General features: G+C 41.4%; 2 protein-coding genes across 2 annotated transcripts; one reads left to right on the top strand and one right to left on the bottom strand.

The window, feature by feature from the left end:
• The first annotated feature begins 39,465 nt into the window (after positions 1-39,465).
• On the top strand, positions 39,466-122,025 carry STAB2 (stabilin 2). The gene is made up of 67 exons (XM_058804703.1): positions 39,466-39,582; positions 41,733-41,866; positions 42,954-43,069; positions 47,615-47,700; positions 48,529-48,598; positions 50,353-50,448; positions 51,401-51,526; positions 52,979-53,175; positions 53,920-54,053; positions 58,599-58,732; positions 60,260-60,342; positions 60,991-61,140; positions 62,041-62,184; positions 62,984-63,046; positions 63,164-63,283; positions 63,894-63,947; positions 66,141-66,221; positions 67,106-67,255; positions 71,893-71,979; positions 72,464-72,575; positions 73,805-73,985; positions 74,932-75,025; positions 75,198-75,356; positions 75,730-75,825; positions 76,323-76,418; positions 77,396-77,443; positions 79,640-79,776; positions 80,142-80,256; positions 80,977-81,054; positions 81,192-81,284; positions 81,398-81,505; positions 84,389-84,520; positions 85,558-85,683; positions 86,280-86,336; positions 87,133-87,228; positions 88,319-88,514; positions 89,327-89,422; positions 90,772-90,817; positions 91,919-91,995; positions 94,029-94,154; positions 95,461-95,534; positions 96,853-96,924; positions 98,798-98,917; positions 99,331-99,378; positions 101,078-101,161; positions 101,248-101,394; positions 102,187-102,312; positions 102,622-102,681; positions 103,090-103,266; positions 103,348-103,437; positions 104,598-104,744; positions 105,843-105,899; positions 106,864-106,987; positions 107,952-108,101; positions 109,848-109,952; positions 110,290-110,397; positions 111,344-111,537; positions 113,226-113,367; positions 114,546-114,679; positions 115,356-115,521; positions 115,753-115,859; positions 116,824-116,943; positions 117,704-117,862; positions 118,682-118,789; positions 119,459-119,587; positions 120,625-120,744; positions 121,338-122,025. The coding sequence occupies exons 1-67, from the start codon at positions 39,499-39,501 to the stop codon at positions 121,386-121,388; spliced, it is 7,497 nt and encodes a 2,498-aa protein (XP_058660686.1). The 5' UTR covers positions 39,466-39,498; the 3' UTR covers positions 121,389-122,025.
• Positions 122,026-122,878: 853 nt separating this feature from the next.
• NT5DC3 (5'-nucleotidase domain containing 3) lies at positions 122,879-142,088 on the bottom strand. Its single transcript, XM_058804479.1, has 14 exons — positions 141,896-142,088; positions 138,901-139,085; positions 136,057-136,131; positions 135,534-135,589; positions 133,271-133,361; positions 132,065-132,202; positions 130,709-130,769; positions 130,372-130,474; positions 130,130-130,231; positions 129,071-129,152; positions 128,647-128,733; positions 127,349-127,489; positions 126,921-126,985; positions 122,879-125,831 (listed from the first exon to the last, which is right to left on the bottom strand). Exons 1-14 carry the CDS (start codon positions 142,086-142,088, stop codon positions 125,570-125,572), a joined length of 1,641 nt encoding a protein of 546 aa, XP_058660462.1. The 3' UTR covers positions 122,879-125,569.
• Positions 142,089-144,179: the final 2,091 nt, after the last annotated feature.

The raw sequence follows: 144,179 nt of genomic DNA, 5'->3' as shown, positions 1-144,179 counted from the left end.
TTCCACCTCCATATTTGACACTAATGTTTATTTTATAAGCTTCTTCTCCTTTTGACTCTACAGACTTCACAGTCTAGCATACAGGGATAAAAGTAAAGATTCTTTATGTTGTAGTTGTATCAAGCTTTAACATCACACAAATTGGAAATATCTGTGGCAAGCCCAGAAACGTTGAAAGATAAATTTCAGGGCAGTGATATATTTAATTTCTCTATGACAGTACTGCCTGCAATTTTATATATCTGTAATTTATATGTAAACTATACATATATATAGTCCAAGAACATTTGAAGTTTTACTGAAACTCACTACAGCCAAAATCCAGAACCGTCTTCCATAGCATGGAGGCCTCACAGTGTCTCTGCATATGCTGAAAAGATGCAGTGACAGCTGGCAAGGTCATTGTAAATGAGGGAAAAAGAGAGTCTTGTCTCCATTACCAAACAGCAGTAACTAATCACTGTCACATCATGATGTGGTTCAAGACTGTCCACAGGTTTATTGTGGCCATTAACCTATTCAAATATTCTACTTGAGGAGAAAAAAAAGTCTGGGGCCCAGTCTGGATCCTTCGATCTTCTGTAGTAATTTCAACAAAGCTACTGTAAAATATCATCACATCAGATTACCTCTGTACAAAACAAATACAGTGAGGCAAATTAGAGCTTAAATATGCAGTATATTACTGTATAGAGCCCCCATACAGGATTTTTTATGCAGTGAGCAATGCAAAATAGCTTTTGCAGCTTGTGCTGAAACAGGGAAAGTCACCACACAGTGTCTGAGACTCTGCAGCTCACATCCCACCTAGAGCAATCTGCTCATGCCACCACCATCAGGGGGATAGTACTTTATGGCCACCTCCCTGCAGTGCAAATAATTACCCCAGAGCAGAGAAAGGGCAAAACACACTGCAGGAAGGAAGGAGAGGAATTGCTTGTTTCCTCCCTTTTTGGAGTTAAGGACCTTTGTCATGTGTTTACATTATCCTGACAATGGGGGGTTGATTCCCACACTGATTTTCTTGTGGGCTGTCAACATTGTTGAGAGTTATACATAAGCAGTGAATAGATTCTCTATCCACCACTGTTTATTTTAAGTGAGTCTCATGAAATCAAAACTTATTAAATTAAAGCCATTCAGTTGTTTTATTGGTTTGGTTTTGGCTGAGTGTTTTTCCCTCAAGGATTTGAACTTCATGAACGTAAGACAAAACAATATTCCAGTGGGCATATGCCTGCACTGCATGAGGCTTACACTCTTCACACACTGCATGCAGCCACTACCCTACCTAGAATAAAACCATATCTAGGAAATGGACAGCAGGACAACTCATGGGCGAACATCACACAAACCTTTAGACACAGAAAAGTTCCTAGCACTGTTTAATCAACACTCTGTAGGGGTCAGAGAGTGGGAAGTCTCTGCACCTTTGCAGTATGTGGCAAAACAGAGTGCATCCTCAAGGGTAACTCAGGAAAAGAGGAAGGTCATGGTAGAAGACTGATTTTCAGAAATTATGCCTCAAAATTCTTGTGGGCAGGGCCCTCTGTGTGACCTTTGGAGATGGCACCTGGTTTGCCTGATAACCCAGCTGTACTGAGTGCAGATGCACCCCCAGTGTAGGGAGGTGCACCCCCAACCACCGAGCTCAGGTACTCAGTGGGGCCAGGAGGGGCTGCCTGGGAATCAGCACATGGGAATCTCTCAGGGGGGTTTATTCCAGCAGTCTGTGCTCCCACAACATCACCAAACCACCTAACATGCATCCAGGTGATCCATGCTCACATGTCCTTCCCTTTGAGGACTTTCAGCTCCTCAAGAGGCAACCAAGACAACCTACCCAAGGACCTGGGTGCCTGAGTTTGCCCTTCCAGAACCTCCACAGCTGAACAACCCGTGATCCTGGCACTGGGCCTCAGACCTGTATGTCAACCTGTCAAACACTGGCTTTGTGATGCACCTCAAACTAGAGGGAAAAAACACTACTTTAGATGCTTTATAAGTGTATGATCACTTTAAAAACTCAGTGTCACTGCAAATTTTTATGCTATCTTCTTTAAAGAAGAGGTCTCAGATGGCCTTCCAAGGTGATGCTCTAGGAATTGTTAAAATAATGATCTTTTGCAATAACCAAAGCAGCTGGATCAGAGACAAATGGAGTCCTTGTGCTCTTTGTAAGATGACATCTTAGAAAAGTATTCAGCATAGAAGAAATTTTCAGGAAAATACTCATGAAAATCTGAGCAATATTGTCTTCTAAACTATGCAAGGCAAAGAAATAGAGGCAAATAATATATCAGTGTATGAACCCAAACTCTCCTGCCTGATATGCAGGGTATTGCAGACACTTAACACATCTGCCACTCTATAATTTCATTTTATTTAGCGCTCTGCAAGTACAAATGCTTGCCCACTAGTGGAACCACATAGTTTCCAAAAGCTGTCTTCCATTGAGAGGACAATTGTTTTCTATAGAGATGAGAAACAAATACCCATGACCCATGTCACCTTGCCCCAGCAGGCTTTTGCTGCGGCTTCCTCTGTGCAAATACAACAAAGTCTGGCAGCAGTCAATCCTGCCAGCCCACACTGAGCCACCACAGAGTGCAGAGCTATTTACCCTTCCTATTAATCTGTCAGTGTTCTAGTCAAACATGTAAAACAATATGGTGTGTGCATATCTCGACCGGTCATTGCTAAGTTACTGAGGAGCAACATGAATGAGTGGAAAACCATGCAACAAACTATAACACTAGATTTTTAAGGTATGGAATATTGGAGTTTTCAATTGTCAGCACGGAGGAAGCAGCCATGGCGTTCGTAGCACGGGGACAATAATGCACAAGGCAAGACTATAGCCAGTCTGCCTCTTTCAGCTTACAATAAACGGGACCTGTTTGTTTTGCTCAGATGCAGATTTAATCCCAACTCTTTCATAGGCTCCCTGCTCTGTGCAGTCAGGAAACAATTAGGAAACTTGGGATCCTGTCCCTTAGTTTACTTCACACAATCAGACTGCTGCCACAGTGCAGAAACCAAAGACTGCAGTTACCAGGGATGTGGCAGGGCTAGATTTTGAAGCATTTTAAAGTTAAAATACCATTGAGGCACAAACCCTGTTAGAGTAATTGAATGGAAAAGCTGTGTAGTGGATAACATCGTGGCATCTACTCCAGCACTTCTCACTCAGATTCAGCTCACTGGTACCAATTCTTGCCCAGGAGAGCACCTTTAAGAACAAGTCAATAAAAGCTGTCAGGCTGCTGAGCCAAGCACCCTCCTTGCCCTTCTCAAATAATAATCTCATTTGATGATGCTTCAAGACCCTGTTAGAGCTGAAAATTCAGACTGCCCTGCCATCTCTTTAATCTGTTTCCTAGCCATGAGCAAAAGGAAGAGTGTGCATATGAGAAAGCAGAAATAGAGGATATAGGTCAAAGAGTAAATTCTGAGTGTCAGGAAGACTTTATCTCAAAGAGAATAGTCTTTCCACAGTCAGCAAACTCCTAAGAGCCAAACAGAATGGCAAAAAAGCATGACTACAGACATTGCAAAACTAAATGACAGTACAAATAATAGTACTGAGCTATTTTCAAAAACCTTGACTCATTCCTTGCTTTATGGTCAAGAAAGTTCTACTTTGGCACTGCTGGAAGAGAAGATAAACTTTGCTTACAAGCATAAGCACATATATAAATATACATGTCTGAAGGTATTTGTAGAGATAAATTAAACCAAGCTATTTATAATGAACAAAGGCACATTTCAGATTCACTGCTGCAACCATTTCCATAGTTTTATACTTCTAGCTAGTCCCATCAACTTCAGTAATTATTTATATATGAAGGTATTCAGATGGATAATCCCAAAAGGTCTTGGCCTCATGGTTTCACTCTTCATTGGTAATAACAGAACTATACAAAGCTGTAAAGAATTCCTGGATAAGGCTGCAGACTGGTGATTTACAAAGTGATAAATTGCAATAATTAATTATGCTGTAATTGTCCTAGCCAATACCCATTTGAATATGAGTTTCATTGTCTGATCAGCTTCAAGTTGACCAAAATAGGCCATAGTATACATCTCTTTGGACTTCTCAAAGATGAACACTCCAGAGATGTCCAAAAAAGTGTCTGGAACAGATCCAAAGGCAAAGAAAAAATCTTAATCTCAGTCCATGCTCAAGCAACAACTAACAAAGCATACAGAAAGCAGATCTAACCCACACAATCAAGCTCTCAGTTCTTGCAGGCAAAATATAACCCTTCTAGTAAACCACTGCTAGTCACACTGAACTTATTTCACCCCATCATAACAAAGGGCAGGTAAGCACATCAGCATTTCCAGAGGAATTAGGGAACCACAGTTCTACCATTAACACAATTAAGGTGCTAAAATCCCAGACTGCACACAGCACTGGAATATCTTTCAACTTACAAGGAAAATACCAATTATTCACAACACTGTTGTGGCAAAGCCCACACAAACTGGGAGCAGCAATATCTCCTCTGTCCCATCTGCTGCTGTGTGCTAAGGTTTACCATTGATAATGTTATCACCAGCACACCAAGACAGAATCAAGTTTTCACAAAATATCCCAAACTTTGTCCTAAAGACAAAATTTTCGTTATGCTTTAAACAAAGATAACAGATTGCTGTTCAACTCAGGGTAATTAATTCTAAGGTAAGCACACCTAACTCCCACCAGGGCAAGAACACATGGATGTACATTTGATTTGAAATTCCCAGATGCAATACACTTACTGCTCTGGTTAGACTCGTTGAAAGGGGTAAAAGCTCACAGAATCAGTGTAATATGGCCCTACACAGCCATTTCATTGAAGTTTTAAATGAGCCAAAGCTGCCCTAGGCCAACAGAAAAATTTATTGTCCTTTGATTCAACTCTACAGCTAAGATCTAACTAAGGAGCAAAAACCATTTATGCCTGTCATCTCAATACAATAGATAACTGCTAGAAAAGGAGTTTTGCACTAGGAAACAATATTTTGAACTACTTTAAACTATAGACTTAATAGAACAAGCCAGACCTCTACGAGATTATATTGCAGCTCTAAAATTTTCATACTACATTCTTCTTGTGCAAATATCTTCAGGGTTCTTAGATATTGCCAAAAATCTTCAGACCATCTTAAAAAAAAATAGAAAAAAGAAAAGAGGGAAAAAAAAAAGTTCTCAATTTTTACTAAAGCATATTTAATTTTTTTAGGGAACAGAGAAGATTATTTCATTTATTAAGATAAAGTAGATCATATTTTTCGATTCAGAGTTTACTACAGTTGCTTCCATCTTATTCCAGTTTGTAGGAAAGTTGCACAGAGGAGTTGCAGATATCATGCTAGTGATCTAAAAATGCCTAACATTAGTTTACTTCTGTGGGTCACTCAGAAATGCAACTCTCTATAAAGCAATACCAAAACCAATACTAAAATATGTGTACCAGTTCAATAAGTTATCCTTGAATCCAGAGACTCCACTGTGAAACAAGAGGTGATAGTTCGAGGCACTAAGGAGTGTCATGTGATGGATTGGTGACCATGCTCTTATCTCCCCACCTTTGATTAATACCCTCAACAAAATATCAGATCAATTTCCAAATAAAACATGCAGCAGTCTTTTCTGCTTCAAACATACCATATTTCAATCTACTAATTTTCATGCAGTTACATTTATAATTGCAAAAAGGTGGGAAGAGGTAGGATGAAGTTTGGGGGCAATTGAGGAGTTTTTCCTTTTTTTTTAAACAAAGTTGTTAGCAACAGAAACAATCAAGATGGTGAATGTTGGGGTTTTATAACTTTATCAAAATAAAAGGTTTTGGTAAATTTAAGACTGCAGGAATCATAATGAATTGAATCCCAAAAGAAAAATTAGGGACAGAAAAGAACACTGTGAAGGACATAGAGAATCGTAATAAGTTATCTTAGTTTTTTCTAATGAAGAAAATTCTGCTTCATATAAAATTTTAATTTTGTGAAACATTGAACCACTTTAGCTGTTCTGAAGTGAGAAGAGGTTTCTCTCCAAGAGGCAGAGCTCTCTTGGATGCTAATAAGGACCTCTGTTACAGGTTTTTAAAAAACATAGCTACCTATTCTGACATGAACTTTACTCGGGGTGTTCACTCAAGAAGTACTGGGGACTTGGCTCACAATACATCTACTGGAATGAGGAATCTTGGGGACAAGAGATGTTCCCTTTATCAACCCGAGAGTCAGTTAAGCCAGGGACCCTTTTTTATGTCCTCCTAATGATATTTTGTTAGTTTATCCCAACATTGAAGAGGAAGATAAATGTCTTTTTATAGTCTAAAGCAGTCATATTTAGCTAGTGCCTAGTACCTAGACAAAAAAGTCTGGAGTGTACTACTGAGCCTTTGGGTGAGTGGCACATGTAAGGATGTCCCTTGGACTTCAGGGCAGACCCTGGCTTCACAGGTCACAGGGACTTGGTAGTTATTTCAAGGTCATGCTTCAGAAAGATCAGCAGGCTCTTGGTTCCTGCTGTTCTGGACCATCACAGAGCAGTACTGAAAACCTGCCAGATCACTAGGCTGACCCTTCCATTCCTCTTTTCATCTCACTTCTCTGTTTCCCAAGCTCAGCACCTCTGAGTTCTGGCACTAGTAATCAATAATATTTCTGTGGCTTTTTTAAACTCCACAGTCTCACATGAGTTTAAAAAACCACCATTGTGCCAATTGGGACGTGCACTGCAACTTGTCTTGCATTGCTATTTTTTTTTTTTTTTGTTTGTGTCTTTTACAGCTCCCTCTTTGAAAACTACAGGTGTTTTCAGGCATAATGCTCCCAGTGCTGTAGAGAAGTGTTTATTGTGAGGAGCCTTTTCTTTGCCACTTGTCCTGAACCTGTTCGCAAAGTGCTACATGCGTTCTACCAATCACCATAAAAATCAAGGAACAAGAAGTCCTCTGTAAGCCTGCCCAGCAGCACCACTATGACATTGGTTGAGACAGCTTTGTGACCCTGCATTGTTTTTCATTCATTCACAAGCTTCTTTCTTTGCTTTTCTTTTTTTTTCTTTTTTTTTTCCCTTATAAAAAAAGAGAAGGGTAAAGCCTTTATAGGCATTTTTATCTACTGTAAAAAAAAGTGCATGTGTGCTGGTGTAATAGATTAAAAAAAACAACACCACAATGTGACAGCTACTTTAGAGAGCACTGTGTGGAGTTACAGTAGTTATAGTTTCCAAAACCACCTGCAAACAAGTGCAGATACCATAGCAAAGTGCCCTTAGGATTTATTTTTTCTTTTTCCTTACATGCTCCTTCTTTTTCTTTATTTTAAAGTTCCTTCTTGCTATTCTAAGCCTGCAGTCAGCAATGAATTTATGTGACAGCTATGAAGCAAGTATTAAAATTGTGAATAGTGGCTAACAGTGCTCGAGCCCTCTGTGTTTAGCATCTTCACACAGCAGTGAATGCAGGCGGGGGCTGCTGAAAGGGAGGGGAGCAAGGGGGGAGGCAGGTGGAGGGCCTGGCTTTTCTCTCTTGTTTATCTGTACACCAGAGTCTGAGGGGGGGGTACACGATGGAAGGAGCAGGATGCGAGCTCCAGGGCACACGATGGAAAGAGCAGGATGTGAGCTCCAGGGCGCATGATGGAAGGAGCAGGATGTGAGCTCCAGGGCTCCTTCTCCCGCTGATGGCCCTGCATGCTGAAGGAGAAAGGGCAAGATGTGGGCACCAAGAGAGACTGGGGATGTTTCTGGCTGTTTGTCTGTTGAAGAAGGGTGTGCAGTCAAGGAGAGGAAGTGACGGGGATTGGAAGGCATCAGTTTTTTCTGCCATCTAAACATCCTTGAGCAGACTGAAGGAGTTGTGGCCACAGGCCCAGGACAGGAGAGGACAGCAAACGGAGAGTGGGCCCCTGGTGCTCTCCACACGGGGCAGGTAGGAGCAAATGGGTCATCTCCAGCCTATTTTACACACACACGAACATAAACAAGTTTAAGGGGGCCAAAGGAAGAGGAAGACAGAGGTTCCCAATGAGCCAGTGAGGAATGTTGTGCCTCAGTGGTCAGGCTGGGGCAGAGAGGTCTCACAGTCTCCTCACCCCTTTGCTAAATGGCAAAAGGCAGGAGAAAGAGCACTACAAGGGAGATGAGGCTGAAGGTCATGAGTAGGGAAATGGAGGCCCTCCCTCCTTCCAGCAGGATTTCAGCAGGAGAGGAAGCAGAGCTGGAGCTGGGTGGGCGGGATGAAGGCTCACTCTCTCCCCAGAAGCTGCGGAAGGCCGCCATGCAGCCGGGCCAGGGGCCGGGCCGGGGGGAGGCCGCGTCTTATTAGCGGGGAAACCTCAAGACCGAAGTTGAAGGCGAAGAAGATAAAAGGAGCAATATGATCAATATGGTTGCATTGTTGAGCCCCCGCTTACCTCGGCGGGAGACCATCTGCTCCCTGTCAATGCATCACCTGCTTGTCTGGCCTGTTGGCCGGGCAACGCGGGCGGGGGGGATTAAGGGGGCCGGGGGCCCAGCCAGGGGCTGCTCCCCCGTGCTGGGGCAGGCACCGGGGGAGGCTCGCCCACCGTAGATGGGAGGCCTTGCAGGCTCTGCTATTTCCATGGGAGGACGTAAAACAAATGCAGCGTTTTGAGCCGGCGGCGGGGCGGTTTCAGGAAGGCCCTTGCTGCCCCTGGAAGTCAGCATTTTGCTGCACACGCTGGGTTTAGGGATGCATGAATGAGCCCGCCACAATGGACAGCCAGGGAAGAAAGGGCAGCCCAGGGGTCCCCACAAAGCCAGGCACTTCACGGCCACAGCCACAGAACCAAAACAACGCACGGCGCTCTCCAATTCCCTCAACCCCCGAAGGAAATCTTCTGGAAGAAGATACTGAAATAGCAGGAATTTTTTGTTATTTTAATACCACCACAAATTCATTGCATTTACATAGGGAGGAAAAGAACGAAAAACCCTCTGATGTGCAGCAACGAATGCAAATAAAGTGTTGAGTCTGTGCATCAGAACAAAAATTATTTGATTTTTTTGATAATTTTGGACATGTTTGATGTTAAATGCCACTTAATAAGCAGATAAATTACAACTCCCTGGTCCCCAGACTGGGGAATACCAAAGCACTTAACCAATCCCTCAGAAACTCTCAGAAGAGATAAAATGTTGCAGGTGTGGGACCCTTGGCTTTGGCAGGCGTGTGAGGGTGGGGCTACCTCCTGCTCCTCCCTGCACTGGCCACTGGGGCATCTCTGCTCTTGCTGCCTGAGCGCACTGTTCTGTGCTCTGTACAACTGCACTGAGTGGGGGCAGGTTATTTATCCATACACAGAGTTTCATGTACATACATATGGCCATGCTTGCACCTACACGCTCATCATCCTCTTGCAAGACCTTGCATCTGCTTTTTTTTTTTGGCACCATTGCCAAAAAAATGCTGCCTGCTCTCCGTGTTTTACAGCTGCATCACAGCCAACCCCAATGCTCACCATGTTCAGGCATTTGGTTTCAAACCTCATCTGTGAAGCAGCTTCTCCCAAGAGCAGGCTGAGGTTCCTCCCCCATTGGAATCACTGAATATCCACATGGAGTTACACTTCTAAGTAACAATAGTGTTTTAGAACAATGTCACATTCTACTGCCTCGTAAACAAATGGGCAAAACCCTTGGCAAATTATGGCAGTCTGCTGAGTCTCTCATTAGCCATTTTTTAAACATTTCTAGCCCCAAATAGAAGGTCCAGACAGTGATGAGGGGTTTACAAACAGGAGTGCAAGAGAAGCCAAGTTAAACTCTCAGCCCTGCAGAGTTTTCATCACTACAAATCACTCCTCAGGGAGCAAATTTCTCAGACGGAAACCTAGAAGCAACATTCATTACAAAACACTGAATTCGGATGATGTCATGCTTTCCAAAGCTATAACCAAGCAGACATAATCAAAAATTAAACCTCACTGCTTGCATGAATCAATAAGAAGAAACCAGACTCCTAAAGATGGGATATTTTTTTCTCAGAATATTATTATTCTTTTAACTACCATATAGTTTAGAGCAATCCTCACTGAAGGAGTATGGAGTATTTGAATTCTGGATTTAGCTTGCATTTGAAAGTGTATACTTCTAAGCCAACAAAAGATTGCTGTGTCAATTATAAATAAATGTGAAAGAAATTGAAAGAATCACTTCTAGGAAAATTAAAATCAATATATGGATAACTAATACTGAGAAACAAAGGTCAAGCACACATCTCATGATGTTGTCTAAAGAAATTTTCCCAGAAGGAGTATTTAAATTAATTAATTGTTTACAACTTGAGATGCAAATCATCAGAACAAGAAAACCAAAGAAACATTTCGTTTTATATGAATGAAGGGTTTCTGTTATTCCTTTGCTGTCTTATGACAGATTCAGTAAGGTGTTTAGACGACTCCATCTAGTAGGACGTGATATCCGGAACATCTTTTCCAGTCTAAATCTTGGAATTCAGAACATCAAGACCTAGCCTACACAAGAGAAACAAAGTGAACATTTCTGTGGAAAAGTTAACAGACCTGGAACCTTCAGGAAAACCAGCATTGTGTGGAATGAAAGTGACATGCACTAGACAACAAAAAGATTCACTGTTTAAACCATAAATCACAAAATTCCCAAATCAAAGCTGGAAGGGACCTTCTTAGATCACCTGGTTAAGCAGGTTGCTCAGCAATGTGTCCAGATGGGGCTGAGTATCTCAGCAGACAGAAACGCCACATCCTCTCCCCAAAAACAACAACAAGTACCTCCTTGTGTTCAGATGGAATTTCATGTGCTTCAGTTTGTACACATTGTCTCTTGTCCTGTCACCAGCAGGACATCCTGCTGATAGCACCAGCTACAAAACAGGAATTATCCCACACTTCCTTCTGAAAATGTAGAAACTTATTCATCCTTTATCAGGAGCTTCATTGTTTATACTGAATTAGAATTCAGGGGCCCATGTGATGCCAGTTCTTCTTTGGATATTCTTATCAGTAAATCTCTGAAAAGATGGACAACTGATCCAAAAATTTTTGTATTACCTAAAGCAATATACCTTAAAGAAAAGGAAGAGATACTGAAATGGCAGGCAGAAACAGATGCAGGTCACATCACTAAAATCTCTTAGTTTCTCCAGCCAGATGTGAACAGGTTGTCACCCATATGAATTAATGATAATTTGCTTTGAACTAGTATTTTCAGCAAAGAAAAGGCTGGGTACTGACCTAGAACAATGAGCAGTATCAGGAGTAGATAAATTGTAGCTGAGGATGGATAAATCATTTGTCTTCATTGAATAAAATGAAGGGAACATAAGGTGTTTTTGAAAAGTAGTGAAAATACATGAAATAGGGATGTTGCAGAAAACAAAGTAAAACTAGGAAATAAAATCAGGATATTAAATATGAAGAAATTTGGAGAAATTACTCTAACATGATGGTGCTGTTATCTATGGGATGCAAAAAGAACACCTAAGCAGGTACACTGGATGGGGCAGACATTCAGGAAGTTACAGAAATTAATCTGCAAGTGAAGGCCTGGTGAAAGTTTCACCAGTGTAGACTGGAAAGAGTGGCCTGTCTCCCTGAAACACAGCAGAGAGCCACCTCAGACAGATTCAGATAATAGCACCAAGGGGAAGGACAAATTAAAAACACAGTGAAGCCTGAAGGGAGGTTTTGGCAGGGTATTTTGTCAAACCTCTCTAGCCATGGAGAGGAAGACTCGTCCACTTAAGAAATTGTGCTGAGCACTGGATCTGATCAGAAGCAACCTGTGCTAACACCATGGGCAGAAAGTTTATCTCTAAATTGGGGTTCCTTTTCATCAGAGGAAAAGAAAGCCTTTCTTGTGAAGGTCATGTAGTCACACAGGTTTGCAGGTTTCATTTGGGATTGCCTACAGATATCACCATTTTATGTAATAATTTTTTTCTGACTCCCATCATCCAAAAGCCATATTCTATGCGTGCAATGCCAAGTAGAAAATTTTAGTGAGATCTCTAGAGATAATGAGGGACTAGCAACAGTATATCCTTCATTCCTCTATTAATTGGAGCCTGAATGAGCACAGATTTCAAAAAGTCCTTAAAATATGTGAGGATCATGGATGCTGTATACCATGTTGTAGTGGTCAGTATCTAGAGAGGAGAAATTTTTCTCCTATCCATATTCAATATGGATATTCAGTTTTTCTCCTATCCATATTCACACTTCATATCCAGTATTGGCTTCTGCCACCCATTAGGTCTATTTAGGGTTTCCAAGCAAACCCTCTGTCAGGGATATATTGGGCCATTTTACATCTTTAGTTGGTTTCCAGCAGAAATCAATGATATGTAGGTTGGACCCTTGTTTGCTTTACTGTGGAATTTACCAGAATGGGTTCACTGTGTTCACATATAGATGAAAACTGAGCAACATCTAAAAGCCAAAATATGGTACAGGCAGCAGTTCTGAAACTACAGGTCACAATAATTTATTTTTTTTAATCCCACTGATCACAGCTACAGTCTTTGCAACTCTGTGTGGGATAGGCTATCCTTATTCTCAAAACTGATTCCATCCCCTCTGCTACCACGTCTTGGAAGTTTGTTGCTTAAAACTTCCATACAATTATCTATAAAATCACTAATAAATTCATAAAATGCAACATTTTTTTTTTTCCCACCACCACAACATAAAAACACTGTGGTGCTTATTCTCATTTATACTCAAAGGATCCATCTGTAAGTAATAGATAAAGCATGTAATAACAAAGGATTTCTTTTAACAGGTTCCTTTCTGAAAATTAAGCACTGGAAACATAACAGCTTGTTCATGTAGAAGCCACCCTACTGTTCCTTGTGATACAACTGTGCTGTCACTCTCTTATTGCCTTTACTCTGTGGTCAAGGATTTGCTAGAATTAATTTTTGGTGGGGGGAAGGAAAAAGAGAGCTAATTTTATGCAAGTGATGGTTCAAATTGTACTAGGATATGGAGAGGGGAGCCAGGAACTTATTCCCCTTTTTGCAAAATTACCTCTGGCTGACAAGCAGAAAGCAGAGCAACCTTGTGTCCCCAAGTGACTTTAGTCTGATGCACCAGTGCTGCCTCTGCTCTGACTGAGGCAATGCAAACTGAGACCACGTGAAACTCCTTCACATATGAAAATCTGCCAGCACAGGTAAATAAAAATATTTTGACCAAGTTTAGTCATGAGGAAAAATGACTTTGAAAGACGTTGAGGCAGATAATGAGGTGGTAATGAATGCAGAGCTGGAATTCCATTCCAGCACACTGGGGGTGGGTACGGGCGGGATGCGGAGCTGGGTCTCTGCTCTCCTGCCATGCATCACTGAGGCCATACACAGCACTGCCTCAAGCTGATTATTGCTGCTCTCCAAGAGGTTGTCAAAATATGTAAACTGTCAGCAGGAGACACACTTTTAATAAAATTGCCTATTCTCCAGTGATATTTTTCAGTTATGAAAAGAGCAGCCTTTCATATAACATGTGCTTGTGAGCAAGAGAGCATGTAAAACAGTGCAGCAGCATTCCCAGAAAACAGCATTTTCATTACAAGCAGGCAAATTGGATGTTCATGTAGACTAACATGCTCCATGCTGTCTGTTACATGACAATGAGATGATTTATTGTGAACTGACAAACACTGTATTTGCTATGTGGGTCTGATGTTTCATACTGTCAGCCAGTCCCTCAATTTTTTCAATACTTGTGTCTTAACTCATTGTTTTGGGTGAGAACATACAATCCCAATTTCCTGTGTGCATGTGTCAGAGAGAATGGATGAGACTGCACTATCGGTATTAATGTATCCAATCATAACACAGTGTGTCCCAGAACTCTGTAGATTCACTTGACATCATCTCCTGTCTTTCTCTAGGAAAAGAGGGGCAAATGGAGCCCAGGTGGTCTGCAATGCCTGTGAAAATAATCCCTAGAGATGTAAGGATAGAGCTGATACAAGCATGTCTTGTATGGCCTAAGTCCCAATTCAAAACCAACAAAAGCATTTTCATTACAAATGCAAATTTAAGATTATTTCTCTGAGAATTAGGACTTCTACATTTCTCAGTGGCTTTAGGAATCACAGTCACTGCTTGGGGTGGAGGAGCAGGATCTAAAGAGAGGTTATGGATGCCCAGTGAGAAGGGGGATGATGTCTGCCTCCTTTTAAGCAAAGATCAAGTTCCGTTTGCAGAGAAGGGATATAAATAGAGGTGAGTGCATGGGAGAACTTGCAATCAGGAGTCTAACACTGACACACCAGTTCTGCATGGGTATGGTAAAGGAAGCTAGAAGCTGTTTTTGTAAGTCTCTTGAATTGCAGCACTTCAGTTCCAGAGCCTGGCATGGGTTGTAGTGACTTGTGTGTACAATCATTTTGTGTGTACAATCATTTTGTCCAGGATAGCAAACATACAGTGACCTTTACAAATAAACAGATTTTCTCCCTTTATGGTATGCCTTGTTAAAAGCATCTTGGGGACAGCTAAATACAGAAGAGTTATTTTGTTACTGCAGTCTGTTAACATGGCCTCTTTTTATGGTTTTCTCCTACCTCCCATGGTCACAGATTCATTAACATCATCCAAGCTTCCTTAACTAACCTCCATTTTTTTAATCCCCTGATAAATGATCTTATTTGAAAACAGGCTTTCCCTTGCACTGATCAGTGCTGTGGGAAAAATAACAGTGGCCTTTCCAAGAAAGACAAAGTGAAAATGGAAAACATGACTGACTGCCCATTGCATCTTTCACAAATCTAAGATAATTAAGATATTTGAACTTACAGATTTGGTTTCTTAGCACAGTTTATCTAGGGTTTAATTTCAGAGTCTTTGTCTCTACTATTGACTTGTTCTTCTTATTACTTAACTCTTCATTTATGCATCATTCTGCTCTAAAGTATCCTCCACCTCTCCTGCATTTGCCCACTGCATGGGTTATTTTTCTTCCCTGCTTTGCTACCAATGCCATAGACCTAACAAAACCCCATTTACATTTTCTTTACTATAAGATAGATTTAAAATCATGTAAAGAAATCAGCTGACAGCAAGGGAGATTTTTATTTAAAGGGGAAGAATTCTTCTGAAGTGACACAGCTATAAACAAATACCAAAAAAAAAAAAATGGCCATATTTTTCTACGCCTCTTCTCTTCTTATTACTATTACTACAAAAAATAAACTCTTGTAATCTGCTACCAAAGAGGGCAAGGAGCAAGGAGTGCATCTTTGCTCTTTGGCATCAAAGCTGGTGATGGGCAACCCTACACTAATATTTGTCTTCCTAAATAATTTCTTTGTATTTAAATTCATCATTTGCTGAAACCTGTAGGTTGGATTTGTTTTTTTTTACTATCCATGACAATGCCTTGAGCAACCTTCTGTCAGAGTGCCCTGAGGTTAGTAACTCCTCACAAGCAGCCGTAGATGAGTATTGTGCTTGATTCCTCAGATAATGGAAAAGTTTGTAAACATGGCAAAGAAAAGACAAAATCTCATTACATTGTCACAAGCAGGAAATTCAAACATGGAAACACCCAGGAGCCAGGCAGGCACCCATGGCAATGGTTTCCTCTCTTTGCTCAGCCAGCTGACAGCAGGAAAAAAGACTCCAGCTACCTTTCAGTGCTTTTCTTCATGGAGAAATATGAATGTTAATCAGGAGGCTGAGAGACAAATCAATAGACAATGTCTATCAGAACCCCAATTAGCACACATAACCCAGTAATTCTCCCTTTATAAGAGACCCTGCTTACCATATTTTTTGGGAATCATGCAGCAAGGAAGGAGACTCAGTAAGTATTTCCAATCTTCTTTCAATCAGAGGGAGCTCTGATTCAACCCCTACCTTTCCTAATGGCTTTAGTGTCAGCTCTTTCTTGATGTTCTGACTGCAAATCAAACACAACCATGTGTCAGGGAACTTGTGATCCTTTAATATAAATTTTACCCTGAAAAGGGCAATTCTTGGATTGGCAAAGTCCAGTTATGCTGCTCGGCATTATTTCTGAATTGCTCAACTTTGTGAGGTGTTCAGCTCCGAGATACAGTCACAAACTAACCCTCAAAAATTAGTTGTCTCTCACAAATATGAAAGGTATAACCTCAGCTCACTCAAAAATGCTTCATCTTTCATTTTGGTTTCTGATACAGATTTTATGTTACATTCCTCAAAAATTTTCACATCAAGTCTGCCCTGCCAGATTTAACTGAAACATGCCAGAATATGGAGCTAACTATCACCTACAGAAGTAATGAGACTTTATGTGCAGCCCTCTTTTACAAGCCCCCCACAAAAAAATATTGTGCCCCATTTAAGGCTTCACATACTTTGGAGAATTTCACCACTGGCAAAGCATTTATTTGCTATTCTCTTCATTGCTTTTCTTTCTGGCACACTGTGTGCTTGGGAACATGACTACTCCTGAAGAAGCTCTGTATTAATTAGTCTGATTCCTAACACTAAGTCAGACAATCTTTGTAACACCTATCTTTTTATTTTTTTCCAAAAAAACTGCATCCTCAAGGGACTCCAAAATACCAGAACACCCATCTATTTTCTTTCTACAGTAATGGGAGGTAGAGCTAGAGGCTAGCCTTCTGTACATGCAATTCTTAAGCCAGAGAGGGAATCATCTCTAGGAAGCTTCATTGTGAACATGAAGTTCAAGTTCAGGGATTTACAGTGGGGCTGCCTTCACCCTGCAGGCAGTGCTTGCAGGTCACCACGGAGTTTGATGCTAACGTGCCACTTCAGGCACTGAAACCACCCAGATTTCAGCAGCACAAAGCACAATACGAGCTCCAAAGTTCACAAGGAATCTGGATAAATGATCATTTCTTCTGTCATGCTGAGAGCACACTGCTACAGCTACACGGCAATCGTAACACTGCAGCAGGCTGAGAGGCAGCTCCACTGTGTGTCCAGAGGAGCATTCACACTGCTGCATCACAATTTAGCCACACTAAATATCATGGTTTCTAGTTCACTTTTTTTTTTTTTTTAAGCAAAACCAAACAAAATTACAAGTGTTCCTAAAAAGCTTTCCTAAAATGGTCTGTTCCCCTTTCAGTGGCACTCTTATGCAAGCCTGAGTGTCATTCTTCAATTAAAAGCTGTATGATAACATATATCCCTGCAGGAGATTGCTGAAGGTGATTCAATTGCAGTGTTTCTTAACTCTTAAACATCTTTTTCACAATGTTTATGTTCTCAGCATAATTTGATGTGGCATTTTAAAACAGCTTACACAAAATTAGGAACAGAAGTATAAATCCCAGAGGCACAATTATCTGACAAGCTGCATCTTCAACACAGTATCATGTTCAATTTCTCCAATTATATTTTATGGGAAAGAGATAGCACAAAGCAGATAACTTCCTTTCATCACTGTCTCACATCATTCTGAGAGGAAGACTCCACAAAGCTTTGTTTATTGGGACCACATCACAAGCTGAAGGTCAAAATACATAGCCGCAAGCCAATATATAGTCATATAATCATTGAGGTTGGAAAAGACCTTTAGGATCATCAGCTCAAACCATAAACTTGCCAAGTATGCCAAGTCCAAAAATGCCAAGCACTGCCAATTTCACCACTAAATCATGTCTCCAAGCTCCACCATCTACATATTTTTAACATACTTCCAGGGATAGTGACTCCTCCACTTCCCTTGGCAGCCTGTTCCAAAGAAGACAAGCTTTTCAATGAAGAAATTTTTTCTGGTATCCAGTCTAAACCTGATACTTATCCACCCCCATCTGCCTTTTAAAGAGATCTTTTTTCCATGGATTTCAGGCCTGTCTTCATGCTCCAACATATTCCTGACATGCTGCCATGCTCGATTTGGCTCTTCTTGGTATCCAGTGCCCCATACACCTGAGTGCTCTCCATTCCCTGCTCCTGGTTCACCAAGTTTCACCAGCCCAGCTTAATAATACATTATCTGTATTATTCTGATTGCTTTCTAACTTTAAGCCATATTAGACTTTTAAATCAGGGCCATATTCTGCACTCAGCAGGCTCTACATTGTCCTAGTGGCCATAAAGTGGAACACAAGTGAAGACATCTTTTCCCTAACTACATCAAAACTCAAAAAGTCAGCCAAGTTAAGCCAGCCATATTATATGTTCAGTTCACAAGCAATTACTCTCTTTTCTGAAGAGCTGCTCATTATAAGAATGTACATACTCACGTGAATCTTAGTAACAGTGCAATGTTCTGGCAAGTGACGTGAAAAGGCAAATGGCACTTCTAAAATAATTTTTAAGTTAATTTGGTACATCTCACTGAAAGTATAATCTCAGCATCAGCAGATGATAAAATTTGTAGTTCATTTAAAAACTTCGTCTTTTAATGTGTATTAATTACTGAAAATCAGGATAGAAATATGTTTAAGAATGCTTTGCTAATGATCTAGGACTATGGGGTTTTTAATGCTTCAATATCTAATTTTAATTTTGCACAAAATGAGCATATAGATGGGTTTAGACACATTTTTTCTAAAAAAATAGATATCTATTTTAAATTATTTAGTTCTAGTCAACTTCTCAGAATGCTGCTGTGAAAAACAAACATGTTTCATCTAAACAATGGGCTACCACATTTATATCTAATCCTGCTCTTGTCTGTGCTAACATAAATCAGGACAATAACTAAAGCCAATAGGATGACATGGGGTCAAACCAGTTTGAAATCTGAATGAAGACCACACACTTTTCATCCCTTGGAAACACTCATACCATTTTGCTGTTGCTTCTCTTAACTAGGCTTTGCTTTCTGGTTTTTACATACCAAGCATAAAACCAACACACAGACATTCATGGATTTAAATTGAAATGAAACAAAAGTAAATTCGATTACATGCTTCTCCCCAAGGTTAAGCTGGACAAACTATAAACTTTCTGATGCTATTTCATTTAAAGATATACAGGATTATTAAAAAAACACACTTTTTATGTAGTTTTCAAATTGAAAATTGTTATTATATAAGCTCATGATCTGGTTATTTTTCACTGCATGGTGAGCCTAGAAAGCTATCTCAGCCTGACCAAGGAATCAAGGAAACAGATCCATCAGCATCTGACAGCAAAATGAGGCATCCACTGACTCAACAGAAGGGGCACCACCCAAAAACTCACAGAATTCAGTGAATCAATGGTGAGTTGGACCTGGGGCGGGTAAAAAAAGAAAAGGGTGATTCCAGCAATAGTTCCTCATCCAGAAAGGCAACAGAATCCCAAGACATAGAAAGCAGCTCTTCATCCTGCACTCACTGACATCTAAGAAACACTGGATAATATTGTAATTGGACGTCCAAGGCAATACATTAATATTACACCATTAAATGTATTTCACATTTTAAAGTACATTTTGCTGCAATAGAATTTTCTTCCTTTTTTTTTTCTGCATACTTTGTCCTTTGATATATAAATGCAGGTGAAAAATGTTAAAGGAAAAAATCAGTTATGCTGAATTCAATGTGCTTTCCCTGTATCATTCAAATTGCCACCGATTTTTTTTTTTTTCTTGGTATTTTTGCTGATGTTTTCCTAATTAGGTCTAGGCTTTGTTTCAAATTTTCTCCCCTTTTGTTTTAAATATCAGAACTCATATCTTAGTCTGTTTGCAGCACAGAGACTCGGATGGGAGTTTATCATGCCCTTCAACTGCTCATAGCTCCTTTTAAACAGTAGCTTTGTCCTCTTCATTTTGAGATAAAAATCCTTAAAATCAAAGGCTACTAGTTAGAAGAGCCTACATTTGAAGTGCCTTGAAGTCTTTGGTTTTCCTTTCATTTCTGTGGGCCTTGGATCAGCCTGTACAGTCCCCTTTGTTCATTTGTAAGCACAAAGAAGAGATTCTCTTTTATTTATCAGAACTGCAGCCACTCGGATAAAAAAAGACATTTTTTTTAATGAGGGATGTTATGGAGTTATTTAATGATCTTATAAGCTAAAAGCTCATAACATGTCTCCTTTCAGATCCCTGCTAAGGATCTGAGTGAGACTGGGCTTTGCACAGAGACAGGGCTGGTTTAACTAAGCTGAAACCACGTCTGCTGAGGAGTCAGACTCGTCTGAGCGTGCGGGCAGAGCGAAGCCAAGCACGAGCCTGAGGTGCCTTGCCAAAGCCAAGGGGTAAATCAGGAGCTGGGCTTGGCCTGTGCAGGAATCTGAGCTGTCACCGCCACATGGAGCCGGGATTGACTTATTAAGAGTTTGATGAGAAGCACTTGGTATTCCAGGGGGAAGGTGGCCTTCGCCTGCGCGTTGGGAATGGAGGAGTTATGGCGTTTCTATGGGTCCTGCGAGCCTTTCATTTCATTCAGCTCTCCGCTGCTGCACAGCGTGAACTGACTGAGCCCCACAAGAGGTTAACGAGCACAACAGCCATCATTTGTGAGGAGTGGGAAAGAGCCATGTGCTGCACCAGCTTCTTTTCAAGGCTCCTGATTTTTTTTTTTTGTCTTCACATTGGCACAAGGGCAAGCACCCAGCATAGCTTGTCTTGGGGAGCTTGGCAGCATTCTCTTCTCCTGGCAAACCTGACGAAGCCAAATAAAGTAATCTGTGCATTGTCTATTCCTTCGCTTGGGTGACTTTTAAGCTGAGAAATAAAGGAACGGGGGGTGATAAAACTTTTGGATTGGGAGCCCTGTTACTAATACCACAGGTATCTTCCTTGGGACAAATTAACTGAAATATTTTTTTTAAATGGCACTTAAGTAGAAATTATTTTTTGAGATTATTACATCTCTCCCTCCACCATCCTCCTCCTGTCTTTTCTGAAGCCATCGTTGCATAGATTTATTCTATTCAGCCCTCACATTAGCAGATGTGAATGAGGGAATCTGACTGAGCCTGTCAAGGCAAAGAAAGCCATGAAAGAAGAGAGAGAAGAAACATTACACAACTATAATGGCAGCCACAATGGAAATATGCTGGCGTGAAAGCAATTAATGCAATTGGTGCTCTAAGTTCATGGCTTACTCCAAAACCAAGCAGCCTCTGGAAGCACGGAGCTCATCGCAATGTAGGGGACAAACGCTGAGCAGCTGAGCAAAGCACAAGTAAAAAGCTTTGCTGTGCATGCAAAGCTGCTCTGAGAAAGGGTTTGAGCATGGAACTCTCTGCCATGAGCTGCTGCTCCAGGCTGGAGCCCCAGTCGGGACCAGAAGGCAGCCAGGGTGTCACACTGCAAGGCTTTGCTTTGCTGATGTGCATGAATCCTTACGACCACACCATGGGGTGTGAGAGCCACACTGGGCAGCCTTCCTCCCTGCTGCCTGAAGGATCCAAACCCTTCCTTTTCTCAATGGAACAAAAAGCCAAAATCCTGAAAAGGTTTGCAAGTCAATAGCCATACAGGGAGAAAGAAGGGGAAGTCCGTCTGGAATGTTTTCTTTTGATAATTTTGAGTGTGCCAAAGCAGAGGAAGAAAAATTTCATCTAGAAAATGTTGAAATATGTTTTTTCCTGAAAACAGTCTTTTCTGTAACTAGGTACCATCTCACAGGAAAAGAGAACATTTTCTGGAGGTGTCTAACTGGCTCTGTTACATGTACATCCATCCCCAGCTGATTCCAGGTGTCCCTCAGGCATGTTTGAGTCACTCAGGACCAGTGGTACAGGACAGCTTTGCCACTTAGGCAGAAGTGCCACTTTCCCACAGCTCACTCTCTCTAATGACTCATGACAGCAGAAGCAATCTTTGGACCCAAAAAGTGAAGTGTTACAGAGCCTGCAAACACCTTACTACTTTACATAACAACAGGTCTGAAACAGGATTAAAAGCCATGGATTAATTTGCATGTTTTTACCTTCCAGGATTAATACAAACAGGACGAAGGAAAACAAGGGAGAGAAGTTTTCCTCTCTGAGGTGTTACAGTGTAAGGAGAGATATGAAGAGAGACCTTCTGCTGGTCTTAGTGGTCAGACACATGATCATCTTAATCACTCCCCATCTCCTGGACCTTGAGGGCAAAGATTGGGCATGTGAGGAAGGAGTTGCTAAGGCTCCCTCTGAGCATTACCAAAGATTCCTCCCACACATCTCCTCCATTTCCATTAGCACCCAGAGAGGACAATGATTTTTGTCCTTTCAGACAATTTCATTTAGTGTATTCTGTACAGCCTTAAATTTTAGGGCATAGTAGCAGCAGCACTGTGACTCAATTGTCGTTGGATCTCCCCTCCAGTAGGGACAAAAGTATAATTGCTCAAGAGAAACAAACATAACTTCTCCCTGCTCTCTTTCCTCAAATCAGGATTTACATTCAAAACAATTTAACAATCTTAATTATAGATTAGCTACATTAAAAATATCTTCTGTTTTCTTTTTCCATTACTTACAAAGGGCTCTTTATTTCCTAACATTATATTTGCATGTATTATCCGAGAGGTTTCTAGCTTTCTCCACAAGTTGTTCCATCTCATTTATATCTTGCTTCCTTTAAATGTAGTCATAAAAGAATGGTATATATTTGTTATTCTATTTATAACTTAACTCCTTGTAGAGATAGAAATGATCCCTCAAAATGCAAAGGAGACCCATCAGCACATTTTTCCTTCCTTCCTCCCTTTCTTTTTAGAACCATCTCTTTCCTTTGTAGTTTTAAATAAGGCTTCTTTTCTTCCCTTTTGTGAGTTCTAGGGGAGCTATCAGTCACTGCTGTAGGTCACAAACATTTTACATATTATGGTGATAAATCACTGTCAGGAGGTAGTCACTGTAGAGTAAACCAGGGCGCTGCCCCACAATAATGCAACCATACATTCAAGTGGACCTGCAGTGTCTCACTTCACCTGAAAATCCTAAAATCCACAGAGTTATTTTCCAGAAGATTCCCCAGAAAGTTTTTCCTCCCTTTTATTTCCCAGGGCACATTTGCTTTGAATTCTGTGGGATCCCCAGTGCTCCAGGTCAGTCACTGTGAGAGCATGGGGTAGGGACATCTTGGGGCACTTGGCTGTGTTGAGATTCCAAGTCTGGCCCAAGAAACAATCAGTGAACCAGAGGGAAAGGGAGGGAGGAATCAGGAGGCAGTAGGTGACACAGAAAGTCTGGCCATAAAGAAAAAGGGCTGAACAATAGTTTTACTGTTATAGAACAGAAATGAGTTTAGAGTCAGTGCAAACATACAGCACTATCAACAAACTCAGCTTGTTAGGAGGTTTGCTGAAGGCCAAAAAATAAATCAGGTATCAAGTGTCATACACCAACTTTCAAATCAGAATGTGAGCCTCGGGCTTTGAATTAGCTCACATCTCAAATTTTAATTTCAAAAGGACAAAATTCCACATACATTATCCAGTTACCTTATTGCTTCACATCATATGCCGTCCCTAAGGCAGTACTTGAGCTATACAAAAGAGCATATTTTCTTTGCTTCTTTCTGTTCAAAACAGAGTAGACAACATAAACAAGATGTTATAAGCCTACTATGCTAATTAGGTTATTATTAGAATGCACAACTTCTAACTATTTGACAAAAAAAAAAAAAAAAAAAGCAGGGAATAGGAGGAGAGCAGCAGCAAGCAGCAGTGTTTGCCAGCTCCCCATTATGACAGGGTGTAAATAGAGGTTAGGCTCATGCCTCTGTCTGCAAGGGGGTCACATCAAACTGCTTTCACCCCACAGGCAAGGTGAAAACAAGACCACACAGACAAAGAGGAATTGAGCTTCAGCTGGCATGACTGGAACCAATGCCAGTCAAAGAGTTCATTGAACAGTTCAATCATTTATCTTGACAGGATATGATTCTTTTCAGGCTCCTTCTAGCACTCAGGCACAGCCAGCTCCTTAAAACCTGACACAGGATTTAATAGCTCTAACGATCCAAATGAATATTTAGTCTAGAAAATTAACTTTTGATAACAGTGGCTGATATACCCTCTTATGGCATACTGTGTTTATCAAATGTTACGGTAATTTATCACTGGGGAAAACAGAATGATAGCTTTTGTGGACAGACTCCAGCACTTCTTGCTAAATGAAAGTTTAGAGAGGGATTTACAGTGGTCCATACCACACAGGATGCCAGAGGATGAATTTCATGTCCTTGAAACCAAAACACATACCTCTGTCACTTGAGAGGAAGCAAGAGTGCTGGTGGACCTCCCATCCAGCAGGGTCTAAACCATTTTATGCATTCTTCCTCCTAAGTCTGATTCCAAACCAGACTCTGAAAGTTTTCACATTCTCATGAATTGTATTAATTTGTTTTGCTATTTCCACACAGGAAAAACGTGGCTTTAATAAGGAAGGTTCAGCCAAGACTGAAATTAGACAGTAGCACTTCCCAGTTTTCCTGTAGCTTTGGTCTGGGTGAGGAATTTCCAGGTTTCATGAGAGTCTTGCTGCAAGATGGACCATAAAGGGATAAAAGCATCTAAGTTTGCAGCAGGATTTCTTCCCAGATCCATCCCAAGTTGCATCACACCACTGTGCAGCTTGTGTATATTTTCTGTATTTGTGTATATTCTGTATTTTTGTGGGTTTTTTCTCTGTTGATTTTCAGAGCAATGGACACAATATTAATTATTGTTGGGGCCTACCTATTTAGGCCAACTGACTAGAGTGAACAACTTACTCCCCCTTTTTAAATTGCTCCTTTTCTTACAACTAGCTGTCTCTTTTCTAGCTGTTCTTGGGTGGATTTTGGAAATATCTCCTTAAGTCACAAATCAGCTTTTCTCTCCTTGTTCTGAAAACATTTCAGTTGCAAGCAGGGATCATTTCTCTACTCTGCTGCCACATTTTGGATCTGCAATGAATATCGAACCTACCTTATGAATTCAGCTTTGGCGCCATTAGCATCTCTCTCATAACAACCCAAAAACAGGTGGTTAAAGTGAAAGGTGCTATCCTGTCCAGTCAGAATTCAAACACACACCTCAGCCAAAATTTACAAAAAGGCTAAAACTGCAAAGAACAACTAGGGCAGAAGTTACAGACCAGTCCTCACAATCCAGCCTAAACCCTCTGGCACAGCACTAAGTGTCACTAATAACTACTCACAAAACTGCAGCATCTGCTTTTGAAAGATACCTAAAAATCTTCCTTCAGTGCTTGGAGAATGCAGCTCACTCCAGCAGACAGCTGTCTGGACTAATTGCCTCAACTATTAAAAATATGCAGTATTTTTCTCTTCTGAAATTATTAAGCTTTGTTTTTCTCCTTTGTTACTGCCTTTATTGTAGAGGTACTACCTAGTGCTTTTGACACCAGTTACCTCTTGGGTTTATTTAACTAAACAGACTTAACTTTTTTAATCTCTTGCATAAAGACAAATTTTCCAAGAGCTACATTTTAACATTAGGACATTTGCATTAGTTGGTTGTGGCAATTATTTCCTTATATCAATAAAAGTTAAACCTTGGTTATTTTCTATGTGTTAGTTCCAGAATTCATAATTGCCAATGCTCATATTAGGAAGTGAAATATTTGGACTGATCATTTTAGACTAGCAACATCAATATGAATTTTTTCACGAAAAAAACCTTAATTATGCTTTATATTCCTAAAAGAAAAAGTATTTTACTAAAATGATTCTGATTTCCATAAATGTTACATGGGATTTAGGTAAAGAAGTGCTTTACCTACATCCAGGCACTTTCTAAACATTGACACAGCAAAGAGAAAAAAACCCCAAACCCCTTCTGAAGTCAGCAATAACCAGAATGAGTGAGATTTCTTTTGTGAAGGGCTCTCCATGGCCAGGAGTCTAAGAGACAAAATATCTCGGAGCACTTATCACATGCAAGGCAATTACAGAAAAGAAATCTAGAGTGCTTGCTGACAAAAAATAATTTAGGAAATTGAAAATAAAATACACCCTACCTGGTATCATAAAACTGTAGCTTCACCAGGGGATTTTCATGGTGTTATTAAGTTTGAGAGACAAGCTCAAGTGGTTTAAATAATTGAAAGAAGAAAATACAACTTCCACAACATCATGTCTCAAAGTACTCTTCTTTGTATCTAATATATCAGGCAACCTCACTCAAATACAGTTGAGATTTTCTATTTCATGTTCTGCAGATGATGTATGCAGCTCTGTGCAGGTATCTAATTTCCAACCAAAGACAATACACTGGGGGCAGCGTGAGGTTGTAGCAACAAGCCAGTCAGAAAACAAGTTATTCAGACTGTTCAAAATAATCCTGTAATTCCATCTATTGCACCACCTTTGCTTTCAAAGGACAGAGCAATAAACTGTTCACTGGACAGTTTTCATGAAACCAACATTATATAGTTTAGATATTCTTAACTAATTTGAAACAAAAATAATAAATATTTCACTTTACAATATCACTGCCATACTTCTGTATGAGTCCCAAATGACCAAACTATTCTCATTTCTCTGCCTCAAAGAGTAAAAGAAGGTGCATATATCTGCATATATATGCATATATCTGCAGCAACACCTGGCTTTTGGATAAAGAAACAATAGATGAAATGAAAAGTGTTTTATGGCAACTTGATAATACAGCTAAGCATCTTGGTCAAGAAACTGGAACAATAGATTTTCTTATGCAGTACTTGCAAGAATAAAAGTACATGGTTAAATATTTGTGAATTCTTTGTCAGATAACCTGCTCTTCCAAGGAGTGTAGATTCCCAGAACTCCACCAGAGCTACAGCCTTGAATATGACCCAGCCATTCAGACTCCCCAGCAGAACAGCCCTTTACAAAAACCTCTGAAAGGAACCAAGTGGTTATGGAGAGAAACTCCTCAAGTGATTTGGCAGCCAACTGAAATATAGGTAATGAGAGAAGAGTGATTTTCACACTAGAGAGAAAATACTGGCTGGGAAGTGAGATACATTTAGATGTTATGCTGAAATCATAAAATTGAGTTGAAAATTGAGTTGAAAATTGAGCTGTTAATGAGGCAACAAAACATAGCATGCTATGAAAATGCTCAGAGAGGTTGATTGTAAGGCTAACTGACTGGGGAGATGCAAGAGCATTTCACAAGAATCCAGGGGGATTAGCAGCAAATGAAATCCTGCATTAATCCACACATGCATAGAAAAAAAACCCATGACCCAAAAATTGTCCTCAAACCAGTATTAACACTCCATCAATAAAATATGGCACACCTGTGCCTCCCTCTCTGTACTATCAGCTCCATTTTAAAGAGTAGACAGAAAAGCATACATAATGCTGAGATTTTTAATGTGAACTGAGAATGAAGAAAAATACTGCTATATAGCAAGAGAAATCTATGAGGCACAAACATCTTGACTGCTGTAGGCAGCTTAGGTCTTCCCATTTCCAAAGCTACAGAGATGAACCAGAAGAGGTTTTATCTCAGAGAAACCTCAGGTCAGAGATCCAGGGAGATTCACAAATGAGGGGAAACCACATCAACTATAGCATTTGTACCTGGTAAAAAAACTAATGGGGCAGAGTTTGGAGGGATGGTACAATTTTACAAAGTCACAGAGTATTAGCTATTTCTCACACCCCAGCATCTGACAAAAGCTTTGAAATAAAAGAGATGAGTTTTTTTCACATAGAATGCAACTACACTGTGGAAGTCACGGCCACAAGATGCCATGGAGGTAAAAGAAAGGATATAAACCACATAAAAATAACTTTTTAGAGGCAGAATCCTGAAAAAGTACTTTAAGAGCATTATTCTGCATTTGGCCTGTTTCTTATACTCTTTTGCTTGACCTCCAGTACTGAGCACTCTCAAGAAGAGAACATCAAATGAGTCTTTGATTTTACAAGGCATGTTGCTGTGTTCTTGCACTCTGACATATCTCAAGGGTTAAATTCAGAAAAACGTGTTCACTCAGGAGTTTTGCCAAGAACACAAATTTGGGCATTTTGCCTCTTAAGCACTGTGACAGGAATTAGTTAAATCCAACTTTGTAATGGACACAGTGTTTAAAAGCTTCACTGCTGTTCCCAGTGCTGTCACCCTTGAGGCAAGACTGCCATCAGCATTGTCTCTTTTCACCCTAGACTTTGCTCTTGAGATATTAATACTGACTGAAGAATTCATCCTCACTCTTCCACCATATCTTCTCTTGCTGATTATCAGCAACTTAGGAAACTTTGCTCAATAATAGCATTCAAGTTTTAATGTGATCAACCCATCAATAGGAAGGCTGCATTATTTCATTGATCCTGAATTATTGCAACCCAGTAAAATTTATGGCTGCTCTACAATTCTAATTTTGCAGAAATTCTGCATCTACAACAGCTCAAATGCTGAAAATACATAAAGGCAAATCATATACAGGGAAAATGAAAAATTGATAATATACTCCACTGAGTGATTAGACTTTCCAGAAAGAATCAGCTTTTAGAACCAGAGTCAGATGCTATTTACCCACCTAAATAATTATTTAGGATCTTTTCAAAGGAGCTCAGCACTCAGTCTGTTGAAATCTTTTGAAAACCTGATCATAATAGCCACAATGAGAACTGAGTTCTTTTGGAAAACTGAGAGTGCCAAGCCAGTGAGAGCTGGATCTCAGACAGAAAACTTGCTTCATAACAACTCTTGAAATACTCAGCAGTGGTTGATGGGAACAGGTGAGTATCTACTCTTCCCTCTGACTGCAAACTACATCAGACAAACAACAAGTTGTGAATTTCCTGTTATATTGATTTCCCAACAAAAATCCTGGATTGCAAAAAAACCTTTTATGAAGGAAGGCATTGATTCAAGGAATGAGCTTGATTTCCCCTCAGAACACTGGTTCCATGCACTGCAGTTCTTGGGACCTCCAGGCAGCCACTGCTTCCTGACTTCTGGATTCACAAGTAAGAAAGAGGGAAATCTGCGTCTTAAAAATTGTGATTCTGTAGGTGTTTGCCTGATGGGATGTGGAAAGGAGACATCTGTGGTCATCCTACACCCAGCCCTCAGTAGCCACACTAACTCTGCATCTCTTGATGCTTTCAGGTTTCTAGTTCCTTAGAGTCCTTATACCCACAGGATGTGTTTCAGTTTTCTAGGACTGTTTTAGAGGCCTCCTGGTATCCCATGTGGCTGCCAGATACTACTCCAGGAAGCCACAGCACTCACTGGTACCAAAGACAACTAAAGCAGCACTAGATGCCAGTGTTTAGGCACTTGAATTGCTCCTCAGCAAAGTTTTAGACAAGCCACTGCATCTTTGAGGAGTCCAGTGTGTCAGGCAGATGCTTTATCCAGCAACTGAGGCAAAAATATGAACATTCAGAGTTTTCATTCAGTAACATTCAGAGTTTTCATTCAGTAAAATTCTTTCAACCAAAAAGTTATTCCAAATACTTTCTACACGAAAAAAAGAGTTTACTTCTTATGCATGCTAGCTAAACACTGCATTGGAAGTCTGTGAAACAATTTTCTGACTTGTACTTCTCAACCACAAACTTCTAAAAAAGTGAAGATGCACCTACCTGCAATTATACAATAAGAAAGAGAGAAGTTGCATTAGCAGAAAAGGCTGAAAGCTCTTCCAACTCTTATTTACAATAAAACAACTTTATTTTTGTCATTTTTAAAGGTAATTCTTTATAAAAAATCTTAATGTAGAATAAGAAAAACCAAGAAAATCCTATTTATGATTTCTGCACACATCATAATACCTCTATTCATTTTATCCCTTTTTTGTTTTCTACCTACTCCACACAGACACGTATCACTTCCTAATGTTCTAATATCTGCCATTTTCATTCTCCAGATCCTTCCAGATCTTTCTATATTTTTCATGTAGACTAGAATCAGAAGAAGAATGAAGAGAATCACTGTCATTAAAATATTCAGGCCATATTTTTAATGATTGGTTTTCTTCCAGGAAGTAGAGGTTGCTTCCCCCCAAGGGATCAATAAAGTAATTTTCCCAACTAATTCCTGAAGTGTTCATATAACTTCACAGCTTCAGGTCAAAATTAAAAAAAAAAAAACCCAAACAAACAATAACTTGAAATTTAAACTGCACTGTCCTGCTGTGCCATTCCTTATCCCGAAAAACCTGTGGGCAGCCAGCCAGCATTTGTCATGTATGGACATTTACAAGGACTTTGGGGTTCTGGTAGGTTCAGAGTCATTGATGATGATGGGCAAAAAGAAGATGCTAAAAAGTTGTGAATGTGAAATGATATGAAACTGTGTTAAAGCCTTTTCACTGCTTTAACATTGCTCATGTTAAATGATATTAAAGTACACGCTGCAATCACAGAAAAAGAGAAATACTGCTGGATGAGAGTCTTGGAAGAATATCTGGCAGGACCAGGAAAATGCATTTGAAAATACCACTGTTGGTACTGGGCCCAAAGATGTAAATTATCCCTCCTTAGAGCTTCACATCATCAGTCTTGTTTCTGTAGCTAATAATCTGGGTGGATTTGAAATAACTACATGAAACTTTAGTTACAGGCGTGTTTGGTTTCTTCTTTTTTTTTTTTAATATTTCAGTCGATAACATTTCCAAAACTTTTTTAAAAACCCAACCAACAAAACAAGAACCTCATAAAAGCCACAGAAATTATAAAAAAAAAATTAAAAATTTGAAAATAATGCAAGCACTCAACAATAAAGTAGAAAGTTTCTATTTTATAACCCCTACATAACCTTTTTGTTTTCTACTTTATTCTCCTCTTCAGAGGACTAATGATATTTTCTAACTGCTAAAGTGAATAACAGCCTTGGGGAGGACATTTAGTTCTGGACTCTAGTTCTTAGCTCTAAATACTTGACTTCTTCATCAAAGCTTTTAAAATAGTAGCTTTTTTTTTTCTTATTGGATATATCCAAAACTTATCTGTTTGTAGGTGAGGACTTTGCACAGTCCTTTCAAAGAGCCTCCTGTAAAGAGTCTTGCTACACATAGGTGAGCCTTTGAAGAGGTTTTCTGTATGTTTTCAGCCTAATCTCATTGCCACTAACACTGCCTTTACATTTTTCTGTTTATTTAGACTTTCCAGTGTGTTTACCACAAAGTATAGTCCTTTTACCATAGCTTTTGTACAGCTGGAAAAAATCTTTGTATATTTACTTCATCACTATAAAAACCAGCTAACCAATCAAACAAAAACCCCATACTAAACAGTAAACTTTGTAACAAAGTTTTCTCTTCAACAAAGCAGAATCTTCTGGATGAATCTTCAGCAGATGCTCCCATGTATTTGAAATAATTCAAATGTCTTACTCATAGTATATATATAACTTAGTGTGAGTCAGGGGAATGTGAACAGTTCCCTGGCTGCTCATTTTCTGAGATGCAGCATATGTTTGTGCAGGTATCTGATTACATCCTCTCTCTTCTGACTCGTGTATTTTTTACTCCTTGCGACAGATGACTGTTTCCAAATATATATATATAAAACACGCATCATTTTGATAGTGACATAATTGCATTTCTGTATCTTTATTCTATATGATTTCTATTTATTTTATAGATATATATGTTTTATATTTTTAAACATTTATATTTTATTTATTTGTGGTAATTTTATACCTTTAAATATTTATTTAATATATATTATATATATATTTATGTATTTATATTTTATGTTTTAATATATTTATATGACAATACCTGTATTTTAAATATTAATTTTTATGTTTTATATTTTTCTTTCACTGATTTATTTTCTATATGCTTACTACACATCATATATCTTAATCCCTATTTCTTTACTATGTTTCTTTATCCCCACATGCTCTCAGACCAATTTTAGGAAACCACCCCAATCTTACAAGCGTATTCCTGTCACCATGACTTTTTAAGATTTTCTAAGCCTTCTGGTGTTTACATTCTTATAACAAACTTCCTCGCGCACTTTCTGTAAATAACTTATTGTTTTGCATTATTTTATGAAAAAAGAGAAACTTGACGAACTGTTCGTTTGTTCCGTGTCATTGGAGAGGTGGCACCGTCACCCTCCAATCCACTGTCTATAAAATCTATAAATATTAGAGTCAAATAATAAACCTCCCCTTTCGCCTTAAGAACAGCAGCGTGTGTTATTCATGTCCTACATTCCCGCTCTGCTCCCTTGGCTGGGCTCGGGGGAATCCCTGGAGCCGCATCCCGGCTCCGGAGCGGTGCCTTGGGCTCTGCTGCCCTCCGGTGGCCCCACGGAGGGTCCCGCACACGGTCATGATGCTCCTGGTCCCCTCCAACCCAGAGCATTCCATGGCCCTGCGCACAGAGAGGATGCTGGTGGAGGGAATTTTGAGTTTTGCCCGCCAGGAGCCTCGGGGGTCACCTTTGGAGGCACTGACACACAAACTATCGAGAGGCAAAAAGGAGAGAAGACACAGCAGAGGCAGAAGGGAAGAGCGGCTTGTCCACATCTTTAAATAACAGAGCCAAAACCAGAGTCTGAGCTTCCTTCTCCCCATTCTAGCTCTGTTTCCTATGGCAGCAGTACACAACCTCTGCTGGCCTGCAGCCCCTTACCCCACCACATTTGGCTCTTCCCAGCAATGCCAGATGTTCCTGTGGCTCCTCCCAGCAATGCCAGATGTTCCTGTGGCTCTTCCCAGCAATGCCAGGTGTTCCTGTCCCAGGAACACCACACTTGGCTCTTCCCAGCAATGCCAGATGTTCCTGTGGCTCCTCCCAGCAATGCCAGATGTTCCTGTCCCAGGAACACCACACTTGGCTCTTCCCAGCAATGCCAGATGTCCCAGCCTTGGCTTAGGGATTCCCATTCTGCATTCCCACATTGAGCTACCCAGCTAGCACAGCACATCACACAGCCCTGTAACTTCATGTAAGCCATGGCAACTTTACACATGATGAGGAGGAAGACAATTCAAAATAACATTGTGTTGTTATTCTATTTGTGGGAATCGTGTAGCATTGTTTTCTGCACAATTTTCTGTCATGCTTTCTGCACAATTTTCTATCTCAGTCAGATTTGGGGATGGCTTTTCCTAGACAAGACAATTGGCTGAAGTCAATCCACTAAAGCCACAAACAAGAAAATTTGGATAATGCTATAAAGGCTGCATTTAAAAGGAAAAAAGAAGAAGAAGATAAAGAAAAGCTGAGCAAGGGATGATTGCTCCATATCAGTATCTGCAATTCAGTTCCATTTGTAGTGTATTATTAACTATATTAAGCCAGCTTCAAGTCTGACTAGACAAAACAAAAATTTTACTGTGAGAGCATACAAGTTCTACACAGGCCAAAATTACAGCAAGCTCTCTGCATTAGCTAGTGCAAGGAAGGAAATCATCAGGTTTACATTGCAGTAAACATTTATTACATTGCAGTAAAAACAGTCTCTGCTCCTTCCTCAGCTCCACAAAATCCCTTAATTTAGGGAGCCCTGGATTTCCCAAACATCCCCAGTCCTACCACAGCTACCTGCTAAGATCTGAAATGTATGTGCCACTCTCTTTTTCACTTCTCTACCATAGGGTTAGAAAAATCAATGTAACATTTACAGCACCAGAAATCCATGCTGTACATCCCTCTACCCATCCCAAATCCTGGAATCTCAGGGTTTTCCTGATAAGTTTCCTTTACATACTGCAACCTTAGCAGAACTATAGTAGGAGACATACAAAAAAGCCTCACCATCCTTCCTGCATGTTTATAAACTGCAAAATAGGTTTGCTTGAGAAATGCCATAAAGATCCATGTGAGCCAACTTTGAAAGGCAATTATTGGTTCCTAGCTTCCAATTCACATCTTAAAGCTGACTCTCCTTACATGCTGGCATTACATAGTTGAGTTAATTCAAACTACATATTTATTTTAGTGTATTTACCCAGCAGTTCAGAATTGCAATTAATTTTATTTCAATTCTCTGCAATAAATACATGCTATATTTAAACTCCATTAAACATAAAATTTAATGATTCTGAAGTGTGTAATACCACCAGGAAAAGCCACAGTGTTCAAAGAAAATAAAGATTTTTGTACCTTCTCCATTGATCACACTATTGGCTGGCAGCAACATGGGGTCAGAGTCTGTGCATGGTCTACCAAGAATGACAAGGCAATAGATGGAAAATAGGGACACAAAGATGACTTTAATATTCCTGCAAGCCCCTGCACTTCCATATCCAGGTTACTAAGTCTTTTCCCTTGCCCCATAGCAATGCTGCCCAGGAACCCTGTAGATTGATTCCCCCTTGTACATCTGTCTCACAGCTGTACATGGAGAACACTTCCAAGAAATCAAGGGTTTATCAATAACTCCGGTATCCTACAGAGCCTACACAATCTGAGAATTTAGCCATTCCTTGAGAATGACTGCCACTTTTTTAAGCAACATGCACTTACAAATAACATGAAAGGGTAGCAGAGATACCTGTGAGCAGCCCCTGATTTTGTGGTAGTTCAATTTCTCCTTGTACATCTGTCTCACAGCTGTACATGAAGAACACATCCAAGAAATCAAGGATTTATCAATAACTCCTGTATCCTACAGAACCTACACAATCTGGGACTTCAGCCATTCCTTGAGAATGTCTCCCACTTTTATAAACAACTCAGTTTTAGTTCAATTTCTCCTTGTGCACCTGTCTCATAGGTGTATGTGGAGAATGCTTCCAAGAAATTGGGGATTTATCAATAACTCTTGTATCCTACAGATACAGGAGTTATTGATAAAGTTATTGACGGGAGTTATTGACAGGTCCCTACACTACCTGGGACTTTAACCATTCCTTGAGAATGACTTCCACTTTTTTAAGCAACCTGTAATCACAAATAACATGAAAGGGTAGCAGAGGTATCTGTGAGCAGCCCCCTAATTTTGTGGCTGTTCAATTTCAGAGCATGACACTGATTCTAAGCTCAGCATTATATCTCCCCAGCCCAAGCCAGCCCTGAAAATTTGTGGTAAATATCAAAGTCCAAGTTAGCACTGCACACACCAGTCTCCTCATGGCTCCCTAGCAAAGCCCTCTCGCCACAGCTTCAGCTAGAATGCCTTTTGTTTACAATTTCACCAGCTGAAAGACTCTTTTGAAAACACAAAAAAAAAACCCAAAAAAAAAAAAAAAAAAAAAAAAAAAAAAAAAACAACAACGAGGAGGGAAAGAAAGAAAGCTGAAGAGGCCACTATGAGGATCTAATCTATGGCTAAGACCACCCCTTGCCTGGCAGTCTGCATTGCCATCAGCTGTATGCATGGTGAGCACATAGGGGTTTAGATCAGCTGTCGGTGCCTTCTCCCTCATTAGCATGGATAAAGGGCAGCCTGGGCCGGGTGTGCAGCATTCCTCAGCATGCCAGCTGCAGCTCCATCCCAGGGCATCCTCTGGGCCTGGAGAATTAATTAGTTCTGATAGTCACCCTGCTTCAAAATGATGGCTGTCATAACCCTGCAGATAAAATTACACACCCCTGGCATTTTCCACATTGCCCATTCAGGCTCTCCATAGGCCACCGTGGGCTTCCTCAGATGGATGGCACTGGAAAGATTTAACTTGCCAAACCCTTTATTTTTTTTATATCTCTTTGTTATGTTCCAATTAAGTCTGTGTTAATCAAAGGCAGTATTTCCCAAATATTCCCCCCTCCTTTCCCCAAGCCTCCTCCTAGGCAACTTGATGGTTTATCCCCCTTCCTCCCACCTACAATTAGCATTCATTTCTCTTGGCAGAGCCAAAGCCTCCCTCCCCCTAGGAAGCTTTCTTGTTATGAACACATTTTATATTTCCCTACCCCTCTGCAAGGTGCTTTAGCCAGTTTCCAAACAAAGAGCAAAGTGACTTCCCTCAGACATGTGGAGCCTCCAACTGTATTCAAACACCCCTGTGACAGTTTTCCTGCTGTGACTGGCTCTAAAACAGAAGCCACATACAGTAAAACAACAATAATTCATTGATTTTCTTCTGCTTACTTCCAAACTACCAAGTAAGAATATCAAATTTAGCTCAATACTGCCCTCACCCTTGGCACTCTAAGATCTCACTAAATAGGCTGCTCTACCCCTGGGAGAGGAGCTGAGCTGCTGGTGGGGTAAAATATACCAGGAAAGCAAAACCAGCTTTTATCATGTGAAGCTCACAAATGTTCAGGCTGCAATGAGTGCTTTCTTTGAAAGTAGTCTTGTCTCTTTCTTATGTCTTCCTCTGAAATGGTGCTTTGACAATATGATTGTGAAATGGCTGAGCTTTGTATGAGTCCCTGAGACCTCATCATGAGAAGCTCAGTCACCTCTGGTTGAGTGAGCTTTAACATTCTGAAAGTTAAGGAGAACAAAATACAATGCAAGCTATGTGGTCAATATTCAATTAAAATTTTTTAAAATGCAGGAAGTGGAGTAGCCATTAAAACTGTGTAGAACAAAGCAAGCACTGCAACCATCATGTCTGTATCTCTGCTGATTTTGATTTACTTTTGAACTGACCTCACAAACCTAGTTCTGAGAAAGAGCAACTACCTCATGGTGATGCTGAAATAAGCACAAACATTATTTTCAAAAACATCTACATAAATGAGCCATCACATTTTCTCTGCTTGGTTGATATTTACAGCACAGAAATAGAAGCAGTAACTTGGGAAGAGGCAGTAGGTGGATGAAGAAAGTAAAAGGACAACTAGTTCATAATTATCCAAAGTAGGAGCATCCAGTCCATGAATGCAATAGCAAAACAGAACAAAACTGTGACACACAAAAGGGAATGCCCTAGCACATGGTATTTGCAGTATTAAAGTATACACAGCAACTCTTAATAATCTTTTCCACCAGACTGCTTGAAACCTGAAAGTTTCCAGAGGTACAAGGGTGACTAGAAACTGAGACATAGGGCAATCTGAGGAGGAAGGCTTGACTGGTTCTCCATGCCAAACTGATCCTGGATTTCAGGAAGGCACTCCCTGGCAGGCTGGCAGAACCCCTGCCACCCTGCACAGGCTGCTGCAAGCACTGAGGTGACACGTTCCTGCTGGGGAAGGTGAAACAGGAAAGCCTTATAAATATGATTGCCTGGCAAAAGACTTTGAGAATATAGAAATTCTAAGCGAGATTGAAATGAAAACAAGCTTTGAGATACCTTAGTTACTGAACAACTGGAAAACAATGGTGTGGCTGGACTGAAGGGAATCCCCTTTTGATGAAACAATTGAAAACCTCTGCTTGCAAACAGGTCAGAGCAGACCCTACTAGCTTGGCAGAAGGGGTCCAAAGAGGAGTTTTTAGGGTTTAAAATGTGACACAGTATGGTAACGTAGTGATTCTTATAGGCTGTATGTAAATGCTATAGGATTTGTATCTTGTATTCAATTGGTTAGTGAGAGTTAGAATATTCAACATAGAAGAAGATTTATTATATTGTAACAGGAACCTCGCTCTCTGATCCTCTTTTACTCTTTACCTCTTTTACTCTCTCATCCTCTTTACCACGCTCTTTCCTTCTCTTGGGCCTGCTCTGAGCTGAAGCTGGCAGCTCCCAGCAGGGCCCTGCCCCCAGGCCCTTTGCAATAAACGCCAAATTCCATGACCAGACTCCAGAGATCTCTCGTCTCCATCCATCCCAACCATCCTACCCCAACACTGCTACACCTTCCCACCCCCAGGGCCCCACCCTGTGTGCCAGGTGGCCATTTAGTCTGAATTTCTGCCCAAAATGGGGCAGGAGCCAGCCAGGCAGGGTTGTAGAGTTGTTCAGAGCCTGGCAGAATCTCCATGAAGGAGAAAAATGCCCAAATGCCCATCAGCAACAGGAGGAAAGGGTGGCCAGTCCCTCTGGAACCAGGAAAGCCACCACCATAGCAGTTAGTGAGGAGGCCATGGCCTGATGAGAGGGGAGAGGAAGGAAAGGGAAAAAGAATTTACTTCACACAAATGCCTATACAAGAGGCAAGAGCAGATAACAAGAGAGCTGATGCTGTTAGTTTTTATCTCAGCCTACAGGGCAGGAAAGGGACATGCTTGATTTACAGCTCCTTTCACCACTGCGGCAACAGGCGAGAGACCCAGCCGACCCCAGGCTGCTGAAGGAGCTGTCAGCTCCTGCCATTACCCACACAGGGACACAAAAACCAGGCTGAGTGCTTTGCCCAGGTGGCACTGACCCTGCCCAGACAGCCACTCTGCACAAGTGGGAGGGTGAATTGCACTCCCAAACTCCCCACAAAGAATGGAACCTGGCCATGGCCTACCACCACCGCCCTGAAGAGGAAATCCTCCAGGATCCTGCTTTTGGAGTAAAACCTGAGCCATCCCTTCCACCAGGGGAGGGACCTGAAAGATTTAACTTGCCAAACCTTTTTTTTGGTTATATCTCTAGATTGTACATCGTGTGCAAAGCCAAAGTAAGGTGAAACCTTGACCTCAGAAAGAAGAAACAGCCCTTCTAAGGAACCTGCCTACTCTCAGCATGTCCATCATGGCTGGCTGCTATCATGGCTGCATAAACAAGGAATAATTTACTTTCCTCATACAGAGAAAGGAACAGGATTTGATGAGTGTACAGGAAACACCTTGCCCTGCCATCCCAGCAATTTTGCAGAGTTCTTTTAGAGCATGTAATAAAAGTAGATGGGTTTGTACATTATGTTGTATGTTTATCACCACTCAGTTCTTCAGGAAAACCACAGATTTAAAGATAGGGTGTTACACAGCTTTGTATTAAGGCACCTTCTAATGACAAAAAAATTCTAAGGTTGGGGGACCAGGCAAAGCTGACAAACTGGAGGGAGCCACATTATTGGGTATTTGAGGCATGAGAGAACCTGCACAAGGCTGACCAGAGCAGTGGCAAAGAGCAGCACTGGAAATGAGCTGAAAATCTCTGAGAAGAAAGAATAAGTCTTGCTTTTGGCAAATCAAAATACTCAAAATGTCTGAATATTCATCTCTCCCAGCTATACTCAAGTAATACAGCTGAATCAATTTTCTTCTGCTTAGCTCCAGAAAATCGGTCAAAATGATTTAACAAAAATACCAAAAAGGGAGAAGAATATGCCCCTTTTTATGTAGCTAACCAAATCTGGAAGAGGTTCTTTTGGCCTCCTGAGATAAAATCTGTAGTACTTCTCCCAGAACCACATTGGGGTGATCTATCCTTATGTTATTAGGGCTGATAAGCCAACTTCCAGAGATCCTTTGCTCTCCCTTAGATCAGTTAAATAACTGTAATAATGAAAAGCTCAGTAGCTTTTATCCTGCCCCTTATCCTTGCTCACCTAAAATCATCCTCTGTCATAACAGTTCAGTGTCCTTGGGTTTGTACTGTCAGCAGCTCCAGAGAGAGGAATAAATGATGGGAGCCCTGTCAGGATATCCTGTCATTCAGTGAGGGAGGCTTTATTCAGCTTTCCAGTGAAAGCTTTCAGCAAATTCCCTGTATTTTGGAATCTCTCCTGCCTAGCCAAGCTCTGCATGCCTTATCCTTCACTCATTTACCTTGGGGAAGACAGGAGCCCTGCTAAAAGTATTTGCCTGAGAATGCAGTAAAAACAGCACCTCTAACAATAATTTCATGTCAAAATTTGAATTTTCATCCTTGGACGGCTCTGAAAGAAAAAAGTCCAGTTCACAATGGAAAAAAGTCCAGGGTTTTTACTCTTTTTTGCTTTTTTGGTTGCATTGAAACTCTGTTTGACATCACAAGTCCAAGATGAGGTAAGAAGCAGCTTTTTACATATTGGATAATTATTTGTCTGTATTACTCTGTGTTATAGAGAGAATGGTTATCAGATACTGTATCTTATGGCAGAAAAACCCACTTTAACAGTCATTGGTGGATATGACAATGAATTAAAACCTGAGAGATCCGTAATTCAGTAATTCCTCTGAAATAACAGAAATGTATCTGTTTTTTCTGTATGAGAATTTGGCTAAAATGATATAGCATGAGTGCACTGAAAAAGTCTCTAAAATTGGCATATGTGGTAAAAGACTGTAAATGATGCATTGATCAAAAGAAATTGATTGGGATTTCTGGTAAGTCAAAAGATGAAAGCAGAAATTTTTCTATAGCAAAAATTATAAATTTTTATAATTCTAGCTAAAAGGAGGAAAAAGCTATTTTAGACAGGTAAGGGATAAAAATCAAATTAATTGAGCTATGTAAAGTAAAACCACAAAGTTTAAACATAATTAAAGGGTTTGTAGACGTTTGGGAAAGTGGTGCATTTGTCATGTACAAATACTGTGAATCTGTGGAATTTCACAACATCTGTTTTCTTCACCCTTGAAGAGAGGCAGAACAGATTTAGAAAAGGAAATAAAAAGATAGAGAGGAATTGGAAGGGAGAAGACACTCAGGTGTTTTGCTATTGTTGTTGCTTGGTTGCAGTTTTTAAATGGAAACATACTGAAATGTACAAAAAAGTACTGGGAAATTTGTTTTTCTTAAAAAAAAAGAAAACTAAAAGAAGAGTCACTAAAAAGTCAACTTTCTTCCATTTTCTCTAAAAACAAAAATGGAAAATGAGGAATTGGGAGAAAGTAGAAATAATGTTCCCATTCCAAAACAAATAGTGTTTTACAGCTGGTGGTAGAGAAAGGGCATAAGTTATTTTTATTTAAATTTTTCCTTTTCAAAACACCCAATTAATTTTATTGTTCCAAAAATGAAAAATTGGTGGAGTGCCTTTTGGATGACAACCAAATTTCTTTTCAAGCTGTATTCACTTTATACCCCCATCTGGGAAAAGGTCACATGTTTACTTCAAAGACACCTGAAAAGCATCTACACAACAAAAAGATTTCCAATATTTCATTGTTACCCAGGTCAGGTTTCAACAGTGCACTTCTGAAAACTAAAATTTGACAACTAAATAGATGGTGAAATGTGGTTTTATGTGGGTGGTGGCAATCACATATAGTGGCTCTGAGGTTATGGAGTTAAATCTCCTTATCAGTGTCTGTGATACATCCTCACACACTTTGCTGCTGAAGTGCCCAGCTGTAAAACTGAGTGAGGGCTTCATCCAGAACCACCATGGGACTTGTGGAATTCCTGCCCAAGATGCCTGGGTACCTCCCAGAGCTGCTGTGAGGTTCTGCAGAGGCTGCAGCATCCCATGAGTGCCCAGAAGGTCTGGGCTGCACAGGGTTATGCTGTTGGTTTTTAAAAATCATACTCTGAATTAGGTAATTTTTCACCATTTGTGAATGGGGAACTTACTTCTACAAATACCAACAAGAAGAAGATGAAGGCAATATTAGATGCAGTTCAGCAAAGACTTACTGCTTTAAAATAGACACATAAAAACAGGTTAAAACAAAACAAAACAAAATATGGGGCTGCTCTTCTCTGAGTGCTGTAGTGGGGTCAGGCCCAAAATCTCCACCAGATCGGAATGCAAAGCAAGATGCCATTCTTTGACACCAATCTGAAAATACCAGCCATAGCCCTTTAGATCAGTATGGTGGTGCTGATTTAATTTTGCCTCCTCCACACCTTGTTTAATTTTGCCTTAGTAGGGCAAGGCACTTGTCAGCAGCTTTGGAACTAACACTCCCTAGGCTGATGCTGTCTCTGTAATTTGTCTTTTAAGTCTGACAAACTTAGCATTTGTTGATAAAGCATTGTTAGGAAAAATATTACACTTAGAAGGGTTTATCCTGCAGTGGTTGGACATATTTTGTGCAGGAAAAGCTCTAATATGTGGTCTATTTCCTAGTTTAGCTCCAAAACAAGGAGCTCCTGCTGAACAGAAAAGATCTGTGAGTGAGCACAAAGCTGAGTTAAACTTGTCATTTTTCAGCAATGTCACTTGGGGTAGTGTTTTTCCTTCTTGTAAATTATTCTGCTCCTATTGCAGGTGAAGAAGCAATGTGACCAAAAGCTGCTCATTAGAATGAAAACCAAATGTGTGCCTTGCTCTTTAAACCTTGACACCCAGTGCCCTGCTGGTTACACCAAAATTACCAATGGGACTGGGACACCAGACTGCAGGTATCTCCTCTGCCAGAGCTTTTCTCATTAATTCTGTTTTTAATATTAATTAATATTAATTAATATTATTATGTCCAATATTGTATTTGTTTATATTGATATTTTAATTTGTTTTTATTTACTTATATTGATACTTTAATTCTTCTAATATTGTATTTATTTTATTGATATTACTATTCACCAATATTAATATTCAATAATAGTAATATTAATTAATATTAATTTTTCTAATAGTGTATTTATATTATTATAAATATTAATATTATATTTATTATTAGTTTTCTGATATGAATTAATATTAATATTGTTTCTAATATTATAAAATATTAATACACAAAAAATTCTCTAGTCTGTGCAATTTTCTTATGGAACATTTACCATTGGCTTCACCAACTCCAGAACTCAAGGTGCATTCAGGGTGTTTGATGCTTGAAGTTAAACAGCAAGTGATAGAAGAGGAAAATAAACATTGCTATTGATGGTCTAACAGATTTTCTCTTGAATAGAATCATAGTCTCTGCTATATTTATTCTGCATACTTGATATGAATGATACAAAAATATAAATTTACATACTATATTTAGGTGTTAATATTCTGTATCATATAAATAAAGTATTTTTCACACTTCTAGATCAGGGAGTTGTGGGGATGAAGGGCAAGAAGAGATATCTCAATACCAATGTGACATCTTGCCATTCCAATTGGGGAAAAGAAGCAGTATTTCATAGAAAATACAACTATTTTAGAGAAAAATTATTTTCAGCTTACTTAGAATTTAAAGAAACTTGATATTAAACAAGTTTTAAAATACTGTTTCAAATCAAAAATTAGAGAAATGGACTCTATTTAGGCTGGGGGTGGGAAGATAAATACATTGTTCAAAAGAAACAGCTCCAAGGATCTTTTTAGACCTTGACATCCACTGCATGTTTTAATGAAGAAGAAAAAAGGTAGATCAATGCAACCAAGCTTAAAGTTCTCTTGTCTGCCACTGAAAGGAGAAGAACTTAAAAATTTCATTTCCCCCTCCATAGGAGGTTTTTAAGTATTTTAAAACAACTCTACATTTTTCTTTTTTCCCCACAGGTATTACCTGGAAACTAAAACACACACACTTTCTTTTTCGGGCTGTCGGCACCGTTGTGTGAAGGAATTTGAGCAACCTGAGTGCTGCCAGGGACACTGGGGCCCAGACTGCATGGGTGAGTTGTTTTGGGCTTTGGGGTTTTATTTTCATACAGAATTTAAACAGAAATAAAGCAGCAACTTTTCTTCTTTTCACAAAATATTGCTGTGAGAAGTTTGTTCCTCCAAGCTTGCTATGAAAGTAGAAATAAATAGCAGTTTTCAGCTAAAATGCAGCTAAAATTTCAGCTAAAATTCAGCTTTTCATTTACAATGAAAAATTCATGGAAAAGTGAAAAAGAGACTCAGAAAAAAGAGCCTGGAAAAGAGACCCTCAGAAAACCTCCTAGATTTTGAGATTTTCAAAACAAATCATTGCAGTCAATGCCTGCAAAATTATTTCACACAGGAGGGCCACCAAAATGGATTTTAAAACTTAAGATTTTACAACCACAAATTAAATGTTTCATTTTAGGTCAAAACCATCTTCATCTGCACCTGAAATATTTCCAAATCCCTTTAATTCTTGATTTTGTGATGCAGGGAGGATCTTTTCTTTTAGCTCAACTTGAAACTATTTCTTTAACTGCCTGTGAATGCTGAAGCAAGGGAATGAGGAGTGCCTCCCCTCCTGCTGCCCCTTTTCTCAGGAAAAGCTTTTCAGCATCTCCACAGATGCATCAAATCTCAGGCTACCAAGATGGGCATCCAGACCCACAGGGGAAGTTTCCCTACCCAGCCAGAGTGTTTCCTCCTTTAGTTAATGGCCTCAAGGTCTGTTTCCATGTCTGTCCACAAAACAGATTTTTAAAAAAAAAATTATAATTTCAGCCCAAGCTGTTATTTAAACACAAGAGATTTATCTACTAAAGGCAAATAGCAGATAAATGGATAAGTCACAACATTGATTTATCTACTAGAGGAAAGCAGCTTCAAGGGAAAAGCCAGGCAAAGAGCTGAGCGCACAGTTTGTGGTTATGTCTCCTGAAGAGAGTCACTTTGGGGTGGTTTAACCTCCCCACCTCCAAATGCAGCCCAGGAGCTCATCCTGCCGTGATCAGGGTGCTCTGGGCAGCCACACAGTATTTCTGGAGGGACATCAGTAATTCTGGAGGGACATCAGAGCCCCTGCCCCAGAGTCAGAGCCCTGCCTGCCCCACTGTGTGGAGGAGGCTGCCAAGGCAAGGAAGCCCTCTCTTCCTTTGGACAAACTTCCTGACCCCAAAAAGCAAAGAATCAAGGTCTCAGCATTGTTTCTGCCTTCATTTGGAGGGAAAAATATAGTTATCTCCACGTTATCACAACCTCTGTAATAGAATATGGCACAAGTTGAAATATTTGGAGGAAAGACAGTCCTTCCTGAGGCTGGGCAAAAATCCCTGACTAGGGGCTTGCTTTACATTTATCATTTGATAGCAAGGACAAAATTAGGTCTTAGACAGCACTCTGACTTCCTTAAATGATAGCAGATGCTGAAACACACAGTGTGAATGAAAGATCTTTTGTCCCCTTCCCTCCCCACGAAGCACACCAAGCTACCCAGCTGCACTCCAATCCTTCTGCAAAAGGCCATAAAGTCAAAAAGAGAAAAGCAGAGGATCTGAAAAGATCCAGGGGGAAAGAGCACAGCCTTTCAATACTATCATCCAGCCACAGGTATTACAGCTGGAGGAGCTCAGGTGCAGCAGGAGCTGCTTCCTACCCCTGCAGAGATTCCCATTCTGGGCAAATATTTCCATGACTCCTAAAAAAAGCCTGAAAGGTGTATGGCATGACCAACTGAGCAGAAAGGACTGTGAGAATAAAGGGGTGTGGGGGGGGGGGGGTATTCAAAGAAAAATAAAGGCAAAGAGGAAAGATAATAAATGTAATACTATCAAATTATATGGTTCAAAATACTTCAAGTACTACTCACTGCTTCAGCCTCACAGGGAGTCAGGTGAAGGGAAGTATTTTAAGAGGCTCTATTCGATAACACTTGGAAAGTGCTGAATTAAACTCCATGAAGGGGAAAAATGCTGATAGATTTAGGTTCTTTTGGCCTAGATTCAAAGATTTGTCCTCTGCACTGTTAAGAGATAAGCCAGAGCATCTCTTTCTTACTGCTTTTCAAGAAACATTCTCAATAAAAGCAAAGGTCTGGCCTCTCCCCAGGGTGGCAGCAGGGGACTGTGCTAGCCCTGCTCTAGTGTCCCAGCCTCCTGTGGCCCTGCTGCTTGCATTAAACTCTTTATCTGCCTGGCCAAACTTGTTCAACAATCTGTAATTTACCCCACTGCTGATAAAGCTGTCCCTTGGTGCTGCTATCAAAGCAAGAGACAAGATGCAGTGAAGACAAGGAGTGAATGAATGCCAAGGGTAAAACTAAAACCTGCTTTGCTAACAATTTTAAAGTAACTTTTCATAGCAATTATACCTTGAACTCTGAGTTTTCTCTATCCTTGCACATTCAATAAAGACATCAATGCAAGTATATTTTTTTTATATTCTGTGCAACTATTAAACAGCTGCCATGAATCTTTAAGATTTAGCTGTCATATGGCAGCCAGAAAACAACATTCACTAAAAGCCACTTTAAAGATTAAAGTATATGTATTTATTACTTTCCTTCATTTGTAATTATTTAACCTAAATTCTTAAAACATCTTATTTTTTCAGCGCGTATGAGATAAACAGCACTTTAATTTTCATCTTTAAATTTACTGTTTTTTGAAAAGAAGCTTAGGCAGATGCAGTAGACCTCAGACTACGTTAAGGAATAAATTAAGGAATATTAACAAGTGGTAGAAAGCCAAAGCTTTCAGTGGAATTAAGTGTACACATATGCACATCCACTTATTTGCTCATCACCCTGTCCAAATCAAATTCATTCTTACTAAAACTTCCACATTACCTAAATACTCTAAATCAGGATTAACTTAGGCAGGGGGAGCATAAATGCAGTGTTGTCCATCCCCACCCACACAGAACAAACTCTGAGACTCTTTATAAGTAATAAATCCACTAGTGAGGGTCAACAGAGTACCTGTGATGCCAGTAGGAGTTTGATATATTTAGATGCCACCTGCAACAAAATTATGGTACTTAATGGGAATTCTAAATACAGGAAGGAAAGGCTTATGGAAGAGAGTTAATACATCATTTCCAAGGAGGGGCAGGAAAACTATGAAAAATAAGAGTATCCATATAGGAGAGAAAACCTGACAGAATGATCTGACTAAAAACCACTGTAATATACATTTCCTGTAGGAAATCTTTCAGTAAATATTTGAATCTTGAAACATTTTAGACAAAACAATTAGACTATTTTTATTATAAATATGGTTATTTTTTTTCTTATCTCGTCCTGCTGTCTGGGGTTTTTGTTCAGACTGTCTCACCTTCTGTACTGCTGCCTGTAACCATGGTTTTAGGACCAGAGGTACTGAAGAGCATAACACACCTTTGGCACACAAGTTTGATTACTGACCACAGCCCCTTGGACAGGATTTGGTTGTGAGATATCTAGAGATTTCAATTTCCAATATTATTTGAATCAATTATCACAGTCTTATGAAGGTAGCAGGGAAAAGGGAAATTTCCCATGTAAAGAAAATGCAATTTTTGGTGGGAGGGAAACAAGGCTTATTATACCCTAACTTAGGGTATAATATAAAATAAAATCCTGAGAGGAAACTATTAATCCATCAGAGTTACATCAACACACAGGAGTGTTCAGGCAAGCTCCACTTGTGCCAGAAAAGTCAACAGCTTAGGGTGGTGCAGACAGAGGGGGATCAGCAGGAGCAAAACCATGTGGTACTTTAGAATAAGAGAATTATTTTTTGTTCAATCCTTTGACCACAGTTGTGGGGGTACCAGTTGTCGGTTTCTCTGGACTGAAGGCACTTGAGATGGTAGTTCATGTTCAGATTCAAGTGCTAATTATTTCTTATCAGTAAAGCAGTCAGACTACTGTGGCATTGGCAGCAAGGAACCAAATGGCCAACAATCCCTTGGTGCAAGGTCTTTTAATCCAATTAAGAGCTGACACCAAGATTATTTCCCATTTTATAACCCAATATCAGTTATAAACCAATAACTGATCCCACAGAGCTGCAATGCAGACTTTTCTGCCCAATTACAAAATGCCACCCAAACCCATGAAGAAGGAAGAATAAGCATGAAGAAGAAACCCAGGATGACACCCTGTGCCTTCCATCTTGCTCCCATCCACAATATACTAAAAATCCCAATACCTAAATTTCTCACCAAGTGATGCACCTACACTGCTCTCTATAACCTATTTCACACTTTTGTGGGTTCCAGTCTATCTTGAAGTGTAGGAAACGTTCTCCATGAACGAGGGTCAAAGTCAGTGCTCCCTTGGGAGTCAGGGCACCCCAGAGCAGACAGAGAAATATTTCCTGTGGGTTTCCACACAGAGCCTTAGTTCCCAGACAAGAGAGGGTGGTGGTCTCTGCTGATGCTAAGATTCCAGCGAGGAGATTCAGGCAGCTGCAAAACAGAGTCCTTGTTTAGCCCAAAACCCTGCAGCTGCCAAGGTGGTCAGTCACCTGTGTGCAAGGGGAGCACAAGGGTCACAGCAGGGTGGCTGATGGCTCAAACATTGTCATTTCCAGCATGTCCAGGGGGAGCTGCATCACCCTGCAATGGGAGAGGACGCTGCTCGCAGGGCATGGCTGGGAATGGAACATGCACTTGTCAGGTGAGTTCTCTCTTTTGAATGAAAACCAAATCAACAATAGCATGTAAGCTGTCCTAAGGAGTAATGTATGCTCTACTCTATACACACATTAAAGGGAATGTTCCAGAAACAGCAGTGATTATCACCTTGGAGTTCATTTTTTGCTTGGATTGCATTAATTTTCACATTATTACTTCTCCAGACTTAAGCATGTTCGGGTGAAATTATTAAGAAATTCTTCTACCTTGCCTTGCTGAGACAGGTGTTCTGAGTTCCTCTGTTTTTTAAATTGTGCTCTGTTCCTGTTTTTTAGATTTTAAACTTGTGACTTTTGCCCTAAATAGAAAGAACTTATACATGGGGCAATACTCTCCATACACTGTTCCTTTGCTGAGAGTGCAAAGTGTAGTGCTTAACCTCAGGCAAACAGATTTTTAGTTTAAAAAAATTAATCTTTTTTACTTCCCCCTCTACTGGTTCATCCTTACTTTACATCAAAAATACTCTTCTGGGTACATACGAAAAAGAGACACAGATAGAAGCAGCCAGAAAATACAACCCAACAATTGTAAGCCTGATTTGTATGCTAGGCTTGATTATTGTATTTTATTGTTACCTTGATATTTAGAACACCTGATTTGAAGATCTACAAAGTATTTTTTTAAAAGATGTGGGGGCAAGATTGTTCAAAAGACAATGTTTTCTAGATTGTGGTAGCTATTGATTGAAACTGTCGTGGGGGTTTCTTTTGGCAGCAAAAGATGCTGTTTTCAACCTGCTAAGCATATATCTGTCTGTATAAAGATAGATGAGAAACTTAAGTTTCGATTTCCATTGTGTGATTCACAGAAAGGATTTGGTGGGACAGCCTGTGAAAAATGTGCTGAAGACAATTTATTTGGTCCTGACTGCACATCAGGTAAATTTGAACTCGCTTTATTTGATTAGGGAAAAGAAGGGAGTGAAAGCTGTATTCAGACTATAAGAAATCACAGTGAAATGGGTGGAGGGCCCAAAGAGTTCCCAGTAAGAGCTGCTGTCTGCCTCAGAGAACAAAATGGGGAAAGGAAAGAAAGCTCTTGGCTCTATTTTGTGCCAGGGAGATCCACAGTTCTGTCAAAAGTGTGATAAAGGATGTGTTTATTTTAGTTTTGGGGTTTGGGTGGTTGATGAATTCGCTGATTAGCCACATATCTATCAGAAGTGGAAGTCTGAAGGAGCAATTGAAGCCAGGTACACTTTCTAAAATGTTTATGTATCACAAGTGTATATATGCACATAACATCTTCCACTTTTGCTCGCTTCTTAATGGTCTCTGCTATTTTACCTTCCTGACCCTTGCTGAAAATCATGCTGAAAAACCACAAAACTGCCTGAAAAAAATTTAAATAGTCTTATTCTTAAGTTGTAATAGTTGCTTATCTCAAAGTAAAAACTCCTTTTCTTCCCTCAAGATCTACATAATGTTATTTTTGAGGAGTCTCAAAGGGTCTGAATTTAAATAATCTGTGTCAGCCTTTCTCCACTAATCCTACACCACTGCTGGCTCAAAGACCCTTTTTCTATCAGATGTCCACTGGATGCCAGTGTTGATACACAGAAATGTAACTGAGCCAGCATTTTCATGAAAATAAGGTACTTGAATGCATTTAATATCATAAATGTAATTATTTTTCAAGTTGTTACTGGAGGATTCAATTGCATATTAATTTAAGCAATATATTATACTTCAGCTGTCAGATATTTGAGCTCCTCCAAGTGTTCTAAAATTAATAAAATATAAACAGTGCTCATTTGTGGCTGCTTTTCAGTAATACCTTAGACATTCCTGGTTTTCATGTCTATTTTATTATGTCTATTAAGATAGGTAGAAGGTTGTTAATTAGTGCAGGTAATTTGCATGAACACAAGCTATGTTTTTAAGGGGAAGAGGATATGCTACATCACTGCAGCTTAAACATGAAGTTGGCAATACAATTCTTCACCTCTTTTGGACTTTTCCAAGTGTAACTCTGAATGTCCTTTTTAAAAAGCATCATTACCATAATTCAAGCAGTTATAAAGCTTTTTCAGAATACTTAAGGCTTCAAAAAGGGTCTCGTAGTTGCCTGGACTGTGAATGCATCACCTTGTGTGCATACTGTCACGGGGTTTATAACCAGAATATAACCAGAAATGAGATACTACAGGAAGAGAGAAGTCTGAGACTTCTACAGTGATAAATTATGCTTTTAACTAAATAAATTCTGTTTAGGGAGGAGAAAACAAAGGTCTTAAATCTCATCTCTTCTTAGGGTTCATGAGAGATACAGAGTTGAAGCAAATCAAACAACAGGTTAACTGATAATAAAGAGGTCTATGTTACACATTATATCCCATTTTGAATTCAGATTGTTTCTCAAACTTCGCAAGTTTTATGACATTAGCAACGAGTGTTGTTTACAGTGTGTGTTCTGCAGATTTTCAGACTTGGGGCTGTTAACAGCCTTCAAAAATTCATGTTATTTACTGATATATGTAACTGCGAGTACTGATCACCTCACCCTAAATTCAGGCCTCAGGTCATAGCTTGGTTTGGCCAAAGCTGCTAGCCAGGACACACCTTGCTATGAGCAATGATGGCTTTCCAAGCACCATCCTTGCTCAGCAAAGCAATTCCATTTCTCCCTGCAGTTTGTGGCTGCGTTCACGGAGTGTGCAACAGTGGGATTGCAGGGGATGGGAGCTGCACTTGCTTGTCTGGATACAAAGGGCTCCTCTGTGACCAGCGTAAGTAGCATTTTCTACAGATGTCTTCAACAGCTGGGATACACGTGGGACTGGTGAGGATGAATTGGTCTCAGGTTAGTCATGCAAGAGCAACCAAACACAGGCTGAACCTTATTGGTTTCTGTGGGTCTGGATTGAAGGCACTTGACACAGTAGTTCAGGCTTGGACTCAGGTGTTGATTATTTCTTATCAGTAAAAAAGTCTCACAACCATGAGTTCGGCAGCAAGGCACAAAATGGCCAACAATCTCTTGTTGCAAGGTCTTTTAAGAATAACTATCCAACTAAGAACTGGCACCTAGATTATTTTCCCTTCTAACCCAATAACTGATCCCAAAGAGCCCCGATGCAGACTTTGCTGCAATGCAGACTTTTCCGCCCAATTACAAAATGCCACCCAAACCCAGGAAGAAGAAAGAAGCATGGAAAAAGAAACCCAGGTTCTTGTTCTAGGTGGTTTTGGCTTGCCATGATCATGAGGGGCAGGAGTCAGCATGAGAGGACTAGCAGAGGAGAGGAGATTGGTCAGTGGATGCTCAAGGGGTTAAGCCTTTGTTTGGGTAGTATGTCAGCCTAAGTCATTGGAGGCTGATGGTGGTGATTAACAGGCTGTATAATGTAATGTTAGTTCATAGGTGCTTGTGTGAGGAGAGGAGCCCTGTGCCCTCCCTCTTGCTTCCATCCACAACATACTAAAAATCCCAAAACCTAAATTTCTCACCAGCTGATACAGCTACACTACTCTCTATAATCTATTTCACACTTTTGTGGATTCTGGTCTATCTTGAAGTCTAGGGAACTTCCTCCATGAATGAGGGTCAAAGTCAGTGCTCCCCTGGGGGTCAGGGCACCCCAGAGCAGAGAAATATTCCCAGTGCCCTGGGTTTGCACACACAGAGCTCAAAGACTGAGAGCATGCAGGCACAGCTTAACCTGTCCCCCTGTCCCTCAGCCATAGCAGAGTGTGAGGCACTGAGGTGCCCTGCCCACTCCAGGTGTGCTGCCTCAGGGGAGGATGGAAAACAGCTGGAATGCACCTGCCTGCCCGGCTTCCACGGGGACAGTACCCGATGTGAACGTGAGTAATTCCCATGTCTGCCCCGGTTCTTTAAATACGCCACCATTAGTGTTATAGCTCAGATATGGAATGTGGTTTTGAGCCACATCTCACCATCTAATTTTTGTTTTGGGTTGGTATTGCAAAGGACAACCTACATTCCTTCAGGAAGAAACAAAATCCTAAAATGTACTTCAGAAGCCCATCCATCCAATTGCCAACTAGTTACAGTCCATGCAGACTAAATGCAATCAGACTAAAGCTAGACTAAAACTCTCTTGAAACACATTAGGTGGGTACTGGGTCATCAGTGCTTACAAATCCACTGCTCTCACATCCCTTTGCTTGGTACAGCTCAGCCTCAGAGCTTGCTTCCCTAACAACAGCAACCAAGGGCTTGTATTTATTCAGCATCCATCCTGTGACAGCTCAGCTCCATCAGCAAGCACAAGCTCTACAGACAAGTAAAGTTCATTTTGGCCCTCCTGTTTTTCATGAAACAAAGCTGATAGCATCCCAGCTACAGGTAAAATCTACCTTAGAGGTGTCTTTATAGACTCAACTTGTCATTCAATGCCCAAATTAACTGTTTAAGAGTCAGATTTTTTTTCCCTACTCACTTTATGTCTTATGGTACCAGTCCTTCTTTCTAGACTAATTGCAACAAAGAATATTGTTTAATCTAATGCTGGAAGCACAATTTAGAAGAGGTTGGCTCAGATCAGTCTCAGCTGAGGGGAAATCAAGGGAGAAAAGAGGGGAAAACAGTGAGAAGCATCACTTTTTAGGTGTCTCCAAGGCATGCCACCTTCTAGATACAATATTTGCTTAACTGTAACCTAACATGGACACAGAGGTGTGAGAAGATGCTCTCTAAGCACTGCTTGATCTTAAAAAGAACAAGCAATGCTATTGCCTCAAAAAAAATTGGTTCATGAAAATAACTAGTGAGCTTCTAGTGCCATCCTGAAAGCAGAAGAGTGTGGAGGACTAAAGTGCCTGCTGGACAGCTTTCCACAGAGCTGAACTGATGACATTATGTTGTTAAACTACCGGAAAGAAAGCAGTGAAGGCCTATTGTATTGAGAAATATTTTCCAACTGATCTAACATGTGCTTGAAGCTTGCACAGACCTCGTACCTCCCACCTGACCTTCTCTAGTTAAAACCCACCAGAGAACAAGGAAATAGTTGTGATATTTTAATGAGCACGTTACATGCTTTAATCTGTTTATAGCTCGATCTGCCAGGTTAAGAGATCATTTCTGCTCAAAAGCAAACAGTTGGTTGCTATGTTAGCATAAACACATTCCTCCCTCCCATCTCCACGCGGCCACAACATTTCAGACTTGGCTGTTGTGAAAAGTTTAGTCTGCCCAGGCTTTGTTTGGCATGGAGGTGCTCTGGTGAACCCTTGTCTTCACTTTTAGAACAGTGGGCAATGATTCATTTACTTTTCTCCTTTCTTCACAAGCTATCAACCCGTGCTCCAGCAAGGTCTGTGATCCTAACGCCGACTGCGTTTACCTGGGGCCAAACCAGCACAAGTGCACCTGTGGAAAAGGTTACACAGGGGATGGTGAAATCTGCCTGCCCATAGACCCCTGCCAGGCAGCACACGGGGGCTGCCCTGCACAGTCCAGCACCTGCATCTACGATGGGCCAGGAAAGGTCAGTGTGACTGCCCAAAAAGAAACAATGCTTCCTCTCCAAAAAGAAGCCATGGGGGTATGGAAACAGCTCCCAAGGAATTCAAATGCTGCTCTTGACTTTACCCTAAACCCTGCTGTTGACCAGGAGGGAGTCCTTTTAGCTCCTCTCTGAAAATAGAGAAGGCAATAGTGTTGTTTTTTCTGTGACTATTTTCACTCTGATTTGCCCTCCCAAAATGGAGGCAACAGAAATAAATCTTCTCCCTGTTAAATTCTGTCTCTCTGACACAGGGGACTTGTAGAACCAGCAGGGTCCTTATACTGGTAATACATAAACATGTCTAAATTTGGGCTGTTTAGGAAAGAAGCAATCTGAGTCTTTGAAAACAATCAATGAACAGAGCACTTTACAAAGACTACTTATTATTCATGGTGTTGGGAACTGGCTCCAATTTTTGTGTGTAAAACTTGCACCATCAAAAAAGCAAGGCTTCAAAAGGCCGGGTTTGCTTGGACACCCTGAAGAGCCAAAAAGGGACTTAATCATTCAGGGCTCTTTTGCAGTTCATGGTCATGTCTCAGTGAAGTGCACATGGCTGAAACACAGGCTGGTGTGTACAAATATAAGCTTTATATTTGTGTCAGAACTCACCAGGTAATTAGCTAAGACACTGTGTTCAAGCTCTAGTTTCAGAAATTATGCTGAAATCCACAATTTCTGCACTGCTAATTTTCTCTCCCCTCTCTCATCCTTCTGATTCAGTCCCACTGTGAATGCAAGGAGCATTATACCAACTTTGTACCTGGGAAAGGCTGCAGCATGATGGACAGCTGTGAAACAAACAACACCTGCCACAAAAAAGCCAAATGCTCAACAGTTGCACCAGGACAGATTACGTGAGTCTTTTTGCTTTTGAAATTTTCCCATAGTTTCTCCCTCCTTCCCCAGTAAATAGGCTGCTAAAACAAATCCTGTAGCTGGACACCTCCTGAAGTTATCTTTAATGGCTTCTTTATCAAGGACAAATTACAAGATTTAATGGGGTTAGGGCCATTAACACAGTGATAGATTTCAGCAGGCCATTTGCTAATACCAATTAAGTTTTATTTTTAAAGCACTCAGAGGTCATTTCTACACTAGTAAATAAAAGGGGCCAAAACCTCTTTTCTCCTCCTCGGGGCAAGCAGCATTGTCTGTCTCACAGCTAAAGTCTCTTCCAAAACAGAGTAACTTTCTCTTGGCAGCAGTCCCTGGCACATGCTTTCCCTGGGCACTGCCAGGGAAAATGCTCCTTGGTGCGGGCCAGAAACACACCAGGCAGCATGCTGAAAATTAATCAGCATTAATTATGGGCTAGCACTGGAGCCCTGCCCCTTCTGAGTGCACTAATTCAGACAAAGCCAGGGAATCTGCCCCCCAGGCTGTGAAAGCAACACCAACCCCAGCAGATTGCTAAAAACCTCGAGTCAAGCAAGGGGGAAACTGCAAAACCTCTGGCAGACTTGCATTTTGCTGTGCATGGATGTTAGGAAAAAGGCACAGGTGGCACTAAACTCTACAAAGCTCTCTTAAAACACAGAATTTGGTTTATATGTTTCTATAGCCCAGTGATGGCAGGTACTGGGTTAAAGTGCCTGAAACAACAGTTTTTGGGAGCTGAGAGCTTGAACATGAAGGACAACACAGGCCATTTATTGTAAGTTAGGAACAAATTATCACCTAGATCCATGGACAGAAAGCATTCTCTCAGGAGAATATTCTCATTGCCAGCCCTTGTGTCACCATGCAGCTTTCCTGGCTGGGTAATACCAGCATCACTTCTGCATCAGATATTGTGCATTTCAAAGAAATTTATCTAGAATGTCCCCTCTCTCTCTTCTACAGCAAAACATGCTACTCAAACTGCTCACTACAGACTCACACAACACTTAGTATAGAGTACTGCCATATTGCACAACAGCAGCTGAAATTTTGAAATAAAATTCAAAATCAGGAGGTTTTTTTTCCCCTAATTAGTCACTGTTTCACCATTGTAAAACAATTTTTGAAAGCTGAGAAAGTTTTGAGAATCTTAGAATAAGAAAATTAAAAATTTATTACTGGGGATGGAATAGAACAATAAAAATTCTCTGCACATCATCTATTTAAAGATATTTAATGGCAAAAAAAGTACAGAAGAATAGAGTGGGATTGAAATAAAACTTGAGCTAAGGAAAATGCTTTTATGAAAGAGGAACTTTAAAAAGAAAAACATTAATTTGTAACTGTGGGCACAAAAAAATATGATCTGATAAGTGACAGACTGCATTTTGGCTGCATCAGATTTTAAGTGTGTTTTGGGAGGGCTTTTTTGGTTGTTTTTGTTTGTTTGTTTTCTAAAACACAGAGCTATAACAGAGGCCACAAAACTGCATTGTTTCCTTTCCATTTCTGTTTTGGTTTGCTCTGTTGAAGGATACAGTTGTGCTATTATTATTCCTCACACAGACAGTTCTACTTTCTCCAGAACTAAATTATTTGTACAGGAATAAATCTCTCATACAGGCAAAGATTTAAAAACCCCAAACATTTGATTTGTGACTATAACACAGCAAACTCCTCAAAAATCACAATTGCCTTTGTCTTATGTTCCCGTGCAGATTTTTCCTGAATGAGTGCTGACCCTTTCTCTATTGTAGCTTCAGCACAGTGATCAGCCTTGCCCAGGACCTATGTAGCCCCAGCCAATGCAGAAATACACTGCATATTAGATCATAACCTCTCTGGTTTCCAAGGAGCGCTGCCCTACTGCCAGTTAAACTCTATTATTTTCTCTTAATGCCACTCTTATTTTTCCTCTAGGTCTTCAATGTGGAAATTAGTAGCTTCATAAACCAAAACTCTATCATATTATAGAGGGTTTTGGTAAAATGGAGACAGAAAGCTGAGCTTTCCTCTTCCAGAGAAATAGAGTTTTTTCTTCCCTGAATAAGCTGAAGTGGTGAGAGTTCCCATCTTTTCCAGTCCTGCTGGTTTTCCCCATGCCCAGCCACAGAAAATCAATTTCTCCATCAAAAGGAGTGAGGAAGCACACAGGTTGAAGAGCTCAATCCCATGCAATAGGTGCTAATCTGTAACTGCTCAATGCTTTCCTTTGGCACACAAATCCAAGCTATGTCACTTGGATGCTTGCACAGTTATGAGCAGTATTGTCCTCAGAAGAGAAGTTTCAAACCATGCAGGCATTTCTGCAGTTCACTGTGCCCCCAGAAATGATAGCCAAAAAGTCATTATGTTTAAACACCTGCTTCTTTATGAACATTGGATGAAAAAGAGAAGAGAGCTTTATTTTGAAACCTGGATCTGATTTGTGCCATATTTCAAGGGTAGTTCCTTTTTTCTACTTTGCTATTTCTCAGCTCCTTTGAAGCCTCAGTTGTTTTCCTCTCTGTTCAGAAGGGGAAGGGAGCTACCTACAGCAATTCAGCAATATTTGCCCCACCAGAAAAAATGGATCAGCTCCCAAGGAGCAGCTGCTCCTCTCTCCCAGCTGTAAACCCTTCATCCAGGCTCCACAGTCATGCTCTCTCTGCTCAAGAGATCCCCTTACAAAGAAGTGGATTCACCCTCAGAATAGCATCCTAAAAATTTAGGTTGCTTTCAGATTGCCATTTTTACCCAGGAACAAAGTCAAAGCTTGACACTCTTGGCCAAAATCTCAATGCTCCTCTGAGCCTGTATGCAGCTCCCCAGATTGCAGGGACTTGGGACTTTCCAATAACATGGCTCTCACTGCAGCAGAGACCATAGATGGGAAAAAGGAGAGGGTCTGGCATCTGGCTGGTGCTGCTGTGGGGTGTGAGGGGCAGGGGTGGGGTTTTAACAACCAGCACATGCAAATGAGCAATTATAGAAAGGGCATCTCAGTAATGTTCCTTCTCCAGTGATGCCATTAGGAAACAAATATCCAGAGAGATGAACCATTGTGGTTAGAGCTTATATGAATATTGAACATGCTGCAGACTTAATTGGGAAGGGCACTGTTAATCCAGTGTCTGTCTGTCCATTTCATGGGCACTGTGACCTGGGTCTGCTTTAGGCACCCAGAGTACTGGGCCAGGCACAGCCCACTGGTACCCCCACAGGCTGGAGTCCCCAGAAAACAGACAGGGTGTTACATATCAGATGCTATTTACAGAATAATTCCATTTTCAGAAGAGACACAGCAGCAGCAACACCTACATCTAAAAAATCACAAGATTTTGTGCTACAGCAGAAAAAAATATAATGTTAAAAATAAAAGTATTAATGCCCAAAATGGTGGCATTACTTAAAGGGCAGGGTAACAAACCACCACTTTTTTGTGTTGAAAGGAAAAAAAACTTTTTCTACAAAACCAATGCAGCTATTGCAGGGATTGATGAGCTGCTATCTTACAGAAGATATTTTTGCCCCCAGCGAGGAGGAGAGAATGATGCATCTGACTCCATCTCATCAGAAGGCTAATTAATTTATTATACTATATTATATTACATCTAAACAGAATCTGCCAGGCACTCAACTCTGCACACAACTGCACAAAATCTTGTGACTGTCAGCCCACAGTCCCTACACATACACACATTTGGCCCTAATAGGCCAAGGAAACAAAACACCATCACTTTGGGTAAACAATCTCCATATTGCATTCTACTTTTGCACAAACACGGGCACAGCAAATGAGATAAGAATTGTTTTTCCTTTCTCTGAGGCTCAGAGAATGTGAATCTCAGAAATATTCTTGGGAAGAGTTGCACCTTGCTTTTCTCTGTGAAGAGCAATGTGGCTACACTATCACTACCCTTAACTACCATTAATCCTGCCAAATCCCATGAGTGAGCTCTTCACAAAACAGACTCCCTGCTGCAAGAGCCACACCTGACACATTTATTCTCTGCTCTCTCACCCACAAACAGAACAGGTCTTCTTATCTTATTTGCAAAAATTCCATACCTTCTTGGTGATTTCTCATGGGCAGTTCCTCACAACACAGCCAACAAACTCCACCTCTCCTCACCCAGCTAACCCACTCTTTTATAGCACTCATCCTCACTGGACACACCTGTGGCCCATTAAGGGCAGGTGTTCCTAATCTTTGGTGATTAGCACAGCTGCAACTCCTCAGGGGTGAGATTGCCTTCTGCACTATCTCTATTCTCTTACATTCTATCTAAATTCAGTAGATTTCTGGGCTCCAGCAGCCACAACACTTTTGGAAACAGAGGCTGCATATTGCCTCTATTCAAAGGTCCTGCAAGCCAGACACTGCTGTCTCCTGCCCACTAACACACTTCACAGCTTGCAAAAGCAGAGAATTAACCCCAGTGCACCAGTGTTTCCTGGAACCGCCTTCAGAGGAGGAGCAGGTGACACCTGGTGCCAGTTTATTGAGAGGCACAACTGAAATGCCAATCCCTCCCCAGGTGCACGTGCCAGGAGGGCTCCGTGGGGAATGGATTCGTGTGCCATGGGAACATCGTGGAGCGCCTCCAGGAGCTGAATGCACAAGTGGGAGGACAGTGGCAGGGCAAGCTGACATCCAGCCTCCTGCTCATGGGTGAGTGCCCTGGTTTGGTAAAGAAGTGAGTTTTTTGGGAGGCTGTGGAGGTTCAGTGAGTAAATGAACAAAAGCAGAGCCCAGGGGGCTGATCCTCCTGTCTGCCCCCCAGCATGACAGCACACGTGCTGCCCACTGCAAAGCCCCTCAGACCACCTGAAGTTGCTCTGCTCCTCACACCATGAATGCAGAGTGCAAGAATATTGTAGAAGTGCTAAACATGTTCCACAACCACTCACACATCATTTAACATCACCGGTGGATTTCGCCCCACAGTGTGACAAGCGGGGTTACCCCACTTCTTCTCCCTGACGCCAGTGTTTTGGAGAAAGATTTTGCCTAGAATGGCACACATAAGTCCACCAAAAACACTGGCATTCCCAGTTACCTGGTGGACTGAACAACCTAACAGCCTTCATCATCTTCTCTATGGCCAAAAATTTGAGGTTTGAACAAACACTGCTGAAATTGAGCTGGATCTTGGACTTTAACTTGTAAATGTAAGGGGGGGGAAATCCTTCTCTTTAATATAATTTGCTCATTCCCACAGAGCCCAGCAATTAAAATAAAGACCCTGAATTCCTGAACAGAAGGAATAAGAATCCCCCATAGCTGGCCAAGGTCAAAACCTGGTAGAGCTTTTCATGCTCAGTGCTGAGGATCAATATGCATTGGCTCAGCAGTGAGAGTTCAGGTGCAGTTTCTCTGTGCATTTCTCCTCACATGTCTGAAAAGTGCCCAGCCTGCTGAGCTAACAACAACCCAGATTTCATGTGCTTTGGTTAAGTTTTGGACATAAATGTGCCATATGATCAACTTGCCAGAAGCTACAAAGACACATTGACCACTATAACCAGCTTAACTTAAAATATGTTCACTCCACACCGATGTATTCCAAAAGCTAAGAATTTATAGATTTTTTTAGGACAGCATATTAATTTTGAGATACATTCGCTGTACAATACACCTGTAACAACTGTAGAGATTTTTTCAGTTCTGATTTTATACCTCTAGAAAAAGAGCTGAATATCAGAAATATTCAATGCCCTCAGCTGAAGAACCAGTGGTCTCTCTTGCTGCTGCCCTGGATACAGAAATAGCTTCTGAGAAGTAAATGAATCCTAATTAACTTTCAGTGCATCTAGTTCTGGTTACCTGATATTTGCAGTACCAGCAGGTTATCAGCTGCATATTTCTTACCCCATAGAGACTGAATTGATTTAAATGTTCCCCAAAGAAGCTGCTGGTTCTGTGTCCTTGCTCTGGCCTGCATGCCACAGAATCCAGGCTGCCAGAAGCATCCTGAATGTTTTGCCTCATTTTGTGTCAAATGTGCAACAGCGCCTTTATTTCACATCCCCATCTGTTTTCTCATCTTTTAATGGCTTGCACTTTAGAACCTTAAATTAATATTTAGTAATCAGATACTATTATTGCTTATTCTCCCTTCACAGCTTTGCACAGTCCCTTTGGCAAATGAGGTTTTCAATAGGCATTTAAACTTTTTTTATTCCTTCTTCTCATAAGAAAATACCTATGAATGGCAGCTGAGCACTCTGAGACCATTTACTGTGCTTGTACCAACAAACAAGGGACTCAAAGGCACAAATGTAAGTAAACAAGAGGAAAGGTTTCACATTTGGGGGATTTGGTTTCTGCAGAAATCTCATCTGTGTTGTGTTTTGATTCAGCAGATATAAACAATTTGCTCTAGTACACTTCCAGTCACATTTAAATCTGGGGCCACAGGCCACATTTTTCCCACTTTAAAGAAAAACAAAATAATTTGGTGAGTTAGGGTGGAACACTATCATACCCCAAGCTAAGTTTTGGATTGTTTAACATGACCATGCTCAAAGTCTTCTCACTCAGCTGAACCAGGGCTTGGACTAAGATCTGAATTGTCAGCAGCAAGGCCTGCAGGCCACCTTTGTCATAAGGGGAATAAAAAAAATAATGGCTTTAGTGAAAAAACAAAAAAGAGACTGACATTTAAGTAGCTCTTTCCACTGACATCAGGACAGTTCTGGAGGCACCTGCTGCTCATGAAGCACATTTTACATAAGGGTAAAATGTGAGCTGAACCAAAACCAAGAGAGTCTCCACTTTTTTCAGACCTCATCACCTCACTTTATGATAAAATATGTAATTTCAGAATGTAACAACTGAAGAGAGCAAAAAAGCATTCACCGTGATTTTTTTTTTTTTTTTAGATAAAGCCTGCATTGAAATAAATTTCTGTTCCTCTGCTTTTCTAGGTAAAGGAACTTCTGAAAAATAAACAGAAAGCCCAGTACTTCCTTAAACTCCATATTATTGCAGGTCAACTGAACACCACTAGCTTGACTAATGCTAATATAATATATACTTTGACTGGCAAGTCAGGAGAGATATCAAAGGGAGAAAAGGTAAGTGGCTTTTCAGCCTCCCACAGCAGGGATAGTGCTCTCTGTTCCCTTCACAAGGAGCAGGAAAGGTCTTTCTGCAGGGAGACATCAGGGTGAAGATAAATGGAATTAGGAAAAACCACAGCCATGGCCACAAGGAGCTCAAATCAAACTTGAAACCTCCCTGGCATCAAAGCTCCCACTAAAACCAGCAAAAAAAACAGTTACCTTTAGTCATGCATCAGTGCTGAGTGACTTGGCACTACTTCTTATCAATCTTATCAATTCTTATCAACAAATTCTCATATTAATAAATAAGTACTTAATTACTTACTCAATAAATAGGGAATTCTTATCAATCAAGTACTTCTCATGTTTTGCAGTAGATCAGTGGCATCTGAGCAGAAATATCTATTTTGTATGTTCAATGAGTACACTCTATTTATAACAGGAAAATATCCTTGCTGTCTGAGCCCTGTTTGTTTCCTGAAGGCTTCAGTACACTGCAGAATCAGCAACATTTTGTTGTTTTAAATATACATTGAACATAAGGAAATGGGTTAGAGCCCCACAAGATAATAGGAGCAGACCTTTCCAGCGCAACAATATTTTAAATCATTTCCTGACAGATTTTTATTACAAGCAGTCACCACAACACTTTCAGGTACACTGAATTCCCCTCAGGGCCCGCCTTTGTTTCCGTTCTGAATTTTGCTGTCCTGAAGCAAAAGAATGTGATCCTCATCCAAAGGATTTTTCCCATTTCCTCGATAAGCATTGGAAGAAATCTTAACCTCACCAGATTTAAATTTTTTAGGTGTTGGCAACAAGAAGGTGTCTTAGAGTACATTCAACCTGTGTACACACTCTGCTGTCATTTCCTAATAAAGAATTCATTATCCATTGCCTGGTTTCTTTCAGGATAAACAATTAAGGATTAGAATCCAAGGAGGAAGGGGGAAAGGAAAAATTTTGCAGGGAGATATTATTGCTTACAATGGAATTTTGCACATTATTGACAAAGCCATGGACAACGTGGAGCCAACATTTGAGAGCAGCAAAGAGGTGAGCCATAAGTTACAGACATGCAATGTCAAAATTTCTCTTAAAATAGTTTCACGAGGTGTGGAGATGAAGGAGGGTGACTGACAAATATTAAAAAAACTCTACTGAGCCATTGCACATCAGCCACAGAAGCAATATTCAAAGTGAAAGGTAAGGACACCATTTCCACAGAAAACAGACCAAATTCCCCCTTCTGCCAAGCTGGACCATGGAGGGTTTGGATGTTCTCACTGCATCTGGTTGGTTCTCTGGAAAATTGGCAGTCATGATCAGTGAATTTCACTGAATGCCAGAATCACACACACTAAAAGGAGGAACATCTGTACAGATAACAGATTTCTCCCCCAAAAGGCTAATATAAAAAAAAAAAAAAAAGGTGATTTTAAATGCTTTGGGGTTTTGGTGCCCAGCTTATCATGCTTCCTTAAAAGTTCCCTTCCTTATGTTGTATTTTTCAAATATTTTACTCCTCTATTATTTTTGTGCTGAGGATGAAGAGATAAAAACTCCCCATACACATAGAGCTGTGTTTCCTGTGACCACCCAGTATTTCAGGAAAATGACAAAATCTAACTATAAAATGACAAAAAATGACAAAATCTAACTATATGCTACAGCATAGAACCAGGAAAAAAGTGCTTCCATCTCAATCATTTCCAAGCACTACCAGGCCCCCAAATGAGATGTATTCAACCTGTAACAACTGAGATTCACACAGTAATTCAAAAAATGTCTCATAAGAGCTGGCTCTTATTTCATATTCCCAACTAAAACAAATCTTACTTTTATCCTACTTCAGAAAACTATTATGTCATTACTTCAGGCTAATGGAAGATGCAGCCAATTTACATCTTTGATAGAGGTAAGAATCCATTAAAGCAATTACATAAGGCTACTTTCAGATGTTCTTGATATGTAATTTCCCTTTTATTTTTAAATATTGATATTTAATTTCCCTTTTATTTTTAAACCAAAACAGAAAACTGGCCTAGGAATGGATTTAGAGCAGGACAACCAGGCTTACACAGTCTTTGTTCCAAGCAACAAGGCTCTGAGTAACATGAAAGCTGAGGTTCTGGATTACCTGCTTTCTGCAGAGGTACAGTCTTTCCATAAGGAAAATCTTTCTCAGACAGGAAATTCATACATACATTGTCCAGCATTCAGCTAAATTAGCTCCTATGATCAAGGCTGAAAGCCATCTTTATCAATTAAAGATCAAAACACCTAGAGAGGAAGAGGATCTGGAGTCTCCCATCCCATACAGGGATGATGTTCCTCTACACCAGGCTCCTGCTTTTGCCCAGACATCACAGCCTGGACAGACCCTTGGCACACCCCCAAAACCTCCCTTAAAATGCATCACCCTTGGTGGGAATAGACAATGGAAGCAGCTGCCACAAGGGTCCCACAGGATGGGAGTCACTGCTGGTGGGGTCCCAGGAGGTGGATATTTGTATGCTATCCCATGGACACCTCCTGCCTGTGCCAAAACAGATCCATGCCATGGAATGCCCATGGCAAAATAAAATGTGGTGTAGGGCTGAGGGTGTGAAAGGCCAGGGTGCCTGCCACAAGCTGAACACTGACCCAGAGGTTTCTGGTGCACCAGCCAGTGGTGCTGTTCTGACCCCCATGTCCACTCCACAAGACAGACTGGGTTTCTGAGGCTCATTTTGGGTTAAACAGTCTCTTTTGTGCCCTGGCAGGGTTCCTGGAAGCTGCTGGAGCTGGTCAGATATCACATTGTCTCCAACACTGAGGTGAGCACAGCTGCTCTGCCAGCCCAGGGTGCAGGGACAGGAGCCACTGGCAGGGCCATTGTCAGGGCTGCAGGCATGGGTAGCAGGGAAAAGACTTTCTGCCATTAAAATCGAGCTACCTCTGAGCCTATTCTGCTAAAATCAGTCTTCTGTTTTTCACAAAGAGCTGGTTTTTGCATCCTCTAAGCAAGCTCCCTGTTTTTCCTGGGGGGGGGGGGGAAGTTCATTCCCACCCCAATCTCTGTTGGGAGGAGGGAAAGGAAGAAGAGGGAAAGGAAGAAAGAAGAGGGAAAGGAAGAAAGAAGAGGGAAAGGAAGGAAGAAGAGGGAAAGGAAGGAAGAAGAGGGAAAGGAAGGAAGAAGAGGGAAAGGAAGGAAGAAGAGGGAAAGGAAGGAAGAAGAGGGAAAGGAAGGAAGAAGAGGGAAAGGAAGGAAGAAGAGGGAAAGGAAGGAAGAAGAGGGAAAGGAAGGAAGAAGAGGGAAAGGAAGGAAGAAGAGGGAAAGGAAGGAAGAAGAGGGAAAGGAAGGAAGAAGAGGGAAAGGAAGGAAGAAGAGGGAAAGGAAGGAAGAAGAGGGAAAGGAAGGAAGAAGAGGGAAAGGAAGGAAGAAGAGGGAAAGGAAGGAAGAAGAGGGAAAGGAAGGAAGAAGAGGGAAAGGAAGGAAGAAGAGGGAAAGGAAGGAAGAAGAGGGAAAGGAAGAAAGAAGAGGGAAAGGAAGAAAGAAGAGGGAAAGGAAGAAAGAAGAGGGAAAGGAAGAAAGAAGAGGGAAAGGAAGAAAGAAGAGGGAAAGGAAGAAAGAAGAGGGAAAGGAAGAAAGAAGAGGGAAAGGAAGAAAGAAGAGGGAAAGGAAGAAAGAAGAGGGAAAGGAAGAAAGAAGAGGGAAAGGAAGAAGAGGGAAAGGAAGAAGAGGGAAAGGAAGAAGAGGGAAAGGAAGAAGAGGGAAAGGAAGAAGAGGGAAAGGAAGAAGAGGGAAAGGAAGAAGAGGGAAAGGAAGAAGAGGGAAAGGAAGAAGAGGGAAAGGAAGAAGAGGGAAAGGAAGAAGAGGGAAAGGAAGAAGAGGGAAAGGAAGAAGAGGGAAAGGAAGAAGAGGGAAAGGAAGAAGAGGGAAAGGAAGAAGAGGGAAAGGAAGAAGAGGGAAAGGAAGAAGAGGGAAAGGAAGAAGAGGGAAAGGAAGAAGAGGGAAAGGAAGAAGAGGGAAAGGAAGAAGAGGGAAAGGAAGAAGAGGGAAAGGAAGAAGAGGGAAAGGAAGAAGAGGGAAAGGAAGAAGAGGGAAAGGAAGAAGAGGGAAAGGAAGAAGAGGGAAAGGAAGAAGAGGGAAAGGAAGAAGAGGGAAAGGAAGAAGAGGGAAAGGAAGAAGAGGGAAAGGAAGAAGAGGGAAAGGAAGAAGAGGGAAAGGAAGAAGAGGGAAAGGAAGAAGAGGGAAAGGAAGAAGAGGGAAAGGAAGAAGGGGGAAAGGAAGAAGGAGGAAAGGAAGAAGGAGGAAAGGAAGAAGGAGGAAAGGAAGAAGGAGGAAAGGAAGAAGGAGGAAAGGAAGAAGGAGGAAAGGAAGAAGGAGGAAAGGAAGAAGGAGGAAAGGAAGAAGAAGGAAAGGAAGAAGGAAAGGAAGAAGGAAAGGAAAGGGCTGTGTCCTTAATGGAAGGCTCAGTTTGTATAATCTGATGTGGTCACTCCCAGCACAGAGAGTGGGAACATAAGAACCACATGTACCTCCATGGTACCAGCACCACCACAATGGTCTGTGGATGCAAACAGCCCTCTATACAAAAATAGCCCTCTATTTTTAGAGAAAAGTATAAAATTTGATTAGACTGATTGTTATAATTGGAAGGAAAAGAAATATTCTTTTAAGCAATAAAATTAATATTCTTTTGTGGTGGTACCAGTACCACCACAATGGTCTATGCAAACAGGGCTGATTTAGAGAAAAATATTAACTTTAATTAGACTGGTTGTTATAATTGGAAGGAAAATTAATATTCTTTTGAGCAATAAGGTTCTCACCTGCAGGAACCAGCAAGCTCAGCTATGATTTAATGGCACTCACTTTGTTACACAAGCTGGTTAGTCAATTGATAATAATTGTCACATTGATAATAATTTCCTCTTCCCAAAGAAAGTCTTTCTTGTGAAATCTGTCTGGATTTAAAAAGAGTAATGATATTACACTTGTCTCAACCAATTTATATTTATTTCAGCTAGAGGTTGCCAGCCTTGTCTCCATAGAGCACATCAGGACCACGGCAGAGCAGCTCATCCACTTTAACAGAACCAGCACTGTAAGTCACAGCCTTGCCCTGGGAGCAGCTCACTCTGATTGAGGCAACTTTGCATGCAGGGACAATAAAAAGGGATAGGGGAGGCATTAGCAGAGGAATTTTCAACTTCTCACCCCCACCTACTGTTAACATTAATTGATATACAAGAACAGCCTACAAGGTTTTCCACAGTCCAGGAATGATTCATGATTCTCATTCATGCTCTGCCTTATTAAAAAAAAAAATCTATTTAAAATCATTCTGTTACATATTTTAGTAATTTTAAACACTTATCAGTGTGCACAAAAATATTCTTTTTCTCTCTGTAATATTATAGTCTCTGATCCTGATGTAGCTAGTGAACACATTTTTAATGGTGTTAATTCATCAGTACTTGTGCAAAACCAAGCTGATCTGTTAGGTTAGCTCCCTCCTCTTCTGGAGTAGAGATGCACCTATAAAAATTCTTGTAAGGGCAGAGCAGCTGCAGGAGTAAATGCAGAAAAAAATATTTTTTATACTCTCCTGTGAATTTGGATAGACCCCAGACTGTCTCTCACTTTCCCCCTCCTCTGTCAGAGAGAACACCAAGGCATGCTTAAACCCACTGAAATCAGTGCCTGAAGTCATCAGCAGTTTTCCCATTTTGGCAGTCTCTTATTGCCCAGTTACACAGGCTGACAGGGCAGATTGATAGAAAAACTTTAGATACCTCTGTTGAAAACCAGTATTCAAGAAAACACACAATATATGTGAACTTCTTGCATAAACAAGCATAATAAAAATTAGATCGCTAATTCAAAAGAAGCATGACTAGAAAGTAATTTTAAACACTTAAAATTAAATCATCAGAAACTGAGGAGCTAAAAACACTTCATCATTAATAATAATTTATTGTTCCATAGGGACAAATCTTGGTGAGTGGAGAAAAAGTGGAAGAAACAGATATTGTTGCAAAAAATGGTCGCATTTATATCCTTGAGGGAGTTCTCATCCCACCCACAATTGTTCCAATCCTACCACACTGGTGTGAGGAGACAAGTCAGCTCACAAAGGTAAGAGATATCACAATAAACCTGTGTCTACAACTCCTCCAAAGAAGGAATTGCAGCTTCCTCTTCATTTTACTAACTTTTTCTGATATCATCCATTTGAAAGAGATATTTTTGGAAATAAATAAATCAGTGGCCACCAGCCTAGCAGTACTGAAAACAGGGAGCTCATATGAACACATCCTATACCAGATTTAAAAAATCTAGTGGTTCCATTAACCCTTTGAAATACCCTTTGTCTCTTTCCTCCAGTTCCTGAATCCAATCTATGCATACAAGAACATGGGAATTTAGAAAAGCCATGTTCTCAGGGAAAACTACTCCCTGTTTCTCAGGGAAACTACTCCAGACCAATATTTTAATTTATAATAAATATGCAAGGAAAGGAAACAGCAAGTTAAAATATTAACATAATAATTTTATATTTATATATTAGAAACATGTCATTTTCAGCAGCCACAATTTCCCCTAGCCCTGCTTTCCTCCAGAAACAAAACTTCTCCCATTTAAAAGGGTGGATTCTGACAAACCTTGCTCTCTTGGGTAACACAGTGCAGGCCTTTACTTGGTAACACTGAGATGCTATTTCTGGTAAGAGGGCTGAATGTCAGACCAAACTTTGCCTTGGAGTAAGCACAGCCCCTGAAGCTGCCCCTGGACCATGTTCAAGCCCACATCTGGGCCAGTGACAAAAGGAAAACATTTAATGTCCTAAGCTTGCAACAGTCCAGAACCACAGCCTGCAAAGAGGTTCCCAGCAGAGCTGGACAGCATCAAAATGTAATGGAGAAAACACTGGCAGTAAAATCTGTTACCTCTGGCAGTAACTACAAAGTGCTGTATGTGCAATATAATCATAAGCCAGACAGGGCTCCAAGCAGCAATCTCTGATGCAAAAAGCAATCCACACCCAGAACACTCCAGTAATCTGAATTCCTTACCAAAAACCTACCTAAAATTTATGTCCAACCTCAATCTATCCTAAAGTAATCAACAAAAATTTATTTAAAGACAAAACCAATGCTGTCGGTCACAAAAATTATTTCCCAAACATTATATATTATATATTCCCAAAAATTATATATTAAATAATATATAATTATTTAATAATTATATATTATTAAATTTAGGTTAGGAACTTTAGTCAGCCTTGAAAGCTTCCTGCATAGTTTAAAATATAGTTATAAATTCCAAGATTTAAGCAGAGCACTGCTAGCCAGGAAAACACAAAGGAGCAATGGCTTTTGCAATTTTCACTCTGACCAAGCATTCCCATCACTCTCAAAACAGGAGTAACAGCACCTAATAAACACTGATTGTCTTTAAAGAGTTAAAAGACACAAACCCTGTAGGAACTGGTAGATCTACACACTTACAAGAGCTTTGCATCCCTAAAAATGAAACCTTTGGGCTAATGCATACTTATCCATGTAACCATTCCAGGGGGAGGAAGGGACTGAGTAGGTGACACCAAGTGGCACTGAGCATCAAAGAGAGCAACATCAACAGAGGGAAACATTGCCCACAACAATCAGCCTGATTTTTAGGTTCTAGAGGGGTAAAGGCTCACTTACAGGAATTTTCAGAAGCACAAAGGCCAGACACTATGCCAGCTTCAGACATGACCATGCAGCTCTTATAAAAGAGCTTTTATAATACCTTGAAAGCATAGTAGTGGTATTGGTACCTCAGCTAATTCCTGCACAAATGCTTTTGTAATTCTGATCCTTTATTCCTTTAAGTCCTGTACAACATAAGGGACTACTAAATCCAAACCTGATTCTTTCCCCACAGCCCCAGTGATAAATCTGTGGGAAAAGTGCCATAATTCAGGTTTATGGTCTCCTGTTCAATGGCTACAAAACAGTCATGTAACACAATGGATGCTGCTCTAGGATTTATGCTAACTTGATTGAAGATCAAGACATTGACAGTCACAAGGACAACAGCTTTGATGAAGTCCATATCCACAATCTGAAAAGTTCAGCCTCTCTGAGGTTATTGCATGTAGAGAATTCACATTTAAAGCAGCCATTGGAGTTTATATCTCCTCAGTAATGCAATTGCCAGACTCTGTCACCACCACATGGTGATAAATTAGTTAGTCAGGAAAAGCAACCAAAGGGTGAAGACAAAAAATATCTATGTACCACTGGATCTACCACGTAGAACCAAAGAATATTTTTCTCTTTGCCACCTATACACAAGACAAATTTCTGTTCACAGTGCCTGCATTCTAGACTCGATAATCTGTGTTTTTCCAGGAAAAATAATATATTTTCATAGAACTTTAATGTGTAGACTTCACTAGACTCTCACATTATATTAGTTAACTGATTATACTGAGTCTAGGACACCAGTGCATTCATGTCCTTGTTTTCTTCTGTTGAGGAAGCTTCATGTTCATTAAAAGAAAGGAGTGTGAGAAGGAAAAGTGGGGAAAGGAAGGAGAAGGTGGAAATGAACAACAATTCTTCAAAAATCAGAGCCAGCAGATACAGCCAGGCTGCTCTGCCTTGGTTCCAGATTCATGCTGGAACACTTAGAAGCATAAAACCTCATAAAACAGAGGTACTTAAAGTTTACAGGGCATGCCATCCATAAGGATGCATCTCAGCAGTTGGTATAGCACCTTTTCATCCCAAGAGCATCCTGAGACATTTCCCCAGCAGACTCACCAGCTGTACAAAAGGCACAGGGGGAAGGCATGCCCATATTTTGGTTATTGCTCTGCCAATATAGAGAGCAAAAAAAAACCACATATGAAAACAGGAGACTGCATAAAAAATACAAATATAGATGGTACTTTCATCTCTTTTTGGTAATGACTGAATCATCTGACAATTCCAGCATTATTTTGTTTGCTGTTGTAAAATTCCCTGTATCCTTCATAGAAGCTCTTGTTTCTCAGATGAAGCAAGTCCCACTTCAGCAGAGGGGGATGTGAGGAATGAGAATCACTATGAAAATGCTTTGGGAGTTAATAAACTGGATATGTTTAAAATAGACCTCACATCTGTTAAAAGTTTCCTTTTGATTAAGCATCCTCCCTGAAGTAACAGTCTGCAGACACAGGTTCAGGAAGGAGTGAAGATCTCCCATCTGCTTTCTATTTAAGAGATGAAAATTTAGCTGCATATTTCTCCACAAAAAATATTTCGCTACAAAATTCAAGTCTGTCTTGCACAGGAATGTTATTCCCCATTTTATAAAAATCCATTGATAGTAGTCCTATAAATCAGTAGTCAGAAACAATGAAAAGAAAGTTCATACAGTGAAAAATACATAACTTAAGAAAGTTTTTAAATGCAATACCAGCAAGGTGCTTTTTGTTCTCCAGGTAAATTATGCTGTGATATTAAAACTGTTTCACAGAACTCTACATAGCTGAGAAATACTAATGTTTCCCTTTTGCACATCTTTCTCAAAACAGAGGTACATTATTGAATGCCCAACCTTTCAAAGAATGGACTGTGCTAGAGCCTGCAATATTACAGCAAAGAATTATAGAATTACAGTTCCTTAAGGTGAAATGCATGTAAAAGTTTTCCAAAGTATTCTCTTATACATGGAGAACTTTCCTTTTGGAGTTGAGAGGTGTTTGGACATGTCCATGTAGTTTCCATGCACTTCAACACCAGGCTGAGAGGAGCTGGTGTACATCTCAGAGGTAAACAGCAGGGAAAATCCAGAATAGCTGTCAGATGTTATTGACAACAGCTCACTCATACTTTGCCATGCAGGAGTTTTCAAATAAAGCTCCAAGCCCAAGTGTATTAATTTTCCCATGCAGCTTTACCCATGAAGAACAGGACAACTCATCCCCTCCTGCTCCCAGGATTTCCCATGATATTGGATAACAATGAGTGGGGAGCAGAAAGGAGAATCACACCCCAACTACTGCTTGGGAAGCCCAGTTCTGGAGAAGTCATCAGTCCTAAGAGATCCTCACACCCTTCTGGGGCTCCTCAATAGGCTTCTGCACTTCATGAGCACCACTTAGTGACAGGCAGAGGGGTCCAAAAGCTGTAAGCTTTGTAAGCCTTTTGCTGATTCCTAGTTGTCTTGAACCCCACAGGCAAATCAGTCCTTTAAAATACACTTTATAAATAAACAGATAAAGAAGACACTGCACAAATAAATAACAACATACAACTGAAAAGGCCATTCAGAGCTGCATGGTGGCTAAATCCCACCCTGGTACAGAGGGGAGGGAGGAAGATCAAGGCAGCATTTCTGGCTGTCACAGCACCTCCCTGGGGTGAAACATCCTGAGGTTCCTGATCCCAGATTCCAAAGAAACTGCCTGCAGCCTAATTCCACTGCACTCCCACTGGCAAATATGAGACTGCACACAATATGGGCAGATACCCACTGGCATGTTCATAAGTGGGGACAGGATGGGGATTGCTAACACTGAGTCTGAGAAGAACAAGAGCATCCCCTTAGAGAACTGTCAACACCCCTCCTCATTTTAAATAAGCCATTGCAGAGCTGGTTCTGGTTCAACACAAGGCTCTTCAGAGACTGTTGTCCATGCAGGCATTTCTCAGAGGGCTGAAACACAGCAAAGATTTGGTCTTTGTGCACTGCCTCTGCCCTAAAGCACTAAAAACAAGGCTATTTTCTTTGTTTTGCAGGAACCAAAGTGTTGCAAAGGCTTCTTTGGCCCTAGCTGCAGACCATGCCCAGGAGGCTTCTCCAAGCCCTGCTCAGGGAATGGGCAGGTAAGCAGAGCATCCAGCAGCACCCTGCACTCCAGGGTGGGGGAAGGATGAGCTGTGTCCCAAAAGCCCCTGGAGCATTTCTGCCCAACAGGAATGCTGGGCTCCACAAGGGCTGCCCCCTTCCTCTGTGTCCAGTGATGGAAAGGGGATCTGTCACTTCTCAGATGCCCAAATTGCAGATTTCTGGGGTTCCAACACACAGGCAAGGCTGAGTGGCTCATTCTCATAATTTTAATTTGCACAGCACAGTGTAATGACCCCTCCCCCAGCTCACTATTCTCACATAAAAACTGCAAAGAAAGGTAGAATATATAGCAACAAAGAAAAAGCACAAAGTTTTTCTTTGAAACACCTGTCTCAGCAAAGCTGGAGTTCTTCCTGAGAGTCTATCAGTCACAAAATATGGACAGGCATATAGTCTCCTTTCTAGGGTAAAGACTTGTTTGAATTCATACATAACCACCACCTCCCTTCCACGTCACAGTGCATGGATGGACTGGATGGAAATGGCACTTGTGTTTGCTCTGAGGCATTTCAAGGCTTGAGCTGCCAGTTCTGCTCACACCCTGGCAAATTTGGACCTCAGTGTGACAAAGGTAAGTGCAGCTCCACAGCCTCAGCACAGGAGTGTGAGCAGGAGCCCCAATAGGGACTTTTAGACCCTCCTGGTGTTCAGACAGGAGTTACCTGGCTGCTAAACAGTCCCTGTGGAAAACAAGCAAGATGTTCCTGGGGTATTTTCATTTCTATTTCAAAGGGATGAATTGTAAGGCCTGTGTAGATACTCTAAATTTTTTAGATATTCTTATTTTTTAATACTCTAAATTTTTTTTGCAGGGGGTATAGCTTGTTTTATACTAATTAATTGTTCTTTTGATTTCTGTCTCCCTCACGCAAGTAATTAAAAAGAAAATTTTTGCTATTTGTTCCCATCTGCTATTGCCCACAACAGAACAGATTCTGCCTGCAATGCCAAACATATGTAATCTAAGAACAACTAGATCTATAAACAGGTTGTGTTCAGGCCACTTAACTACCCTTACTGAATAATTTCTGCTTGATTTTATAGCTCACAGTTCTGCACTGACAGAGTTAATCCTACTGAGCTAAACCATAATACATTTGAGAGTCTATAGTATATACAACATCAAACATACATACATTCCTCATCTACAAAACTATTTTTAGTATTTTTTGTTATGTAACAGCCTGCCATTCATGAAACAAAGCTCCCTTGAAGGTTCAAAGGTACATGAGCAAAAGCTGAGACACAAATTCCATAAGGAATTGTGGTAGTGCCTCAACTCCAGTCCCACCAAAGTAACAAGTGTTTGCTTGACTAGTGACTGACATTCTTTGGAATGCACAAAGCTTTCCTGCTGTGTCCCTTGGGCACATTGCTGTGCCTCCAGCAGCACTAATCCACTCAGTCCTAGCAATATGCTGGGGAGGGTCTTGGAGCATCTGTGGGCTCAATGTTTAAAGGCTTACCCTGTCACTGAAAGCACAGCAAAAGCCATGCAATGAGTAACTTTAATAGTCTGGGACATGGCATTTTGCTCCTACTTCTCTGAAGCACTCTGAAGTTCATTGATAAGAGCAGTGTAAAGATACAACAGGTTTTAAAACATAAAACACACCTGAAAAGATGTGGCTATTATTAACAAAATAATTGTTAACAAAAGTCCTCCATCAGAATGAGATAAAAAAATGCAAAAGTTGAGAGTCTTGAAAAAAAAAATAGGAAGAGCTGAATCATAATAAGTGGGAGTACAAAATGCCTTTTTCCACTGTGGAATTGCACACTGTGGTTTATCACTGGCAGAGTGCCCCTGCATCAATGGGAAGTGTGATAACCGAGCAGACAGCGACGGGAGCTGCCTGCCTGGATCCTGCAGAGCTGGATACACAGGGAAACTCTGTGAGCAGCAGATTGTTCCCTGTGAGCCCTCCCTGCAGCTCTGCCATGCACATGCAGAGTGCCAGCTCAGTGATGGCACAGTGAGGTAAGTCAGCAGCCTGCATCCATTAATATTCACTGCGCTGCAGCTCTTTCCTGTTTGCCTGAGCAAAACAGTCCCTGGCAGCAGTGCACACACAGCAGCCACTGCAACAGCAAACAAGCAAAACCATGCACTACATCAGCCTTGAATTGCAGGATAATAATTACAAGTTCTTAATACCCTGTACCTTGTATATTTAACACTGAGAGTTGCATACAGATCTGATCCTTGATTAAAAGCCTCCCTTCCTACTAACATCTACAGAGATTTTCGGAAGCTGTTATTTCTAACCATCCCTTAGTGATTTAGGTGTTTAAGCCTTGAAATTCCCAGCAGTTTGAGGATGGATATCTCGCTCTGGTCAGGCCAGGTAAGTTTTGCACACCACAGCACCACAGACTTCAGCACAGGTTCCCCAGTCCTGCCCATAAAATGGTTACTGCTTCAGCTGCCCTGCACTTCCTCAAGCTCACCCTCACATGCAGCAGGTTTGCCTCTTGCTGCAGTGTATCCATAATGAGTACAACAAGCATAATGGGGGATGCTGCAGAACTTTAGTGCTTAAACAATCCCCTCCAATTTAGGTTAATCCTGGGGAGGGACCCAGGGAAACAGGAGGGCTCATTGTCTCACACACAGCCATCTTCTGTGTAACTGAGAGAGTAAAAGCAAAGCCAGCCCAACTTTGCAATGATAACATCAGCTCAGAATTAATCCCACTCCCTGTCTCACACGCAGAGAATGGATCCCTGATTTGACTCAATTAACCCAATCAATATTTTGGAAAAAAAACCCCAGATAATGTACATACTTGAGCTACTTGCATCACGAATCCAAGGTTACCAATTTTAAGCTGCCTATAAATAGCACGTTGCAGTGGAAAACAATCACTTTATTTTAGAGCTGTCCTGTCACGTGTAACGCCTCCTTCCTCCTCTTGTCTCTGTAGCTGTGTTTGCAAACCTGGCTACAAGGGAGATGGCTTCAGCTGCACCAAAGCTGACCCCTGTGCTGTTTTAAACCCTGGTGGCTGCAATGTCAATGTAAGTACATGATTTTCCCACAGAAAGGCAAGCAAAGAGAAAGGCTTGGCCAGAAACTTCTACATGAGAGTCACGGTTTTCATTGGAGCTCCAGGCTCTTTCTCCAGAGCTCGGACAAGCCTGATGCCTACAGGCAGCTGTCCTGAACGGCTGCCTCTGCATCTCCCCCTAGGCTGAGTGTGTTCAGACAGGCCCAGAGGAGCATAGGTGTGTTTGCCAGGCAGGATGGACAGGAGATGGGAGGGACTGCTCAGCCATCAACCCCTGCCTACTGCCCAGCACGGCACAGTGCCACCAGAATGCCACCTGCATCTACATCGGGCCAGGGCAGGTAGGTGCTCACAGTCAATGCCACCTGCATTGCATGTCCTCGACCATGGGCTTCCTACCCTGCTTTCTTCCCCAAATCCTGCTCTCCCTCACAGCCTTGAGGTTATTTCCACATGGTGCTCTCTATCCAAAACAGTCTCCCTAAATTCCAGTCCCGGTGTTCCCTCCTTTCCCTTGCTCTTTCAGCAAACACATTTTTAGAAAGTGCATTAGTGGATGTCAGGTATGAAGGTCTCCTGCAGATATTAGTCGGTGTCATTCCACTGGAGTCAACGCCAAGCTATGGAAAGACAGAGAAACTAATTCACCATGTCTAGAATATGAACACTATTTTAATCATTTTAATGAATTGCTGTGTTTTATTGAAATGACAGAATGACTGCAAGTGTAAGGATGGATTTCAGGGGAATGGAATTGAATGCACACCCATAAACCCGTGCCTGGAACAAAATGGAAAATGCCATCATCTGGTGAGTAATTAATCATTCCCTGAACAAAGTGTTCAGATTCATATCACACCTCACCTCCTGCGCACACCATAGAATTTATTTGCCATTTCAAGCCTGCAATTCCCTTTGGAGAAAGCACTTGCCAGGCAGTTCTACAAGCACCAAAAACACTGTACCACATCAGTATGGTACATGAGCTGAGGATAGACTGCAAGGGCTGCTCCCAAATCCAAATCCAAAGCCAGTACAGAAGGATTATCTCGAGCCTGGAATAAATGCTGGTTTTCTACCAGCAATTACGACTTGGATCCACTATCCTGTTGGGATATTTACTCAGGCATCTATCAGCTTTATTAGTAGCTGCATGTGCTCGGCTGTGTCCTGTAGTTCCATCCTCAGAGCTAAAGTGAGGAGCTCTGGGGAGCAGAAGATGGATCTACCATAGTCAGGTGAAAGAACAGGGCTTCAAACATGTAGGGAGTGATTTTTGACAAATTCTCTCTCTTTCTGGTTCAAAGGCAACCTGTCAGTTTGAGTCCTCCCGTGGCTGGCAGTGTGTGTGCCCAAAGGGCTACGAGGGGGACGGCAGGAGCTGCTATGGAAACGCTGCAGATGTAAGTGCTGGGGTCACCTCCTCTGGGCACAGCACCTGCTGCACAGGGCCCACCCTGAATCTTAACCGGGGAGAACAGCAAAACCTTTACAAACAGTCAGAAAAATGTGATGCTCACCAGCAATCTCTGCAAACGATGGTCCAGCGGGAACACTCGCCTGATTCATAAATTGTGTTTAAAATTGTGGCTTGGGAAGGGGCCTAAGGGAGCAGAGCCTATTTCTGTCTTCAAACAAATTGAAAATTTGAAATTGAAAACAAATTAGACAACGCCAATCCCAGAGTCCAGAGCTAAGCACTCACCTCCCAGCTGGGAGCACCAAGCAAGTCAACTCTCCCAAAGTTTTGCCCTGCAGCCTGTCTCAGTGGAAATGATCAGTTTATCATGTTGAAACAAACTGTGCTGACCCACAGGCAGATAAAACCAAAGTAAGTCAATTGGTGAGATAAATATGCATTTAACAGCACAGGAAAAATGAAAGTGTCCTCAGTCTCAGCCCCTGGCAATAATCTCACATGGCTCTCAGCACTACCTGCCACCCCTGCTTATACTATTATCTATCTTTGTTCTAAGTACTCTGGCAGAATAAGGGCTGGGTGATGTGCAAGATGCTGTGCAAATATCAGCTAAAACAACATAAATTTCAATCAATTTTGCATGGAGTTAAGGGAAGAATTAAGTTTAAAGTTACAGGAAATTAATGCTTAGCCAGGGGTCAGTACACAATACCTACCAAGGTCAGGTACACACCTAAGCAACCCATGGCCTGATTTTCAAGAATTGATAATTCACCTTTTGCATTACCAGAAAGTATTAAAAAAACCCCAAAAAACATTAATTCCATCCCTTTTCACACATCCTCCTCCTCCATGTCACATCAGCCAGGCCAGACATGGTGGGTTGCCCCACAGTCAAGAGCACTTTAGTACAGCTAATTATAACTTACAAACTCATTGATCTCTCTTCTCTCTCATCAGGAGTTATCCACTCTGTCAGAAGCAGCTGCTTTTAACCAGTGGGTTAATGTAAGTACACTTGGCGGTTCACTTCTATAGTATGTTCAAGTTTGCAGAAATGCATAAGCCTTGTAGACTTTAGAAAGGGGAGCCTCAGAGCAATATTTCCATCACAGAGAGAAAGCTGAAAATCTGCAGAGACATCAGGGTGCCTTTCCCTGAATGTCTCCAGGGATGGGTCATCCACCATACTCCTAAGCAACCTCTTCAGTGTTTCATCAGTTTCATTGTTAAAAAAAAAAAATCTTGTTTATATTAAACCTAAATCCACCGTTTTTCAATTTAGAACCATTGTCCCTTATACTTTTGCAAAAAAGTCCTGCTAAGAAGTCTGCCCCACCTTTCTTACAACTCCCTGTAAGTGCTGAAAGGCCACAAAATGTCTCCCTGGAATCTTCTTTTCTCCAGGCTCAGTGGGGAAAGATTAACTTCTTTGGCTCCAGATTATGGAGGAAGCACCAAAGTGGGTTTCAAAACCCAAAGTTCTGGACATACTAAAAATCTACTTTTTGTTTTCACATGCCATCATTTATTACTGGAGCAGCAGTAACATTAAGGTCCTACCTCACTGAGATTGGAAGCGTATGAATAAAGATCAAAACTGGCTGCTCCCACAAGAACTGAAACCCTAAATGTAAGGAGTGTTCAGCAAATACCTGGTGAACAAGAAAAGACAGTGATGTTTTAATGAATATCATCAGAAGTCACAGCACATCAGCTGCTTTAAGGCTTTTCAAAGGTAGATGGCTTGGGGATCATTAAAGTACATAATTGCAAGGAACACCTCAGGGAGCTTCTGAAGAGAGCTCCATGTGGCTGATTCAGTGCAGGTGTCTGCCTGGCCCTGAGCTCAGATTGTGGCACCAGGCACTGAAGAGAGAAACTAAGGAATTTAAAAAATGGGCACAATAAGAAATGCTATTCTCCTGCTAATATGCCCTTTAGATAATGGGGGAACAAAACAGAGGGAAGATTCTGTATAATCTATTGAAACAGATGTGGAAATTTCTGCTACACTTCAGAGAAATGCTATCACTTCAAATAAACACTGGTAACTACAAACATGAGCAAAACAGGCAAGCATATCCATTTGGGGGTTTTTAACTTTGTACTTGAGCAGGAATGTGATGTTTACCACTTTTCCTAACCAAATTCTTTTCTTGCTGCTCAGGAAGGATGAGAAGGGGAGGTTTGTTACTCTTTCTATATTTAAATATTTTGAAAGTGATAGGATGATGGCTAGGAAGAAAGATGATCTTAACAGGGACAAAATTCCCAGCTATTTAAGGGAGCTGATTTCCCTTGATTCAAAACACAATATGGGTAATGAAGGACTATCCAAAACAGCTTCCATACCAGCTGCAAAAAGGTAGACCCCAAGCTCATATTGCTCCCTCAAGTTTTGCAGTATCAAAAATGGCAAGCTGTGGAGCCTGTGAAAAGCTTGGAGAACTCCATCTTCAGCAAGATCACATGTAAATATTTAGCTTTCCATATTTCACTCCAAAAAAAATTCCACACAACTGGAAAAATCCTCTCCAGTGGAAACGCTTTCCATCTTTAAGGCAGATAAAAACATGGAAGATTAATTAATTCATGCATGCTACAGATCTGACAATCCCTATCTAAAATTAGAGCTGTCAGCAGCAAGCTCCACTGCAGTGCTAGTGGACACAGATAACTCTTGGATATCTGGGAAAAAATCCCAGCCATGTGAAATAGTCTTATTCTAAAAGGGAATACACTGTGTCATGGGAGTTTCTTATATCATGGTTCATAGTCCTTCCATCAATTGAACAGCATGGAGTGCTCTGGAAGAGCAAATTACTTGAATTTATCAGTAACCACTAGTATATCACCACTAATTTTTTTAATACATTCAAGTGCATAATTCAAAGCCTATGAGACAGGCTAACTTTTGTGGGGGTCAAGTTATGCCTGTGATCATAAAAACCAATTCTGACCTGGACATTATTTCTGCCCTTTCAATGCTAGCAATCTATTCTGCAAGAAGTAGACACTCGTTTTCCATTTTTGTGCAGCTGCAAGCGCTATTGTTCAAGTCATTGCTCAGTATAATGGTTTTTCCCTTTCCAGGCTGGTCACAAAGCACATCACATACTCCACCTTGCTTAAAATGTCACTAGCTACTATTTATAGCCCATCCTTGGAATGAATTATTTTACCCTCTTTACTTCCATGCAGGAGGCCAAGATAAACTCGGTGTTGTCCACCAGCTCAAACCTGACTGTCCTCGTGCCTTCTCTGCAAGCCATTGAGAATATGGATGAGGATGAGAAAGCCTTCTGGATGTCAAAAAATAACATTCCAACTCTCCTTAAGTACGTTCATGGTTTGGGGGTTTGGCTTTTTAAATTAACTGGTTTTTATGCTAAACAAGCCTTTGGTTTGAAGGCACTAGAGCAAGACAGGCATTTTGATTTTAAAGGGCGGGCATAGGATTCTTCTAGTTCCAGTGGCATATAAATCTCTGTAGCAAGGCCACTGGAAAAAAAAAGGCATTATTTATATTATGTCAGAAATGTTTAAAGGTTGAACTCAGATAAAAACATGGCTGAACAAGGTGTTGTAGAAGCCATTCCTGCTTAAAACTACCATTTGAGACACACTAAGCATGTTTATCTGAAATAAGACAAAGAAAAAAAGAGAAAATACAAAACCTTCAAATCTAGTTAATTTCCTTTAGGTCTCATGTACTGACAGGAGCTTACAGCTTTGCTGATTTCCAGAATTTATCGTCCTCTGACATGCTGCCAACATCGCTGCAGAGCAAATTCCTACACTTGTCTAAAGAAAATGGGGTGAGATGACCTGCAAACCACTGTGGTATCATACACCAAACCCTGGCCATCACTGCCACTGACTTTCTTGTACTACAAAATCCACACATTATGTATTTTTTAATATACATGTCAAAACATTAAAGGCATAGTTCTATTATATGGGGCCCTCTGGGAGAAACATTACCTTGTTTTTCTCCACCACTTTACATCACTGAAATTTGTCCACAATATCAATTATTTCTAATGCTGCTGCAAACACTGGACAGCTGTAACCAAGCAGAATGGCAGTCCTTGCCTGGAGCAGCCTGTGTGAGCCAAATTATCACAAAGAGCATCAAGGAAACGAAATAACTTAATTTAGGGAACAGGGGAGGTAGGAGGAAGCAGTGATAACACACATCACCACATATGCAACTTGATAGTCCTAAACCACCTGAGGGTATTTTTAATGAGGGTATTTAAATAAGTTACAGCCCTTCTCCCTTAGCCTGTTATCAGGTAAATTCCATGTTCTGGGGAGGATTTCCTGGAAATACACAAGTCACACTAAAGCACTTCCAAGTCCCCTCCCCTGTGCGCGGTTCCCCAAGGGTCACCCAGCCTCTGGTGTAAGTTATTGGTGCCATGGCACTGCCCTAGGCAAGCATTTGGGGAGGTGTGGAAATGCACAGGATGATCTGCTGGGAAGCACCACCCCAGCAAGGCCAAGGCAAAGCCTCTCTCCTGTCCCTTGTGCAGAACCTGACCCTCGAGGGCGCTCACTTTGTGGCCAGCGACATCGCATCCACCAACGGCGTCATTCACGTCATCGATAAGGTATCCAATATATTGATCAGGGTTTGCTTTTCTGCACCACAAAACTGTTAACCCCTGTGGAGAGCACTGTGCACAGAGCAGCATTGTGCCCTGCATGTGATGCTTGCAGGTGATGTGGGGTGTGTGCTCCCCTGCAGGTGCTGACCCCGCTGCGCAGCGCCGTCCTGCCGAGGCTGCTGGCCCGCCTGGAGCAAATGCCCGACTACTCCCTCTTCAGGGGCTACATTATTGTAAGCTTTCACATGTTCACAGTGTTTCAGAGCAGAGGAAGCTCTCCGCTTGGTTTGCATTTCAGACTACCAGTGGTCATTCTGATTTATTTTTTTGATGTGTTTCACAACAGCAATACAACCTGGCTAATGAAATAGAAGCAGCAAACGCATACACAATCTTTGCCCCAAGTAATGATGCCATAGAAAATTACCTAAAGGATAAGAAATCTGCTTCTCTGGTATGTATAACTCATAAGGCTTGTCCTAACAGCTCAATATTTCATCTTTGTTTCAAGTGGATGGGTTTTGAGGACACAGATATAGGGACATTTGTTTCCCAGGAATCCAGCAAGTTAGGCTTTGTCTGTAACACCAAAGAAGTTGAAATAGGACGGATTTACCTATATTTTCCTGAGTTGCTGGAAGAGCCTAGCTATTTGTTCTGTGTTTTGGCCTTATCTAGATTAAAAACATGGTGACAATTTCCAAGACTCCCCAAACACCCCAGCTTCTCTCACATTGGTCAATCTCTCACCAACACATCCTGCTTCTGCTTCCCCCTCCTAGTCAGGGAGAGCTCTGGGAGTCTCCTGCTTCAAAACAAGATGCAGAAGCCTTGGGAAACCCACACAAAATTTAGATGTATAGAGAGTAACTTCTTCATTTTACAGTGAAATATGAATCTACTCTACCAACCAGACATAGAAAACCTTTCAATTAAAGACAATTTAAAGTAGTCTTTATTGACTGAGGATGCCCTTAAAGATTATAGATATAGATATATAGAAATATAGATAGATAGAAAGAAACAAACAAAAATTACTCTAAACACTCACCGCAGTTTATTCCTCTATAGGTTATTCAGGGATTCCCAAAGGAATAGGTATGGAAAGACCATAAAACACTCATGAATATGCAACACTTCATGTCCAATGAACCCATGAAGTTCAGAGTCCTAAAAATCATCTGACTTTTCCCTGAAAAAAGTCTTGTCAGTAGACTTTTTTGGGTTTTTTTGGGATTTTGAGAGAGGTTTTTATTTCATGTAAAGAAAGTCAGTACAGGAGTGACCAGGAAAAACAATGAAATGAGTTTTTAGGTGAACAAACTCCAGTCCCCTGACACCACTAATACCCATCATTAATAATGCCATGAAATACTGCGAGTCTTTCTTAGAACTATCCAGATGCTGGCCTCGTCACTCCTGCAGGAATGCTGCAGCAACACTCTCTGTACAAATATGTACCCTGACATATTTACAAGTTCAAACCTCCTTCTCAGCCTTTTTGGTTTCCTCCCAATATAAGCTATCCTTTTTCTGCCTTATCCCAGCAGCTTTCTTCATATTGTCTCCAATTTGCAACAGCTTTATAGACTGCACATATCAAGAGCCACACACCTTGCACAGGAAGCATTCCCCATAATTTTCCCAGTGGCTTTAATTCTTCCCTATCTCTTCCAAAAACATTTATCCACACTCTATCCCTACTTGCATGGTCTCCATTTACAGTCAGGAAGCTGAGGAGCACAGGGCTCAAATGACTCATCCCAAACCATTTACCAACAACAGCAGAGCCATGGCAAATGTCCCACATTCACAAGTGATCAAGCTCCATCTGCTCAAATGGCTTTTGAACACTCTTTTAGTTGTTTCTTGTCACATCATCATCTCCACATCACTACAAGAAGAATTTCTAATAAGCTTTGAGAGACACATTCCTATGAGACATCAAACCCAGTAAATATGGATTATACACACACGCAGAAAAATAATTTTCATTTCCACTACTCACCAATGTTTCTTCAGTCTTTCTTCCATCCTCCCAACCTTGCCTAATGTGGCAATCTTAGAAAAGAAAAAAAATCAAAAAACAGCCATAAGGTTAAGTCTGCCTGAGGCTTAACCTCTTTGTGAAACACTTGGGAGAACTGTGCTGCAGAGTGAAGAGTTTGGCACAGGGAGAAGATCCCATTATTTTTTGGCCCTGATGGGCCAGGATGTCCTAACTCTGCTGGTGATTAAAGACAGAAATCAAGATGGATCAGTGTTAGCTTTTCCTCCTATTCATCAAAGTCAGGAGTTTAAATAGGGCTGGACACTGATGGAGATTAGCTCCATCTTAATTCCCACTTTCTCATCTGCAAGTATTTTTTGCCAAATATGTGGAACAAGGCCAGTCCTAAGAGATGGCAAGGCCGCTCTTACTCTGTGGGCACAGCCAGGGACCATCACAAATCTCACATCCTGAAGATGCTCCATGCTTTCACACACTTTTGAAGGAGCAGGAGCAGCATGGACATTCAGAATAAGGGAACAGTGAGCAGCAGGATTTCCCAAAAGGACATTTTTATTGCAAAGACAAAGTTGCAGCAGCACTGTCTGTTGGCTAGGCAGCTCCTAAACTCCCCAAACACCCCGGCTTCTCTCACATTGGTCAGTCTCTCACCAACACATCCTGCTTCTGATTCCCCCTCCCAGTCAGGGAGAGCTCTGGGAGTCTCCTGCTTCAGAACAAGATGTAGAACCATTGGAAACCCACACTACATTTTGATGTATAGAGAGTAACTTCATCACTTTATAGTGCAATATGAATGTACTCTACCAACCAGGCTTAGAAAAATTTTCAATTAATGACAATTAAAAGCAATCTTTATTGACTGAAGATGCCAGGGGAAGGAAGCGAAGGAAAAGATTACTTTAAACATTCACCACACTTTATTCCCCTATAGGTTATTCTGGGATACTCAAAGGAATAGGTATGGAAAGGCCATAAAACCACTCATGAATATGCAACCCTTCATGTCAAATGAACCCATGAAGTTCAGAGTCCTAAAAATCATCTGACTTTTCCCTGAATTCAGCAGCCAGCCCTATGCACAGAAACACACTACAGGCTCAAGCACACCTTGCTCCTCCCAGTTCAGTAGCCTTTCATCTTCCATGGCCAATAACATTTTCATTGTGGCAAGAATGCAGGCTGACCACAGGAGGAAATATGAAATAACCTACCCACTGGAGAAGCTTCTCTTTGAATTCAGGCATTAAACTCTTTGGAAAATGCTATCCCTAGGAGGTTTTCCATCTTTATTAGCTAACACTGAATGCAATTGTGTGTTGGCAGGATGAAGGCCAAATCCGCTACCACGTTGTGCTGGATGAGAAGCTCCTGAAGAACAACCTGCACAATGGCATGCACAGGGAGACCATGCTGGGCTTCTCCTACCAGGTTGGATTCTTCCTCCACAACAGCCAGGTACTGCTGTCTGCACTTGCTGGGAGAAACAGGTTTCCTGCTTTTTTACAAATCCATCTTCAGCTTTAAACTGACATGGAGTCAAAAGGAGCTGTGCATCCCTCATTAACTTCTGTGTCTCAGCAGCACAGAATCTGTCACTCAAATGCAAGGCCTGTCCCAGACCTGCTTGATTCAAAGTCACCCTTGAAGGTATCTTTGATTGAATTTGATTTCACTTGTGCTGTTCACATTTAAAATTGAATTTTAGGTATCAGTCTCTAGCAAATTCAAGCCTGAATTCCAGAGCAATCATTAATCTGACTTCGAAGGGCTGCCCTCAATTATAATAACTTCATATAAAACTTTTTATAAAATTAGTTTTATTATTTCTATTTTCTGTGGATTCACTCCACTTTCAATCCTAACTACTCAAAGCACTGTGCAACAAATATGAATTGCCTTTCAATACCACTTATGGAAAAATCAGGCACAGCAAGATTAAGAGACAGGGTCAGGAAAGGAGCTTGGTCCTTCTTCTCAGGTCCCAGAAGTTCCTGTGGGCATAGACAAAGGAAGACAAAGCTTCCACAGATATTTCAGCCCTGCTCTTTGCTCTGCCCACAGCTGAGCCTTGAAAAAGCATCTACAGTGGGATTTGCTGGTGAGGGCACAATGGGAGTGTGGGGTAGCACTGAGATGATGGAAGCCCTCCTTGAAAGAGCAGCATCTGGCAGGGTTTCCTTGAAGCCCCACATGCCCCAGAAACGGCAAACCCATCTTTTGGCACACCTTAGGCTCCTTCTCCATAGCCTTTACTCCCCTTGGGAAAAGCTGCTCTGCCAAATCCCATTGCTCAGAAGTTTCAACAGGCTGCAAGTCATCCCTTGCCCTCCAGCTGGAATATTGAGTGAGTGCCTGAGGCTAACTCCCTTTGTTGGTTTTCCTTAGGTGACCCCTGTGCATTTCTCTCTTTCTTCCATCTCCTAAATGCTCAGGTTGCCACAGAGCCATGGGACACATCTGCTGCTCTCTAACTGGTTGCATGTCTCTTGCAGCTGTACATAAATGATGCTCCTATAAGCTATGCAAATGTTGCCACAGACAGAGGAATTATTCATGGACTGGGAAAGGTGCTGGAAATCCAGAAGAACAGATGTGATATCAATAATACTGTGATCATTGTAAGTGATAGAAGTTCATAGAGAACCTTAAATTCCTCAGGGAGACCTACAGCCAAACAAAGCTCAAAAGTATAGGATATGTGATACTACTTCTCAGCAAGGAAGTAGTATCACATTTTCCACACACATTTTCCACAAAGGATATTCCTACCAGAGTTCTTAGCATCTCTTAAGACAACTTTGGTCCTGAAATCAGTGTTCAGACAGTCTGGATAAATGTAGTCAGAGTAGCTCAATAATAAGAAATTCCTGAGCTCTAATATTCAGATAATATTAGTAATTCTAATACATCTTCATAGCCAGACCACTTATTTATAAAGTGGGAAGCCTCACTTTAGAAGAGCAAATAAAAAATAGCCAAATGTTCTTTCCTTCTTCCCCCTTGGGGGTGGGTGTCCCCACAGAGCCCTCACAGGGATATTCCTCCTAGCTGAGCAGAACAGCTTCCCTCACCCTCTTTACCAAAGGGGTTACCCTGATAAGGTACCTCAAGCATTAGATTTAGAAATGTGGCTAGAAATCATTATTTTTCTATGAAACAACCTGGCTGCAGCTCTGCACAGTCTGTTAACCACCTCTCATTTGTGTTCCATAAGGAGAAGTGCAGAATTTGTACACACCCATCAAGCTGTCCCCCAGGAACAAAAGAAATTGTAAGTATTTTTTCATTAATGCTAGGGTCATATCAAAACTGACTATATATCCATTCAATCCTATTTTTAATATAATTGTCTCAGTTTCACCAAAATACATAGTAGTTATCTCAGCCTGCTACATACATTGCTTATAGTCAAGACACTCAATACACCCTGACCTCAGGTATTCTCCATTGGGATTACATGAGTACATTTTCCTTTATTATTTATTTTTTAAAATTAATTATGCCAGTAATGATATTCCAAAGCAGCTTTAGTCCCATCCACCTCAAAGTACTTGACTGGCAAAACCAAATTTAACTCCTCATGGGTAAAAAATATAATCCAACTCATAAACATTTCCTTTACAATGAACAGCTGGATGGACTCTTGTCTCAATCTCCTCACAAGTGTATATTGAGATCAAAGTCTTCCTTCAGCAAACAATCTTTCCCCAATTGTGTTCAGACCTAGAAGATAATTTTACAACAGCTGTTTTTTAACAACTTCATAACTTGGTTTTCTAAGAAGAATCACATCAGAAAATGTAAAAAATGAAAAAAAAACTATAAAACTTTTGAATAGAATCTGTTCAGTTCTGAGCAATTTTAGCAGTCTTTAAAACTCCACAGGACACTGAGTTAAACTGACCATATGTTCATTTCTATTTCTAAAAGCATTTCCTTCATTTTAGTTGTGAATGTGTGCGTCAGTGCACAACATGCATAAAGTTAATGTCCCATTGATTAACACATTTGAAAGTAGCTGATCAATATTACTCAGAAGTGCATCTGTTTCTCCAATCTTTGCTCAGGCAGGGGTAAAGAAGTACTGCATCCTCACAGAAAACCACATGAGACAGTACACCATCCAGATTGGCTGCAAGCCCAAGTGTGCCAAAACCATCATTGTGAGTTCACCGCTTTTGTCGTGGTAAAAACCAGGAACCCCCTTCCCCGACCTTCATCCTCCTCATCATCCCCACTGAGCACACACAGCATGCCAAGGCAGCTCCTGACTGGATATTTTTTGACCCTTATTCTGGGCACAGCAGAGATTGGAAGGTTAAAGACTGATGAGAGCTGCAGCACACAAATTTCTGCACGTCCACTGGTGCAGAAGGAGCACAGGATGGGAAGGGTGAACCTCTGCTTGTCACTAGCAATTCTCCACCTCTCCCTGAAATGGTGAAGGGCACCTGGGTCCCACCAAGGACTGGCAGTGTCAGTCTATGTCCTGGCACATTGAGGGATGTGGTCACAGACCAGCAGAGCGGACGTGCAGCTAAAAATCACAGAACCAAACACTAGTTTGGGTTGGAAGGGACCTTAAAGTCCATCTAATCCTAACATCCTCTCCTCGACCAGGTTTTTCACAGCCCCCCACAAACTTGCCTTGAGCTTCCAGGCATGGGATCACCCATAACTTCTCTTGGAAACCTGTTCCAGTGCCTCACCACAGTAAATAACGTCTTCCTAATACCCAATATAAACCCACCCTTGTTGTAGTGTACTGAATAGTTTAGTTATTTGCACTGGGTGTTTGGTAATTTTCACTGTCCACATGATTTGTATCCTACCACCGCACAGTCTTCCCCTTTTTCTCCCCCTAAATGTCAGTGTTGGGGTTCTCTCCCTGGGTTACCCCTCCTCACTTGTATCCCCTTGGCTGTGTCCTCTTCCTCCGCTCCTCATTCCCCTGGGTTTAAAAGTCCCCCATGAGAAGGGGATGGCCTCTATTCCACCTGGGCCCCTTTTCCATCTGGTGGGTCTCCTGGAAATAAGTTAGGACTTTTATCCCCACGTGAAGAAGAGCGCTTCTCACCTTTTATCCATGTAAAAATGTGTGGGCTGTGGCGCACAGCCGGCCAGATTGGACCCGAACAGCCCATCCAGGCACGGCATCTTACACACCCGCCCTCTTTCCCTATCCCTAAAAGCCCCTGTGAGAATCCAGCTCTCCCTGCTTGCCCCCTCAGCGCAGCGTTTGTGCCTTTGCAGAGCAGGGAGTGCTGTGCGGGTTTCTTCGGCGCGCAGTGCCAGCCATGCCCGGGGAAAGCCGGGAGCGCCTGCTTTGGGAACGGCGTGTGCCTGGATGGCATCAACGGCACGGGCACCTGCCAGTGCCAGGAGGGCTTCGAGGGCACGGCCTGCGAGAGCTGCAGCCAGGGCAGATACGGCCGGGGCTGTGACCAAGGTACCCAGCAGCCCCAAACACACCCCAAACCTTCCCCTTCTGTCCTCTAACCACGTTTGGTCCAGGTTCCAGGAATGAACAGCGCTTCCCAATAGTCCAGTCTTAAAAACATCTTTTCTTTCCCCATTATGGGGTTTTCTTTCTAATCTCTAGGCTGGAGACAGGGCTTTCTACTCTGTCACACCACAGACTTAGAAAAGATTCCAGCAAGAGCCATCTAGGGGTCCAAACCTTCCCCTTTTATCTTCTAAACATGTTCAGGCCAGGTTCTAGGACGGTACAGCACTTCCTAATAGGCCAGGCTTAATAACATCATTAAGCCCTTTTCCAGGGACAGTTGCTTCCCCTTTTATCTTCTAACCACGTTCAGTCCAAGTTCCAGAAAGGTACAGCACTTCCTAATAGCACAGTCTTAAAAACATCATCAACCCCTTTTCCTTCCCCATTATGATGTTTTCTTTCTAGTCTCAAGGTTGGAGACAGGGCTCTCTACTCTGTCACACCACAGAAAAGAATCCAGTAAGAACCATTCTCTGTAGCACTGCTATTTTTCACCAATTCTTTCCCATTAAAATACAGTTTCAGACCCTCTATTTGGGAATAGAGGCAACCTAAGCATAGATTGAGTTTAGAGTTATTGCTAAATAATTAGAAACCAAAGGGCACAAGACAGTGCCTTTCTCCAAAGAACCTGGAGCAGAGGGTGCCACCAGCAGGTGATGTCTGGGCCACCCCTGCTGTCCTTCCTGCCCCTTGTTGCCCACATTGCCACACTTTCAGGGACAGTGGGTTTGTCCCCATGTCTCCCACAGCATGCACTTGTGTCCATGGGAAATGCAGCAGCGGGATCGACGGGGATGGCTCCTGTGAATGTGACGTTGGCTGGAGAGGAGTGACCTGTGACACTGGTGAGTGCCCTGCCTCTTTTCCTCTGAGCCAAAAGGGGAGCATTTCAGAAAATGACAGAGCTACAGCCACAATGAGATCCCAGGGCACCTTCCCACATGTGGGTCATATTCCCGTGCTATGGCAATTAATTACTGCATTACTAGAGAGCTGGTTGAGACACCACTCGTGACACTGAAACGCTTACTTAGCTAATTCTCTACCTGTGTCACCCTCTATCTGCCCCCCAAAAATATCCCATTTATTAAAGCTATATGTTTTCCAGAGCAGGTCACCAAGGACATTTTGACCCTCAGATCAAAAACCTCTTAAGTGCTTCTGAAAGTTGATTTAGCTACACAACACCAGATATTAAATTATGTTATTGTTAATGCAATAAAAATAATTAGCAAATAAATCATTTTGTGCTGGCTTAGTACATATATCCAATCATATCCAATCAAATTATATTCTATTTATACATAATTAAAATTCACTCTGTATCGAAAATTCTAGCTATAATAGTATGAAATTTAAAAATGTTGCAAGCACATTTATAATAGCATTCAAGATCAGTTTTAAATTTTCCCAGGGAAAAAATTATTAATAATTACAGTTTTGTAAGAGGGTTGCTATATATGCTCCGAGAAAACCTTCAGCTCCTTTAGAAAACCTACCTTTATATAATTCTAGTATTATACAAGACTCACCAGACTAAACACAGATAAATCACAACAGGTGAAATGCTTTCCTGACAATATGACACAACTCTTCCTTGTAAATTAATTTAAGTGGTATCCACTGATCTATACAGATTCTACAGGTGGAGTCTTACTGTGTTTGTTGGCAGGAATGATGAATCTGACCATGTTTTCAGAAAGCGAATTTATATACTTTATGATATTACAGTATATTAAAAATACTATACTATGCTAAAGAATAGAGAAAGAATACTTACTAAATCCTAAAAAGATAATAATAAAAACTCGTGACTCTTTCCAGAGTCTTGACACAGCTCAGCCCTGATTGGCCAAAGAGTTAAAACAATTCACACCAAAATATAATAAAACAATTACTTGTAAGTAAACAATATTTAAACACATCCTAAAAAAGCAAAACACAAGAAAAACAAGTGAAATAAAAATTGTTTTCTTTTTCTCTGGAGATTCTCAGCTTCCCAAAAGGAAAATCCTAAGCAAAAGAATTTTTTCAAAAAATGTGAATACCACAGAATCTCTATTGAGACTGGGAGCACAGTTGCCTGTCACAAAGTCAGCCTCCAGCTCCACATGGTGGGAACAAAAGACTCTGAATCCAGAAGGATGTTGACCCAAAAGGTTCTGATCCCTACTTCTTTTTTTTCCACTTGCAGAAATCAAAGATGACGCATGTAATGCCTCGTGCCACACCAGTGCTAAGTACGTATGAAATGTACTCATTTAGGGGAGAAGGGAGAGAAAAGACACCTCTTGCAAGGCAAAAATCAAGTCCACCTTCCTCATGACTTCTTATCTCTGAGATATGCTGCTGAGGAGCAATGTAAATCTAATGTATGTGGTGATGAAGCCAGACAGTTCAAACATATTCTCTTCATATCCAAACATACAAATAACACAAAAATGCTCTTACCAGTCCAACACCAATATTGGGACACCAACTAGTTTTCAGAGGAGCAAGTGAGCCCCACTGAGCCATTTACTGAAGTGCATCTGTCCCCTCACCACTGACCAGGCAGCAGGATTTACACTAGTCAAGACATCTCAAAAAATCCCCAAGGAAAACTGGCTGGAAAGACTCCTCATTTTCAGCCACAGCTCTTCTGTAGGAGCTGAGAAACAAGAGGGCAAACCCCCTTTTTTCCCAGATGTGGGTCATTCTCTCCCCTGTTTGTGACCTTCAGTTCAGAGCAGCAATATCATTCTCTCCCCTGTTTGTGACCTTCAGTTCACAGCAGCAATATTTTACTAGGAATTTTTGGCAAAACTTCACTCTCAGATTGGCTCATGGGGACCCCACACATTCTGGAATCAAGACTGTGTTTCTGACAGAAGCAGATTGTTCCTCTCCTGTGTATTTCTTACCCACTGACATACACCTGTAGGTCTGAGGAGATGTGCAGGCATGGCAGGAGTAGGGGGCAATGATGAATTGTGCTGGCTGTTTCCCCCCATAAATTGGGTGCACACAGAGAAAAATTGTGCACAGATTTTTGTACAAATACAAATTCTCTAGTTCTGCACAAAAAAAAATATAGGATATTCAGACACCAAAGCATGGAATTCTAATACCTAAAATAATACATCCAAAACAGATTTGAAAACTTGGTGCAGCTAGTCCAGCTGCAGCTAGGTCCATATTTATGGTTTTTAGCTACCTCTGACTGTATGGGTAAATGCCTTGTTATTTCTATGCAACATTACCTTTAGAAGCACCCACAAAAACAAGGGCTGTACAAAAGACCTGCCCAATTTTTTTTTTCTTCTCTGTTAAATGATGCCTCTCTCCTTTTATTTCTTTAGCTGCCTCCTCCTATCAAATGGCACTGCCTATTGCAAGTGTGCAGCTGGCTTTGAGGGGAACGGGACATTCTGCACAGGCAAGTGAACTTTGTTTCTTCCCTTTGAAAAATTAAAAAAAAAAAATTAGAAAAAGAAACCAAAGAATGCTTGAAGCACTCTCTGGTCACAGTAGAGCTGGTGAGAGATGAGCAGTTCCCTATGCACCAGTTAAAAAACAGGAATTTTTAACCAGTTAAAAAACAGCTCCCTCCAAACAAACAGCAGCCCAACAGGTGCAGATTCACAGCAAACAAAGGGCTCCAAACCTCCAAGTTGTGAGGCATTGTGCTCAGGGAGAGCAGAGAAAAGGGAACATGCTGTGCACAGCCCCAGCCCCATTGTTTGCAGAGTAATGAAACCTGGTTTGTGACTTTTACTCCCTTTCCCAACAAAGCCCAGCAAAGAGAGGCCAATTCAGGGCACAATAACACTTCCAGCTATTGGAAGCTGTGTAGCTCAACCATTTCCTCAGCTTTCTGAACTTGCTCAGATTTCTGGTGTAGCAAAATCCCTTTCTTTAGACTAGAGAGATTTAAGAGACCCTCAGAAAGGGATAATAACACTTTATGCTAGATGTTCCTTCAAAAATCTGGGTTATCCAAAACAGACTGCTCCCAGCTACAATAATCATAATTAATTATATTTTTTCTTAATTCTTAACTGATTAAAGTACTAACGTTTTTCAGACAGAAGCCTATTTTTCTACTTATTCACAATGGCAGGCAGTGTCCTAATCCCAGATTTTGCCACTCTTACTCTGCCTGCTTTAATTTTCTCTTCTGGCACAAAACAGACAAATCCATTTTAATCTGCTGGGGGGGCAATTCCCCACGTGCAGGAAGAGCTGGATGACACAGGTCACCCATAGTGACTTTAGTAGCAGAAAAACATCAACTCCCTGGCCTGAAATTGATGGAAGAGCCATTTAGGGTCATTTGAAGCAAAACTTAAGGCAATTTTCAGGCTGATTTGAGTCACACTGAGGATCAGACAAGGCTCCCTTCTTGCTCTCAAGTTGTGAGCATCCAGCTCATCCAGAGCTGGAGGAACAGTATGAGAATCCATCTGAATAAGAACCCACACTTGCTGTCACAGCAGGGCTAGGTGGTATTTTACTCTAGGCCTCCCGCAAGAGAAGTTATGTGATCTGTGTGCAGAAAATTTCAAGCTCAGGGAACACTTAAATGGCTATTTAAACTAGAGAAATGGCTATTTAAACTAGAGATGAACATGGACTTGGTGTTTTGTTGAAAATGGGCAGAATTGGAAGATGGAAAGTTATTGAAAGTCAGTCCTGGATGAATCCTAAGATCCCAAACCACTTCAGCTTTCCCTTTGGAAATGATAATAGGCATTAAATAACTGGCACTAATGAAATCTGTGGCCTCCTAATTCAGAAAGACTCATTCAAAAAAATGTTAGTAAATCTGTGGGGGTACCAGTCATCAGTTTTTCTCGATCTGGATTGAAGGCACTTGAGACAGTAATTTGTGTTTGGACTCAGGTGTTTATTATTTCTTATCAGTAAAACAGTCTCTCTACTGTGAGTTCTGCAGCTTTTCATTAGAAGGCACAAAATGGCCAACAATCTCTTGTTGCAAGGTCTTTTAAGACTAAACTATCCAATTCAGAACTGACACCTAGATTATTTTCCTTTTTAACCCAATAACTGATCCCACAGAGCTGCAATGCAGACTTTTCTGCCCAGTTACAAAATGCCACCCAAACACATGGAGAAGGAAGAAGCATGAAGAAGAATCCCTGTGCCCTCCATCTTGCTTCCATCCACAAGATACTGAAAACCCCAAAACCTAAATTTCTCACCAAGTGATGCACCTACACTGCTCTCTATGATCTATTTCACAGTTTTGTGGATTCCAGTCTACCTTGAAGCCTAGGAAACTTTCTCCATGAATGAGGGTCAAAGTCAGGGCACCCCAGAGCAGACAGAGAAATATTCCCTGTGCCCTGGTTTCCACATAAATCCCTTTAAAAATGAAGACAGATAATCAAGAGAAGCAACAAGCCATTCCAGCACATTGGCCTAATCTCTGCTGTTGTCCCTGTTCAGCTATTGATGCTTGTGGGAGCAACAACGGGGGCTGCTCCTCCAAGGCAGAGTGCAGGAGAACAACCCCGGGGAGCAGAGCCTGTGTCTGCAGCGCCGGCCACACCGGGGATGGCATTGTCTGCCTCGGTAAGCACAGCCCTGCCCTGCCTCTGCATCTCACTGCAAAGTCACAGTGTTATGAATGAGAACCTCGACTAGGCCAATATTCAAGCAGCAACCAATTTTATTCATTAATATGGTAAAGTATGAGCAATACAGCGCTGGGTACAGTGGGGGAAGTTTTCTCTCCAACTGCACACCGATAGTTGAGGCTTACAGGTATTTATAGGGGTACTCCTCAGCTTTCTCAGCAGTTTCTAGTCCCAATTTTTATGTTACAATTCTATACACTATTGTGATTTAGTTTTTCTCAGGATGTATCACAGAAAGGAGTATCCCAGGTGGTGGTGGTCCAAAAAAGAAAGATGAATCCCATCTGGTGAAGTCCAGCTCTCCAGATGTGGGTCCACCTTTTAATTACAAGGACTATAAATCTCATAACAGTGATGTTCAGCTTCCCCTGGTCCAACTATAAATCCTTGATTTGATGTTCATCTTCCTTTCTCAAGCTGCTTTTCTCTGTTTTATTAAGGCATGAGATAAGCATGTTTCCTTTATATATATTCCAAAGCTATAGTTTCAAGGACACAAGCAATATTCTAAAATTATACAAAAGGTTATTATTGCAGAACTCTTTAAGGCTTAACTACAAGCAAAGAGCAACAGCCTTAAAGCTTTAATTCCAACACTCCTAAATCAACTAAGGTTAATTGCAAACAACAGATAGGTTCAAAGGCCTTCTTCCATGCTTTACTCTCCTCAGTTATTATTAGCATTTGCAACTGTCCCATGGTCGGTTTCCACACATATCACAATCACAAATACACACATTGCACCTGTATGTACCTGACACGAAACACAGCTTTGTATTTCACAACAGGAGAGAGGTTTCCTCTAGGGGGGATGTTCCTCCTCCCACTCTGACCCACAAGTGCAGCTTGCTGACACTACATCCCCTTTTCCTGCCACAGGGCTCATACTACTTGGCACACCACGCACCTGCAGCAGTGCACTGAGGCACAAAAAATTATCAAACAACATCTGTCTCTAGCAAGATAACCCCATCTCCAGCAGCTTGATACACACACACTCCTCTGACCATCACAAAGAGACTTTTAGATATCTCACCTCCCCAGGTCTGGCTTCAGAAATGCTGCTGGCAGAGCTTTAGCCTCCACCAAGACAACTGAAGAACTAGACCAAGACTTAGACTAAGTAACTGAAGGAATGAATTTTGTCATAAATCTGCATTCCTAGTATGCTTTTCTTTAAATTTACTCTCCTTGGGTTTTCAGAATTACTCTCTTTATTACACTGTTTCTGTTTCATAAAGAAATCAACCCTTGCCTGGTGAACAATGGTGGATGTGATAGAAATGCAGAATGCACCCAGACTGGACCCAATCAAGTGAGTACTTTATTAGTGAAGAAAAATAGGCCTAGTCAAGTGTTTATTGTTGGGCAAAGAAAGATTTCCCCGTGTCAACTTTGTTTTTAAGTAGAAAACTGAATTTCATAACAATTGTGAAAAGTCTATGCTTCCCTCAAAAAGGCATTTGAGGGGGAGTGCAGATAAACATGAAAAAATCTATTTCAGTGAAAGAAATCCAAAACTGAAGAGGAAAGCAGTGTTTTGCTATTTCAAGTGATTGTTTTTCTCCTTTGGGAGGTTTTGATGTGAAAAGCTGTAAGTTTGAAAGTATTGCTAGAAGATGTTTCTTTTATTGTTATAGAAACTGTCCATGGAAAAAATTCCAATTTGGACTAGCCCTTCTCCCTGCACTGTTCAAATGTATCCACAAGGAAACAAAATGGCCCAAACCATAGCTCTTGCATGAGGTTTACAACATTCTGGAGCCCACTCACTCTTCTGCTAATCTCTAGAAGTAGTAGCTACAACCTGTTTATTTATTCTTCCTTACCTTGAGAACATAATTAACATCACAGCAATAACAACTTCCACTACAAAACCCCAGCACTGCAAAGGCAAAAATTACAGGATAGAAATGCATCTACTTTCTCTATGGCTGTCATTCATCGAGGAAATACATAAACACTACAATTAGACTCCCTCCCAGTTTTATTTCTGCTGCAGAAAACTCACTGAATTTTCAAATTCCTACATATTAAATGTACATTCTAATTTCAGAACAATTATGAGTGAATTGGAGAATAAAATTCATTTCTTTGCAACTATTTTTCATCTTTGTGATAACTGCAAATGTAAAATATAGTAACCAGGAGAAAGTGTCAGCTACATTTCCACTGCATGGGAAGTTGCCAGTAACACACAATTCCAGGTGTGTTTTGAAACTACATTTCATCACTTAAAAAAAAAAACACAGGGGAAGGAAGGCGATGAGAGGGGAATACCAGCCTATGCAAAAAACATGAGGTAAATAAATTAAGGGTTTAGCCTGTTTTGTCAGCAAGACAATAAGATATAGATGTCAGAGGGGTCATTCCAAATGAACAGGACAGCAGAGAGGACAGACAAAAAAAGGCAGATAGAGTCTAATGAAAAATATTACTTCCCAATCTCAGTCTGTGGTTACTCATACTGGCCAAGAAACTGTTCTGGGAGACACTTAGCTTAATAAATTCCACATCATATCACAATGAAACTATCTGGAAAAAAGGTAAACTGTATATTTGTGTGCTGAAAAAAAAAAAAAAAACCTTAAGCATTTTTCAATTAATGCTTGCTTTCGGATTTTGCTTTGTAGGCAGTATGCAATTGCCTGAAGGGATATTCTGGAGATGGCAAAACCTGCACCTATATCAGTCTATGTTCACAAGTGAGTATCCATTTAAGGAGACAATTTCAGGTCTCATTATAATTACACTTTGGGTGTTGTATGCATTCTAAACTAAGCTAGGTGTGCTAAGAATCTATTTACATTAGCTTGGCTAATCTTTGAGTATTCTTGGTTCAGTATATGCTTTAGTGCTGTCACTATAGGAGAAACTAAAGATGCAGGAAGGGCTTTTTCTCAACGGCAGCCTGGACATAAACATAAGTGAGGGCCTGGACTATCTATTTTTAATACTTTTTAATGGCCTACCATTGAGTCTTAAGTACCTCAGTTCAAATCCAATGCAGAGAAACAGACCCTGGTCTGTAGTGCCAAAACCTAAGTCAGCAAATTATTTGTCATTGAGAATTCCTGCAAAAATCCAACAAAACCATTTCCTTCCACAACCCCCAACCCTGGACAAGCCATGGCACCACCCATTCTGTGCCTCACTTGTCACTGCAGGCTGAAAATCAGCCACATTTGTTCAGCACAAGCCACATATTGGCAGTCAGTGTGGGTCTCTGCACCAGCTGTAGCCTCTTGGCAAGCTGCAGCAGGGACAGATCCACTCCTCTGCGTGCATTAATCCCCTCTGCTCTGAGCACAGCAACAACAATTCTCACCCTGCCAGCCTGGCTTTCTGTGACCTTGGAAGGTTGCAGAGATGAAAGAGCAAGGGCAAAAACCACAGCTTGGAGGAAGGGGAGTTTAAAGCCATGAGCCATTGCTCCCTATGATTTTGATTTCTCTTGCTTTTTTTCCTGTGCTGTGTTGCAACAGCTTTGATTCCACTGGACTAATTATGCCAGGCTAACTATGAGTTAAAAATAAAGATTATCTTGAGGAGCATCAGTGTCATACCAGAGGCTAACCTGGCTTCACAATGACCAAACCTCTGCGCAAAAAGCTTCACAGGTAGCCAAGGATCTGCCTAAGCCAAGCCAAACCCACAGCAAATCCACCCAAACCCATTCCTTACAGCCAGGTGTCTCTGACCTGTCAGGCCTCACTGGCAGCTCCCAAAAGAGATTCTGCTCCCTCTCATGGCCCATGAGAAAGGATCCCTGAGAGGATCAGCAACAGAAAGGACACCATGAAACAAGTACAAGAAGAAAAAAAACCAAGAAAGCTTTTCAATTTCCCCCAATTTGATCTCAAACCCAGGATACAAATTTATTTGCAAGCTGAGGTGGTAACAGGAAAACAACTACTTGTGACTGAGCAGAGCTCTGAGCCCCAACATGTTGCTCCTGGGTGAGGAATATCTTGGTTTAGTACAGAGCTCTCTGGAGGCAGATGCATCCTCTGCTCCAAGCCCATGCTGGACTCAGGTTCAGACAGGAGATGTTGTAGAGACAAGCACAAGGCAAGTCCCTGTTACAGCTGACCTGGGCCATCAGACAGTCCTGTGCTATGTCCCTCCATAAATTCAGGCTCCTGGCACCATCCCAGTGATTTACAGTGTGCAAATAGTTCCCCTTAATAATAATATAAAATATTTTATATATTCATTTATATAAATAATAAAAATAGTCAGCACTGCATTGGCAGAGAAGCTGAGACTTATCCCGAAGTTGCAGAGAGAGTCTTGCAAATATTTTCCTTCCTCACAGCATCATGAACTAAACACATTAAGGAGAGAACCAAACTAACTCTTCTGCATAAAAGGAGACTTGGTTTTTATAAATCCCAAATGGTTTTTAGTGTTTGGGAGAAAATATACCCCATCAGATGTTCCAGCAAGATGTGGTTTCAGAAAGATCTTATGATTAAACATTTCTAAATTATATAAATGGGGGAGAAGGGTGAATTGCAATTGTTTTACACACCTGGCAATGAAGGAATGATATATTTTAAACTTTGCCCTTACAAGAATAATGGAGGCTGCAGTGAATTTGCCATCTGTAATGACACTGAGCTGACAGACAGGACCTGCACCTGCAAACCCAACTACATTGGGGATGGATTTAAGTGCCAAGGCAACATCTTCCAGGTAAAGTGCTTCACATGTTTGCTGTCCCCTGTTTTCCTTCCCATAGTTACTCAATACAATGGTTGAAGCACATCACTTTTTTCCTTAGACAAAGCTGTATCCCGGAATTTGAAGTTGTCCCAATCCAAGAAACCAGGAATAGGAGTAGGATGCTGCAAGATAACTTTAACTGCCAAATCAAACAAAAACCCTAATGGACAATCATTATGACTGCAGTGTTAGGGAGTTTTAGGTTTCAAAGAAGCCTGCTGTGTAGCAGAGTAAGATAAGAACAGGACAGAAGCAATACAGATATGCAGCACTTAGGGAACTTTAGGTTTGGAGTTTCTTGTTTGAGTGCTGCATTTGTTTGCACTCCACAGACATTGCCTCACATTTGCAGCATTGTTACAGAGCCTTGTTCTTAATTGCAGGAACTTCTCAGGAACTCCAACACATCTAGGTTTTATTTTCACTTAGAGGTAAGCAAAGGTTGAGTGGTTGGGGTTGGTTGGGTTTTCATGGGGGGTTCTTGTCCCTTTTTTTTTCTCCAAGAGTGTAAAGCAGAGAGAAGCAGACAAGAATCTGGTGTGCAACAACTTCCTTCAATGTAATTGGGACTGGATTTGGATTGTCAGTCTCTAATACTTGAGATGCTCCTATGTAAGCTATTAACTGTCACTAAAACAGTATTAATGACCTATTAATGATCAAGAGCAAAGTGCCAGAGAAAGGTAAGGCCTCCAGATATTATCAGAGACCCCCAGCCAGGTAATAATTAGCATTGACACCATAATTGCAGAAGGCTGATCAATTGCTTTGTTATTCTATCTTATACTACACTTATTTAAGAAGCTCATCACCCTTACAGACAGTCCTATACAGACAGATCCAATTGGTGAATCAATCCAAACACCATCACCAGAGGCCAATTAAGAAATCATCCTTTGGTAAACAAACATCCATTACACATTCCACATACGCACAACAACAGATGCAGCAAGTGGAGATAAGAATTGTTTCCCATTCTTTTCTCTGATCTTCTCTCAGCCTTCCCCAGGAAAAGGCCTGGCAAAGTCATGCCTGCTGCTCTCTGTGGAGAGAGCTGTGGCTACATCCAGACTGGGCAGAAAACTGAAGCTTTCACCCATTCACAGTCTGAGATCTGCCTGCACATCTCTTTTGAATTCTGAAGGAAGGATATAACCCTCATTTACTGCTGTCATCTTATTGCAGGAGCTCCATACTGTTGTCTCCTTATCACAAGTTCCATACCTTCTTGGTGTTCCTTGTGGGCAACTCCTCAGAGCACTGACTCTCTCTTCTTCATAAAGCAGCCACTGACTCCAGTTCCCTGCTCACCCAGCCACCCCACTCTTTTATAGCATGTTCTTCTCACTGCTTACAGCTGTGGCTGTTAAAGTCAGGCCTGTTCCTAATCTTTGATAATTGGCCCAGCTGCAACTCCTTGGGGGTAAGGTTACTTTCTACAGTATCTTTATTTTCTTATTTTCTATCCCCCTACAATTTACTACCCCTTCTGCATCTCCAAAAGGCAACAATTTCAGCTGCCTCCCTGAAACATCACAGGGTGCTCTGTGTCTTGCAAGACAGCCAGCATGAAGACAGCTCTCACTGATTTTTGAAAACTGGTGACAGCAATTCTCTGTTTAATTGCTGCCTCAGGGCACCACAGACCTGTATATTGGCCTGCTAACCTATAGACCTATAATCCAATTTCAGTTTTGCTACCATGGTGGACAGGTGGCTTCCTCTTGCTTTAAGAGAGCTCTCAATCAGGGATACAAGCATCATAAAGTCACCCCAGGGCAGCTTATCAGTGGTCACTGGAAAGTTCCTGCAATAGCCCAGGTCCACTTGTATTCCTAAGAGTAATTATTTTATCTCCTCTGTAAAAACAAACAAGAAATGAGGGAATTAAGACATAGCTATAAGACAAAAATCTTCTATCTAATACCTGTGAGCAAAGGTGACAGACAAGGCTAAGAGTCAAAGCCCACACGAGGAATTTCTCTCACCCTTGTGTTGGAGGGAAGGGAATTCATCATGAGGCAGCAATGGAGCTGCAGGCACCACCTTGCCCTGCACAGGGCAGTCCCTGTCACCATGTGGCATCACATGCATTAACTCATTGCTGCCTTTTCCCCTTCCATTTGGCAGGCCTTGTCCATCAGAGATATCTCAGGCCCCGGCCCTTTCACCCTGTTTGTCCCTCACTCAGACGTACTGAACAGCGACCCACGGGTGAGTCAAAGGGCTCAGCACAAATGAGCTTTTCTCCTCAGAAGCCTTGCCCAGCTGCTCCTCAGCCCCTCCATTGCCCACTGCAGGTCAAGGACTGGACTGCCAAAGGAGTGCTGGCTCAGGTGCTCCGGTACCACATGGTGGCTTGTGCCAGCCTGCTGTACAAGGACCTGACAGCCGTCACCAACATCACCTCCCTCCAGGGTGACCTCATACACATCAGCTACTCACAGGTAACCAAACACAGAGAGACAGGGAACACAACAGCAAAACAGCCCACTCTCATTCACCTTTTTAAAAATTTCAATGGTTCCTGTGGAATTTTTCTTAAGTGTCACCAAATGTGGTTGTGTTTGCACAGGTCTCAGGACAAGTGAAGAGATGAGAATCTTGACTCCATGTTTCAGAAGTCTGATCTATTATTTTATGATATATATTATATTAAAAGAAAATGATATATTAAAACTATACTAAGAAAATAAAGGATTTCATCAGAAGGCTAGCAAGGAATAGAAAGGAATAATAACAAAAGCTCGTGACTCTCAGAGTCTGAGCCAGCTGACTGTGATTGGCCATTAATTAGAAACAACCAACATAGACCAATCAAAGATGCACCTGTTGCATTCCACAGCAGCAGATAATTGTTTTTCTTTTCCTCTGCAGCTTCTCAGAAGAAGAATCCTGGCAAAGGGACTTTTCAGAAAATATCATGGCAACAGTTCCCTTTCCTCCTCTGATGCACAAAACAAATAAATTACTTTCAGCTAAGATTGCCTGTTCAGCTGAAGAGTTCAGCACTTGTTTTGTATTCCAAGAGTTCTACAACCCTTGCTTTGACACAAACAATTTTATCCTCAGATTCTGGCTTTATGAGCATGAGGAGAGTTTGAAAAAACAAACAAAGCTGAAAGTACTGTTTGCTGCAAAGAAAAGATGGTCTGGGCTCATGATATCAAAGCAATTCAGCATTAGCCTCACTTTCCCACGAGGTTTCACAAAAAAAATTGTTTTTGTCACCTTTTCAGAACTCACTGGTTTTGAACAACAAAGCTGAAATTGTATTCAGTGACACTGTTGGCACAAATGGTGTGATCCATGTCATAAACCAAATCCTGGTCCCTTCACAGATGCAGGATTTCCCCCTCAAGAAGGTATGTGCAGCTTATCACCATTGCCAGCCCAGGGGGTTTCCACAGTTACCATGAGATATATAAATCATATAAGACAACAAAAAGTGACTCTAAAAAGACCTTATACAAACAAATGAACATTGTTTTTCAAGTTCACCAGAATTACAGATAAAGTAAGGACAGTATAAGAGGATTTCTGCAGAGAGGTTTTACAGCAACTTTGATTTTATAACAAAAAGTGACTTACAGGAAAAGCAAGCTCTTTTCTGCTGTTTTAATACCCAAATAATGTATTTCTTAGGTAAATTACTAACTTTTCTTTCTTTGTAGGAAAGTCTTAAAATGGTTGCAGCCAAGCATGGGTACATTCTGTTCAGCACTTTGCTAGAGGTAAGGACACGAGAGACGAAGGGAGCCATTGGGGAAAAGTTGTAAATTTTTTTTTTTAAGACAAAAACACACACAGAGAACATGTCATCACTGGCAGGATTTTGTTCAGGAGAGCCAAAGGGCTCACCAGAAAGAACACAAGAACCCTGCTCAGCACCAGTCACACTCCCTCAGAGCTTGGGATGTCAAACAGACCCACAGCCACCTTTCCCTTCCCCACTCAGCTCTGTCCTACTGCACATCAAGTTCAACTCACACATCTGCTTTTTAAAGTCAAGTTATTTGCAGGCTGGTGACCAGGCAGCCCACAGAGCAGCACACCCCAGTTCAACCTGACATTCACCCTCAGGCTCAGTGCCACTTTGGACAGAGCATTAATCTTCCACCCCAATTGTTGCTGTGTTACAGAAGAACAACCTGCTGGGGCTGATCAACGACCCCATTCACAAACCAGTCACGCTCTTCTGGCCCACTGACACAGCCATCCGTGGGTTGCCCCAGGAGCAGCAGGACTTCCTCTTCAAGAGGTCCAACACCAACAAGCTGGTGCAGTACCTCAAATTCCACATTGTCCGTGACGCTGCGGTAAGCCCTTGTGTTTTGGGAGTGTTTCCACAGGCAAAACACTCAATCCCAGATGTGTGCAGCTCCCCTTTTCTTTCCCAGGTGTTGGCCTACCAGCTCCCCAGCTCCAGCCCACTGAAGACCCTGCAGGGGTCCAACCTCACTGTGAGCTGTGGGGATAACGGGGAGATCGTAAGTGTTCGCTCTGCTGGCGCGTTTATTCCTCACTCTTGCTGCAGGATCAGCTCCTGCAGCCCAAACTCAGCCCCCAGGGAGAGTCAGAGGCACCAAAACTCCCTTGGTCATCACCCCTGCATGCCAAGAGCCACAGCAACAAATTCAGCAAACTGCATGGTTTGCAGGACTTTTTGGAGCTGCCATTGGCTCTGCTGTAAGATGCCATTTGTTCAAAACAGCTCTCAGTCACCTTGAAACTGAAATACCAGCACACTTTAACTTCTGCAATAGTAGAAGTTTTCTTATTGCAAAACCACTAAGAGCAGTCTGGATTTGAACCCCATGAATGCAGCATCTGCATTGCAAGCTCTGGTGTGTAAGCACTTCCAAGCTGAGTTTGCAGGCACACACATAGCCTGATAAACCAGAACAATGTCACATTTTTCTTTGCAAACTGGAAGCATCTAAGTCTAAATACACATTAGATAAACCTGTGAACATGGGGCTGGCATATTGTCTCCTCTTCAGAAAAGAAAGATACCATAAAATCATAGAATGATTGGGGTTGGAAGGAGCCCTGAAGATCATCTTGTTCCACCCCCCCTGTTATGAACAGTGACACCTTACACTAGACCAGGTTGCTCAGAGTCCCATTCAATCTGGCCATGAACACTTCCAGGGATGGGGCATCCACAACTCTCTGGGCAACTTCTTCCAGTGCCTCACCAACCTCACAGTAAACAATTTCTTCCCAAAATCCAGTCTAAACTCACCTTTTTTCAGTTTAAAGCCACTGTCCCTTGTCTTATCATTACACTCCCTCGCTAAAAATCCTTCTCCAATTCTCACGTATCTCCACTTAGGGACTGGAAGGGTCTCCCAGCTGAGCAGACCAAACTGTCTCAGCCCATCCTCATAGAGAGGTGCTCCAGCCCCCTGAGTATCTCCATGACCCTCCTCTGGACTTGCTCCAAGAGGCCCACATCCTTCCTCTGTTGGGAGCTCCAAAATCTGCCCATAGGAAGAGAGTCCCCAAAACCGGGTTTGAGCCCCTATAGCCATCAGTTTTACTGACAGGATACTTTGACATTCCACTTGCCCCAAGAGCAAGGTGTGGGAGAGCAGAACCTCAGGGAGGAGGAGCAGCTCATGACCTGCCCTGTCCCCTCTCCCAGGGCTCCCTGTTCCTGAACGACGGGCAGTGCAAGGTGGTGCAGCGGCAGCTGGAGTTCGACGGCGGCGTCGCCTACGGGATCAACTGCCTGCTGGCAGAGCCCAGCCTGGGCGGCCGCTGCGACAGCTTCCTCACCGTGGACATCATGGTCAGTGCCCCACGGGGTCCCCCAGCCTGGCAGAGACACCCCAATGTGCACCTCAGAGGGGAAACACTCCCTGCAGCTCCAGCATTCCCGCCAGGAAAGCCCCTCTGCTTGCTGCAGGCACCCTGTATCCACTCAAGGATACAGGATGCAGCACAACACAAATCCTGTATCCACTCAAAGCAGCACACAGGACAAGTGGTCTCACTGAAGAGCATAAAAAAACTCGCAAGCAAAAACTTGAGCAAGGACAAATCTTTCTGTCATGCTTTTAAATTAGTGGAAGTTCACACAAGAGATCACGTTTACAGAGTCCCCTATTAAAAAAACATCATCATTGCTACTCTAGCAGCACAGGGCATGAAGGACACAAGATAGAGAGCTGCCTACTCTGCCTCAGTCTCTGACATTTCTTGTTTTTAACACACCTGAACAGGCACTGTTAGCGTGGAGGAAGTTTCCTCCGTGAACTGTGATGGGTCTCGTAAATGGGAAATGTTGAAAGTCATCTTCAAACAGTTTCAAGACCAAGTTTACTTCAGTTTAACTTGAAAATATGAAAAAACTTCCTAGAAGTGAAAGAACTTTCAGGCAGTCAGCCTTTAAAAAAAAATCTTCTCAGAACATGTATTTCAATTTGAAACCAACAGTTCTGTATATCCCATCTGCACAACTTGCATTTTGTTTATGATGTCATTAAATGAAATTAAACAGATACCATTTCCTCACATCTCATAAGCAGTTCCTGAGAAGCAAACATTTCTCTGTACTCTAAATTAGACATCCAGGTCTAATACAGATGACGTCAATACTTGTTTGAAGAACATTCATCATCTCTTCCCTCCTTCTTTAAATCCAGACCAGTTTCCTCTTCCAGAATTTATATTAAGGTATCCAAACTATTTTCTTCCATTTTTGCAGCACTAAATTATTGCAACTACTTTGTTGTCACTCTCCTCTCTTGCTCCTCTACAGTTTTCTATTAATTTTTAAGGTGCAATAAACTTTACCTTTTCTGCTCTCATAAAACAGACTTTGTTCAAGTCAAATAGGCTTTTATAGCCATTATTTTAATATACAGTTTTTTTTTCTCTTTTCCAGGGGCATTGTGCTAGCTGTTTCAGTAACTCTAAATGCCCTCCAGGGACAAAACCAAAGGTAAAACATTCAAATCTCACACATAAGCAGACTGACATGCTCTTCTCTATACTTCACAACAGCAAACAAAAAAAAGTTTCTTAGAATAAATAAAAAGAGAACCTTTGACAGTGCTACCACACTATTAAGTTGTGAGAAACAACTGCTCACTTTGAAAATTTAAAAAGGTTTATTAAACCTTGACAGAAATACAACAAAAGGACTATATAAGGAAAAACTCACAGTGCTGGGAACTGCCCCTCATGGATATCACGTGGCTGGCTTACAAGAGGGATGCTCAGTCTTTTATACCCCTGTGGTTGCGTCAGCCAGCCCTGGCCCCTCCCAAAGTCTGTCTGTCAGCTCTTCTTTGCCATTTATCAGTGGAAACTGCTTTCTTGTCACTGGATTGGAGGTCAGGTGTTGCCATGCTGCCCCCCCAAGAACCAAGCTTTTCCATTCCCCCCTGCCCCATGCCAGGGACACCTGTGCAGCTTCTTTGTACCTGTCCTGGACAGCCCAGGCTGTGTGATGGCAACAATACAGGGGGGAAAGGGAACTGTGGGGTGAACAGAGGGCATCTAAACTACAATAACACAACTGTACATCATTAAAGCTTTTCTTAATAGTCACACAATAGTTATCTTTAATTACGAGAGCCAATCATCTCATCATCCATCTATAACAAGTGACAAAGCTGTCCATGGACAAACACATGGAGGTGTTGGGGAATACCTGTTGGTCTCACACAGCACCCACTGTAAAAGTGCTTCAGCTGACTCCAGAGCAGCCCCTCCACTCCCAGGAATGCTGCTCAGCATGCCAGGAATCTGAGAGGGTGGGAATCTCCCACCCACCCCCTTCACACATCACATTTTGATTCAATGTCCATCAGAAATTACAATTTAAAGAGGAAAAGCTCAAACTCCATGCAGCAGCACTCATTCTGCTGTGTTCTCCCCCTCCTGTCTCCGTGCTGCCACAGGAAGGGATCCAGTGGTGCACCTACGAGTCCTACGGGCTGCGGAGGGACGGCTGCCGCAGGAACTGCTCCATGGCCATCCACGTAGCCAAGTGCTGCAAGGGCTACTTCGGGCCAGAATGCCAAGGTAGGGTTCCCACCCACACGGCCATCCTGTGCCCTCCCCCTCCCCAGTGCAGCACCCAGCAGGCAAAACTGGGAGAACTGGGATAAGGGGCGCGAGGAGAGACCTGCTGCAAAATGAGGGTTGAAAGAGCTGAAGGGCACAAGGTGTTAAGTGCTTCTTCATTTCATATTATCTCCTCACATTTAGAACTTTTTAACTCCATAGTGATAGCAGGTGAGTGCTACAGAGAGTAAAGGCTGTCCTGCTGAGCAGGTCACCAGCTGAAAATCCTTTAAACACAGGCTCGGGTTCACACAGCAATACCAGCACACAGCTGAGAACCAGTACATAATAGCTCAGCCACAGGCAAGGGCACTCATCAGCAGAATAAGCTCAGAAATTTTAGTTCTGAACAGGTGGAGAACCTTTGGGAGGCTCCATCTCAGCAGTTTGTTAGCAGACACTTCCAGACTGTTCTCCTTCACCTGCCAGGGGAGCAGTACTGGGGCCTCCATCAGGGCACACTGGGTCACCATCCAGGTCAGGATCTCTGCTGGCAGAGAGGTCCAGCCACACACAGCCCTGCCAGCTTACTCTGCCCCGGTTTCACAGAGAGACACATGCAGATCCCATGCATTTGGGGCCTTTGGGGTCACCCTGACAGCACATAGACCCAGAGAGACACTCAAGAAAGGCTTGATTTGGGAAGTGCCATTCACAGATGTGTCTGAACAAGCAAGCATCCACAAGTCCCGGCTGGAAGGATCCTCAGCACCTTTCTGACAGGAGCTGTGCAAGTGTGTCAGGGAATTTAGAGTACGGGGCTCACAGGAGTCCCAAGTGTCACAGCCACTTTTACACACCTCAGGAGAGACACGTTTACAGGCACTCCCCGCTCGATGATTTTTATGGAACACCACAGAACCAAAAGTGACAACAAATAAACATGCACCTGAGCTCAAGAACCAGTTTTCTTTGCTTTCAGCTTGCCCAGGGGGCCCAGAGACCCCCTGCAATGGCCATGGCTCCTGTGATGACGGGTACACGGGGACGGGAGAGTGTCGCTGCAGCGGCGGCTTCAACGGGACCGCGTGCGAGCTGTGCCTGCCCGGCCGATACGGCTTCACCTGCAGGGGTACGTCTGAGCTCCCCTCCCACTGCCTAACTAAACTGCTCTGACAGCAAGGAGCTTCTGAGCAAGCCACGGAAAGCTGTTCTCTTAACATTCTGAGTGCCTCCTTACACCAGGAGGTCTCAGAAAGGAGAAGGAGATGAGAGCATGCAGAGGTTGCGGGGCTGTGTCTGCACAGGACCTCCTACTCTTACACCGTACATCAGTAATAGAAAAGAAGCATGGCCTCCGGTAACAAGTGATTTTAGCTACAGCACAGCTTTCTCCTCCATCCCCATAAAGCTTAAGAGAGGATTTTAGTAACACGGCTCCTCAAGGAATGAAGGAGGCCATGTGTTACTTGGAAAAAGGACCCCAAGGCCAGGGCTGTTTGTGAAGAGGGACAGCCAAGCAGCTGCTCACAAAATCCACCTCTCTCTCACTTCAAATGTAAACTAGGTGGCAGCAGGATCAATATCTCCCTTTAAACTTAAATGTTTTCCTGACATAAAGCCTTTCGGGTAAGAAGTTACAACATTAATGCTTCCATCCTAACCCTGTGCACCTGTGCTGCTCCTGAGGCACATAGGATGGGAGGTTATAGGCAAAACAACGGGCTTGGACACAGAGTCTCAGGATTATAACTACCTACAATTCATCCACTTTATAACACACTGTAGCATAAAACATATCAGCCATTACCTAGAAACCAAATTATGAAATTTAAGAGAAAAAAATTTTAGCCCCTTCCTTTGGATGTAGATTTAAGCCAGACAAAAATTAACTAATCAAATTACATTTAAATAGCCAGCAAGTGAAGCTCCTTTTCAGCAGGACAGGTATGCAAAAAAATCGGTTGCACAAATCCCCATACATTTCTTCTGTAAACAACAATATTTCAAGAGAAAGGATGAGACCATAAGGGATGCTGCAGCATAACATTATAAAACAGAGAGCCATGAATCATTCTTTTGGAAGGGTTCAGCACATAAGTTATTGCAGGGCCCAAAGAAGAGAGGAAAAAACATCACCTATAAATAAACAGACCATTACACCTCAGGTTGGAGGGCAGAAGCAGAAATGCCTCACTTATAAAAGGAACACAAAATTTTTAGTCACATTTAGTCAAAAATATCTGAAACTTTAAAAAAAGAAATTACAGGTAACTTGTGTCCATTTTACAGAAAAGCTTACTAACCTCATATCTGACTTCCTTGCTCAGCTGGACTTTCTCCCACAGAGCAGCCAAGCCCTGTCCCTCAACACACCTTGTCTTTCTCTGGCCTCCCCACAATTAACAGGTGCTGTTCATTAGGACTGATTTGTCTGGGTCTTCAGTTCAGCTGTTAAATCTTTCCTGCCACAGCTCTCCCTGCAGTTTCCTACTCCACTGCAATGTGCAGGTCAATACTCATTTTCAGAGGGATATTGAATAAATGCCAATCATAAAATCACAGGACCACAGGTTAACTCAGATTGGAAAGGGGTTTCAGAAGGTCTCTATCCCAACTCCTTCTCAAAACAGTGTCAGTTCTGAGCTCATGTTGTTCAGGACCTTTCCTGCCAGGACTTGAAAACCTCCAAGGATGACAATTGCTCAACCACTCTGCAAAGTCTACTCTTCTGCTTGACTGCCCTCATGGTGAAATACCATGAAGTTGGACTCATCTAAATTATTTCTGCATAATACTGTATCTAAACTGACATGATAATGTTTCTCTAGAGAAAGACTTTCCCCCTCTGCACGTGATCTCTGCGTTTCTTTTCCAGCTTGTGAATGCAAGAACAACGGGCAGTGCGATGAAGGATACTCGGGGACAGGACGATGTTTCTGTGAAACAGGATGGACTGGCCGGCTCTGTGAAACCAAGCTAGGTCTGTGCCTGCTCTCACCAGTCTGCCCATGGAGATAGGGCTTGAAACTGCTTGCAGTTCAACAGAAGGCTTCCATAGATAACACAGAAAGGGTTAAGAAATGTCAGGAGCACTTAGGAACTCTGCTCCCTTCACCTCACTGTCTCCTCTTTTGTGATATGGCAATATGAGTTCCTACCTCCCCTGTGGAGACGCTTCTGGCTTTAGCAGTCAAAAAATAAAATCCTTACAAAATTTCCAGTTAGCCAGACTGGTACTAAGGGTTCTCCTCCTGCATGAAACGAGGGCATTGTGGTTCCAGAGCTGTTTGATTCCAGCTGTCCTGCCTTCCCTGCAGCTCTGCCCCCAGTGTGCTCCCCGAGCTGCTCGCCCAATGCCGTCTGCACGGAGAACAACACGTGCCAGTGCAAGCCCCTGTATGATGGGGATGGCATCACGTGCACAGGTGAGCTCCCACCCAGGGCCACAGGAAAGGTTCTTCCCTCTTGCACACACACAGCAATGCAGTCACTGCCCACCCTGAAAACTTCCGCCTTGCAGCAGGTGAAACAAGTTTAGGATATAGGATGTTCAGGTTTTTCTAAATCAGACTTCTCCAGGCTTTACCAAGCATGAGCTGCAAGTGCACTTCAGTCAGGTTTTGAAGACAGCAAGGTTTCCCTCAGAGGATTTACAGTGGGACACAAAGATATATCAAAGGGCTTTTCCAACAAAAATGATCCTATGATTTTTTTTATGTCCATAGGCAAGGCAGTTCCCTGGTGATACTGCTACAGAAACAGTTGTTCTTTGTCAGACAGGTGTTTTACATCTTCCAAAGTCAACCTGGCCAGAAATCTGAAGGTTGGTGCTATGTCCCCTGAGTCAAGATCATCCTAACAAGGCTGTGAGAGCCCTAAGGAATAGACTCAGAGAAATTCGGTAATACCTCAGGAAATGGAAACAGATTTTTTTTTTCCCCCAACAAGTATTCTAGTATTTTTAGTATGAAAGGACTAGTGATTGTTGGCATTACAGTGCAAGAGTTCTAATATCATTATATTGTAAAGGTTCCATTTTGCTAGAGTTTCATACCTCCTTGATGTTTCTGTAGGCAGCTCCTCTAGGCACTGACTCTTCCTTGTACTCACAGCAGCCAAATGACGCCAGATCCCACCAATCCACTTTTTTATAACCCTCTTCTTAATTGGCTACAGGTGCGGCCTGTTAACATCAGGCCTGCTCTAATCTTTAGTAATTGGTTCAGCTGCAACTCTTTAAGGGATAAGATTACATTCTATACCACCTTCATTTACCCATACTGCATCCCTCTACAAGCGATGGTTTGTCTTTATGAAGAACATCCTCTTTAAAAGCAGATTTTACTCATTTGGGTTTTTTTTCCCCTGCAGCTGCAGAACTTTGCAAACAGAACAATGGTGGGTGCCACAAGGCTGCTGAATGCACACAGCACGGGGTGAAAGTCTTCTGCAGCTGCCAGAAGGGCTACAGGGGAGATGGCTTCACCTGCCTGCCCATAAACCCTTGTGCTGATGGCTTCAACGGAGGCTGCCACGAGCATGCCATCTGCATTGTCACAGGACCTGTAAGTTGAATTATTTCAGCCCCCAGCAGGGAAGTCTGAGGAGTTTCTCCCTGGTGCCAGCAGAAATCTCCTCTGGCTGGATCACACCCTGTACCTCTCTAAATCTCTGTTTTCCAAAATAACCTTTACTTAGCTCCAACCTACTTTCCACATCAGTTTGGTATGCCTCTGTTGTATTGTGAGGTCCCCAGGATCAGGTGAGAGATAAGAATTTGATTCCATGCTCTCAGAAGCCTGATTTATTATATTGAAAGAATGCTATACTAAAACTATACTATAGAAAGAGAAAGGAGACGTCAGAAGGCTAAACAAGAATGATAATGAAAGCTCGTGACTGACTCCTCAGAGTCTGACACAGCTGATGCTGATTGGTCATTAATTAATAGCAATTCACATGGAATCAATCAAAGATGCACCTGTTGGTAAACATCTCCAGACCACACCCCCAAGCAATCAGATAATAAATTTTTTCATTGTTTTCTGAGGCCTCTCAGCTTCCCAGGAGAAAATCCTGGGCAAAGAGGATTTTTCAGAAAATATCACAGTGACATGCCTCAGCTGAAGGCTGAGAACCATTTTGACATCTTTGCTCTGGGGAATGGGGTAACACAGAACCTGGGATGTTTTGCATACATAGTTTTTCTGTCCCAATCTTAGCTCTCCCTAACTGTCTATCCTTATTTGCAACACAAATTTATTGGATTAAAATTAAACACATTTTGGAAGCCAAACAAAGGGACAGCTGGGAGAATAGTGTCACTTGTTGATGGTTTGAACTCAACTTGAAAAGCTCTGCAGCCACATTCCATGATGCACATAGTCAGTGTGGTTAGGGAAAACCTGTGCAGGTGACTTGATCCAGCATTTGTCCTCGTGCTTGCAGGATCACTTCTCCATTCCATTTTGGTGTCTTGCCTGAGCTGCCTTCCTGATCTAGGCTGATCTAGAAAAATCTTGCTGATAATCTATTCCAGCTGTTAACCATCACAGTCCCTGGATGTCACCAATTCCTGCTTGGCTTATAGCTCTCATTTATTGCTAGCAGTGGGCTGTTAAATTCGATGCTTGCTTCTGTGCCCAGATACTTAAATATAATTTTGATATGTTTGCCATCCATTTTTGTGAATTACGTGTCATGGAACCCTCCAGTGCATGTTATTAACTTTGTGGATGGAATTATGCTTTGGTGTTAATTCAGCAAAGCACCCAAGTACATATGTAAATTTTGTTGCTTACTTGTTAGTTAGCAAATCTTCTATTTGTTCATTCCTGCTTAAATCAAGTGAAATTTCCCCACCAGTTCAGAATGTGTTGTTGCAAAAGTTCTATTACATTACATTGCAAGGGTTCCATATTGTTAGAGTTGCGTATCTCCTTGATGTTTCTTGCGGACATCTCCTCTAGGCACTGTCTCTTCCTTGTCCTCACAGCAGCCAACTGACCCCAGTTCCCACCAATCCACTCTTTTATAACACTCTTCTTACTGGCTACAGGTGTGGCCTGTTAACATCAGGCCTGCTCCTAATCTGTAGTAATTAACACAGCTGCAACTCTTTAGGGGATAAGATGACATTCTATACCACCTTCATTTACCCACACTGTATCCCCCTACAAGAATGCTGCCTGAAACATGGGTGTCACATCAGTCAAATGCTTGTCTTGGCCTTTTCCCTTCACTCCCTGAGCAGGGCAGGCACAGGTGTGAGTGCAAAAGCAGCTTCATTGGTGATGGGCTGAACTGCTCCGTGATGCAGCTGCCCCTGGACCGCTGCCTGCAGGAGAACGGGCAGTGCCACCCCGATGCTGCCTGTGCTGACCTGCACTTCCAAGGTGAGCAGGGGTGGGGGTGCTTGTGGGAAGGGATGAGAATCGTGACTCCATGCTTCAGAAGGCTGATTTATTATTTTATGTGACTGACCAGTCCTGACACAGCTGGAGCTGTGATTGGTCATCAAGTAAAAACAACCCCATGAGACCAATCACAGATGCACCTGCCGCATTCCACAGCAGCAGATAATCAATGTTTACATTTCATCTCTGAGGCCTCTCAGCTTCTCAGGAGAAAAATCGTAACAAAGGTATTTTTCATAAAACATGTCTGTTACAAGGAGGATGCCCCCTGCACACCACCAGCCCTGTGCCCTGAGGCCAGTGACCAGGAGCTGTAAAATCACTCAGTCCTCTACTTAATTATTAGTCCCCATGATTACAGCTGGAACATTGTGGGAATCCTTAAAATCAGAGGGTTTTGGGAAAGCTGGAAAATGCAGGCCTGAGACAGCAGAGCTGTGATTAGAGCTAAGCAGTAGCCATCAGATAGGTCAGCAGAAAAATTATGTTAAGAAGTAGAAAAGTAAGGACAAATAGAACAATGGTCTGTATATTAATGCTTCTCTAGAATAACTTCCTAAGCTGCAGAAAAGTACATCTAGCAAGGTTCTAAGCTTAATAATGGAGTTCTGTGCATTGTTTTAAGGCTTACAAGCAGGTATTGTATTTGAAATAAACAAGCATTGTTTTAACTGAAGGTACGTGTACTTAGAGTGGTTGGATAGAACTACTGTCAATGTGCTTTTGCTTTGTGTGATTGGCCAAAAAACTTTTAAAGTAAGTTGTAACATCACATTCTTAGTCTGCTGCCTGAGATGTGAGCTGATGGCATCTTGCCATGGTCATAACCACATAATGAGACTAATGCTAAAAAAGAAAACAGCTAAAAAATAAAATGGCTCAAAACACATTCCTAGCAGTCCCATCCTATTTGTAATTTGTACATAGCCCCCAGCCAGCAATAAATGGTTATAAAAGTTATGCTTGATAACAATTACATGTGAACATGAATTTATCATGAAGCAATGTTTGAGGGCAGTCCAGGTAGGAACGCTACCCTTGAGGAATCGATTTGCTTTAATTGCAGTTCACAAAATCCGTGGGTGTTTGTATGGCACAGGTGACTGTGCACCATGGGAGCCCCTTCAGGAGGAGCTGCTCCTTGTCTCTCTTTGCAGACACCACGGTGGGGGTGTTCCACCTGAGGTCCCCCGTGGGGCAGTACAGGATGACCTTCGAGCAGGCCAGGGAGGCCTGTGCCAATGAATCGGCCACCGTGGCTACCTACGAGCAGCTGCTGTACGCACAGAAGGTGAGGAGGCTCTCCCAGGGAGGACATCCCCAAACAGCACCGAGACACAGAGTAAATGGAGAGGGAGGAGCAAGGAGGCTGCTCTCTTAAGCATCATTTTCCCTCCTTTCCTTCACCCATCAGGGCATGTTTGGCTGGGAGCAATTTTCAGACTGTTTATTGGTTTCATGCATGCTCGCACAGCACTAAAATAATTTGCCAAGTTCTTGTTTCTAGTGGTGCTGGCGTGAGAGGTTGTCAGACTTTCAGAGTATTTTCAAGGGGATTTTAATTATTAACACTTCTTTAATGTGTACTTCAGAGTTATGCTTTATTTCTTTCTTTAAAGTAAGTCTCCAGGAACCTTTTCCTCAAATGCTGTTAACAGACCCATTTCCATATTGCCTCCCTTGAGCACATTATAAACAGCACATGGCTGATGAGTCAGTGAGATGAGCATCCCAACTTGGGTTTGCAAAACTTGTTTTAGAAGAGTGGGTCAGACAGAGTGTCTTTTTCTGGCTCCTTCCAACTCTGGAAGGAAGAAAGACACTCACTGTTTAGAGGCACCTTTAGCAAAACGTGAGGGCTGGTGCTGCCCGAGTGCCCCGGGGGCTCTGTTCATTCCGTGTGCAGCTCCCCAGCCCCACCACCTGGCTTTTCCCCTGAGTTTTCCCTTGTGGCTGTGCTGGTGCAGGCGAGGTACCACCTGTGCTCTGCTGGCTGGCTGGACGGTGGCAGGGTGGGCTACCCCACCGCCTTCTCCTCCCCAAACTGCGGCTCCGGATACGTCGGCATCGTGGACTACGGGAGAAGAGCCAACCTGAGCGAAACCTGGGATGTTTTCTGCTACAGGGAGAAAGGTAAGAGGGGCCTTTGCCTCATCCCTCTGTGAAATTGAGAGCAGCAGCCCAGATTTTGGTTCCTTCCATCAGCCATAGGCTGGTAGATAACACTGCAAGAGACCCTGCCTCTTTTTTAACTTTACTTGTAAGCAGCAGGTGAGGTTTTTTAATTTTTCAGGCACAGGGCAGCCTAAAGCTTTCTTGGAAAGGCTGTTTGCCCATACAGCTCTCTCTGTTTGTACCTTTCAGAGGTGAACTGCACCTGCAAGCCAGGCTACGTGGGGGATGGCATCTCCTGTAGTGGGAACTTGCTGCAAGTGCTGATGTCCTTCCCAACGCTGACAAACTTCCTCTCGGTAGGAACAAAGGCTGGGGTGGGAGTGGAGCAAAGCAGGCCCTGAGTGTTGCATCCAGGGTTTGCTTTGCTAGCCCACTTATAATAAATCAGGCAACCCCCTTGTCTGGGAAGAATGATGCATCTGACTCCATTGATTCAGAAGGCTAATTAATTACTTTATTATACTATATTATTCTATATTATATTACACTACTTCTAAATTGAATCTGAACAAGAACTCAGCTGAACAAAATCTCATGACTGTCTCCTGACCAACCATCAGAACACAGCTTGCAGAGATTGGTCAAGAAGAAAAAACACTTACACCAGAATCCAATTACCAAATTCCTTCAGGTAAATAATCTTCCAACGTATTCCACTCATTCAGAAATCAACAGGAGCAGCAAATGAGATAAGAATTGTTTTAATCATTCTCTTCTCTGCTTCTCTCACATTCAGAGAATGTGAACCCACACTCACCAAGGCAGAGTGGTCTAAATCTGCACCTATCTGGTCTAAATGCAAACCAGAACTTAGTTACTACTTTTTTAATTACTTGCTCCAAAGAGGTTTCTGGGTTCTACAATTCAGCTGGAATTAAAATCCTGATGCAGCTTTAGCTTAGAGACTCCCTGCACAGCTTTTCAAGCATCACAAGAGGCACTATGCTTTGGAATTTCATTGAACTGCTACTGGTAAAAAACATAATGTTAAGAATTCTTTTCTTGTCACTACTCAGAAAGGCACTATATGTGTTGGGCCAACAGAGGCCCAATGTCTGCAAATCAGTTTAATATGTACTCATCAAATTAGCAGCTGGAGCTGAGTTTTGGATACAAACTACTTTGGAAAGCCACTCCAGAGCTGCTTCATGGCTAATAACAGAATTCCTTTGTTGTCATTTGTTCAGTGTCATCTCTTCTGCTCTCCACACAGGAGTGCACGATTTCTCTCCAGTAAAGCTGGATTTTCTTTCTGCTTAGGACATCATGGCTTACTCCAACACCTCCAGGAAGGGGAGAGAGTTCCTGCAGTACCTCACAGACCTGTCAGTGCACGCCACCCTCTTTGCTCCCAACGACAGTGGGTTAAAGGAAAATGAGGTCAGGGTTTTTCTCCTTTTTTCCTTCCTTGTTCTAATAACACTTCTTAAACAGTTATTATGGGTTTCTGCATCCCATTGAAATTTAAGCTTAGAAAAATAATACTAGTATGATGTGACTTCTGCTTTAACCCTAGAGAATTTAAACTGTGCTCACAAAAGACAAGAATTCAGCGTTTCCGTTTCCCTTCCATGGTTAGGGGTGCAAGGTTATTGAGTGTTCAAGTCACTACAGAGACTTTTCCATCAGGGATTTTAGTTACCCTGCTATGAAGGAGTCTGCCTTAGATGAATGAAGTCTGTTCTGGCTCATTAGCATGGAGCACAGTTATTTGAAGGAAGCAGCATACAACTTGGTATTTCCTACAAATACATTAAAGGAATACATTTCTAACTTCATTTCTATGCTTTCCCCTTTTTATTCATTCTTTATTCCTTAAATCAAACACTGTTTCAAGCAATTCATAAGGGTTTATTCATTGGTTCACATCCTCAAGCTGTTTGGAATATCTCTGAGTCTCATCACTTCAGGTCATCCTACAGGGGAGTAAAATCCTTTGTCCTGCTGGAATCAAGGTCCTGCCACCAGAGGCCAGCAGGGACAGAATGTCCCATTGTTCCCATGCAGATTTCCCAATAACCTCTAATGCTGCAGCATTAACAGCAGAGGGGGAAAAAGGTCACAGGCACACAGCTTGCTAGTAAATCCAAAGGATTAACGAGACCCATTAACACTCCTTGTTTTTTGTCCTCATTTTCAGACCCTTTCTGGGAGAGACATCGAGTATCATTTATCTAATGCCAATATAATGTTTTATGAGGACTTGACCAATGGAACCACCCTTCTCACTCGTCTAGGGAAAAAACTCCTCATTACAAGCACAGGGGGCCAGGAACACCAAGTCCCCACGGCTGACCAGGTACCTCTGTAATAAATTTCCCATCTTTGCGCTTTTCCTCTTCTTATCCTATACCCTGTAATCAGGTGACACACTGATCTGGAGGGAATTTTGATAAGGTCAGAGTGGGCAGCAATTAGACACCGAGTTTAGAAAGTTCTTTCCTCTCCAGAGACTGCAGGATAGCAGCTGGCAGACTGCAAATTTACCAGCTTGCAGATGGACATCTCTTACCTGGAAAAACTCAAAGGAAGCTGTTGAAGTGGCTTTCAGGAATGGAAAAATAGGGATATGGGCTTCATTTTGCCCTCCTCTCAGTTTTGTAGGATTGTGGGAGATGGCTGTGTGATAGGTAAAGAGATGAAAGCAGTAGTTTATCATTAAAAAAAGTTGTTGGAATTTGTGAAGTTTCTTGGTAACTTCTGGGAAAGGCAGGAGATGCCAACAGAGCCTTGCTCACAGCCAGCAAACCTGAGTGGCAAGTGGCATCCTCTGCAGTCAAAGTGGCTGCCTGGCACTCAGGAATGACTGCACTTCTAGGCAGAGCTTTGCAACTTCACAAAGATCACAAAAGTTAGAAAGAAAGAAAAAAAAAAAAAGGAAAAAAGGGCAACATGCAGGTAATGATGATGACTACTCCATGCACAGGAGAACCATGACCAGCCAGGGCTGATGTCCAGAGAGGCAGCAGAGTAACCTTCCCTGTTTTTTTCCATGTGTTGTTCCTCTCTGGTGAACTGAGCACTCAGCAACTGAGGTGGGGAAACCATCTTAATGTCAATTTCAGTACCAAAGAGAGAAGGGAAAAAGCTCAGCTCTCATTGCTTCTTTTCCTGGCAGAGCAAGATCCGGTATGTGGACAGAAGTGCTATTGTTGAGTGGGACATAATTGCTTCCAATGGGATAATCCACATCATTTCAGAGCCTTTAAAGGCTCCATCAGAACCTGTAAGTGCATGGTGATTCAGGTTTTTGGGGTGGTGAGAGGTAACTGTCTTATTTTACCCTAAACTCATTGCTGACATTAGTATATTCCCAGTTTCCCTGACATATATGCAGGGAAACTTTTTCATCTTAAAAGGATGCTTTCAAAGAGAATTAGAAATTGAAAATAAGGTACCAGTGATAACAAAAATTTGTCTGAACAATTTCTTCCCACAGTTATAAATTTGTTTTCTGTATGTAAAATAATGGAGCACATGTACACAACAGAAATTTTTAAAAGCTCCATTTTCATTCTTCCACTTTCAAGTTTTTAAGGCACCTTGTTTATTCTTGCCTTGGCATCCATTCCTATCCAAAACAATGTTTTGAAAGTAGATATATTTTGCCTGCATGAATTCCTGTAAGTTCCCCCAGTTACCCAGCTGTCTCCTTGGTCCACAAGGTTTAGTGATGGGCTTGGCAGTGCTGGGGGGAACAGCTGGATTCCATCATCTATTTCCACATAAACTTTTCAGTGATTCTGTCAAAAGGCCACATTCAAATGTCTCTAGGGAACACCTAGCAGGAAGCACAAGGACCAGAGCATATCTCAAAGGGACACTGTGTGTGCTTAGGTGCTGTAAGCTGACCAGTGCCCACCCAGAGCTCACTCATCCTCTTCCCCTTCTCCAGGCTCCTCTCCATGCCAGTACTGGGACAGGAATATTCTTTGGCATCTGTCTAGTTACTGGAATTGTGGCTCTGATTGGATATTCTTACCTCAGGTTCAGGAAGAACAACATCAGCTTCCAGCACTTCAAGGTAAGTGGCAAGTGGAAACACAAAGCTGGGGAGGGGAGGCACAAATGCACTTCTCAGATTCATAACTTTCAGTTTCTCCATACATTTGGTTAAGCTAGAAACATTCCTGGCCACTTCACACTTGAGCTGTTCAGACTGAGACTTAGAGAAAGGGGGCTCACATACTTGCCTTGGACAGGAGTCCACATTTGCCCCTGACCCCTCCACCCAAATCTGTGCTCACACAGACACTTCCAACACCAAGGACTGGCCCAAAGCTGATTCAACTGCACCACAGCAGTGCAGAAGCCCTTGCCTGCCCAGAAACTCATCCTTAGGGAAGTGAGAACTACAACCACTGAAAGGGCACCGGCTCTCCTCCTCCATTACTATCAATTTTGTTGTTCTGGAGGTTGGAACATTTCATAGGAAAAAGGCCAGATCCAACAAACAAACTGAAATGCCTGTAGGATTGAAAAGTGCAGGTTTTTATACTGATGCACTTTCATGCTTGATTTCTCTTAACTAATTTTGTTAGCAACAGACAGATGAAAAACCAGTCAGCAACAACTAAGCTACAGAGATGAGGGATGAGGAAAAAAATGTTACCAAACTTACAAGAACATACCTGAAAGAAAGTCTACCTAGAAGCAAAGTCCATTCCTGTCCTAGTCCCTGTAAGTAACGTGAATCATCTTGTAGAAACAAAACCCAGTAGCCAAGAGCCAGAGGAAACACTTAGATTTTTAAATAGTTTCAAAGAGAGCCCTCAGGACTAACCAAGTACTTTTTACCCCAAGCACCATTTCAGGGCCACAGTTCCTCTCCCTTTTTTGCTGAGGATTAAAAATAAGAAGGGAGAGGAAAAAAGATATCAATTTAAAGTGACCTGAGATAAGGCAACAACCAAAACCACAGTTCACGCCCAGAGACAGATTTAGACAATAAAGCCAGTTAAATCACAACAGTGCACCAGCTGGTAGAGAGGCTCAAGTGCCCCACTTAATGCATTGGGGGAAGAGGATGAAATTTAAGCAAGTTTGTGTGCTTTTGTGTAGTCCAAAGATGACACTGACACAACGCCACTGGACAAGCCACAGCCTTCAAGTATCACCAACCCTTCATATGAAAGTTCTTCAACACTGACCTCACCAGAACCTACTTATGATCTTTTCTCAGTAAGTATTCATTTTCATTTGAGATTGAGACACTACTAATGTAATGGTAAGAGGGAATGACTTTATAAAAGAGAAATGTCTAGCTGGAACAGAAAAATAAATTCAAGAAACCAGCATTTGAGTTTCTGTCTTCCCTGTCTCCCCCCTGTTTGAAATTGGGTTGCATCACCTGTAGTAAAATTGAAGCTGTGGTCAAAAGCTGCATCTCAAGGCCATCTTCAAAGACAGCTGAATTAAACTGGACCTCACATGACACTGGATGACAGTGACACATCCATAAAAACTTAAAAAGCCTTCTAATTTTGTCTTCATGTCAGCTTGCTACAAATGCAGCTGAGAGCCATGCTAGCACTCCAAAGAATCTGAAACCCAGCAGGGAGGGGGCTGGGAATTCAGGGAAGGAAGGATTGCACCCTCATGTATGTGCAGAGTCTAAAATCAAAATACACCATTTTGCATTCAATAAAAGGACTTGTTTGGTGAGAAATGTCAGGTGCCAACTCTGCCATCTGTATGGACAAATTTGCCCAAATGTTACTTTTGTTTCTAAATGCAGTGTTCAAGTCTGATTTTCTTTTTATTCTGTTTTTTAGGATTCAGATGACCAACAGCTTGTGATGAGTGGTCCTTATGATGAGAATTAGAAATTGAATTTGGCATTAGTCACTAATAAACATGTTTTTATTTACACTTACTGTGAAAAAAAAGAACACCTACGTTACAGGGAATAAAATCTTGTTACAAATTAAAACCCAAATGAGCACATTTTTAAGATGCCTTCTATATAGCTCACAGAAATACCAATTTTGGAAGTGTTGGCTGAATCTGAGCAGTGCCAACTATGAGTGCCAAAAGCAAAACTGAGTCTCAACTAACCTACCCAGAACAGACACCTCTCTGGGAAAAGCAGCTGATTTTCACTCACCTGCTTTTTAACTGCTTTTCTTTTCCTTTACAGACTTTAAAATGGCCACAAAGCACACAGGGCTGCTAACTTGGCAAATATCCTGAATTTTCTAGTACTGCAGGCCTGTGCTTTCATTTTGGCTCGGTTACAACAGGCAAGTGTGAAACAGAACATGTGGTAAACTTCTATTTTTAAACTGAGGGGATTTTTTTGGCTGGTATACTTTCCTGTTAGATAGTCAGCAGCAGGAAACACAGCCATCCTGACTGTTCCCCTTGCCTCCTCCAGCTTCTCTGTCTTTGCTCAACCTTGGCTTGGTGTTTGCTTTACATCTCACCTCACTGTCCAAGTAATTGAGGCAGCTTCAGTAAGAAATGCAGATGATGACTAGTTGGAACAGGAAAATAAATTCAAAAAACCAGTACTTGAGTTTCTGGATTTCCTCTCTCCCCCCTACTTGGAACTGGCTTGCCTCACCTGAGGTAAAATTGAAGCTGTGGTCAAAAGCTGGATCTCAAGACCAACTTCAAAGACAGCTGAATTAAACTGGACTTCAAATGACACTGGATAACAGTAAATATGTCCCAATGAACCATTTTTGTGCAAAGTGGACTGTGAGGATGAACATCCCCTTTCCATGCAATGTCTACATTCAGTTCTTCAGGCCTGAAAGTTCTTCAGACACTGTTTTTACCAAGCACAGCAGCAACAGCTGCCACTGTCACCACACACCATGAGAGGTGGATCAAACTTGAGTTTGATTCAGTGTCACCTCCTTCCATCAAAATATTTAACATCATAATGAGAACATGAAAAAACAACACAAAACAGCAAGAAAAGAAAGGTTTTCTTTCTGGCAGCACTAACATTCTCCCAGTCTTTGGGGGCAGGAGGGAAGCTCAGGGAGGAATTCCCTCAGAAGAAGGCAGGGGGCAAATCCAGTGTTGTTGATGCAGCTATTAAGCACAAGGAAGGAAATATAACATGTAAACACAAATTCATCTGTATGAAACAAACATACAGTCAATTTCCTCAACTTCCCCCTCCATCCCCCTATACCAGCCTGATAGTTTTCACAGACTAGAAAATTTGGAACCCCAACACACTTAAACACACACATCTAGGAGAGTTTTCCCCACAGAATTCTGCAATTGATACAACTCATGTTCTTTCCTTCTCCCTTCTCCCCAGTCAATCAAAATATTAAGGCTCACAGAGACCAGAAGATAAAGTCCAAGCATTTATTTTTTGTAATAATCATTAAATATTTTTATCACCAAAAAAATAAAAGCTCCACAACTCATTGATCTCTTTTTTACTGACAGGTTATTCAGCTCTGTGTTTTTGATAGACCAGAACATTTTCTTGCTTTGGTGTTCAAATTAACCATATTCCCAAAATTAGTACAGAGACACTGCCCATTAAACATGCCTAAAAATCTCTTTGAAATCAGTAGCATAAGGTTAAATTGAGCAATGCAGAGAGTGTCAAGGTGAAATAATTAAAAAAATGCAAGACATTTTTAAAAGTTACAAAGCAGCACTTTAGCACTGAAAAATAAATAATACATTTGAATATTCTCACTTAAATTTATATTATTTATAGTTGGGTTATTTTAAAGAAATATAACCCTTCAATAATTAACTTTTTTCATGCAACATTGTTTATTTCAACAAGTCATGCAATATAAACAATATTTTACTTCAGCTGGCTGATGGAACATAGCATGGTAGAGGAGTTTGATTTCTAACTTAAGAGAAAGGAAGGGTGAGAGAAGAAAATCTTGAAACAAAACATGCATTATGTGTATAATATAACCATCCAAGCCAATTAAACTGTTCCTGCCTAACAGGATGAATGTACAGTGGTTTGGGTGGGTCTTTGTTTTTTTAGAGTTTGCATTGAAATCTCTGGAGCATGAGGTGCTCCACACACATAACACCAAGTTCAGCTGAAGCTGAGCATTAGGATAAAGAACTGAAGGCAAATCAGGATATTTCCATCTTCATATTTCATTATCAAGTTATCCTAAAAATTTCTTGCACAGCCCCACCAAGTCAGCTGCTGATGAGGTGCAGTCAAACTAACTTCCTGCAACATGTTACCTTTTTATTCCAGCAAAACCATCAGGACAGTCAGATCAACTTACTCATTTCAAGTATATTCATCTGTTTAAACATAGGGGTTTATAAATCACACACTTCTGTCAAGTTTGAAATAGGAGTATAGGAAAATCATAAAATCTAAACCACCTCTGAGAACTTCATACTGATTTCAAGCATACAGGAAAACTACTTACAAAATTGTGCAGGCTAAATTACAGTACATTCTTTACTTTGCAAACATGCTTTTAAAAACATGAAATATACTGTATATGAAATTCAATCCAGGTACTTGCACATACAGACAGGTTAAAAAACAAACAAACAAACCAAACCAGAAAACTTTTGGTCAACAAAAGTTTGTTTGCCTGCAATCATGATAGAAAGCAAGTGATATCCCAAAATGAATACCAAATGCTATATGTTTTGTTAATCACATGCTTTTAAGAACTAAGCCTTTAATAACTAAAATTTGAAATTATTAATTATATTATGCCTTCTAAAGTGGCTGGGGTGGGAAGCACCACTTTAAAAAATAAACATTTCCTTTGGATTTAGAGAAAGGAAAAAATTCTTATTTAAAAACAACTATATAGCAGTTCTATAAAGTGCCTCTTTGAGGAAATACATCAACAGATGTTTTCCTTGTGCAAAATAGACATTTTTCAGCTAAAATCTTTGAAACACATATGCTACCCAGAGTTTGTGTTCATGCATTACCTTCAAAATCAGTAATTCAATAAAACTTCTAATCTATACCAAAACTATTTTTCTTTATTCAAAATGTGTACCACTCCTAATTTAGCTTTTAGGGCTTGAGCTAAAACCATGTCATCAGAAAACTCTGGGTTTCTCATTTCTTAATTCTTCCTCTAAGTTCTTTTCCCATTGTGCGTGTTTACTTTTGACTCTAGAAGTCCATTATGAAGGCTATATGAAATACATTCTCTCCTAGGGAACAGCAAAGCCACATTGCATACCACTGGAATAAGACACTGTTTAAAATCTTTAAAAGCAGCATTTAGGATCAAACTAAAGCCTGATAGAGAGATCTGTCTGCACTTTGAAATGCAAAACCTCTTGAAACTACTATTGTTGGAGAGTGGATATTGAAGTGTTCTGAAACTCAAAAAAAAAAAGTACCTAAAAGTTAAGAGAAGGAAGCTGAAGCAGCCCAAGCTACTGCAAGTTTCCATTTTAGGCTCAGGTCCACCTGCAGCCAAGCACAGACATGGCAAGAACAGAAACTGCACAGACAGGAGAGAGAGCCCAGGAGCCTGAGCCCAGCGCAGCAGAGCCAGGGCACTCCAGCCCTGGGCCCCTCACGGGTAAGGCTCCGTCTGTAGCAGCAAGGAAAGGTAAAAAGTGTGACCATCCCTCTCAGCCTCGCCCTAAGCTGGTTACTAACCTGCATCACTGAATTACTAACACTGCATTGAAGCTCTCCCATGCCACAATTCACTGCAGGCTCCAGCTGGAGTGCTGAAAAGGGGCAGAAGAGAGAGTCCTGGTATTTCTTGGTAAACCACAAGGCTGCAGATCTAAGTTTTCAATGAACAATCTAAAACAACCACCTCAGAACAGCAGCAGTCCTCTCCCTCCTGGCCTACCACTAGTTTGGCAGTCCATCATCTCTTTTGTGTGTAAGAGGAGTTTTCACATGTCTGAGCAGGAGAGGAGAAAACCAAAGCTTATGAGAATAAGTATGAAATACATATAAACCAAGGTAACAGATTTAAGTGGCTTAAATAAAATTCAGGTACATTCAAGAAAACCAACAGATATTTGTCCATTTTAGAGAAGAGCCACCAAGAGTTTATTTGATCTGAACTGTCTCTTGTAGGAAAGGTATTCTGAATGTACCAGTGCACAGCTGGTCTGACCAGCCAGGAAGTTCATGCTGCAAAGGAGTCCTTCTTGGATAAAAGGTGTAATCAGGTTCATAGTTCAAGAGACAGCTCAGTGATGCCATGTAGATATCTGCAAACCTAGAGAGACGTCTCAGGAAGTAAGTTGGATTCTCATCAGTTCTGAATATGCTCCCAAAGTGTGAATTGAAGAAGTTCCTGTTCATCTCCCTGTCCCCCAGAAAGAGAAAACAAAGACAGAGAAGTGAACAGACCTGCACACATCTCTTCACCAGCTGGCAGCCATAACCTGAAGCAAGCAGATCCTAAAACCTGTTCTATGCATTATTCTCTTGCCACTGTTCTTCAAAACAATAAAATGTGCTACAGAAGTTTTTCACCTCTTGCACATATACAACCCAGGTCTAGAAATCATAGTTGTGAAGTTTCACACATCTCCCACTAGAGATAAGTTGCTTCTGACATCAGAAACATGACATCTCAAGCCTTTTTTTCTAGGAATTGTGAAAGATTTCTGCCTTTATCTAAATATTAATGGCATTGAATGTTCCAAAGGTAAAGGACTTCTTAAGATAAGGCAAAGATTTGGTTAATACACACAAAAAGCTTAAAGACATCCTGGAATTAAGTTCTGGGCATTAGTCATTGCCAAGTATCATTTCCATTTCATTTATTCCCACATTTCTGAAGAAGGCTGTTGGTGGTACAGCTGGCCTTGAAAACTATGCACTTCACACTCCCTGCATTTAGAGATTTCTCCTTCATAATAATAGATTATTAGGAGTTCTAGCCTTATTACCTAACTTTGTGATAAATCCCTGCTAATTTTAAGCTAAAGCAGAGCTCAGTTTCTACGTATTCTAAGATGTATTATGAATAATCTGCAGAAATCATGTAAAAATCCTGGTATAGTGACCTAAGCCTTGGAAAAGAAATACAGTTTTTATTTGTGCAGAAGCTGTGTAATCAACAGTGACAGCTGAACACAGAGAGGAACAGAAGAATCAAAGTGAGAGGGAAAGGGATTTGAGGGGATGTTACCTTTTCACACAGAAAAGTTACACCTGTTCTAAAGACAGGGAATAGGCAAAAGGGTCCATATGTACAAAGTGTCAGAAGGGAGAAGAGCTGCTCAAGAGACAGGCAGAATATTGCTTCAAAATTATTTTATAATATGTATAACTGCCAGAGACTATAAATCAGGGATGGAAAGAAATTGCAAAGAAACCTGTGGAAGATATTGCATAGAACCCTTGGCTACCAAAGCATACTGCAAATTCTTCATCCTCTGTGTCTTACCTCATTTCCTTTCTTTCCTTCTTCCATTCTTCTAAAATCATTTGGGAATCAGGATCACGGTGAACCTGAAATGTAAAGTATGGATAACCTGTAACTAAAGATAACTCTATAAATAAACCTTTCTGTTAATAAACCCTTATCAGCCAACAGGACATGAGAAATAGTTCAGAAATCAGTATCCAGAACTTATCCAGGTGAATTTTAAACAGCCAAAGTCAGGAATTGATCCAGGCTGACCAGTGGAGAAAGAGGACAAGATGTTGTGAAAGCTCCTATTAACTAACCACACAAATAATTACATTTATTTCCAGTCCAACTCTTCAGGGAGACTGAAAGCATTTGCAAACATCAATGTCCAGCATTTAGAAACTTGGCTGGATCCCTCTGGCTCTCCCAGAGCTGATTACACACACACACAGAGCACAAACCTGCATGTGTTCCAATAATCCTGTCAAGGTTTGCAGCCAGGTCATGGTTTGAATGTACTTCTCTGTGTTCATGATTTTAATCTCCGATCGTAACTCTGGAATAATCGCTCCAGTGCGCCAGCCGTGCTTCAGGGTCAAGTCCTGTTTACCAGCAATTACAAAATACAGATTTTAGTCTTAAGAAGAACTACTTAAAAAAAAAAAGAATCTGACTACTGTTTATCCCAAAGCAGCACCAATTTAATTGTTTTTTATGTACAAACAGAGGTATGAAACAGTGAGACTTAACTGTGCCAATGGACAATAGAATTTAATTTCAGATTAAGCATCAAATCCTACATTTTTGAAGGGAGAGAGATGAAAAACACACAAGTACTTGCAAATAAACACGAATTCATTAGGTTTAAAACAAACAGCAGGAAATGCCTCTGTAGATGAGAGCTCTGCTGCTGCCAGCAGTACCTGGAGGAAGTGTGTGCTGGGTTTGTGCTGGTTATCCTCACACCCAGCTGACAGCAGGCTACAACCAGGAGCCCCAGCTACTCAAGCTGCTCCTGACAGGTACAACACAAGGCAGCTGCCACCTGTGCTCTCCTCTCCACTGTGGCAGAGTGGAGCAGACCAATGTTACTGTTCTTTTTAAAAGCAGATTGAGGAAAAAAATTTAACATCTGCTGCTGTTGAAACATCTTACAAAAGTTTGGAGTGGAAAAGTCACATCCAGGAATTCAAAAGGAATCACTCACAAAAGAGCCCAGTGGTGGTCACTTACCCTAAGGTAACAATTAACAGAGCATTTGTTCATAAGGTGACCAAAAAAAAAAAAAAAAAGCCTGGAGAGGGGGGGATACAAATCAGAGCAAGATCTTGGGGAGAACATTCATAATTAGTGACAGGAAGATTGACTCCTGCATTCAAAACAGAAGTTCATTCAGCTGTCATCCAAGTCAGGCATATCCTGTACATTTGGATATCTGTGTTTACTCTCTAGTACATCTGACATAATCAGTATCTGGATCAGGAATACAACCTCACACGTTCCTGACCACAGTTAGTAAACAACTTAAATGTTCCAAGTCAGGTGGAAAATATGGTTGGCATTTTACAGCACCAAGGTTACTTGCTGAAAAAAAAAAAAAAGGCAATATGGTTTAACAACCAAATTTTGTTGTTAAATTAAATTAAATTAAAATATCAAATGAAAGTGTGCCACATTGAAAAACAGCAGAGGAAGAGAGGAAACTAACAGAAAGCCTCTGTTAGTTTTTTCTCTGATTTTGGGAAAGCAAACTACTTACTGCCAAGTCACTGTATATGTGGTCACCAAAGTAGAGAACCTTAGAGCCCCTCCAGCCAGTAAGCTTCAAAAATTCATACAAGTTACCCTGCAGAAATAATGACATGGACATTGTAGAAGCATGTGACTTGCACCCTCACAAGCATGAAAAAGGAACTTAGTACAACACTAAAAATATTTCACAGCACAAATCTTGTCCTCAGTTTATACACTATGAATCCCAAATTTTACAGGTGATTTCAGTGATAGCAGCACTTCAAGAGACAATGACATACAATACCAGCAATGAATCTGTACAACTTCAGACATTAAATAACTCTCTTAAAGAATGCATCTGCATTTTAGAAACCTTTATATCCAAAGAAGCTTGAGATTCTAGGAAATAGGTACGAAATTTCAACATAGAGAGTCTGTTGAAAGCATACCTGTTTGTAAATCTGGCCTTTCTGCAGCTTGTGAATCTTGTCCCAGAGCAAGACTCCCCTTTCAGTCACCTTCCGAAATGGTCTAGAATAGACATGCAATTGTTAATTGCTGTAGAATCCTGACACTTCTTAGGCAATTAAAGCATTAGCACTAAAAATATTCCTCTCTCAAAAGGAAAAAAAATTCTCTAGCATCTGAATTTTGTAAGAGAAAATGCAAAACTCCAAAACTTCCACTTTAACCAGTGAAAAGCAATGTAACTTTCCAGTATACTTATGACATTTATAAACAAATTTTGAGAATAACTGCTGAGAAGTAAGGCAGGGACCCCAGGCAGAAGGGAAGAAACAGCATGAGTTGTCTGCAACTAAGGAGGAGAGAACACAAAAAAATAGATGAGTATAGATGTGTAAAACTCTTGCCCAATCCCTCAGTTTGCACACCTGGACAACTGAAGATGAGAGAGCACAGGACTGAGGCCAAGACATTTGGCAAAAATCTTTTTTAAATTAAATGCAAAAAGTAAAGGGAAAGTAATCCCATCTCCCTCTATCTCACTTTCAGATCATAAGCACACATAGAGGAACAGGTCTTTTTCAAAGGCATACACATTAGAGATGTGTTTACTTAATCATAACTAGTCCAAATATTCCAGTCTGTCAGCCAGCCAGATGTCTTTTAAATATCACGTGTGAAGGAAAAAAACCAAACCCAGAAGCAATGGGAGACATTTCCAGATAAGGGTCTGATTTGAAAGGCATCAAGACTTCTCAGGCTTATAAGGAAAGAAGCACACTTCACCAATATGCAAGTAAGTTAAAAATACTCTAAGTTGTTTCAGTACACCTGTGACAGCTCCTACAACTTTCTTAGGCAAAAAAGTGTAAATATTTAGACTTCAGCATTGGGTGTTTCTGCATTTTGTAATGACTTTACCCAGGATCTCATCAAATATGATTTCATTTTACATTGCAGCCAAAGGAAAATATTTCCTAACACACTCTATAGCCTTATATGGAAGAGCTGCTTGAACCATTCTTTACTGACCAAACACCCACCTTCGCTTATCATTGAAAAAGTTTGGTTTTTCAGCCTGGACAATGACCACATCAAAGAGATCCCTCCAGTCCTTGCCAACTATGAACTTCATGCCTTTGTCCCTAAAAAGAACAGAGGAATATTAACAATTAACTGTAGCAAAGTGCAGTTGCCTGTGCAATAGAATGAATGATACTGGAGAACCTCATCTTCCCCATCCTTTACAAAAGGATAATTAAACAGCAAACAACTGCTCACGTACACAAAGCTGCTGGGACTGTTTGTGATGAGAAACATCTTCTTGCCATGATCAGCCAGCTTTGCTAACACTGCACGAGTTTGTTCAGCATAGCAGATGTATTTCTCTGTGAGGATTGGGGAAAACACAGCATTAATTGAGAAAACTCTTGTGAAAAACTCTGTATGCATTCAACCAAGAGCTCAGAACACAAGGTTATACTTAAACACACCTTTGACAAGTGGGAATAAGTCTTTCAAACTTTGAAAATTTAGAATTTGTAACCTTTAAATATGGAAGACAGAAAACTCATATACTATCAGTAAAAAAAGCTTTAATAGATTATACCATCAGTACTTACCAATATCTGCTTCAATTGCTCTGTACATTATTCCTTTGATATGAACATCCCTGATTGAATCCTGAGAGGAAAGCAATGAGCAGTAAAGAACTTCATCATTTCAAGTGTTCACCAAATATCACCAAACAGCAATTTGTCTTTAAAACAACTCATTTCCCAACACTTCCAATTTTACAGAAATGCCATGTAATGTTCAATATATGTGTGTGTATATATATTATATATATATATATATTTTATATATATATATATATGATGTCACCACTAGACAAAGACTAAGCTTCTCTTCTGAGAAATAAACTTCATAATTTTGTGAAGTACAAAATTATATAGCAGAGGGGCTCTTTTACATAACTGTGAAAGGGTGAAGTGAAAGCCCTCTGCAGAAGCAGAGTCATCACAGATTTCCACTGACCTTTGGAGCAGAACACATTCCTTTCCCCTTACCAAAAAAAAAAAAAAAGTTGTACATCTGACAGATTTTAGATTACAATCACTCACAAATGCCCTGATTATTTACATAAGAAATTTATGAACAGATGAAAGAAGTTAAATGTTAGAAGAAAGTATTTATAAGGCACTCTGGAGGCATTTAACAGCTCTCCTGAGCCAGCTCTGCACCAGACAGCTTTGTTCAGAACAGCAGTACTGCCATTTTGCTGCTTACTCAGGGTACAGCCTCAAAATCCTCAAAAAATACCACTAGAGGGTTTCCAAAATGCGTGCAATGCTGAATAGCACAGAAATTTCTCCACATGCTTCAGAGAAACCACAAGAACTGGCCTTCTCTGTGTTACATAACCATGACATGAGATTATCTCCTCTGCAGGACACATGCTGAGGAATCAGGAGGGTCAAATTACCCTAGACTAGTACTAGAGCTTATCTGGAAGAGGAAGAGAGGTAAACAGGGAAAAGAAATAGTTCAAAAGTATGAGATAGCAAATGATTGCACACCAGCCAAAATGAAAGCTCCAAACTGGAATTCCCTATAGCCTCTTACATTCCCTATAACCTAGTAATTCCCTGATGGTGAGAAAAAAAGATATGTTCAACAACAATCAAAAGAACTTCTATCACCTTACAAGATCTTCACTTTTCCCTATTCACCCCTCAAACACACAAAATCAGCAGAAGTCCTAGAATGTCAGCTTTCAAACTATTTTCAGTTTATTCTTTTCCAAACTCTACCTTAATTTTACTTATATTTTTATGGCTGTATATCCATAATTACTCCATACAAAACCTGAAGTGAGGTATTTCACTGAGGCTAGCACAACAGGTGAAAGCTTCCTGAAGTGCTCACAAAGACACAAATATACAAGTTCATCCAAATCTTCAAAGCTTGACATCTACCTTGACATCTTTGTACAGATGAACAGGTTCATAGTCTATGTTGTTTTTCAGGAAATACTCATTCACACAAGAAAGGAGTGTCATTTCTGGCAAGGAAAATATATCCATGAATTGCTTCATTGTATTTCCTTGGGAGCTCTACAGTGATAAGAAGAAAAGGAAAGAAAAAACAAAGTCAGGCATTTCCCAGATTAGAACACTTTCATTTGTTCAGTCTAAACACTTCAGCTTAGTAGCAGATATTCAGCTTTTGCCATCCCTCTTCACATGGCTAAAGACTTTTTTTTAACTAAGACCTTCAATAAAGATATCTCCAACAAAAGTGTTGTGATTAATTCTTCAAATAAATCCAAATCATTACTCTTAAGAGTGGTATTTTAATTCATAAAAACAAGACAGTGCTCAGCTAAAAGCCAAGAGAAGGCCTTCACTAGAAGTCTGCACTTCTGCAAAGGCATCCCACTGGGAATGCCAGAGTGATATTCACAACTGCTGCAGAGACTAGATTCAGGGATTCTAATTTCAGCTCCTCAAAATAAGAACAAGTACTTGTACATACAAGTACAAGAACATTAAATGTTCCACATCACAAAGGAGGGTTTTTCATGTCAACATGAAATTAACATCTGGACATTAAAAGGGGTGAAATAAACTTGGCTTTTTAGCAAAAAGTCAGCTTCACCCTTCATTTGGGAAAGGGGAAGCAACCCATCAGAGGAAAAAATCAACTTCATTGGCAAAGTTTAGGATTTAACATGGAAGTTTCCTCTTTCACTACTTATCTTTTGTCAAATCCTCTTTGAATCTGCCAGGTTGCATGCAGGAGTTGCCTCCATACATTTACTTGCTGCTGTACCAGCTAAGCCATCAGACCACCAGGAAAAAGTGAAGTACATGAACCAGATACGGTTCATTTGCCAGCCTTTATCAGAATCTGTGCACAACATTGAGCAAGTCACTTGATCTTTTTGTGTTCCACCACTCTGTCTGTATGACTTGGTAAGGGAACAGTCAGAGAAAAAAATACAGCAAGCAAGACGGAGAAAAGTAATTTGTCACTTTAGATGGCAAACTTGACATATAGCACTGTCAATCATATATTGTGAAAATATAACTGCTACTTACATAATGAGAACAAAATTTAAACACCACCACCCTCATGCCAAAAAACCCTCACCCAATTTAAAGACCCATTTGAGGTTTTACCTTTCCATAAAAGTCACTCATTTGCTCTAAAGGGACATGGGAACCATCATACATTGCAATGACTTCTTCATCGGGGACAACACTGAGGCCTCTGGAAAAAAAAAACCACTAGCTTTAGTTCAAAAGTCAGATTAAAATTTTCAAGTAATCACCAAACCCTGACAGATTAACACTTAGATCTGGATCTTATTAAAAGCCTAATAACATCACAGGAACATTTTTAAGTTAAAACAGCACCTTTCCTTACCAAACAAGTAACATTTTAACAGGCTCATGCACACAAAACACATTCCAATTTTAAGTCCTTTCTATTTTCTTATGGGAAAAGAGCTTATAAGTGTCCATTAAGGCTATGCCTCAAGGGGATTTTTAAGAAGTGATTAGAACTTCCAGTTTCTTAACACAAAGTAATTCCTCACGCTGCCTTTTATTTTATACAGCATTGATGATATGATAGTGCTTAAATCAGATTATTCTGCAGCATGACCTTGAAGATTTAAGGAAGTGAAAAATACACACAACCTTTAACTAAATAAGAATTTCTTTTTAAATGTATGAACAGCTTAGTTTCCCAAAATTTAAAACTACTTGAAGGATGGTTGACAATTAAAACATTCAAATAAAACAACAAATGGGGAAGAAGGGGATAGCATTTCCCCAGAGTTTATAACAATTAAGAGAGTACAGGCTTTAGTTTGGTTTTGAATGTTTACAGCATCAAGCATCTTGCACTAAAGCATCTAAAAGACTGCAGCAGGCATGCAAACATCCTCACCAGAGGCCACAGAAGTGTTGCTATTTTACCCAGGATTAAAAAAACCCACTAATGCAAACCAGATCAGCTGGACTCCTTCTTCCAAACCTACTTAATGATGTTTTGCAGCCTTGTAGAACAGACAATTATTTCAATGGCTCCCTTTCTTGGTCTGACCAAGAAGAGTTGCCAGCATTAAAATAAAAATAAATTAATTCACAAGCTTAGTGCTTTCAGTGCTTAGAGTCCACACCAGCTTTGCAGTGGAAGGGCATGATACATGACCTTCCTCAGGGTTCCTGTGGTGGCAGAATCCTACATTAACCAGCTCTTTCACTGCAGTTCTGTCTCCACACACCAATTGGGACAAAACCCTGAGCTGCTGCTGACAGAACTCCAGCATCCAAGTCAGTCTTGTGCACCAACAGGGCAAATAATACTTGGGGTTTGTAACATATAGAGTTCAGCATCACCCCCTCCGCAGCAGCAAGCACAAAGAAATGCAACCAAAATATAAACCAGATACCAGGATTGAAGAGGTACCTTCTGGTCTGCAGACAGCTATGCCAAGTGCTATTTGAATACTGCTAGAGAAAACACTTGTGCATCAGCAGCTACTTAAGCACAAATCAACAGAGGACACAGTGAAAGCCACAGTGGAGAGATGGCTGCCTAGGCAAAGCTGTAAATTATTTTTACCACAAGTCTCACACTCCTGACACAGCTCACAGTGCAGCTGTATAACCACAGATCATGCTGACATCAGCACTCATGGCCCTCAGCCTCCTTCCTCCTCCCCTCATCCCTGTAGAGGTGTTTGAGGAAAGAGCATGAAGGGTTGATGCAAACCATCATTTCCAGGTCACATCCCCTTCTGGACTCAAATTTGGGTGTTCTGTCCTCATGGTGGGTGGGGGAACACAACTAAGGGTGCAAGAGGATAAACCTGGCTAAAAGTCTTTTTGTCCAATGACTTTAAGAAGGGTGGCCTGGCTTCTTGTCTCATTTAAAGTCTGGTACCAAGTGTGGTGCAAGCTTGATTCGGTTGATGTGTCCAAACTCAAAAGCTCTATGCAAACACAGCAGGACCTCTCAAGTGTCTCCACAACCACACCAAAGTCACCCTATCAGGTACCCTGTGATAATTATTTACATAGAAAGCAAGAGCAGAGAAGTCATCAGGGTATTTTTAGATGTCTTTCAGCACAATTTAACAGCCGGAAACAAAGTGAGTCAGCACTGTGTGACCAACCAGCTGGCCAATTCTGCCAGGGCTGATCTGGGCAATCAGCTGGGCTGGAGCAGCCACTGGATGTGTACACATCTGTGTGTACACACAGAGATGCAAAGAAAACCCCTTCCAGCAAGGCCACAATGCTCATTCATGGCTCTGGGCATCAGGGCACAGGTCCTGGTAAGAATCCAAGCTGTGCACTAATAAATGGGGTTAAACCAAACAAAAAGTAAAAGCACACATTGTTATTAGAAAGAAAAAATAACTTCACCCACCTGTAAACTGTTCCCAGCTGAATGTAATGAAAAGCATCGATCTTCATTAATAATGCCTTGCAAGTAAAAAGAAAAAAGAAAATAATTTTTATCACTTCAACTATATGACATGAAATTACAAAAGTCAAAGCAATTTTATCTACAACCTTTCTGCCTCAAGAACACCTGAGCACTCTCCTTGCAACTTCCTTCATAGCTTCCAAAATACTTTTATCAATGACTTTTACCTAGTTTTGTCCTCTTGCATCCTAAGCTCTTTCCCCACCCACCATAAGGACAAAATGCCCCAAACATCTTCTACTTAAGGGCCATTTTAAAAAAATATATTATTATTATTGATGATGTTAATAATAACAGTAATAACAATAATAGTAATAATAAAGAATAAGGATTGCTGTAAAGAGAAAAACATGAATCCTTACGCATCAAGGCAGAGTGAAAAGTTGAAAGGCTTAAAAGCTCTCTATTTTTTTGGCTATGTTCTCAGCACTACATAACTCATCACAAAGTTATCTGTACATACCCGGTGCACATCATAGTGAAGCCCTCTGATGGCAAAATTGGGATCATAATCATATTTTCTTATTTCTGCAGGATACTAAGAAAAGAGAGCAATGATTTGATTTTAAAACCATAATGAAAACAATAAAAATTGTTTCTGAAGAATTTTAAAAGTCCAAGTTTTCTATGCTTCTCATTTGCTGTAATCATTTAGGAGAATTTTTCATAGGCTGATGAGATTTACTGGAACATATGCCTGCAAGACAAGTCAAACATTTTTCCAAAATCCAAGGTCATTGTTCTAAATATAAGGTCATCCCGGCATCTAAAGTTGGACATCCAGGTAGTCTGTAGTGATTACCTTTGAACATTAGCTTCTTGTTCAAAAAGTTAATTTAATATATTATTAATACATTCTTCATACATTTAAAAAATTAATTTTAGAGATGTGCATTAACTGAATGTCTGCCATGCACTCTTCCCTCAGGTTCTTTATATATAGTGCAGGTAGCTCACACCATTATATGGTGTGAGCTTTAATCTAACATTTTTCAGTACAAGCACATTATCAGACAACTGTAATTTTGTCCTGCTTAAACACAGGTCGCCACAAAAAGAAATGTCAGGGGCATGTCTTGGCCTAAGGGCTTTGTTCACTTGTTTTTAAAGGGTGAAATACTTCAGTAGTTTCAACAAGGCCTGAGAAAACTATAATTTATTTGATTAATACACTGAAAGGTAATCCTTCATTCTTCTCCCCCAGGTTACAGCAGCCTTAGAACCTGACATTGTTTTTCACCCTCTCTACAACACTCTCCATACATATACAGATAATCTGCAAGCCTTCAGGGGGAAAAGTGCATTAGGCAGCTTCAACAGAGCCTCTAGCTACTTTATGAGAAATAAACTGTCATTTCCCCCGAAGTTCTTAACTTGCAGCTTATCTGTAGGTTGCATTTGTACTGAATACAGGCATCTACAGTTAAAGAAAACAGTCCTGTCACCCCTACACTAATACTTCCAGAAAGCGTGGGGCAGGCTACTGATCTGAATGAAAAACAGCACCAAAAGCCTACAGACAGCTTGGAGGAGGCACGAGTTTGGTGAGGGAACATGAAGAGACTCCCATGCACTGCACATGCCCAAAGCAACCACACCAAGCACGTACAATGAAATTGATTTCTGACTTTATCAAATTTCTGCATGCTTGGCTTGCTACTTTAATTTATTTTACAACAAAGTTGTCTTTTCAGACACATGCCAGCACATATGAGCTTAGCCTGGCATATAAATCAAGGCTTCCTTGCAAACCAAACAAAGAAATTATAGGAATGGTACTGTTTGCTTACTCCACTTTTGGTAGGGACAAATATGACTGGACTGAAACAGCAGTGCTGATAAAAAGGCACAAGGCCTGTGCATCAGGAAAGAAATGAACCCAGGAACAAGAGCTTACATAGAACACCTGCTGCCACCTCTGTGATTAGCATTAAATTGATGTTTATTCTCTTGGGCAACTCCTTGCTTCCTACACTGCCTTTTGCAATTTTTCCTGTATTATCTCCCACTGCCATGAGTAAAATTGGCCATCTTTTGGGTTGACTGTGACAGTCATAATGGATACTTTTTCTAATGGTAAAGGCAAAAAAATATATTAACAGTACAAGCAGATAAATTCCAAAAGAAGATGATTCCAATAACCTGTCTCAAACTTCTCATCACCTTTGTTTAGTAGAACTCAGGAGGTTTAACCAAGACAAACTGTAAAGCTGTTGCTACCCAAATCCATTCAAATAATAAAGGCAGAACACCATTAGAATTTTTGTCTACAAGAATTAATCTCGACTCCTCCAGTAACATGGGTTTTTCCCATGAACCATGTAGCTTTAATAAAGTATATTTATCTCCCACAGAAACTGCTACCAAACACATGCCAAAATTGCAGGGGGATAAAGCTGTGTGTGCTTGCAGCACCCATGAAGTTTTGTTTGCTCCTCTAAGGATATTTATAGGTGTTTATAAATAGCTCCTAACCTTTAGATTCAAATACGAAAGTGGAATAACACCACGCATTCAGATTTAGGTTGCATAAAAATACACAAGCAGCTTCATTAACATACTCCATGGACTTTCTGTCTTTGCTTTAAACTGTAGGACTTGCAGGAAAGGAATTTTGCTTCTTTTAATCCACAGATTTTTTTCAGTCTTTATACCAGAAATACCTTTGTTTTCCCCAGCCTGCCATCTCCTTCTCCACTTCCTGACACATGGGAGCTTTTCCCATCCCCAAACTAAACAAGAAGCAGCTCCAAACTGCCTGGATGTCAAGTGGTCACTGCTTGGAGAGGCAGGAGGGCAGTGCTCTGTCCTGAACACTTCCCTGTATCCAGGCTCTGGTCACTGCACACCCTGCCCCTCCAGCGGAGGCAGCCGAAATGCCAGGTACACACAGAGCCCTCAGTGCAATCAAAGCCCTGCTGTGAAGTCCAGCTAAAAATATTTCACAGGGAAATTAATCACTGCACTCACAGCAAGGGATCAAACACAGTAATGGGAACTTTTAAGGTTCTTATTTATTAATGTGACTCCAATAAATGATAATCAGGAAGAAACAACCAACTGCACACCCACATGAAAAGATAAGACAAATATAACTGTATTCCTTAACAGACTGTTCTCTGCTCAGAGCTGCAGCTGAGACTAAAACAGGGCTTCTGTTGTGAATATGGAGCTGTTGTACAAAATGTGCTATAAGGGAGACAAGCTAGGACTGAGGCATGAAAAGATGATTCATGCCTCTCACTCAAAAATCATTTATTATACCCTTTATTCATAAGTGTATTGTTATTCCATTAATTTTACTTACCCGGTGCTCGTTAATAAGAAGATCTCGAGCAGCGTTGAATATGAGCGTGTGCAGATGTTTAGAATAAAAGACCAAGGTGTAGTCATAATCAAACCCATAAATTTCAATGTCTGACAGGCTCATTTCATTGTTTGAAAAAATAGCATCTGGGTTCAGCATGTTGCTCATAATTGAAGGAACCAACTCTGTGAACAGGGGAGAGGAAAAAAAGTTATACCAGCCTTGTACCTTTATTTAAATAAAGACATAGAAATCTATTAGCAATTGCTAAATATAGATAAATGATGAAAACTGTCAAACTAATTGACACTAAACAACTAGCTGTAAACAATATGATGCTACTAAACACGCTGTCCCTAACCTGTCTTGGAGATCTATAGGTTTTATTCCAAGTAAGCTTTTCTCTGCAGTCCAAGTTTGAAGAGAAGATGCATTTTGGCATCTTGCTTATCAGAGAACACCAGGCATTAATTTTTTGCTAACTCTATTACCACATTTATTATTGTTTTTGAACGTGAATTTGGACTTGAAGAGTATTATATTATCATTACTACTAGTCTAGGAGCCTTGTCTTCTGCTCCCATTACTTGGTCCACCTCCTGCCCCTGAAGCAGAACTGACATTGTTCTAATTTGATATTGCTTTAATTTTGGCTTCACCATTTCAAGGTTATCATATTAATCAATTTCAGCTCACATGAATAAACTATATGTGACTGTGTACATAACAACTATTACATACACATTGTTATGTTTATTAACTTCCTAGAGAATCAGAAAACCAAACATATTCTGCTTATTTTCTACATAAACACACAGTGTTTGCGCAAACACTTCCATTTTAAGCGTATGTTTTCTGTTGATATTTGATTGAAAAAGTATACTGACTGAGAATTAAGACCATGATATAATAAGTAACTTTAGGACCAACACCAATGTCAGTACTAAACATTGAGAGTGTTTATATTTCTTGTTTACAAAACCTGAAAGAGCAACATTAGGAGGTTAAACACTACTCTCCTGGCAGCATAAAACATGAGCATGTTTTCCTTCCTTATATACTGTCTTTATACTCCAGACTTCCCTACCAGCAGTAAAAAATGGGGAACATTAATCTTAAATCAGGGCTTGGAAAGGCATGTTTAAAGGGAATGTGCTTTGTTTGGTTACTTTCCATATAGGTTTAAATGGAATTGACCCAGCTTCTCTCCAAACCCTCAGCTCCGAGGCCAGATCCCTACAAGCTCCACCACTGAAAACATCTCAACAACACAGGTACTTCAGATGCAGACACCCAGGTCTTTTAATTTTTAAGAGAGGGAAAGAAGCAAATTCACTGAGTTTAACTCCAAACTTCAAATACAGCCCAGCAATCAAATCAAATACAATTTGACATGCTACAATTAAGGCAAATATTCCTACTATATTCCTATTCCTCTATAGAGAGGGCCATGAAGCATTCAATTAACTTGAAGTCATTAGCACAGTTTTTAATCAACTTCCAAAATCTACACCCGTCTCTGTATTATAAAGTATTTTTTCAAATGTCAATTGTGCAGCTTGGTGAGTCAACACTTGTTTTAAAAATAAAGATATTTATGGAGCTATATATAGATAAAAAGATATTTAAGCTGCAAACTAGCCTGACTGGTGGCTGTCTGAAAACAGGCAGTATGAACAGTTGGCAGCTATTAGACATTCTGGCCAGCTGACAGCATCACAAATCCTATAAACCTTGGGTCAAAAAAACAGGAGAGCCTTCTAGCTTTGTCACCTCAACACCATAACTGAAATATCATATACTTGAAGCTATTGGGTGACTTAGCTGTAATATAATAGCCTGAAATATTCTAGAAGCAGTTGCCTCATCTTTTGCCAGCTCACACCCACTGACCAACTTATTTTCTCACAATGTTATCCTATCTCAGCTCGTAAGTATTATTTGGGTGTGGTTTAGAACAAAAGAAAGTTAATTCCAAAAACAGGAAAAGAAAAAATAGATTCAAAATAAAACACACTTCCCCTCTTCCTATCCCTTATCTCAACCTCCAAAGCCCACAGACCTCTCATGATCGCTAGCATGGCTTTTAATTTCACTTCTGAAATACTGACGCTATTCTGCATTAACAAATGCTTCGCTTGCACCCAGTGCTGTGAAGTCCCAGCTCACATTCAAGACTCTTAAATGCAGGAAACACAGTAATTTCTTTCTTTATAGACAAAAGATGCAAGCTAAAGCATTATCCATCGCCACTACAAGACATGCTCTTCCCCATGTCATTATGGAACACACTCTGCCTCTTTTTCTTTCAGCTCGCAGAAAACACCACATTTCCAAGCAAGTATTATCTTGGTAATTCTCTTCCCATCGGAGAAAAGGCAGAAGTGAGCATTTTGCTTGCTTTTTCCTTTAGCTTTTTGGCTGGCTGGGTTTAGACCAGGGCTTCCCAGGGTCATGTAATTACTGCGAGCATTTTATAATGCCTCGCAAAGCGCTTTGATGGAACCGTATGCAAAATTAAAAGAGTCACCCAAAACTTCACAGTATTTTAACTTTTTGGATAAGCAGTCTATTCCAGAATAGTTACGCTGTGTATATATATAACAGCCATCAATGAGATGATCAACTCCTCGATTTTCTTTCTACATTTGCTTTTCTACACTCAACACACCTCCAAAACCTGCCAATTTGCCTGGTCCAAAGGCGCTCCGAGAGCCGCGGCCCCGCACCGGCGATGGCGTGAGGGGCTCCGCGCTCCCTCCGACGGGAGGATGAAGGGACTGCCACCCCCACAGCCCGTGTCCCTGGTGTCCGGCCCCAGAACCGACCGAGGGAGGCTCTCCCCGCTCTACCGCCCCGGCCCTGGGCACACCAGGGCAGGCGGAGCCGCTCCTCGGCCCCCTGACCCTTCCCGCTCCCGCACAGGCTGCGCCCTTGCTCCGCTCCCAGCCGCCACCACGGCTCCGCTCCGGCCCGCTGAGGGGGCGCCGCTCACCCTTGGTGACCCTCTTGGCCTCCTTGTAGCGCGACCACAGGTAGCTCTTCATGTCGGGCGACGGCTGCTGCTGCTGCTGCGGGGCCACCGTGCAGAGTGGAGCGGCGCCCGCGGCGGGCAGGACGCGGCCCCGCCGCCCGCCCGCGCCCGCCCTGCCCGCCGCCAGCAGCGCCCGCGCCGCCACCGCTGCCATGCTCCGCGCTCAGCCCCGCCGAGCCGCTCCACCGCCGCCGCCGGCTGAAGTCACTTCCTTGGGCCCCGCCCCGGCCCGGGAGGCGGGACCGGGCCCGCAGGTAGCGGCGGGAGGCCGGGCTTGGCCGGGCTACGGCGCCCTGAAGCGGTGCCTGAGGAGCGGAGCGCTGCCGGTGCGGCCCCGCGGGCTCAGCCGGTGTGACCGGGCCCCGGCGCCCTGAAACGGTGCCTGAGGAGGGAGCGCAGGCGGTGCGGCCCCGCGGGCTCTGCCGTTGTGGCCGGGCCGTGCGTGTCCCATCTGCCGTCCCGAGGAGGGAAAGCAGCGTCCTGCCATCCACCGGCATGGGCAGCGTTTGATGTGCGCTGCTGAGCCAGGCCAAGGGGAGCTGCAAACCCTGACATCACGGCTCTGCTGCCCTCGGAGCTGCCTGGGATACTTTCACCACAAACACCATCACAACAGCAAGCGTTTACTTTTCCGAAGTACTATATACACCTGCTTACATCTGTAACAAAACAAGCTCCAAACACAAGCTGCAAGTAAAACACACAAACACAGTTCTCTTGACGTTTTGAGGCCCTCATGGCCCTGTGAAGCACTGGCCACTGGTACCTCTAGACCCTGGCAGTCTGAATTTGAGCCATATCTACTATACTTAGAGAAAAAATAAAAATTAGAAGAACCAGACCAGACCACTGTCACAGTGAACTGGTTACAACTCCACGTGCAGAATTCCTGGTGTGCTCAGAAACTTTTTACAACAAAAGGAACGTATTCTTTTTCCAGTACAGTAAACATTGAATACAATTTGTTCTTATTTCAAGGGGATCTACATAGCCCATTATCACTTATTTTGGGAAGTTACTCAGCCATTCATCCCCATCCATCTCAATTTAAAAAAAAAAGCATTCCTATACAAAACTGAAGGATTTCAGACAAAATCCTACTTTTTGTTTGTTTGGGTTTTTTTTAACAAAGAATGACTCTCACCTCTTACCTAACTCTCACCAGGCAAAACCACAACAAGCTGAAAGAAAAATAATCAACTTTGGATTTCAAAGTCTCTGTCAGTGGCTATGTGTTCTGTACTTCCAACCAAGGCTGAGTTCCTGACTGACAGTACAATTATTACAACTGAGATTGCCAAAAGTCTGATATGCTTAGGATTTCCCAGGCTTGGTTATTGGTGGAGACCAGACACAGCTTTCAAAGTTCCTACGTTATCCTTTATGTTAATTGCATTGTCATTTCAGTATGTAATTCTGGTAAGCACCACTACAAATCCATCACAATAAATTCTGGGAACAAGGAGAGAACAAGATCATCAATATTTAGAAAACAGAGAAGGTGAGATGAAAAACAACATCCTAGAGAATTACTGATCTGTTACTTGCCTTCTTTGCTGTTCCTAATGTGAGAATATTTTTGCAGCAAACCGAATGAAAACTCCCATTTAACTTTCAGCATCAGATTTTCCATGTACAACTACAAAAAACCCCAAAATAATTAAGTCACGTATGAAATTACAAGACTTGGTAAAACTAATTTTGAATTTATGACATAGTTCTAGAGTATTGTAGGTGTTCCTGTCAGCCCAACTCTTCATCACCTTCAACAAAACAAAAATCTATAATAACTGGACAGCTTTTTAAATCCAGCCTATGTGTTAATTATTCCCACATGCAATTCAGTTGAAATTAATAGAAAAAGTCTCATTGTTCTTCTCCTGAGCACAGCTTAGCCTGTTCTCTAAGTCCTAAGACTACAAATATTGTGAACAATAACCACTTTGGTAGGTGAGGCATTCTCAAGAAAGAATTACAAGAACTCCTCTGAGCAATACAAGGAGGAGTAGTAATGAAGAAGGTATTTCCAGCAGTCAATGTGTTGACAAAGGTGTTGTTTGTTGTCCCATATGCAGTAAGAGGATACTGCAGAGACAGGGATTTATGTTCCCTCACTGTGATACCAGTATTAAGGTTAGAAAAATTAAAGTCTAGAAATGTGGAAAAAGACAGTACAGTGTTCTGTAGCACTCAGTCATCGCTCAAAACCTCAAGGCTTTAAATCTTCACATTAATTTCTTTTTTA

Source organism: Ammospiza caudacuta, chromosome 5, assembly GCF_027887145.1.
Source record: "Ammospiza caudacuta isolate bAmmCau1 chromosome 5, bAmmCau1.pri, whole genome shotgun sequence".
Taxonomy (NCBI): domain Eukaryota; kingdom Metazoa; phylum Chordata; class Aves; order Passeriformes; family Passerellidae; genus Ammospiza; species Ammospiza caudacuta.
The sequence above is the reverse complement of the archived record's forward strand: the minus strand, read 5'-3'. Positions and strand labels throughout refer to the sequence as shown.

Bases quoted from the DNA above. Each gene is read 5' to 3' on its own strand.
- STAB2 (XM_058804703.1), top strand. From the start codon at position 39,499: ATGGAAAAAAGTCCAGGGTTTTTACTCTTTTTTGCTTTTTTGGTTGCA. The intron at 103,438-104,597 runs GTAAGTGTTCGC...CCCCTCTCCCAG, and splicing joins GTGGGGATAACGGGGAGATC to GGCTCCCTGTTCCTGAACGA. The intron at 110,398-111,343 runs GTGAGCTCCCAC...TTTCCCCTGCAG, and splicing joins GGATGGCATCACGTGCACAG to CTGCAGAACTTTGCAAACAG.
- NT5DC3 (XM_058804479.1), bottom strand. From the start codon at position 142,088: ATGGCAGCGGTGGCGGCGCGGGCGCTGCTGGCGGCGGGCAGGGCGGGC. The intron at 130,770-132,064 runs GTAGATGTCAAG...CTTTCCTCTCAG, and splicing joins ATCTGTACAAAGATGTCAAG to GATTCAATCAGGGATGTTCA. The intron at 130,475-130,708 runs GTAAGTACTGAT...CAATCCTCACAG, and splicing joins AGCAATTGAAGCAGATATTG to AGAAATACATCTGCTATGCT.